At 42.3% G+C, this 144,179-nt stretch overlaps 2 protein-coding genes across 2 annotated transcripts; both read left to right on the forward strand.

The window, feature by feature from the left end:
• Positions 1-1,410: 1,410 nt before the first annotated feature.
• On the forward strand, positions 1,411-52,199 carry ZCCHC4 (zinc finger CCHC-type containing 4). Its single transcript, XM_047092007.1, has 13 exons — positions 1,411-1,537; positions 2,537-2,655; positions 3,355-3,437; positions 16,381-16,656; positions 17,510-17,590; positions 29,402-29,474; positions 33,201-33,351; positions 34,864-34,964; positions 43,642-43,763; positions 44,005-44,080; positions 45,789-45,840; positions 46,612-46,756; positions 51,620-52,199. Exons 1-13 carry the CDS (start codon positions 1,411-1,413, stop codon positions 51,753-51,755), a joined length of 1,542 nt encoding a protein of 513 aa, XP_046947963.1. The 3' UTR covers positions 51,756-52,199.
• Positions 52,200-60,265: 8,066 nt separating this feature from the next.
• Positions 60,266-93,496, forward strand: ANAPC4 (anaphase promoting complex subunit 4). The gene is made up of 28 exons (XM_047091593.1): positions 60,266-60,510; positions 63,475-63,580; positions 65,317-65,449; positions 67,210-67,284; positions 67,407-67,433; positions 67,526-67,570; positions 68,196-68,280; positions 68,954-69,058; positions 70,574-70,657; positions 71,748-71,834; positions 72,243-72,307; positions 73,038-73,080; positions 73,190-73,266; positions 74,731-74,831; positions 74,913-74,964; positions 77,966-78,021; positions 80,554-80,600; positions 81,793-81,849; positions 82,401-82,457; positions 84,551-84,644; positions 88,110-88,207; positions 89,079-89,140; positions 89,219-89,257; positions 89,355-89,456; positions 90,666-90,740; positions 91,655-91,828; positions 92,521-92,644; positions 93,141-93,496. Exons 1-28 carry the CDS (start codon positions 60,382-60,384, stop codon positions 93,363-93,365), a joined length of 2,424 nt encoding a protein of 807 aa, XP_046947549.1. The 5' UTR covers positions 60,266-60,381; the 3' UTR covers positions 93,366-93,496.
• The last annotated feature ends 50,683 nt before the right edge of the window (positions 93,497-144,179 follow it).

Here is a 144,179-nt window from a genome sequence, read left to right on the forward strand (position 1 = left end):
GAGCCACAGACACCCCTGGGTCTAGAATTTTCTATCCAAATGACATATAAGTGCAGATAACGTGCACTGGCAACCAGTGCTGGACAGCTTGAACAGGGACATCGTTATGTCAAAGTCCAGATGCTGAAGGTGCAGGTGAGAGAATCGAGTGAAACCACTGTATGAAATGTGCATGAAAAAGAGCAATATATCTAAATTAATATGCCGTAGGACTAAATGTGTGATGTTAGATATGTGTGTGTAAATCAGTTCTTTAGAACTATAAGGAGAATTTTACTTTTCCACCCATAACCGCGCGTATGTGCGTGTGTATGCTATAATGTCTTGAAATTGGATAGACTGATTCTTCCTTCTTTATTATTTTTCAAAGTTCCTTTGGCTACTTTAGTTCCCTTGCTTTTCCTATAAACTTCAGAATAATGTCTTTACCTGCAAAAGTCTGGCTGGGATTTTGATAGAAATGGTGTTAAACGTGTACATGCACTAAACCTGGGGAGAACTGACATCCCTGCTATGTCGACTCTTAACCTAGTGACACAGTGTCTACATTTATTTAGACCTTTGATTTTGTCATTAGCATTTTGTAGTGTTCCACATACAAGTTCTGGACATGTTTGTTGGATTTACACCTAAGTATTTCATTTATCTCAGCGGTTGTAAGTGGTATTTCATTTCTAATTTGGGCGTTCACGTGATCATTCCTAGAATATGGAAGTAGGATGGGTTTTGTATGTTTCCTAATCTCATATCTTGCAACCTTGCTGACCTCAATTTCAGCTGGAATTATTTTTGCAGATTCCTTGGCATTTTCTATGTAGACAATCATGTCGTATGCAAAGAGGGACAGGTTTATTTCTCTCTCTCTGATGTATAGATGTCGATGCATATGCAACGATAACGTTCAACTGTTAACAGTTGCCCAAGAGGTAGAAGATGACAGTGTGACTCTCACTTTGGGGAAGAAAGAAGAGGATGTCTCCCTCAAACGCGGTTGCTGCAGCTATTTCTATTGTCAGCTACTGGTGGTGGTGATGCTGCCTTTTGGTCTTAAAACCCCACCAAACCTGCTCCAAAGAGTCCTCTCATCTTTTGGCTGTATTCTTACGAGAGGATGGTGCTTGGGGTACTAAGGGTAGAGCAGATAATAGGTGAGCTTATTGCACAGGTCCAATAAATTGCGTGCAAATATCCCCCCCATTTCCCCAAACCCTTACCCTGGTCTGCCCGCCAGGGACCCCTTTGGGGGCAGCCAGGGGCAGAAGAGACTGCCTTTCGGGGCGTAGCCTCAGCCCCGGCGGTCTCAGCTCCTCCTAGACGCGCGGGGGCGCTGTGAGTTCCCCGTGCCGCGTGGCGGCACTCTTTCTCAGACGCCTTTGTTTGCACGGAGGCTTTCGGGACGGTGGCGGGAAGATGGCGGCCCCCAGGGACTGGCTGGGAGCGGTGGAGGAAGAGGGGAACTCGGGTCTTCAGGGGAGCTCGGGAGTGGAGGTGGTTTTTCCTTCTGATCCCGCCACGCCTGCCCCGCTGTGCCCTCACGGTGGGTGCGCGTTTGGGCTCTGCCGAGGTTTCGGGCGCAAGGGGCGGGGGTTAGCCTGAAGATGCCATGGGCTTCTTACGGCTCCCAGATTTTTATGCTCTCTACCACCATGTGTGATCCCTAGAAAACGCCCTTTCTTCGGGATGTAGTGTTTTCAGCTTATTTAAGACACTGTCATAGGAAGTCCTCACTGTTGCGGTTTTGGCTCCGTGGCTGTTACGTTCCCCTCCCCCCCTCCCCGCCAAGGGAAGAGACAGTCTAAGCAAAGGGGATGCATGTTATTGAGTAAATCCGTTGCCAAGTACTTGTGGATTTCATTGGTTGTTTTGATATCTTTATTTTAAAAAGTTAGGGAGAAAGAGGGGCGTAGCTAGTCGACTGAGCCACAGACTCTTGATTTCCGCTCAGGTCTCGATTCCAGCGTGGTGGGATCGAGCCTCCCCGCCCCTCCCTCCGTGCGCTGAGCATGGAACCTGTTGAGGAGTGTCTGTGTCTGTCTCTCTCTCCCTCCATCCTTTTCCCCCGCTCGCGCGCTCTCCCTCTCTAAAATAAAAGATAAAAATTTAAAAAGAAAGGGAGAAGAATAGCGTGAATTATTGCTTAGAAACCAGACCTAGTTTTTCTCTAACTTATGGAGAGAGGATGTGCCCAACTCCAAAAGCCCAAATTTTCACTGAAAGGATAACTGGGTGGAGGTGGCAAAATGCTCAGTTCTCTGGACCCTGGCCATGTTTTAGTCTCAGGAGCCAGGTCATTCATCATGTAGACAGCAACTGACTACGGCATTTTCTTTCTGGAGAGACTAGTTTGTAAAAGCCATTTCTTCAGTCATCAGTGTCTAAACATTGTGACGGAAAAAAAAAGTAATTAAACAGAGTGTAGGTTGAATTATGACAAATTGTGCGTAAAACCAAATCAAGCTTTATTTAAGGGCAGTGAAAACTAAGAACTTGATGTAGATGACGATTGTTGATATGTTTTGTCCCTTTCTGGAACTAGGACCCACTCTTCTGTTTGTAAAGGTGAACCAAGGGAAAGAAGAATCACGGAGGTTTTATGCCTGCTCAGCCTGTAGAGATAGAAAAGACTGTAATTTTTTTCAATGGGAAGATGAAAAGGTATATCAACTTTGTGGACATATATGTTTTTATTTTTGATGTATGTGACAATTTGTTTGAGAATGTGTGAACCAATAAAAACGCAGTTTGAGCATTAAATGAGATAAATCTCTTTGGATAGATGAAGACATGGTTTTTGGGTCAAGGGACTGGAGTTTAGACCTACTCTCAACTTAACTCTGATTACTGATATTGTAAATAACTGTCTCAAAGACAGTTCCCTTTAAGATTCAGAGGTGTTAGTATAGATTTCTCCCTAACGAGTCTAGGTTGTGATCATGTCAGGCAGTGTTTTAGAAAAACTTTTTTTTTTTTTTTTTAACATTTGAGTGAGCATGTAGTTATCAGCTTGGTATCTTCTTGGACTCAGCTCCAGTTGAAGTTTCTGAAAATTTTGTCTAGAAAAATCCCAGCTTTGTTGGGTTTATTGGAATACAGTCTTGTATACGACTCTCCTGCACGTCTGTTAAAATCACTGTGAGATAATCCTGCAGGGCTTTAATATGTTTGGTATTGCTTCGTACTACTCTAGAACTTTACCAGTTTAATGTGTTTTGTTTTGTTTTCCCCTGAAACAGATGCTTGTTTACAACATTGAGCTGCTCTAATTGGCCTCTTAATGTCAGAATGTGATACCGGGTTTTCTAGGATGATAGCAAGTTTGGTAGTTTATTAAATGTTTTTTTTATTCTTTTCCAGTTGTCAGAAGCTAGACTTGCTGCCCGAGAAGCTCATAACCGAAGATGTCAGCCTCCTCTATCCCGAACGCAGTGTGCAGAAAGGTGCTGATGTGGTGTCATTTTTATTTATTATTTTTGTTTTGTTTTTTTCCTGGGTCCTTAAATTTACTTTCATTTTTTAAAAAGTTTTTATTATGGTAAAATATATATAACATAACATTTGCCATTTTAATAATTTTAAATGTACAGTTCAGTGGCATTAATTGTAGTCACAGTTATGCGATTGTCACCGTTATATATTTCCAAAACCTTTTCATCACCCCAAACAGAAACTCTCTTATCATCAAGCAGTAACTTCCCATTCCAGTTCTTCCCAAACCCTGGTAAGCTCTCATACAATTTATGTCTCTATGAATTTGACTGTTCTAGTTACCCCATGTAAGTGGAATTATGTATTTCTGATTTGGCTTTTTTTGTGCCTGGTTAATTTCACTTAGCATGTTTTCAGGGTTCGTTCATGTTGTGGCTTGTGTCAGAACCTCATCCTTTTTATGTCTGAGTAATACTGCATCACACACACACACGCCACATTTTGTTGATCTATTCATTCATCAGTGAACACCATTTCCACCTTTTGGCTGTTGTGACTAATGCTACAGAGAACATTGGCATACGAATGTCTGCTTGAGTCTCTGTTTTCAAGTCTTCTCTATATATACCTAGGAGTGGGATTATTGGATCATACGATATTTCTGTGTTTAGTGTTTTGCTGAACCACCAAACTCTTACCCACAATGGCTGCACCATTTTACATCCCTACCAGCAACGTACAAGGATTCCAGTTTCTCCACATCCTTGTCGATACTTACTATTGTGTGTGTGTGTGTGTGTGTGTGTTAATTATCTTAGTACTTGTGAGGTGATGTGTCATTGTGGTGTTGAATTTTAGGTCCCTAATGAGTAATGATGTTGATTATCTTTTCATGTGCTTGTTGGCCATTTGTATATCTTCTTTGGAGAAATGTCTATTCAGGTCCCTTGTTCATCTTTAATAGGGTTGTAATTCTTGTTGTCGAATTGCAGGAATTCTTTATATGTTGAGGGACATCAGACCCTTATCAGATATAGGATTTTTACACACTTTTTCCTATTCTGTAAATGGCCTTTTCACTTTCTTGATGATGTTCTTTGATGCACAAGAGTTTTTAAATTTGATCAAGTCCAATTTATCAAATTTTTGCTTTTGTTTTCTTTGCTTTTTGATGATAAAGCTAGGAATCCATGACCCTATCCACTGTTATGAAGATTTACCATAATGTTTCTATTTTGCAGCACTAAAAGAAACAAAACACTTTTCGAAAACTGTGGACATTTATTTTTAAAAATCTACATTGTTGAAATATTTTATTGAGTGACTGGAAGTTGACTCCTGGATTTAATTCTTTGGAGATCTGTGAAAGGCCACTTCCTTCTGTGTCACAGGCCTTGTTCCTGTGTGCTGGGAGAAGCTCCTTGCGAAGCCCCTGGTCTGGGCTGCTGGTGACAAATAGGTTTTTACTCTCACAGCAAGTGCGCCGGCTCCCTGGGCTGCTGTGTTCAGAAGGATTCTGAGGTCTTATCTAGGCTAAGTGGAAAGGAGAAGTAGGCTCTATTAAAAACATCTTTCTTGAGCTTCTTGGATTTTGAAGTCCTCTGATGGAGGAGGCTTTTCACAGGATAACTTGATCACCCCTAACCAAAGTACTTAATCAGTGATGACCATTTACTATATGGGAATTCAGTCAACAGTACAAAATATTTAAAAGGAAATTAATGTAAATTGAGCACTACTGTGAGCGGACTAGTGGGCTAAGTGTTTCACATGAGCATTATTTAATCTTGCTGAGGCAGTTTATTTACTTAGATGAGAAAATTGAGGCCTGGCGCAGATGAGGAACCTCATTAAAGCCATTACTACTGGAATGGCTTAGCGGTGACGCAGACTTACGCCCCTGATTCTAAAACATTTTTAAACATGAAAGCAGACGCAAATTAACATATGGTATGTGCTGATTTGATTTAAGGAGATCTAAGTGGATAAAACATGAGTTCTATAGAGATCTATCGTAATGACAAAGAATACCAAAGACGCAGAAAGTACAAAGTAGAAAAATATCACCTGTGATCTCTCCCCTTGAGCCCCTCATTTTGTTCATTTTGTAGTATTTTCTCTCAGCCTTTTTGACCTGTGCTAAAGTTTGTTTTACAAGGTTGTCATCATAATGTATACATAGTCTCTTATACTTCGCCATTTCAATTCTACCTGATAAGCATCTTTTTTATATTATTACATAAGGATATTGGTGATTCACTTAAACTATAAGAACATCTTGGTGATCTTGTTTCCGTATATAAGAACATTTCAGTCAGGAGCTAAACCACTGTTCTTTGTGCTGCCAGAATATGGCTTTTTGATAATCATTTTTGAAATTCCTATTTCATGTTAATTGGAATATCAAAGCATTGGCTAAAATATGAAGAATTAAAGAATTTTCAAAAGGTTATTTCTCAGAGGTCGTACTGTCATTTGTAATCTAGTGCTGATTCTTTAGAACATGTCTTTTTAAATTTTATTATTTTTGTTAATGTTTATTTATTTTTGAGAGAGAGACAGAGCCCGAGTAGGGGCGGAGCAGAGAGAGAGGAGACACAGAATCCAAAGCAGGCTCCAGGCTCCAAGCTGTCAGCAGAGAGCCTGACACAGGGCTTAAACCCATGAACCATGAGATCGTGACCTGAGCCGAAGTCAGATGCTTAACTGACAGAGCAACCCAGGCGCCCTGAGAACATGTCTTAATAAAATAATTTTCAACATCTGAGATCATCTGTAACCCATAACCTTGGATTTTGTTGCCCAAGCTTGCTTGCTTGTTTGCTGCTTCTTTCCTTCCTCTTCCTTCCTCTTCTTTCCTTCCTTCTTCCTTCCATCCATCCATGCATCCATATATTCATTCTTTGTTGAGAATGCAGATGAACTTAAAATGCAAGTAATGGAGTTGAGATACACAAAGATAACATTGTGCTAAGAAGAATGTGTTAAATGTAGACAGTATTTATAGAAAAAAAAGCTGGGTGTTCTGGGAGGTCAGCAGTGATACAGCTACTTTGTGCCTTAGCTGATCAGTACCGGTTAAGGACATGGGACTGGAACAGGTTTTGGAGGATGGGTAGAAGTTGAAGCTTTTTGAAATGCACTGGCATTGATTTCACTGTCTTGCTCTGTGATTGATGCTGCATGCTGTCTTATATGCTTTCTGTGGAGTAAAACATTTGAAATCAGTCATTCCTCTAAACACGTAAAATTTTGGCTTTTTAAAATCAAGGGCTTACTAAGTTAATTATTCTATGTTATTAAGTACCTGTTCTCTGAGTGTGTCTTCAGCTAGAAACTCGCAGTTTGTTCCTGTGTGTAAATGACCCAAAGGATGATGTACTGTTACTTGACATTGTAATTGTTTTCTAAGTGAACTTTCTACAACTCATTTACAAATGGTCTTAGGAAATAACTACACCATTTGAAAGTATTAAAATGCATTTAAATGTGATTCCTATTCTATAAAGCAAACTTTTATCTGTTACTGTGGAGTAACAATAGCTTTGCATTGGTAATTTCTTTTCCAAATTGCTAGAAAAGAAATATGTAGCTAGCCATATAAATTGGCTTGTTATACTTGATTTTTATTACGGAACTGGCTGTCCTGCACAGATGGCTAGGTGCTACAGAGAGGATTGGATATTTGTTTTTTTAACCTCACTCTTTGAGCCATGCTTTTGATTTCATGTGTTCAGTTGACAGATTTACATTTTGTGTCTGAGATTTGACTTTCCTTATAGTTTCTAGCTGCCTGTCATGCCCTGAGATGTTATTCTATTATGTAGTGTGCTGGCACCTTTATTGTGACCTATGAAGTCTTAGAGAAGATATATTTTAATGCTAAAATAAGCAATAATTTATGTGCATCCATATGGTTTTGTTTAGTTGATAACTTCATTTGGTTACGTTTTTTTCAGAGCTCAATTTAAACTCAGATTTTCAAGGTCTGCTATTAGGGAAATGCCATAAACGTAATTCGTCTACTCCAGGAAAGGCAAATGGAACATCAAATGGAGATCAATAAAAATGACATTTCAAAATGCTAGCCTGCAATTTGTGAATCATGCTGAGCCATGCAGCAGAATGAATTTCCTCTGCCCCCCCCCACCCCCAGTATGTGTAGAAAGTACCAATAAGGAGGGAGAGCTGAGTAATCTTCCGTTTTCATGTTCTCATGTTCTTCCTACCAAACCTCTAAAAAGCCTTGTGTCTGAATATTAAATTTAAAGCAGTACACTTGAGTGATTATGATGTGATTTTGAATGGAAAGATAAACGCACAAGATCTCAGTTTATCTTTTGTCAAGGAAAGGTTAACAAACCAGCAGTAAAACTTTCCGAAGAGCAATTTTGACAGGGCACAAAGATCTCGAGGTGCAGGTTCACTTAACAGTATTCTTCTTTTCCTTTGTTTACAAGTAATTAAACTCAGTGTCCTCAGTGCCTTCAGAGAGTCCTGTGTCATGAGCAAATTGTACACCGGTCATTCATGGTGTTTTTAAACTTTCGTCTCTTCCTGGTGAATTTGCGTCTTCCTCCTTCAGTGGGCATCGCTTGTTGAGTGATAGGTGGTCCTTTGGACTGGGTTTAAGTAACAGACCCTGACACAGCTCTAGCTGTGGGGATCTTCCTTCTCGTTGTTCCCATAAAGCCCTCGATTGTAGTCGTCATTCTTTCAAGGATGGGTATTTACTTCCCTAATATCCAACGTATGCCCTGTTGTTCCGTTTTAGTTCCTGACTGCACGTGTCATACCCTTGCGTTTGGGGACCGAATCGTAGATGACGGCAGTGACACGTGTAGTTCCAGCAGTGCATTGGGCCGATTTGGAGAGATGGTACCATGAAGGGCTGGGACAGTTTTGCACGTGGAGGGGGTGGGGAGGGACCATCCCAACCACATCATGCCCTCCGTCTGGCTGATGGCGTTAAAAATCCTGTCTCTGTCATAGTGAAAAATACGCATCTTAGAAGTGATAAAATGGGGATGGCTGGATTTTGCTTTGTGATCCTGTCTGACTGGCTTTCGTTTAGTGGCTAGATTTATCTCATTTTCATAGCGGGTATAATAGATAACACTTGGTCTTGGTTTTGCTGTATTGATGCTTCCTGGTTTTCTTCTCTTTGTTCTCTTTTACTATGTGGCGTATGTTGGCTTTGCTTTGTTTCATTTAATGTGTGCTGCTTCTGTTTTTTTGTTCTTACGGTTGCTTTTCTAGCTTTTTATATCCTATTTAATCCTTTCTTTAGATGGTCTTCATCCATCTAAAAGTGAGAGATAATGAACTATCCCATTTTGGTTGATTATTTCTTTTTAGGAATACCCTTTATGCCCTTGACTATTGCTTATTGCTCTGTCCCTCGATTTTTCGCTTTGAAATGATATCTTTTGGTCTCTGCCTCTAACACACGAGAGCACCAGTGTCCTTACACTGTCTCCCACCTTCTCTGGGACTTCTCCGACCTCTTGTGTTGGGATTTATGTTATTTACATTTTATACTGTAACCGTAATGCCCATATGATTCCGTTGTTATTCTGTGGTTAAATGGATTCGGTGCTTCCTGGAAGCCCCTTTGCTGTACTTGCTTTATTTATCTCCCCTATGGCTAACATTCATATTCTCGTGATTTTTACTTTTTAAATAAAAGTCTCACATTCATCGGAAATTTTCAATAAAAATTCCTATGTGGCTGTTGTATGATTCTGTTGATATGAAATACCCCAAACAGGCAAATCTGTTGAGACAGAAAGTAGAGGCATGGTTGCCAGGGGCTGGGGGTTGGGGAACGAGGAATGACTGTGGACAGGTTCAAGGTTTCTTTTTGAGGTGATGACGATGGTCTGGAATTAGATTGTGGTGATAGTCGCCCAACTTCATGAACACTCTAAAAACTGCTGACTTGTACGCTTTAGAAGAGTGGTTGTACGGTATGAGTTAAATTTCAGTCAAACCAAAATCTTTACGTGGCAATGGAATCAAACAGTTCTGTGAGGTTTCACAGAGAACAACGCTCCTGTTTCCACCCTTACGTTTCTCCTCCCCAGCAGCAACTACAGTCAGCCGTTCTGGCTAATTATTTTAGAATTTGCCTTCCTGTCTGTGAAATACAAAACATGCTTGCATTGCCACTTCCTGATTTATCAGGTTTTGGAATTATCTATTTCCTGTGGAAGAGGAGGGTTTACCTTTCTTCCTCTCCTCTCCTGCCCTCTCCCCTTCACCTCTACCGCCCCCCACCTCAGAATCTGTACCTTTTCACTACCCCATTTGTATATGGTTACATCATAATTTTGGGGTTAGATTCATATTTTAGCATTTGCATTATTATAACTGTGTAAATGCTGCTCATAGCTGAACGACCTAAGAAATCATAGTAAGTTCTTTCCTACACAGCTTTTTGTTTTCTTTGGAGTTAAGAATAGTCTTGGATTTTTTTACTGTTGTAGCTGCTATTTGCTTATTTATGTGCTGATCACTGCTCCAACCGCAAACTCTCTGCCAGTTGTCTGAATCCTTTCAGAACATTCAGATGTAGCACAGTCTTTTAGATCTTAGAGAAATCTGTCCTAGGGCTTTCAGAAATGCTCCAGTCTGGAATGGTTTTCCTTTCTACCTGGCACCTAGCAGTCCTGCAGTTTCTTCAGCAAGGACTTAGATTGTATGACTACATAACCTGAGTTCTACGAAGTCCTTTATTCTTTTTTTTTTTTTTAAGATAGTTTTCCTCGGGTACTTTTTTATGTTTGTTTCTTTTTCTTTTTTTTAATGTTTATTTATTTTTGAGAGAGAGAGAGAGAGAGAGAGAACGTGCGCAGGAGAGGGGCAGAGAGAGAGGGAGACACAGAATCTGAAGGAGGCTCCAGGCTCTGAGCTGTCAGCACAGAGCCTGACGCAGGGCTTGAACCCATGAACTGTTGAGATCGTGACCTGAGCCGAAGATGGACACTTAACCGACTGAGCCACCCAGGTGCCCACCTGCTTTATTCTTGAGTGGCACCCAACTATAAAATTATTCAGATTACATGTTTTCCTTGGAACAATTGCAGGATTGCATCATGTCCTTCAGAGCAGGACTTCTTAAATGATCTGTGTTAAAGGATCGGTCTTTTGTCTGTTGGCTTTTTTATGCTCTTGTTTTTATTTCCTACCCATTGGGGTCAGATACTTTTGTAAACCTGGTAAAGATAAATTAAAGTAAAATGAAAGTCAAATGAAGAAGAGAGAAGACATACAAAATACAAGCCCACATTTTTTATTGTTAATTTGAACAGACATAAAAGTGCTCTAACTGGTATAAAAATTCTAAATACATACTCTTGATGTCTGTCTTTGTGTCATCAGGAACTGGTAACAGTTGACTGCCAGCACCAGTTCGTGGCCACTTGTGAGGAACACTGATCTAGAGTTAAATGTGGTGCTGTAGAAATCTGAGGCCAACCTGATTTTTACTATCCAACAATTTTGAAATCTTGTGTTTCTGGAAATACCTTTATCTGTGCCGATACTTGATTGATACCTTTGCAGATGATGGAATTCTACGTTGGAAATATTTTTCCCTCAGATTTTGGAAGGCAATGTTCCATTGTCTTCATTTTAGCTGCTGAGAAGTTCAAGTTCAAGAAGTTCATTCCTGATCTCATAAATGATCAGTGACTGTTTGATCCCTCTGTCATTTTTTCTTTTTTTTTTGAATCTTTTTATTCCTAGGGGTATGACATTTCATGACTATCTATCTTGATGTGAGTCTGTTACATTTTATTTTGCTGGGTATTAGGTAAATCCTTTCAAACTGGAAACTCCTGTTCTTCAGTTCTGAGAAATTTCCCAGCATATATTCCCATTGTCAACGAATGAAAAACCAAATCTCACATGATGTAGGGCTGATTACAATCCATTTCTGGTTTAGTATTTTTTGGAGTCATCTTTGTTTTCTTTGAGTTTAATTCTTGCCTTTTCTTTAAAGCACTTTTTTTTTTTTTTTTAATTTTTTTTTCCAAGGTTTTTTATTTATTTTTGGGACAGAGAGAGACAGAGCATGAACGGGGGAGGGGCAGAGAGAGAGGGAGACACAGAACCGGAAACAGGCTCCAGGCTCTGAGCCATCAGCCCAGAGCCTGACGCGGGGCTCGAACTCCCGGACCGCGAGATCGTGACCTGGCTGAAGTCGGACGCTTAACCGACTGCGCCACCCAGGCGCCCCTATAATTGATTCTTCAAACAGGATCCAAACAGGGTTTATGCACTGTAGTTGGTGGATATCTTTAATCACTTGTTTGTTGAAAAAAACAGAGTAATTTGTCCCATAGAATTCCTCACATTCTGGATTTGGTTGCTTGCATCCTGTAATGTTGTTTAACATTTATTCTATCCCTGTATTTCTTGTAGAGGTATCATCAGACTCAAGTTCAGTTTCAGGGGACAAAACTCTTTTGTAAGTAGTGGGGCATATTCCCTTTTGAATTACATCAAAAGATAGATAATACCTGGTTATTCACTTGGTGTGACTTTAAGATTGATCATATGCAAAGTAACCAGTCTGTAAACAGTACAATTGATTTTGTGTGTTAATCTTTTATCGTGTAATCTTGATGAGCTTACTAGGTTTAGCAACTTTTAAAAATATTTCCTCAGAGCTTTCTACATATACAATCATGTTGTCTGTGAAAAAAATTTTTATGTTTCCTTTCCGATCTGTGCCTTTTATTTCTTTTTCTTGTCTTATCAAAGTGGCTAGAATCCCTAGTGAGTGTTGACTAGAAATGGTAAGCGTAGACATCTTTGCTTGTGTCCCAATCTTGGGAGGAATGTATTCAGTCTTTTACCAGTATGGTGTTAGCAATAGGTTTTTCTCAGATGCCCCTTAGCAGGCTGTGGAAGTTTCCTTCTGTTCCTAGTTTTCTGTGAATCTTTCTCATGAATGAGTGTTTGATTTTGTCAAGTGCTTTTTTCCTGCATTTAATGAGATGATCATTTTGTAAAAGATTGTTAATTTGGTGAGTTGCACTGATTGCAACATTAAACATTAAAGCAGCCTTGCATTCCTGGGCTAACCTACACTTGGTCATGATCTATTACCTTGTTTATATACTGTGGTTTTGATTTGCTAAAATTCGTTAATAACTTTTGAGTTTGCGTTTATGAGGTTTATTGGTCTTTAGTTTTCTTATGATTATTTTTTTCTGGTTTGGTGTTGGGGTCATCCTGGCCTAATGAATGAAGTGGGAACTGTACCTTCCTCTTCAGGGTACTGGAAGAATTTATGTAGAATTGGTATTGCTCTACTGTCTTCTTTCTTACATTGTTCCCAGTGAGAAATCTGATATCATTCTTAATCTTTGTTCCTCTGTACAGTGTCTTTTTTTCTTCTGGTTTTAAGATGTTCTCTTTTTCACTGATTTTGAGTAATTTTACTATGTATGATGCACCTTGTAGTTTTCTTCGTGTTTCTTGTGCTTGAGGTTCTCTGAGCTTCTTGAGTCTTTTGATGTAATTTTTGGAAAATTGCAGCCATAATTTTTTCAAAAATGTTTCCATCTCCCCAACCCCACTTGGGGGCCCATTTTCATGTATTTTTGTCCCTTGGGGTTTCATTTTGGGTAAATTCTAAGACTGTGGCTTCATGTATATGGATCTTTCCTCTGTCACGTCTAAATTTCTGTTACTCCCATCTAGGCTATTTTTCCACTCAGACAATTAAAAAAAAAAAAACTTTTAAGGTTCAATTTGGGTCTTTTTAATATTTTCTATGTTTTTACCTAACAAGCTCATTCTTTTTTTTTTTTTTAAACCACTTGAACATATGGTATATAGTTACAGTAAATGGCTTTAATTTCTCTCTGATCATCTGTGTCATTTCTGAGTCAGTTTGATTTGATTGTTGTTGCTCTTGTTGTTTTTCCCCCTCGTCATGGGTCATGTTTTCCTGTTTCTTTACATATCTGTTGGTATTTGATTCAGTGCTGGAAGTATCAATTTTACCTTGTATACTGGATATTTCTTATTCCTTTACATATTTTTGAGCTTTGTTCTGGAACACAGTTGTTACTTGGCTATAGTTTGGTACTCTCCAGCAGGATTTGGCATACCCCAGCGTGCAGACCACCTCTAGTCATGCCTGTTCATTTACACATTGGGTTTGTAGTTCTTTTTGTGCTACAATCACAGCATAGATGTGACAGAGAAACCAGATGGCCTGCCAAGCTCAATATTTATTACCTGATCCTGTACAGAAAAGGTTTGTCGTTCCTTGCTTTCGAAGGTTTATCTTCAAGCTTTTGGGCAGGACTAGAGCATCTGTGGGGTAGGGCTGATTTCTCCCCGCTCCTGAAGCAGTACCCTTCTCAGGACCGCACCTGATGCTTGGGTTTTAGGAGGTTTCTCCCTCGGGCTGCTTGGTAGACACCGACCCCGTGTCCTGTTGCGTATCTGGCGATTATTCCACCTGTTCCTTTCCAGTGGTTCTCTCCCGTGCTCTGGATGCTTCCTTCGCCTGCGTGTGCCGATCAGTACTCAGCTACGGACTCGAGGGGAGTCGTAGCAAACCGTGGAGCTCCCTCTCTCTCCGCGTCCTGCTTTCTGGCTGGGATGCTCCACATGTGCATTCACTAGTGCTCTGCCCTGTGAATTCTAGCCGCCCTGGCCTCCACGAGTTCCCAGCTCTGCTCATCCATTCCCTGAGCTCTGTTTGGGCTTTCTGTCCTCTGTTGCCAGCTCTGTGCAGGCGGCAAACTGGCAGCTGTCCTCCCCCTCAACCCTTCCCTTCTCTCACCATTCCCCATTTCGGCTGCCAGTTGTCCATTATGTTAAAGCTGCGGTTTCATGTTATTTTGTCTGTTTAAAAGATTTTTTTTAATTTTTTTTTTTTTTTACTGTTTTTATTTATTTTTGAGACAGAGACAGACAGAGCATGAACAGGGGAGGGTCAGAGAGAGGGAGACACAGAATCTGAAACAGGCTCCAGGCTCTGAGCTGTCAGCACAGAGCCCGACGCAGGGCTCGAACTCACGGACCACAAGATCATGACCTGAGCCGAAGTCGGACGCTCAACCGACTGAGCCCCCCAGGCGCCCCTGTTTAAAAGATTTTTTGAGGGCCAAGGTGGTCAGTCTGGTTTCCGTTACTCTATCATGGCTGCACGCGAAAGTCTTCAACACTCCGCATTTAGCAATGAAAGGAAATAGTAGTGAATTCAGCGTTGCTCTTGCTGGAGAATGTACTGATTCTTTCTACGGCATTTCATGTCCCTTTCCTCTACCGACAGTCTTACTTTGAATTACTATAAAAGTTTCCTCTAATATCGCTTTCCCTTTTCTTTCCAGTCATAGATAAAGCTGTCAAAAGCACAGTTATCATGGAAATAGAAACATTTAAATTACTGGCACGATAAGCCTATTTCTTGCTGTAGCCATTCAGAGCATCGATTTGTCACTGCCGTGGGTGCTTTGAAGTGAAACTGTGCTTAGATATAAAAAGTTTTAAAACCCACTTTGATTCTGTGTGAAGTTCACAGTTTTTCCAGTGCAGTCCCGGAGTTCAGTTCAGTTGAAACCGTATGGCTCCGCTCCAACGATAAGAACCCTTTAGTGGACTATGCGACATGCTTAGATTCAGACATTTCTGACCCGCCATAGGCCTCAATAGCGTTATTTGGTTTTCTTTTGTGTCCCTACTCTGATTTCATAGCTGCTAGTGGCTATCCAACAGCAGTGTTTAAAACATACGGTGATTGTTTTCTCTCTTTAATTATCTCTAATAAAATGAAAGAAAAAAATCAAAGCAGTAACTTTGAAATCAGATAGGAGGATGATTTGAAGGAGACCAAATGGGCTATTGGTACAGTTTTTTAAGGCTCTGGGTATTGTCTTGCTATTTTGGGGATGAGCTTTTGCAGAGCTGCTTCCATCAGTACTGCTAAGAATAGAGGAACTTTGTGGGAACATTTTTTTCTTTTAGGAGGTAATTTTTCCCGCTAACTATGCCATAAAAAATTGAAGAACGATCTTAATTTCTCATTTTAAAATGACTGTCATACCGAGCCAGACTACTTAACACTTCAGCGTTGGAACACATGGATTTGTCAATAAATTTAAGCGTAATAGTAGTCTCCATTACTACTACGTTGTTTGAGTAATATATTATATTCACATTTTAAGTGGATATTGATCTTCATTCAGTGACTGAATTGGAGCATCTCAATTCTTACAAAACTGCTGATTCTTTTCTACTTTGTGGGTATGCAGCCAGACATAAATTCTAGGGGCGCCTGGGTGGCGCAGTCGGTTAAGCGTCCGACTTCAGCCAGGTCACGATCTCGCGGTCCGTGAGTTCGAGCCCCGCGTCGGGCTCTGGGCTGATGGCTCGGAGCCTGGAGCCTGTTTCCGATTCTGTGTCTCCCTCTCTCTCTGCCCCTCCCCCGTTCATGCTTTGTCTCTCTGTGTCCCAAAAATAAATAAAAATGTAAAAAAAAAAAAAAAAAAAAAAAAAAAGAAATTCTAGCCAGCATTCCACAGATTTTTCTTTCCTTTGCCTCTTTACACAGTACTCTTCAGGAAGTAATAATACTTTTTGCGGGGGCCCTGGGTGGCTCAGATGGTTGAGCGTCTGACTTTGGCTCAGGTCATGATCTCACGGTTTGTGAGTTCGAGCCCCACGTCAGGCTTTGTGCTGACAGTGCAGAGCCTGCTTGGGATTCTCTCTCTCTCTCTCTCTCCCTGCCTTCCCCTGCTCTCTCTCTCTCTCTCTCTCTCTCTCCCTGCCCTTCCCCTGCTCTCTCTCTCTCTCTCAGAAATAAATACACATTTAAAAAATTTAAAAAAAAATAATACTTTTTGCATACTAAAAATAGCAAAGAGAAACTGTATTTAAAACAGCAGACTTCCAATGTATCACTTTGTGTTTTGTTATGTCCTGAAGGTACTTGAAGTTTATTGAGTTGCCCTTGGCTGAGAGGAGGTTTTGTCAAAGATGCCAGCAGTTGCTGTTGCCGGACGACTGGGAGAAGCACCGAGAGCACTGGGTGGTGGGCAACATCTCTGCCAGCCAGCTCGGCAGGCCCAGCCAGCTTCTCCGTCCACTGGAGAACAAGAAGACAAACGCCCAGTATTTGTTTGCCGAGCGTACCTGCCACTTCCTGGTAGACCTGCTTCCTGCCCTTGGGCTCACGAGAGTACTGTGCATTGGCACACCAAGGTGGGTCATGCGATATTATTTACTTATGTTTTGATTTACATCCAAGTTAGCTAGCATCTAGCGCAACAGTGATTTCAGGAGTAGATTCCTTAATGCCCCTGACCCATGTAGCCCCTCCCCCCTCCCAATGATTTTTTTTTTTTTTTAAACTTCTATCCCCACTATTGAAACTGTGAGACGGAATTATCAAGCAGCTGTGTACTATGTTCCGAGACATCGCACGCAGCTTTAAATATACAAAGGAAGTAGAAAGCATGGTCCTTCTCCTAAGGAGTTTGTATAGGTCATTTGAGAGAAATCTTTTTTTTTTTTTATGTTTGTTTATTTTTGAGAGAAAGAGAGAGAGGGAGGGAGAGAGAAAGAGTATGAGCAGAGGAGGGGCAGAGAGAGGGAGACGCAGAATCCGAAACAAGCTCCAGGCTCTGAGCTGTCAGCCCAGAGCCTGACGCAGGGCTTGAACCCATGAACTGTTGAGATCGTGACCTGAGCCGAAGTCGGACGCTTAACCGACTGAGCCACCCAGGTGCTCCTCGAGAGAAACCTTTATAGAATTCTGTTATATGATGGAAGGTTCCTTCTGATTTGATTCTTGACTTGTTTACAATTTTAGACTTCTCTTTTTCAAATACGTTCTACCTTTTAAAAAATACTTGAAAACTGAAACAGTTGTATTTGCCAAATTCACTTCAGTTGTTTCATTGAAATATTAGAAATACCAGGAGAACATTGGTGGGTTTTTGTTTGTTTTGTGTTGTTTTTTTGTTTTTGTTTTTTGGGTTTTTTTTGGTTTATTTGCTTATTATCTATGGCATTTGTAATTCCTTATTAAATTTGCTTTCATTAATTGTTTTAGGTTGCATGAGCTGATCAGGTTGAAAGCATCAGGTGACGAGAAGTCTAACATTAAAAGCCTTTTATTGGATATTGATTTTCGGTAGGTTTACAAAGTATGGTATTTATTCTCGTTCATTGTCGCCTTTCTTTTTTTCTTTCTTCCTTCCTTCCTTCCTTCCTTCCTTCCTTCCTTCCTTCCTTCCTTCCTTCCTTCCTTCTTTAATGTTTATTTATTTTTGAGAGAGAGAGAGCCCGAGTAGGGGAGGGGCAGAGAGCGAGGGAGACACAGAATCTGAAGCAGGCTCCAGGCTCTGAGCTGTCAGCACAGAGCTCGACCCCGGGCTTGAACTCACTAACCGCGAGATCATGACCTGAAAATCAGACGCTTAACTGCCTGGGCCACCCGGGCACCCAGTTGTCTCCTATTCCTTGTTAATGTTTTCCTCTTATTGTTTGTTACTGGTTGCATTCCTTTAACATTCAGAAGTAGTAATTGGTTAGAAGCCGCCTTTTTAGTCATATAAACTCCACTTGTAATCTTCCGTATTTCAAACACGAAGGCAGTGGATTCCTTCTTGCTGATGTGCTTCCTAAATTCTTTCAACGAATGTGTCTCATTGTCTTGGGCTTATAATTTAGAGATAAATTCTTACTGAGTGAAATTTCTTCTCATACACTTATTTTTCAAAGATAATTGTGAACTTCCTTCAGGATTTTGTTTCATCATGTTGGAAATGTGATAAGATACTTATTTTAAAAGATCTTCCCAGATGATGTGCCTGTTGTCTTTCACTGGAAATAGCCTGAAGTCAAGGGAGAGCTAGGGAAGAGACAGGTGTTAAAGCAGAGGATTAACAGACAAAGTCTGTGGGAGAAGGCCAGAATTAAATGGCATCTGATGTGTTGGGACAAGCGGAGATGAGACTGACAGAGGACCACGGGTCGTACCTCCCCTCAGGTGGTGATTTAGAAGCACATGTGTCCATCCACAGTCTCTGTGATTCTGTAAACTTGGACTGCCCTTCCTTACTTGCTGTAATTACTTGGATTCCCCAAGATCAGGGTGATGCTATAAAACACTGTGTTCTTAGTATCTTTTACTTGTTCTTGAATATGTCAAAGGGAGCAGGCACTGTGTTTCTTTTTATTTAATCTGATAGAGTCTGTTTGGCTAATATTCCAGTATTTGTCAGAGAGAATCTGTGAAATTTCATGTGCTTTCTCTCGCTAAAAACAAGGCCAACAGATTTTTAAAGTGAAAAAGTTACAATAAGAAGTACAGCTTTTATCATTTATTATTACTATTTTTAAGATTTCCAGGTCAACTTTAGGTGGTCTAATAGAGGCAGCTACATTTCTCAGAAATAAGCCACAGTTTCTGTAACCTCTCATTCCGTATTAACAGGACTAGCACAGTTGGCGATTTCTGCTTAACATGAGCGTGGCTTGGCAAGCTGTAATTCCATAGGTGATAATACAGACTTTTAAAAGAGAAATTCAATTTCTTTTTCTTAAATTGAGATATAATTCACTTAAAACTCACCAAGTTAAGGTGTATATGCCTGTGGTTTGGGGTGTATTCATTATGTTTTGCAGTAATCACCACTGTCTAATTCCAGAACATTTCTGTCACGCTGAAAAGAAACCGACTCACTTCCCCTGGCGGTCAGCGATCTGCTTTCTGTCTCCGTGGATTTGTCTCTTCTGTATGTTTTCCATAAATGGAATCATACAATGTGTGGCCTGAGTATGTGGCTTCTTTCACTTGGTGTAATGTTGTCAAGGCTTATCCAGGTCATGGCACCTCACGGTACTTTGTTCCTTGTAAGGCTCTGTTAACATTCCATTGTATCGATAGAGCAGATTCTCTTTTAAAACACCACATTCCTTTTCTAAGGAATGATTGTTAAGTTATTGTAAACATGTTATTTTGAAGGTAGAAGTGTAACTTTGGGTTCTTTCGATAACAGTATTCACAATAACTGGTGCTTGCGTTGAGTGCCTGTCCTGTGTCAAACCCTGCTCTAACTCATTCCGTCTTCACATTCACCTCCCCGGTGAGGTCGGTGCTGTCCTCATCCTCATTTGCCAGGTGAGAAAGCTGAGGCACAAAGAGGTGAACAGGCTTGACCTTGTGGTTGTAAGTGGCCAAGTCAGGACTCAAACCCAGTTAGTCTGGCTCCAAAAGTTAAGTTACCCTCTGAAAATAACTTTGCTTTTGAACTTGTACATGAGCCTTTGTTCTGTAGCCCGTTTCTCTCTTGTCATCCTTCCATCTCCCTTTCTCCATCTGTCCCCGTGCCTGGTCCACGAAGGTTCGTCGTAGCGGGTTTGCAGGCCCCTCACGTGTTTACAAGAAGGCACTCGTTAGTCGGGCACCTTATATTGGAGCCCTGGAAGTCTCTTTTATGTCAAAGAGAACGTGTTGGCTCATGTTACCGGAGCCTGTGATACAGCAGGCCTCAGTCCACGCGAGGTCCTGGGCGCTGCCCTGTGTCGTTTGGGCTCCGTCTTTCTCTCTGTACCTCTCATTCTGTCTTTCTCCGGATTGGCTTTATTCTCCAGACAGTATACATCACACACTTTGACAGCAGCAGCTTTGAGCCCCTGTAGTCTTAGCTTCACTGTCCAGTGGCCAGAGGCACTCTTTCCTGAGAGCCCCAATGGGGGAAGGGCTGGCTGGGCTGGGGCCATCTGCCTGTTCCAGAACCATCTCTGTGGCCTGCCAGGTAGGGTGGCCCGGCAACCCTGACCAACCACATGGAGTGGGTTCACCAAAGGAAACCCTCTCTTACCATAGGTACGTGAGAGATGACAAAAATCACATGTCCACAGCTGAATTATCTAACATCATGTATATCAGTAGGCAGTAGTGCTCATGTCCCTGCCTTTGGGACTTTTACCTCCATGAAAATGGTACAGTGTTGTCTTTCTTTGGTACAGTCATGGTTCTTTGTGTTCTGATTCATTCAAGTCAAGCTTTTTCCAAGCCAGTTGTGGTGGACTGTCTTGTGCACAAACTAGAAAAAAATCAGTGATTCATTGTGATTTGCTCAAATTCCAAGAATCTCTGGTTTACTTTTAACAAATCTTTCTATTTTTATTTTTTTGACAATGTGTGTGTGAGCAGGGGAAGAGGAGAGGGAGAGAGAGAGAATCTTAAGCAGGTTCCACTCCCGGCCAGGAGCTCAACACAGGGCTCCATCTCATGACTGAGATCGTGAGCTGAGCCGAAATCAAGAGTCAGACCTTAACCAACTGAGCCATCCAGGCTCTCCTATTTTAGCTCTTTAAAGAGACAAGATCTTTAATTCCATCACCCAAAACATTCTGGATTTTGGCTTTTTAGGTCTTTTTTATGCATATAAACATTTTGAAAAGAGAGAATCATAATCTTTTTTCCCCACTATATATCAGTCATGTTTTCTTTTTTTAAACTGAGGCATATTTCATGTAGGAAAAGCAGGGTTTTAGTATTATTCACAAGGTTGTGCAACTGTCACCACCACCTAATTCCAAAACACTTCCATCACCTTTTTTTTTGTTGTCGTTTGTTTAAAATGGAAATTTTTTTGTGTGTGTGCTCAGTACACCAGATAGCATGCAAGCACTGTCATGACGAAACACAGAAATATGCAGATCAACATGAAACAGTAATTTAGTTTCCATGAAGTGCTTTGGCAACATAGTCCTACGAATCTTTCCTTCAGCTAATTTGACTATACATTTCAGTAAGATAGAGGTAATGGATTAAGTGGAAGTTAGCTTGTGAAGTTTTCTTAGAAATAAAACTCCAACTTTATCCATCCATGCCAGTTAAACACTGTAGCTAAAACTTCCAAATAAGTGCGAAAGGAGATGAAGGAGTTAGTTACCTTTTTTTTGCTTAAACAGTCCAGAGGAAAATGGTGACTACAAATACAGCAGGCAAACTGTTAAGACTGACTGATCTAGGATACAGTGTTGCACTAAACTTCAGCCTCAAATTGTGCTAAATGCTCATCGTTAATAACATTTCCATCACTTTTTTTTTAAGTTTATTTGTTTATTTTGGGAGAGAGCACGCACATGTGAGGAGGGGAGGGGTAGAGAGAGAGGGAGAGAGGGAATCAGGCTCCACTCTGTCAGCATGGAGCCCGATGTGGGGCTCGAACCCACAAACCTGAGCCAAATCAAGAGTTGGACGCCCAACTGACTGAGCTACCCAGGTGCCCCATTTCCATCACTTCTGATGGAGCTGTCTCTCCATTATCGTGGTCCCAATAAGTGATCTCTTTTCTCTCCTTCCCTCAGCCCTTGGCCACCACTAATCTGTTTTCTGTCTCTGAAGATTTGCCTGTTCTGGATATTTCATAAAAATGGGATCTTACGACATATGGTCCTTAGTATCTAGCGTCTTTCATTTAGCTTAGTATTTTCAAGGCTCCTCCCTGTTACAGCATGTATCAGGATACCAAATTTTGATCCAGTCATCAGTTGATGGACGCGTGCTACTTCCATTCTTTGGCTATTTGGAATATTGCAGCTGTGAACATTTGTGTACAGTTTTTGTGTGAACATAGGTTTTATTGTCTCTTTGGTATTGTGTTAATTTGCTAGGGCTGCAATACCAGAGTAACCATAGATTGGATGGCTTAAACAATAGTAATTTATTGTCTCAGTTCCGGAGGCTAGAAGTTCAAGATCAAGGTGTCAGTAGATTTGGTTTCTTCTTTTTTGTTTTTATTTTTATTTTATTTTATTTTATTTTATTTTATTTTATTTTATTTTATTTTATTTTATTTTATTATTTTTTTTAATTTACATCCAAGTTATTTAGCATGTAGTGCAACAGTGATTTCAGGAGTGGATTCCTTAATGCCCCTCACCCATTTAGCCCATCCCCCCTTCCATAACCCATCCAGTAACCTCAGTTTGTTCTCTATATTTAAGAGTCTCTTATGTCTTGTCCCTATCTCTGTTTTTATATTATTTTTGCTTCCCTTCCCTTGTGTTCATCTGTTCTGTGTCTTAAAGTACTCATATGAGTGAAGTCATATGATATTTGTCTTTCTCTGACTGACTAATTTCGCTTAGCATAATACCCTCCAGTTCCATCCACGTAGTTGCAAATGGCAAGATTTCATTCTTTTTGATTGCTGAGTAAAACTCCATTGAATATATATACACCACATCTTTTTTATCCATTCATCCATCAATGGACATTTGGGCTCTTTTCCATATTTTGGCTATTGTTGATAGTGCTGCTATAAATATTGGGATGCATGTACCCCTTTGAAACAGCACACCTGTATCCCTTGCATAAATACCTAGTAGTGCAATTACTGGGTCATAGGGTAGTTCTATTTTGAATTTTTTGAGGAACCTCCATACTGTTTTCCAGCGTGGCTGCACCAGCTTACATTCCCACAGCAGTGCAAAAGAGATCCTCTTTCTCCGCATCCTCGCCAGCATCTGTTGTCGCCTGAGTTGTTAATAGCCATTCTGACAGGTGTGAGGTGGTATCTCATTGTGGTTTTGATTTACATTTCCCTGTTGATGAGTGATGTTGAGCATTTTTTCATGTGTCGGTTGGCCACCTAGATGTCTTCTTTGGAGAAGTGTCTATTCATGTCTTTTGCCCATTTCTTCACTGGATTATTTGTTTTTTGGGTGTTGAGTTTGAGAAGTTCTTTCTAGATTTTGGATACTAACCCTTTTTCTGATATGTCATTTGCAAATATCCTCTCCCATTCTGTAGGTTGCCTTTTAGTTTTGCTGATTGTTTCCTTTGCTGTGCAGAAGCTTTTTATTTTGATGAGGTCCCAATAGTTCATTTTTGCTTTTGTTTCCCTTGCCTCCGGAGATGTGTTGAGTAAGTTGCTGCAACCAAGATCAAAGAGGTTTTTGCTTGCTTTCTCCTCAAAGATTTTGATGGCTTTCTGTCTTACATTGAGGTCTTTCATCCATTTTGAGTTTATTTTGTGTATGGTGTAAGAAAGTGGTCCAGGTTCATTCTTTTGCATGTTGCTGTCCAGTTTTCCCAGCACCACTTGCTGAAGAGACTGTCTTTATTAGATTTGGTTTCTTCTGAGGCCTCTCTCCTTTGGTTGTAGTCGGCCATCTTCTCACGGTGTTCTCACGTAGTCTTTCCTTTGTGTGTGTACGGCCCTAGTGTCTCTCTCTCTCTCTCTCTCTTTTTTTCAAATTTTCATATAAATTCTAGTAAGTTAACATGTAGTATGATATTGGCTTCAGGAATAACATTTAGTGATTCATTACTTACATACAATACTCAGTGCTCATCACAAGTGCTCTCCTCAATGCCCATCACCCATTTAACCACCCCCCCTACCTCCTCTCTAGCAACCCTCAGTTTGTTCTAATCTTTAGTTAAAAGTCTCTTATGGTTTGCTTCCCTCTCTCTCCTTTTTTTGTCCTTCTCATATGTTCATCTAGTTTGTTTTGTAAATTCCACATATGAATGAAATCATATAGTATTTGTCTTTCTCTGACTGACTTATATTTCACTTAGCATAGCCCCAGTTTCTCTTTGTATGTCCACATTCCTCTTTTATAAGGACACCAGTCATCTTGCATCATGGACTGCCTTAATGATCTCATTTTAGCGTAATCACCTTTTTATTTTTTTAATTTTTTTAATTTATTTTTTTTAATATATGAAATTTATTGTCAAATTGGTTTCCATACAACACCCAGTGCTCATCCAAGATGCCCTCTTCAATACCCATCACCCACCCTCCCCTCCCTCCCACCCCCCATCAACCCTCAGTTTGTTCTCAGTTTTTAACAGTCTCTTATGCTTTGGCTCTCTCCCACTCTAACCTCTTTTTTTTTTTTTTTTCCTTCCCCTCCCCCATGGGTTTCTGTTAAGTTTCTCAGGAGCCACATAAGAGTGAAAACATACAGTATCTGTCTTTCTCTGTATGGCTTATTTCACTTAGCATCACACTCTCCAGTTCCATCCACGTTGCTACAAAGGGCCATATTTCATTCTTTCTCATTGCCACATAGTACTCCATTGTGTATAGAAACCACAACTTCTTTATCCATTCATCAGTTGATGGACATTTAGGCTCTTTCCATAATTTGGCTATTGTTGAGAGTGCTGCTATAAACATTGGGGTACAAGTGCCCCCATACATCAGTATTCCTGTATCTCTTGGGTAGATTCCTAGCAGCTTAATCACCTTTTTAAAAGTTCTGTCTCCAGATACAGTCACATTCCAAGGTGCTGAGGGTGAGGGGTTCAACAGATGAATTTTGAGGGGTTACAGTTCAGCCCATAACAGGCATTTATCTTAGGAGTGGAATTGCTGGGTCATGTGGAGACCCTGCATTTAACTTCTTAAGGAAGTGCTAAGCTGTTTTCCAAGGTGACTACCATTTTACATTCCCAGCAGCCGTGTGTGAGTGTTCCAGTTTCTCCATGTTCTTGTCAACTCTTGTTATTGTCTGTCTTTCTAATGTGGTATCTCACTGTGGCTTTGTTTTGTATTTTATTGATGGCTGATGATTTTGAGCATCTTTTCATGTGCTTACAGCCTTTTTGTTTATCTTTTTGGAGAAATATCTATTCAATCCTTTACCCATTTTTAATTGGCTGTCTTTTTATTGTTGAATTGAAAGAGTAATTAATATATTCTGGATACTAGACCCTCATCAGATATATGATTTGTAAGTATTTTTTCCCTTTCTGTGGGCTGTCTTTTTATTAGTGATTATGTGCAATTTTTCTCCTTTGGTTGCTTGTGTTTTAGGTGTCATATCTAAGAAGCGATTGCCTAATTCAAGGTCACGATCTTTACACAATGTTTTCTTCTAAGAGTTTTATGATTTTAACTCTTACATTTAGGTCTTTGATCTATTTTGAGTTTTTTGTAATGTATGGTGTGAGGTAGGAGTCCAACTTTCTTCTTTTGCATGTGAATATTCAGTTGCCTCAGCAACATTTATGAAATGATTATTCTTTTTCATTGAATTATCTTGGTACCTTATTGAAAACCAGAGGACCATAAATGTATGCATTTATTTTTGGGCTCTCAACTCTGTTTATTTGATCTATGTTTATGCTACTTTCACACTGCCTTGATTACAGTTGCTTTGTAGTAAATTGTGATAATGGAAAGTGGGAGTTTTCCAACTGTATTCTTTCTCAAGATTGTTTTGGCTGGTATGGGTTCTATCTTAATATGAAGTCTTCCAGTCCATGAACATAGAGTTCTTTCCATTTATTTAGGTTGTTTTTAATTTCTTTAAATATTTTGTAGTTTTTCACTGTATAAGTCTTGCATGTTTTTTGTTAAATTTATTTAAAATATTTTATTCTTTTTGTTGCTATTGTAAATTAAATCATTTTTTAAATTTCATTTTGTATTATTCATTGCTAGTGCCCTAATTTACTTTTTGGTTTTTTAGATTTTATTTATTTATTTATTTATTTATTTATTTATTTATTTATAAGCAATCTCTACCCCCAATGTGGGGCTTGAACTCTCAACCCCAAGATCAGGAGTCTCATGTTCCATGGACTGAGCCAGCCAGGTACCCTGATGTAGTTTTAAAACAAAAACAAAAAAAACCCAAAAACAACAAAACTGTGCTAAAATGCACATAGGTTAAAATTTACCAAGTTACTTATTTAAGTGTACAGTTCAGTGGTATTAAGTTAAATACCTTCACATTGTTGTACAACAGTTCACTAGAACTCTTCTCACCTTGGCTGAATGGCTTTTAATTTGAAAGATTTACATGGACTCTTAACTCTTCATTTAAGCTGTGTCTTACAGTTTTACCTCCCTCGAGCCTGTATGAAATCTCCTGGATGGAGTAGGTGATGTGGATAGTTATTTGGTAACTTATCAAATGTATTGATTTTTTTTCTTTTCGTATCTATACATTTCTGGGTGTGTGTGATGGAAACAAAAGTTGAAAGTGCTGTATTACTTAGCTTAGCTTCTTTGATGCTGAGTCAGTCCTGTAAAAGGTTGACATTGGGCATTGAGGGAGAACTCTTTTACTGAAACACATTAGTGGCCAGAATGAATCTGTTGCCTGTACTTCCGGTATTATGGGATGTGGAGTCTGTTTGGATTTCTCACAGGGACCACAATTAAAGCAGGAACAGAATCCCGTGTGATACAGAGTGGCGGTGAATCATTACTTTTGGCCCTTTGACTTTGGTTCCTTGCAGCCCTACAAAAGGTCTGTCTAAGGCTTCAGAGAACTGCCTCAACCCCAGTGTTATATATGCTATAAATATTCTCTTCAGGAGGTCTAAGATATGAAGTTAACATTTGCTAAGATGGATTTTTACATGCTCCAATTTTAGCATGAAAGATGTGAAACTCTATTTGGCAAACTATCATCCAAATAAAGTTATATAAAAAAAAATGAATTTCTTAGGTTCATTTCATGGACTAATTTTATTCAGCTCTTGATTACATTTCCTGTGTATAGAGCATGTTTTACACTTGGTAACTGACTCTCATTTAAAGAGAATGAATGGCCAAATTAAATGAATGTCCTTCTGCAGTTTTCAAGTGCATGCATTTCTGATTGGTTTTGTTTGCCTTATTCAATAGAGAGAATAATTCTTTGAGGCCAATTTCATTTTAAGAGGGTAAGTTCAGTGATTTTTCATAATTTAGAATATGAAAAATTATGCTCCCTTGTTTGTATCTGATGGAAACTCAGAGCTGAAATTTTGGCTTTTTTCTGTCTCTGACTCTGCCCACTGCTTCCCAGAATGTTTTGGACAAGTGTGCTGTGCTGAATTTTATGTAAATAAAATTTTCTTTTTTAATTTTTTAAAAATGGCTGTTGTGTCTTTTTGAAGCAATAAAAAAAAGGTGGAGGGGGGTAGAAATATATTTTAAAAGGGGTTGTATTTTCCTTTGCTCACCCTTAACAAGCTATACAAGAGAGAAGAAAGTCCGCAAACTATAGTTGATCTGCAGTTGTACTAGTATGGAGATATACCTGTATATAAAATAACTGATACCTATATTACCGGTTATTTGGAATTTACTTAAATAGGGAGACATTTGTTTATTAACGGTAACTGACATTGTCCCACAGTTTTTGGAACGTTCATCAGGTTACAGTGTATAGCTTAAATACTTTTCAGTTATTCAGACCTTTTATTTCTTCAGTGCAAATTTATGTTTTATGAAATCAGCAGATGCACTAACAGTATCTCAAATGATATTAAGGGACATTGTACTCAAAGTGAACAGCTGTTCTCTCTCCAGAGAACAAGAAGAAGTGGGTTTCAATTATAGGAGGAGAAATTTTGGTTGGACATAAATGTAACTCCCTAATATTAGGGGAATTAAGATATAAATCTTTATAGCAGATATTTATTAAAACAGCATTGCCTTACATTTCATTATGTGCTATGTAGATGCATTGGATTAAGCACTTTACGTGCATTGTTTATACTTACCAAGTCCTATGAAGCAAACACTGTTATTTCTTCCGTTTTGTAGATGAGGAAACTGAGGCTCGGATAGGTTAAATAACTTACTAAGGTTACACAGGTAGTAAGTGAGAGACCCAGAGTTCGAAACCAGACCATCTGACTCTAGAGCCTGTACTTTTAACCACGTGTAATAGAGAGGATAGAGCAAGGCTGTCCGTTGGGTTGAGCACTCGCCATGGGTGGTGAATCAGTTACGGACAGTAATGGAGAACCAGAAGTAGAAGTAGAAGCAAAGTGGAGTGCCTGGGTGGCTCAGTTGGTTAAGCGTCTGACTTCAGCTCAGGTCATGATCTCGCAGTCCGTGAGTTTGAGCCCTACATCCGGCTCTCTGCTGTCTGCGCAGAGCCCATTTCAGATCCTCTGTCACCCTCTCTCTTTGCCCCTTCCCCCACCCCCTCTGTCTGTCTCAAAAATAAACAAACATTAAAAAAAAAAAAAAATAGAAGCAAAGTGCCACTATCACGATTTGGTCAAAAGTTGACCATGTGTCAACTTGAAAGAAGTGAGCATGTGTCCCTGATTTTTTTTCACTAGGTCATGAATCCTGTAGAAAAACAATGTGGTTCATATGTGAATTGCTTATGGCAAAATTTTGGAAGTTCAGAATCCTATTGCGATAACAAAGAAGTTTCTATATTATACAAAAAACTCCAAATTCAGCAAGAACTAACAAGACCTGGGGAAGATGCAGAGACAGACAGTACAAATACAATTAAGGAATAAAGAAAACTCAGTCTTGTAAGAAATCAAATCAATGCAAATTTAACCATCCTATGCTATGAATTTTTAGTAAATTAGCAAAAATTTATAAAATGTTAATACCCAAAGCTGGTACTCTCATTCATTACTGATTGCATTTTAAAGTAGTATGTTAGCAGAATAAAATGGTTCAATCAGTAAATAAATATCTCTCTTTCCTGGCACTAATTCAGTAAATATGAAATGCACATACTTATTTTTCTTATATATCGAGAAGTATATTTTATTGAGCTAATCCGCAATGCACAAGAAATGCTTTGTATTAGATATTTTCCTTGTTAACCACAGAAAAAAATAATTAACAGCTGCCGAGCAGAAATGCTTATTCAGTGTTTTTCTTCAAATTATTAACTATGAGAGATGTATCTTAATTGCCAACCCATCTCAAGCTCAAATTGCATAATAATTGGTCAGTAATCTCATTGTTTCTGTATAATTCTGTGGTCTGAAGGAACATGCGAATCTTATATGTGAGTATTCTTAAATTTGATATTTATTCCTTGCTATGGACTCCCTGAGACTTTGGGAAAGCACTCTTTACTTCGAAAAGTAAGGAATGATGGAATTGCTTTTATTAAAGGTGTGCTTTGATAGTTTTAAAATTTAGTTTGTATGTATTTACTGTATACATAACTGGACAGATAACTACAGTAATAAATCATTTTACAGGTATTCACAGTTTTATATGGAAGATAGCTTTTGCCGTTATAACATGTTCAACCATCACTTCTTTGATGGAAAGGTAAGAATTATTACCGTCATCCTTCTTACTGTGGAAGAACAAATTCGAGAGCACCTCCTTTCTTATTTTCTTTGAGTTCCTCAAGATCAGACTGTGGCTGTCCCACCATTTATTGGTGTTTAGTTTTCTTCATCCACCGAGTGTGTGTTGAGCCCCTAGAAGCGATTGTACTCTTGTTCTTTTGTGACTTTTTTCTGCTTTTCAGATAAAGACCCACTTTCTTACCAAGGCCCACGTGGCTCAGCCTGAGCTGACCCCTGCCACCCTCCAGTGGCTCTCTTTGTTCCCTGCTCTGCTGTGTGTGTTCGCGTTCAGGACGTCTGACTTTCATCTGGGAGCGGCTTCTCTGCCCCGGGGGCTTTTGCCCACGGTGTTTCCTCTGCCTTCTGGGCTCATTTTGCCTTGTTAAGTTCACCTTATCTTTCAGAGCTCTTTTCCAAGCCACTTTCTCTAGCCTCCCCTGGCCCCCAGACAAGGTCAAGTTCTCCTTTGTACTTTGATACTATAATTAAATAATCCTGTGGGTGGTTGTTTGATGTCTGCCTCCCTGATAAATATTAAGGGGGTTTATGGTTTTATTAAACTAATTCTTAAAAATTAGACTGTGTCAGGAGTGAACCCTAATCTACGAACGGTGTGTCAGTGTGGGTTCATTAGTTGTGCAAATGTACCGCTCTGGTGGGGGATGGTGGTAGTGGGGGAGGCTGTCCATGTGTAGCAGGGGATGGCATCTGTCAGTACTATGATGTTAGTAATGTCACTATGAATAAACAACATAGCAGAGCTGATACTTGCACTCCTAGTTTGAGCTCTTTGTTAGTCTTATTACAATATAAAAACTATACCCAACCAAGTAATGACACCTGACAGGAAGTTGGCCACACTGTTTGAAATTATCAAGACTACTTGAAGCACATATCCATATATGTATGTATATCAATTTTCCAGAAATTCTGAACCATGTATACGTATATATTATGTTTTTAGATATTAACTGATGATAGAACAAAAACCAAGCAAAACTAGAACACTAAGCATCCAGGAAATGAAAGCAAATTCTAAATTGTTGTTTGGGATTGAAAAATGAGTCTCCTGATTCAGTCTAGCCAGTGATGCACTCCTTCCACGAGACTCAGTCAGCATTGGGTTCTATATTTTTTAGCTATGATAGCCATAAAAACCAAGTATTGAAATAAATAGCAGTTAGAAGTAGACATATTGCAGAGTTTCCCAAAGCAGTTATGTGGTCGATCATCTCCAGGATTTGAGAACTGATTAGATGAGTGTGAAGGAGAGAGAGGTATTGAAAACTTACTTGACAGTGGACGATGATGGGCTTCTCAACTAGGACAGTGGCAGTGGGAAAAAGAGAGAGGTGGATTCCGTGGGCTTCCACAGATGGAAACCAGAAGACTTGGTGGTAAGTATACTGGGGGAGAAGTCCAAGAGGATATGGTGGTCCAGCCTGGATTTGTATTTCATTCTTCAAAACAGAGGGTAGGGAAGTTTGGAAGGGAGATTTGGAAATGTCAAGTTTCTGGAGCTGGTGAAATGTTGATTTAGGGGTATTGAGTATGGCTTCTTGAAACTGGGGGGCCTCAAGCTCAGGAGTGTTGTCAGGGCTGGGTTCAGAGTTGGCGAAGTAATAACTGAGTCGGTGTTACTGCTTGATACCGCAGTAGTGGGTCGGGTTTGTTCATTTGCTTATTTGTTTTTAATACTATACCATGATTTGCATTCTATTTTGAACAATAATGGTAAGATAAGAGTGAAGTTACATTGAAATCGCTAACCGTTGGCTAACAGTATCTTATATGTAAAGAAAGTAGCATGTGATTCACCTTTCTGTAGGAAATTCTTTTGAACTTTTATTGAAAGCTTATGGAAATACCTTAAAAGTTTCTAGAATAATGGTTGGAATAAGCTGCCAAGACCGAGCTCCACTTTATCTTTCCCAGAAGAAAACAATCGTCTAGCTCAGGCTTTCCTCTCTCTATATTTTAGGAGCAGCCTCTAAATAGCACTGCAACTGTAGAGATTGATCTACAGAAAACTATTGTCTTGATGATTTTACCGTCTGCCCTTTTTCTGCCTGCTTCCTGAGTCAAAGGTTTTCAGTAGAGATTTACCATCTACTAATCCATCACTGAGTATTTAAGCATCTACCAGGCGCCTGTAAAGGTGTGCAGGGAGCTTTCGGGGATAGAGGTCTCTGTCTCTGCAGGTAAGAACTTCACAGTCCACAGGATTAAAAAGCAGGTGTTCCTTGTTTCCCAGAGAAAATCATATAGTCTTTCAGGTAATGGGAAGTGTCATATGCTTCAGTGGTCAAGGAAGTTGAAGCATGTCTAGAGGGAAGTTATTTAAAGTACCAGGCACTTTTTTTAGTGATGATTAAGGTGTAGGGAAGAGTTAAGTTGTGTCAGCGTTGGTGGTGTCAAGCATGCGTTTCCCATAGGTCAACAGCAGGACCCTCAGCAAGTCACGATGGGATGTCCCACCATTGGAAACAAACATACTCGACTGGTTTGGGCCATCCTGCCATTGGAGACAAATGCACTCTTTACTGGTTTTTTAATTTGGTTAAGAGCTTAGATTTCACTTACTTGTTCCTTTTCCTTTCCTACGTTTAAGCCTAAGGAATTTGAAGGTTTTTCAATAACATCATCTGTACTTGAAGTCCTTGTTCACGTAGGCAGGTTAAGGAAGTGCCAGGCACTACTTGAAAAATGATTAACCTTCCTGACATACCATCCATCGCCGTAGGACTTCGAGTAGGAAGTTAATAAAGACTCTCCTAGGGAAAGGGGATTAGGATGTTGTGGTTTTTCCTCTCATCAATTGGGTCTTCTAAATTGATTTAGTAGTAGAACAATATATATTTTATTATAAAGTACATATGGGCTGATTAAAGTTTAAAACGCCATTAAACTTTAAAGTCTTAGGCCATTTTTATAGTGTGTTGATTTGCTTTTATAGATGAGTACTTGAAAACTACTACAAAGTCAGTAGACTGGAGTTAGTATCATAGGTATATTTCTTACTAACTTCTCTCAAAGCAAAAAATAATAAATATCCTAGACAGTGGTTAATGTTAACTTTACAATGACTGAAAACAATTAGTCTGTTGGGAAAATGCGTTAATAGCACGGTTTCACAGCCTTGATAAGCTTTGTTATTTGTCGTCTTTCATTTATTTACGTACTGTGCATGTCCGAATACATCTGTCATATACCCGGTGCTCAAGAACACGTGCATGGAAACTGGTGACGTGTAGCTCCCATTAAACTGAACTCATGGTGGTGGACAAACCAGATAGGAAAAGAGTCCGTCTTATTCGTCTTTGTGTCTCCAGTGTTTAGCTCAGTCCCTGCTTCTGTTTGTGGAATTGAATTTAGCGTTTTAGATAGTCTTCATGGGTAATGAGTTTTTCTCTTTTAGGTTACTAAATTTAGTTTTTTAATTTAACCATTTGAAATGTGTAGTCCTCTGATAGTGATGGTGTTTGAATTTGCAATTTAAAAAACCCGCTTATCAAGGAGCCCAAAGATAAAATCTTCTGGGGGCTGAATGAGAGAGGCTTCTGGATGTCACCGAGGGACTCTGAGGTGGCAGGATGGGTGAAGTTTCAGTACAAACAGGAGGACCGAGCCTAATACATCCTCCAGATAGGATGAAGTGCCTCCCTCTCGTCCTCATTTAGAAATGAATTTTTATTTGTTCCAGGCTGCCCTTGAAGTATGCAGAACATTTTTACAGGAAGATAAAGGTGAGGGAGTCATTATGGTGACAGATCCTCCTTTTGGTGGCTTGGTTGAACCTCTGGCTGTTACATTCAAGAAGTTAATTGCTATGTGGAAAGAAGGTCAAAGCCAAGGTGTGTAATTTATTACTTACTGCAAAACAAACATGTATCTGTGTATCTACTTCCTGTCAAATATTAGCAGAGCTCAGTGAATCAGAGCTCTGATAAAATATACATGTCTTGGGTTCTTGTGTTTTTCTAAAACGGGCTCATTTGAGAATGTGGCACACTTCATTATCATGATACACTTTGTATTTTCCTAATCATGTGTTCTCAAAATGACTTGCAGGTGAGCATAAGGGGACATTATGAAGAATCGCAGTAAACCGTTGGCATTTATTTAATAGATATTTACTGAGTACTGGGTACTGTTTGGGTGCTGGGGAATAGAGTACCATGCGAGATGGGCACATTTCCCTGTCCTCGTGGATCTTACATTCCATGTTCCTAAAGTCCTGCCCAAAGCTCCTGGAGGTCACCCAGCCTGTGGCCCAGAGCTCTAAACTGTGCCAAGATTGGGGTAGAAAGATCAGACGTGCGCTAGCCTTACAGTGGTTATCAGCGATAGATACCCACGTAGATAGAGGTGCGTTAATGGCGGGGGGTTATTATTCATTTTAAAGTGGCTTAGGCCTTTGAAGGATTTTATGTAATTATCTAATTAGTTGGTACAATCATTTTTTAGCTTCCAGCTTGCAAGTTGATAAACTGTAAGAGCGCCAGGCTTCTTCGTTAATTGTGCTTGTGCTTTGGAGAGAGAATGCAAACGAAATCTAAAACATGACTTACAGTATTAAGTATTCCACTTATTTTCAGATCTTAAGTCCACTTATCAGAATAGATAAAGTCAGGGTTATTGGGGAAGCAATAAAGAGCTCAGTGGTCTTGAGTTTCAGTTCTGCCATTTATTGGCCGCATGAACTTGAACAAAATACCTAAATCTTACGGCTTCAGTTGCCCTGGCTATAAATGGGGTTGTTAACATCTAACTCTAAGGGTTATTGTAAGGAGATAATGTATAGAAAGTACCTAGTATTGTGCTCAGCCTCTACTGGGTGCTCTGCAATTAACAGCCATATCCCCAGTCTGTCATCAAAGTTAGTGTGGATAAAATTGTTTTTAAGAATCTTCCATGATTTGGGAAAGATTGATTCACCCCGGAAAAGCACATAACGAGTTGTGGCAGAGCTGTGTTCTGCCTTCCGGCCTCTGCCTTCTGGCCCGTCCTTCCTGCCCCACACACAGCACAGCCACCTTGCTCCTCACGTGATGCTCCCTTTCATCTCCCACTTTACTGGTGATATCTTTGCCTTTACTGGAATAGAGTGATATGTGTGTAAGGATTCCTTTTACATTTCCTTTATAGCTGTGTTTAGATCTGAAAGAACATTTCCACTGGCTCTTGGAAAAGATCAGGTTGTAAATGGCAGTCTGGTGAACATTCTCTTCTTTTGTATGATTTAAATGCATTGAATGCTTGCAATTTCTCCCAGTATCAGAAGTTTTTCAATTATAGCTGTTTTATTTTTTTTAATTTAAACTTCTTATTTTCTTTTCCTTTTTTTTTTTTTTTTGATCCATTAGATAGCAGTCACAAAGAACTACCTGTATTCTGGATTTTCCCCTATTTTTTTGAATCCCGAATTCGTCAGTTTTTTCCAAGCTTCTGCATGCTGGATTACCAGGTATAGTAAATATTCTGTTTTCGGGCATGACCGAGGAATGCTTAAGTAAATATTCTGATCAGACTATCCATCAGGTTTAGCATATGAAAATATTATAAGCTGTATTAAACACTAAAGTTGTACCATACGTAGCTTAGTCCAGAGGTTCCTAATTGTAATTTTAGAGCGCTGATTAAAAATATAGATTCTTAGGTACCAAAATAAACCAACTAAATCAAAATTAGAGAGTAAAGCCCGAAGAAACCATATTTTCCCAGGCTTTCCGGGTGATTCTGCAGTGTAACTAGGTTTTAGACCAACTGACCTAACCTTTATCATCACCAGAAGATGCCACAGAACCTCAGGGTCATTGTTAGGAACGGGGATTTTTGTCTGTTCAGAGGTTGTAGAGAAGTAAGTCGCTTTTCTGGTTGGTGGCATGTCACGTACACTTTACAGTGTCACTCAGAGGATGCCAGGAGCTCTGAAGGGAGGCGTGTCCCAGGTAGCAGCATGTCAGAGAGGCAGAGATGCTGAGGTCTGTGTGTGGGGGTGAGTGTGCTGATTTCAGGGTGGAATTGACCAGCCCGCCCTCCCATCTCTGCCCTCAACTCCTTCTGCTTTAATGTCCACTTTCCTGTATTCATTCCCTTGGGTTCTGAAGTTAACCCGATTGTCACCATCACCATGTGTGGTCACCAAGTGGCCACTGCTTCCTCTTTTGTAGTGATATTTTTCTATTTGAGCTGCTGAGCAATGGACTACCTTTATGAAGGCTTTTCAGCCATAGAACTGAAAATGTCTTCCCTACTTGTTACAAGCTAGTGCTTGGATCTGAGCTTTCTAATCTTGAAGACATTTATCATGAGAATGATGAAAATTACCATATGAAAAAAGTTATGTTTCTTTCAGAAACAGTGTTACCAAAAATGAGAGGATAGACCCTACCTGTGATTCTATCCCAAATAGCAAATATCATAATTTTCCGTGTTTGTCATCATAGCAGACAAATCTGAATTCTGTTTTCCCCCCTGTGTCTTATGTACGTGCACATTTGTAAATGTAGCGCCATAGTTTTTATGCTTTTAATCATTTTAAATGATCTCATTAGCAAGTTATGTTATCAATTGTTATCATTCTTTTTTTTTTTTTTTTGGACTCAGATTGCTTCCACCTTTAAGGCACTATAAATACCACTGCCATAAACACCTTTTATTCAAATTTTTCCATATTTTACATAACGTCCTTAAAATAAATTTCCAAAACCGAAATAGAATTCCAAACATTATGTTATCGAATTTAATGGACATTTCTATGGCTTCTGAACCATATTACCAGGTTCCTTTCCAAAAGCGTCTCTAGCACAAACCATTTTAACCTTGAATTCTCAAGCTCTGCTTCAGGCAAAGTCCATGTCATAATTCTTCCCGATTCCGGTTTACTTTCCTTTTTAGGACACACAGTTTTCTGTTTCTTGTCTGAGAGGTGCCTCTAGTGTGGACATTTGCAGAGCAGAGATAGCGGCCATATCCTAAAGATGTTAACCAAGGAAATTTCTCAGTTGGCAGGAGCGCCTGCTGCCTTTGACAGTGAAGAATCATGTGGCACGATGTTTGGCACAATAGTAGGTGCCTTATACACGTTGAATAAATAACTGTCTGAAAACCAGTGTGAACTCCAGAGTTGAAAAGGAACTGGGTTTTAATCCTGGTTCTGCCCCTTACTAGCTAGGCCTATACATTTTATCTAACTCTCTGCAGCCCATGTGACCTGTTAAATGAGCAGAGTAATAATCTATCTGCCTCAATAAGGTTTTGAGAATTATATAACACACAAAAAGGCTTAGCCTCGTCCCTGACGCACAGCAAATGTAGATTAAAGGCTATTGGTCTCAGCATTGTTGTGACCATCACTTTATTGTCACCATTCAGACAGTCCCAAGGTGGGGGTAAAACTCTTCTTTCGGGCGTTTTTTTTTTGTTTTTTGTACAGTATCTGAAACATTAAATTTGCAAAACGTAAGGTCCCTCAGAAAACTGGTCCATTCATATTTATTTATTTTTTAATGTTTGTTTATTTTTGAGAGAGGGCGTGAGCAGGGGAGGGACACAGAGAGGAAGAAACAGAGGATCTGAAGCGCCTTGATTCAGCACTTGAACCCACGAACCACGAGATCATGACCTGAGCCGAAGTCGGACGCCTAACCAACTGAGCCACCCAGGCGCCCTTCCATACACTTTTAGAGATGAGTTTTCACTAAGGGCAAGAGTTTGAAATGGCAAGGAACCCAAAGAAGGCAGATCAAGAGTAGAGTGGATGAGAGAGGTTACTGTGGAGAAACCAGTCATTGTTTGACAGCCTGTGTTACTAGGAAGGAACCTGTGGGAATACTGGAGTCTCGCTGTTGAGAAATCGTTCCAAGGTCCAAGCTTATAAAAAATAATTATCCAGGGGAGCCCGGGTGGCTCAGTTGGTTAAACGTCTGACTCTTGATTTCGGCTCAGGTCATGATCTCACATCTCATGACATCGAGCCCTGCGTCTGGCTCTGCACTGACAGTGAGGAGCCTGCTTGGGATTCGCCATCTCTCTACGCCTCCCCTGCACACGTGCGCTCTCTCTCTCAAAAATAAATGAACATTAAAAAAATGATAATTACACAATTCATTGTATTGGTGAAAAAAGTTTTTAATTAGGCCATATGTATCAGGGTAAAAAGTAGTCTTTTTGGTAAAGAGAAAGCCAAACTTTGAAAAGGAAAATTAGAATACAATCTGTGAAACAAAGAAAAATCTTTGTTTTTCCTGACTTCTACTAAAGATCAGAACACTACTGCCCTTTATATGCTCAGATGGAGAAATTGATTTTCACCGTATCTCCCATTGTGTTTATAAACCTTATTTGTTGTATCTTACCTTGATGGCCTTTCTTCCTTCCTTCCTTCCTTCCTTCCTTCCTTCCTTCCTTCCTTCCTTCCTTCCTTTCTTTCTTTTGATTTTTTTTCTGGATTTTCCATTAGTATCCTTTCTGACACTTTTATTTTCTTTCTTTTCTTTCTCTTGTTATTTTAACCTTACTTTGTGGTAGTTTATTTTCTTGTATATTAGCTGCCTGCATCAAATGAAATTTTGAAAGTCTCTTGTCCTCCTTCACAGGTCTTTTGCCATAGACCTTGATTAGACCTTCTTTCTCACATTGCCCAAGATGATTATAAGCTCCCAAACCATAATACAGTAAAAAAAAAAAAAAAAAAAAAATCACTAAATCTCTTTTTTTGAAATACTTTTCGGGTAAGAAGAATGCAGAAATGCTGCAAATCTTCATAAAATATAAGTCAGACTCTTCAATGATAAAGCACTTGATGACTACAGAATAAAATAATCATCAAAGACTTAGAAAACTAAAAGTTCTATTAAGGGCAGATTAGAAAGGAAGGATGTGATAATGAAAAGAAATTTTGATTCACAGTCAGAAGTGTGAGTCCTAGCATACTGCCTTTTAGAGGCTCTTTAATCTTGGAAGAAGTCAGTTTATCTTTCCTGGTCTCTGTTTCCTTACCTATAAAATAAAATGATTGAATCAGAAAAGAGAGGGCAGATAAGTTTCACTTTTAGTGCTTTAGTGGTAAGCCTGATAAATTGGTAGTGACTTTCTGGAGAATTTGTTGAGAATACCATGCCTAGTGGCAGCGAGTAGTGTGTGATTGATTAGTGATGTCTGCCACAGGGACAGGGTCAGGGAGTAGTGGCATTCGGGTCCTGTATTTACCGTATCTGAACTAGATCACCTCACTTCCCTTCCACTGCGAACATGCAATGATCTCTTGTTTCTACTTCATCTGGGACATTTGTTTGGATTGTTATAAGTACAAACTTCGCGCTTTTTTTTTAAGCTATCTTTAAAAAAATCATCCTGTGTTAAACTGTTTTTTGAAATTTTTATTTTCATGTTCAGAAATGAAGATATTTTGACAGGAATTTCTGGCAAATGACTGCAAATTTTACAGGATGGCAACTGAAATTCTTAAAACTTGATATGTAATAAACAAACATGTAAAGGGTTTGGAGTGACAAGGGGGATAATATGTATATATGTCATATATTATAATATATATTGTATGTATGTAATGTTTTATTAAAACTATTTTTTATGTTTTTTTTTTTTTGAGAGAGAGAGAGGAGAGAGAGAGAGACAGAGACAGAGACAGAGTGAGTGGGGGAGGGGCAGAGAGAGAGGGAGACACAGAATCCAAAGCAGTCTCCAGGCTCTGAGCTGTCAGCACAGAGCCCATGCAGGACTCGAACTCATGAACCGTGAGATCGTGACCTGAGCCCAAGTAGGATGCTTAACTGAGTGAGCCACCCAGGCACCCCTATAATTTTATTTTATTTTATTTTATTTTTTTTAATGTTTATTTTTGAGACAGAGAGAGACAGAGCATGAATGGGGGAAGGTCAGAGAGAGAGGGAGACACAGAATCGAAGCAGGCTCCAGGCTCTGAGTTGTCAGCACAGAGCCTGACGCGGGGCTCGAACCCACAGACTGCGAGATCATGACCTGAGCTGAAGTCAGACGCTTAACCGACTGAGCCACCCAGGCGCCCCGGCACCCCTATAATTTTAAATAAGAGGTACATGGGATATGGGGAATATGACTAAAAGACCTTATTGCTCTGGTGGAAATTGGTTGATGGAGCTGAAGAGTTCACTTCAGACCTTTTGATACACTGAAATTAAATAAATAGATTATAGTCCTTAGGGAATGGGAAAATAAATACAAGTACTGTGTCTTTTTAATCTTTGTTTCCCCGAGGGATGCCTAAGACATAGTAGGTGCAAAATAAATGTCTGTTGACTTGAACGTCTTGGTGTCTGTATAACCAGTTCCAGTCTCATGTTACAGAAGAAATTTGCGTATAGATAAAATTAAAAGTTAAGAACTGCAGAGATTTTGTGCTTTCCCTCATTTCTATACAGTACTTCATCACATTAATCAGTTCCATGGGAGAAATTTTCTATTTGAAAATGCCTCTCATCATCATTGTGAGTGAAATGTCAGAGATAATGATGGGAAAATGGTGTATCAGCTCTACCACTAGTGATATGCAATTTGCAAAATTGTGTTTGCTTTACAGCGCTTCCTTCCATAGGACGTTTATTTGTGTGGATGAAGCTATGAAATATGGATGTATGTTAGAGGTACATTAATTTACCCTAGCAGCATGCATTTTACATACCATATGTTTATAGTTAATTAGCACAACAAACCCGCATTTAAAAATAATAATAATCTCAATTAGGTTATGCAAAATCAAGCAATCAACCACCTTCCTGACACATACATTCTCCAACTCCTGGGGTAGCCATAAAGAGATTGTTCTTTTTTTTTTTCCCTCTCTTCTATCTGCCATCCGTTGTATTGCATGGAATATTCCATTTCTTAGAAATTTTTCTAAGGTCCTCTTTTCCAACATTTGAAGATCTTCCTGAGGTTCTCTTGGGAAGGTTTTTTCTTTCTTATGATACTCATAAATGTTCAAAATATCTTTGTTGAATTTAATAAGGTATCATGTTTTTACTGAGTACATAGAGGAGTGTATTAGGGAGAAATTATGAATTTAAATAGGTTTAAAAGAAAACTACTACAGTAATATTTTAAGGTAATTTTGAAGTAAAACCTACTTTTGTATCTTAGCCTCTAATAGGTGACATATATTCATAGAATTTTAAAGTTGGAAAGAAACATGAGGGGTGTAACGTAGGCTAACTTTTCACCATAATAATCGTCTCTACTAAGTGAGTCACCGGCCTCACTTGAATGCTTTCAGTGAGCAAAGTCCTGCAGCCTTACAAGGCAACTCAATTTATTTAATAGCTCTAATCGTTAGAAAATTTTCTCATATTGAGATAAAATATGCTCCCTATTAACTTCTAACCATTGGTCCTACTTCTATTCTCCAAAGCAATAAAGGCTAAGTCTAATTTCGATTCCACTGACACCCCTTCAGTTATAAAACAGCTATCAGAACTTCCCAGTGTTCGCTTTTCTGAATAAACACCACCCCCAGTTCGTTAAACTACAAATCCTATTCATTCCCATTACTTTTGGTAGAAATGAACTTGTTTTATCAGCGTCTCTCTTCATATGCAGTGACTGAATGCAGGGCTTCAAATGTAATCTAACTTCATCCTTTCCTTGTTATGATATTACACTTCTGCATAGGGCAGCTGTGAGTCCGTGTCAGCTCTCACACCGTCACGCTAGACCGTGGACTTACCATGCTGACAGTTAACCAGAGCCCCCAGGGTTTGTCCCCGCCCCCTCCCCAACTGTCCCTTGTTTAGCTGGGTCTCCTCATGTGCCACTTATTTTCCCCCCACTGCTGAAGCTTATTGATGAGTCTTCCTGAACTTGTTCATCTGTTAGTCTGATAGCCAGCCACAGCAGGGCAATACAGAGAGCTCAGGAATTTCTCATTAAAGGCCCTCTCTTTCCATTGTCATTAAGTCCTTATATTTTTGTGATTTGTTTATTAAATAGCTAGCTTGCAAGCCAGTTCTTCTATGAAATTCTTAAGTGTATTCTTGTTTAGAATCCAAACAATTCAGTCTAACTTATTTGAAAGTTGGGCTCTGCCTGTATTGACTTTATAAAAATCTCATGGTATTCTTGTGGATAATCTAGAACAACGGTTCTCAAATTTTAGTGTGCCAGGAAGGCTTGTTAAGAATACAGATTGTCGGGGCACCTGGGTGGCGCAGTCGGTTAAGCGTCCGACTTCAGCCAGGTCACGATCTCGCGGTCCGTGAGTTCGAGCCCCGCGTCAGGCTCTGGGCTGATGGCTCAGAGCCTGGAGCCTGTTTCCGATTCTGTGTCTCCCTCTCTCTCTGCCCCTCCCCTGTTCATGCTCTGTCTCTCTCTGTCCCAAAAATAAATAAACGTTGAAAAAAATTTAAAAAAAAAGAATACAGATTGTGATGGGGGCGCCTGGGTGGCGCAGTCGGTTAAGCGTCCGACTTCAGCCAGGTCACGATCTCGCGGTCCGTGAGTTCGAGCCCCGCGTCAGGCTCTGGGCTGATGGCTCAGAGCCTGGAGCCTGTTTCCGATTCTGTGTCTCCCTCTCTCTCTGCCCCTCCCCCGCTCATGCTCTGTCTCTCTCTGTCCCAAAAATAAATAAACGTTGAAAAAAAAAATTTAAGAATACAGATTGTGGAGCAGGGGGTGGGGGTGCCTGGGTGGCTCCATCGGTTAAGCTCAGGTCATTATCTCGTAGTTCGTGAGTTCGAGCCCCACATCGGGCTCTCTGCTACCAGCATGGAGCCTGCTTGGGATGATCTGTCCTCCTCTCTCTCTCTCTCTCTCTGCCCTTTCCTTGCGCATGTGCATGCTGTCTCTGTCTCTCAAAAATACATACATACATACATAAATAGTTCCTGCTAAAAAAAAAAAAAAAAGAATGCAGATTGCGGGCCCTGACCCCCAGAACTTCTGTTTTCTTAGGTCTTAGGCTGGGGAGAATGTGCTTTTCTACCAAGATCTCAGGGGCAGTGCTGGTGTTGCCAATCCAGGCATCGCACCTGGAGAATTACTGATCTAGAGAAAGATGGCCTTAGTGACTGGGTGCATTCAGAGCAGGTTTAAAGCCAAAGAGAGAATGCGTATGGATAACAGAGAGGTTGGAGAAGGAGGCGGGAGCAAGAAGCCTATAGAAGCCGTGCCTGTTGGCTTCAGCTTACTTTCAGGATGAGCTGCCAAGGCTGAAAGCCGAGTTAGGGTGTTGAGGAGACGTAAATGTTTGAAATAGTCACAATTATAGTTGTGACTCTCTCTTCATCTCCATCTTTCTATGTCTCCACCACATGCCAGGCTTTGAACTCCGTATTTTACACACATTATCTCGTGAAACCTTCACAGCACCCCTGGGGCAGAAATCAGTAACCTCCTTTTCCAGGTGAGGATTATGTGAAGGTGCCTCTGGTCACAACAAGTGAGTGGCAGAGCCACTGTCTGGTCCCTGAACCTGTGCTCTACCAGGATGTGAGAGGTCACATAGTGAATGGTGGAGGGCCAAAGTAAGGCTGGATTGAGACTTGCTGACCTGACACCTGACAGGCACGCGTCTTCAGGGGTGGAATTTTTTTAGTGCCAAAAGCCAAATTCTTAATTACATAGTAGTGCTTCTTGTGAAGTCTGTTGTGTTGGGTGAAAGATTACAGTTGTTCTCTCAATACTGGGCAATATGAACTTAGCATAACAAAGTTTGCCTTTTCTGTAATGAAATTTCACTGCCACAGAGGCCTCTCTGAGCCTGTTGATTAATAAGCAAACTTTTGCTTTTAAGAATTTTTTCGTAAGAGCCCCCTGGGTGGCTTAGGCGGTTAAGCATCCAACTTTGGCTCAGGTCATGATCTCACCGGTTCTTGAGTTCGAGCCCCGCGTTGGGCTCTGTGCTGCCAGCTCAGAGCCTGGAGTCTGCTTCAGATTCTGTGTCTCCCTTGCTCTCTGCCCTTCCCCCACTCATTTTGTCTCTCTCAAAAGTAAACAAACGTTAAAAACAATTAAAAAGAATAGTTTCTTGTTAAATACTTTGGTTTAACTCCTATCTTGGCATCAGTTGTTCTTTTTTGGTAAAGAATCTTCATAGATGTTCACTCATTTGAGTAAATGTTCTTTTTCAATTTTTTTTTTTAACTTTCTAGGTAGATTATGATAATCACGCACTTTATAAACATGGAAAGACAGGTCGAAAACAATCTCCTGTGCGTATTTTCACCAATATCCCACCCAGCAAAATAATCCTTCCTAGTGAAGAAGGGTACAGGTAAGATCATAGTGGGGCCTTGAAATACATGAGTCACTGAAAATAAAGTTCCATATATCTAACATTAAAATGATCCTCGTATTGACTCATATAGTTCTTCTGTTACTTTTAAATTTGGTCTGTATTTTATATTGAATTGCATTTGGATTACACCCAACTTCTGTAACAAGTGCCATTTATCTGCTCTGTGAATCTTCATGAGAATATGCAGCTGAGTTAAGTCTGTTTCTTTCCTCCTTAGATTTTGCCCTTTGTGTCAACGATACGTTTCCCTAGAGAATCAACACTGTGAGCACTGTAATTCTTGCACATCCAAGGTATAGGTTCCTATAGAATGCATTTTTATTTAAATATATTAGTTTTATTTTAGCTTACTAGCCATTACATTTGCTTAAGGTTATTTTGATAATATTATAATTTGTATTACCATAGTATCATTTGCTAAATGTACATTAATAGAGTATTTTATGTCTAATTATAAAGCACAACAGCCTTTGCATTCATCATCGTTAATGGTTATTTGAATTCACTTTGCTATGGGACTGTATGACTGCTAAAATTAGGAGTATTTTAAATAAGGCATGAGATGAGTGCTGAATTGTGTTGGGGATAAATTTAAAGTGTTTTAGGTAAAGTACTGAACTATTAGATGCCATCAGTATTTTAATGAAGTATTAGTAACATACTGTGCACTTTTTATGTGCCAGGCCCTTTCCTAAGGGCTGTGCATGGATGAATTCGTTTTTTTCTTTAATTAAAAAAAAATTTCTTTTTTTAATGTTTATTTACTTTGAGGGAGAGAGAGACAGAGTGTGAGCAGGGAAGGGTCAGAGAGAGAGGGAGACACACAGAATCCATAGAAGGCTCGAGGCTCTGAGCTGTTAGCATGGAGCCTGATGCAGGGCTCGAACTCGTGAACCATGAGATCGTGACCTGAGCCAAAGTCAAACGCTCAACCGACTGAGCCACCCAGGCGCCCCAGGTACTCTGCCAGTTTTTGGGAAGGACTGTAGGGACGCACCTCCTGTTTATTGTTTTAAAGAGGTGGGATGACACTTAAGTTGGCTTATTTGTTTTAGCTAAATCCAGTCAGAAAAAACATAGGAAGTTCAGTTTGGGTAATATACGCAAATCATTCTCCAAAGGAAAGGCTATATTTTTGTAACTATTATAAAGTACAGTTTTCAAAACTCTATAATTTTATGACGGGTTATACTTGTTTTTAACTGTGGCAGCACACCTGATTACATGTATTTTCAATCAGTTTAGAAATTCTCTGTGTTCTTTATTTAAAAGAAAAAAATTACACCCAGATCATATAAAGCTCAAAATGAGTAAGACCAAACTTTATCATTTAGAGAGGCACACATAAGTCGTAAAAAATAAACAAAAGCAAGGAAATGACCATCCCAGGAACTGGAGTAGGTGTTACTCAATGGGGAGGGAGGGGTTGCTCGATTAGAAAGGGGGGGTGTCCCCAGGCTGACAGGATTCCATTTCTCAGCCTGTTGGGATTCATCAGTCTGTTCTTTATAATTCTCATTAAATGGGACATGTGCCTTATACACGAAAGTGTCTTATACATTTTTCTAGGTAGTTCTATTTCCCGGATTTAACATTACCCAGACAGTACCCTGTAATCTCTATCTTTCTAAATTATCTAAAATTCTTAAATGCGAATTTTATTAAGGATTACACCACATAGACATGTCAAAGTTATGAATCATTAATTCTCTTGAAATTTTCATTGAGTCCTTCTTTGTGCAGTATGGATTGCTTGAACTCAAGATCATGTAGATAAATCCCCTAGTTTTCCAGTTAAGGAAATTGGGGCCCATCAAGGCGGCCTTTGAGTTGAGTGGAGAAATGCATAAATTAAAATCAGAGTATTTAATTGTGAAGCCCAGGAAAGTGAGAAATAAGGAGTGAATAATTTACACAGGTTTTAATAAGACATTTTAATTTTTAATTGTGGAACTTGATTTTTATGATACATTAAACATAATTTAAAAATTATTTTTGTAGGATGGCAGGAAGTGGAACCATTGCTTTCTCTGCAAAAAGTGTGTAAAACCTTGTAAGTATTTAGACTTAGAGTTTGACATCCTATGAAACATTTCAGCGGTTTTCTTCACCCAGATAGGGTTTTTATTTAATTGTATCTATAAGAGAAAAAAACTTAATATAGACACCTGCATTGATTTTACCTGCTTTGTAGTTTTTGCAGTTACCAAAATGCACACACTCTCCTTTATAGGGAGATATGACTGTAACGTATTTCAGTGTGGCATTTGGTTTGGCTTATTTTATTTTATTAATTTAATTTATTTTATTTTTTTAACATTTTTATTTACTTTGAGAGGGATGGGGGTGGTGGTGGTGGTGCAGTGGGGAAGCGGCAGAGAGAGAGGGAGAGAGAGAGAATCCCAAGTAGGCTCCATACTGGCAGCGTAGAGCCTGATGTGGGGCTCAAACCCATGAACCATGAGATCAGGACCTGAGCTGAAGTCAAGAGTCACATGCTTAACCGCCTGAGCCACCCAGGTGGCCTGGTTTGGCTTATTTTAATAGGGCTCTGTGTCCCTCAGCCAACCCCCATGGTGTCAGTGGCTCCCGCTCATGACTCCTTGAAGGGCTGCATTTGTTGCCATGTATCAGAAAGAAGTTAGCTGGTTTATGTGGGATTCCGACTCTTTACCTTGGCCTCTTTAGCCAAAGTATAAACAACTATGCAAACCAGTCACGGTAATTTGAAGTAAACATTGTTCATCCTCTCTATCATAAAGGTTGGTCAAATGAAAAATTATATTAAATGAACTTCTTCCAAAACTCAATTTTTATTTTATAGCCTGGATCCACTGTAGCCTTTGCGGTCACTGTGCTCTTCCAGATCATTCCTGCGGGGCCCCTAAAGATGGCTGCTTTATTTGTGGTGAATTAGATCATAAACGTAGTACCTGTCCTCAGATCACTGCATCTAAGAAAGTGATCAAGTAAGTTGAATTCTTTTATTGACTAGAAAAAGCTTTTCCTTGTGTGATCCGTATAAAGCAGTCCACAAAGGTGAGCACTGGAGGATTCAGAAGTGCGAAATCGTTGGCTATTTTTACTGTTATGTACCTTTGTGTAGACAGTGGTGTGAGGACCTGAAGATGAGTGAAAAAGCCTAACATTTAAGACATGAAAATAACCCAAATACAAGGTAGAAACTGATTAACTTTGTATCTTTTGTGGTTCATGTGAAATTATAATTTGTGGGGAGAGATTTCAAGCTTTGTTTTTTATATATATTTTTTTAATGTTTATTTTTGAGAGAGATTGGGAAGAGAGAGAGGTAGAGAGAGAGAGAGAAAGAGAGTGCGCTCATGCACGCACAGGCTAGGAGCAGAGAGAGGGAGACACAGAATCTGAATCAGGCAACAGGCTCTGAGCTGTCAGCACAGAGCCTGACGTGGGCTCGAACTCACAAACTGCAAGATTATGACCTGAGCTGAAGTCAGATGCTTAACCGACTGAGCCACCCAGGCACCCCTGAGAGTTCAGGCTTTATTGACCGACATGATATTTAAGTCAGGGCAGCTGGGATGCAGACACGTGATAGGCGAGGCTGGAGAAGGCATTTCAGATGGAATGTGATTTGTAATCCCACAGTGAACACCTTGGAAAATGGAAGCTATCTCTTTAAATTCTGCAGACTTGGAAAAAAAATTCAGACGTATTAATATTTAAATATGTAAAATTTTAATTTTTACCATTTGTTTTCTATGATTATTTTCACTTCCACCAATATTTGGTGTTGGTTATAACTCAGAACAAAGTTATCCCAGTGACCACAGTGTATTTAGAAAAACCACTGCTGTTTCAACTGGGCTGATTTGAATGATAATACTTAAAAAAAACCAAAAAAACTAAAAGGAATGATAGTTATTGAGTCTTCTTCTTTTATTGTTATGAAAACCAGATAGCCAAATTTAACATTACGTGAGAATTGGGATCAGCATAAAATTTTTGAGCTATCTTATGACTTGTGATAAAAAAAATATTTCTTAGTATTAGAAATATCTGATGCTATTGTAACTGTTTATAATTGTATTAGAATTCTTGTCCATTTGTTTATTTTTTTGGACAGTGACAATTATTTTTTTCCACTGAGGTCCAGCTATTTGAATTCTGCCTACTGTTTTACTTTTCCATTACTTTTTATCAAATTTAATTGAGCAATTATTTCCATTAAGTAATCCAGGGTAGAAATGGAAGTTGCTAAATTAAGAAATGTATTGAAGAATCTTATAAAAGAGTTTTTCTTAGAAACCTTTGAGAATTAAAGTACAACTCGGGGTGCCTGGGTGGCTCAGTCAGTTAAGTGTCCGACTCTTGATTTTGGCTCAGGCCAGGATCTCATGGTTGGTGAGCCCCATTTTGGGCTCTGTGCTGACAGCACAGAGCCTGCTTGGGATTCTCTTTCTCCCTCTCTCTTTGTCTCTCCCCGCTTGCACACACACATGCACACACACGCACGCACACTCTTTCTCAAATAAATAAACTTTAAAAAGAATAAAGTACAACATAATAAACTATTGGTCTGGGATTGTTGCACCATTTACTGGGTAATTCTGGTTGCAAACGGAGTTAGTAACATGCTCAGACTTTGATCTGTATGATACATGGAAACTGAATTTGCATTTTAGTTATATATTGTAGGCTCTTTGTTGGCTCTTCAACAGCCCTGGCTAGTCTGCTTGGTAGTATTATATTGTTTTCGTTGAGGGAAACCATTTAGTATTTTTTAGTACTAGGTTTTATCAAGTTTAATTCAAGGAGCAAATCCATTAGGATGTGGTATACCTGATAAGTCTTTCTTTTAAATATATTTTTTAATGTTTATTTATATTTGAGAGAGAGAGAGAGAGAGAGAGAGAGAGAGAGAGAGAGAGAGATGGTTTGTGAGCAGGGGAGAGGCAGAGAGAGATGGAGGCAGAATCTGAAGTAGGCTCCAGGCTCTGAGCTGTCAGCACAGAGCCTGAGCAGGTCTTGAACTCATGAGCCATGAGATCACGAGCTGAAGTCGGACGCTTAACCAATTAAGCCACCCAGGTGCCCCAAGTCTTTTTTTTTTTTTAATGTTTATTTTGTGAGAGAAAGAGGCAGGGAGGGGCAGAGAGAGAGGGAGAGAGAAACCCCAAGCAGGCTCTAAGTGGTCAGTGCAGAGCCCCATTTGGGGCTCGAACTCACGAACCGTGAGATCATGACCTGAGCCTAAACCAAGAGTCAGACACTTAACCAACTGAGCCACCCAGGCACCCCTACCTGATAAGTCTTAAATAGTATTACTTTTTTCTCAGAATAGACTCCTGAACTGTTGACAGTTATCTTCAGGTATTTCTCTCAAAAATTTTTCATAATGAAATTGACAAGGTAAAATTTTTTCTTTACAATTGTAAAAAATAATTTTAATAGAGGCACTGGGTGACTCAGTCGGTTAAGTGTCAAACTTCGGCTCAGGTCACGATCTCGTGGTTCGTGTGTTGGAGCTCCGTGTTGGGCTCTGTGCTGACAGCTCGGAGCCTAGAGCCTGCTTCACATTCTGTGTGTCGTGTCCTCTCTACCCTTTCCCTGCTCGTGCTCTCTCTCTCAAAAATAAATAAACATTAAAAAAAATAGATATTTTATATTTTAGCATGTATGGCATAAAAGATATTTCATAGCTGTCTTATATTAATTTGTTTTTTTCTGAGTTTGATTTGCCTTTGCTCCTGAACTGGAATGATGCAAGCTCCCTCTTGTGGTTAATCGTTTTTATCATTACATAAATACCTATAATTTAGAGAACAGCTACTAGGTCAATTGAATTTTAAGGCAAAACAAAACAATTGATTTATACTCAATCAGTTCAGCTTATACTCATGTGAAAAATTTATCTCCGGAAAGTTTTGTTTATTCATATTAACAAGTGAACATATTCTTCTGCTTTTGTTTACTATGTATTCTAGTGAGGTCCGGTTCGTGTTTAGTTCTTTTCGTAAGTGGATAAGCCAAAGAAAATTTGTTCAAATTCTGTATACAGGCACAAACAGCTTCACTGACTTTGCCATCCAGACATTAGACTTCATTAAGTTTGCTAAATCATCCCTTGTCAGAACATTAGCCTACTTCAAATAATGACTGGAGGGAAAGGAGGTTTATATAACATGCACAAAACAGTGTATGACTGTAGCATTTGTTTTATTTCTGAACGGGTAGGCTATCCGAATCCATAATGCAAAATCTAAATATGGAAAAAGGGAAAGTTGTCAAGCAAAAGTCTGAATAATAGTCATGCGGCACTACTAATAACAGCTCATATTTGTTTCGTGCTTACTGTATGCGTAGCATTTTACATATCTGAATAATTTATAGCAGAGTACATAGTATCAAGGTAATTAAGAACACAGGTTCTAGGATCAGGCTGGCCTGCCACTTCTTCATTGGACGATTTCATAGCCTCGGTTTCTTCCCCTAAAAAAAAGCTGGGGGAAGGAAAAGGAAAGGTGACCTCAGCCTTGTCTCAGTCTCCCAGATCCTTGGAGTCAAAGATTATGCCCACTCATTTCCATCACTTAATAGAGATGTTGTGTGGACAGAAAGCGAGGCTTGAGTTTCCTCCACTGAGGGATTATATATTGTTTATGGAGCTTCTTTCCTAGGTTTTGGTCCTGGGCAGATCAGAAGGAAGGTTTTCCCTCGGACTTGTGGTTTAGGAGAAGTGCATCTCGTGACCGATACTGCTGGGTAGCCTTGGGGATTTTCCAGGTTAGCTGGTGCTGGCAGCCCCAGCATTTTCCTTGGTTGGTAATGTGATAAATGGCATGATTCTGTAAGTTTGGAGAGAGAGAATGAACGGACAAGTAATCTTTCTTAGCTATAGATTGTCCGTAACTTAGTTCAGAGAGTACCAGAAGCTAAGGATCTGTTTTGTTCTGGTGTGCTTTAGTGTTTTTAGGGGGTGAGTTCCATCTCGTTTGTTTTGAAGCTAGTCTTTCGAGAAGACAGGGACCACAAAATATGGACATCCTGTGTGGCACTTGTCCAGACTTTTACACTCACTGAGGAAGAGAAAATTAGCCGTAGGGCTTATAAGATGGGCCTCTGTTAAGTGTTGTCAGTTTTTCCATCGTGCGATTTCATTTCTCCACCTCTGCTAACTGTCGAATGTATCGGTCCTTTTCCTGAAAAATGTAATGCAAGGATTTGGAGATTGAAGTGCTGAGTTGAGCAGTACAGACATACCAAAACCAAAACAACAGCAAAAACAAACAAACAGACAAAAAAAAACAAAAAAACAAACCAACCAAACAAAAAAACCCTCCTAACTCATTGGCTTTACTGTTTTTACAATTTAAAGGATCTATATCCCAAGTATTATTTCAATACATAATCAATGTAAACATTGACAAAATATTTTGCATTCTTTCTTCAGCATCCCGTGTGCACTTGACATAGGGAGCACATTGAACTCGCCCTCACCACATTCCAAGTGCTTGGATGCCACATGCTGGCTAGAGGCCACCGGATGGTTCAGCACAGCAGCGGTTTTTCCTGGCTTGACTATTTACCTCTGTGGTGTGTTTGTCTCGAATAGATCGTTCTGAATCTGTAGTAACCGTCTGTCAAGGAAATTTCTTTACTCCAGCATATTGCTTAGTGAGGCCTCAGACTATGTCCTTGTTATTATGATTAGGGTTCTGAGGATTTATGCTTAGGATACAGTAAATTCTTTTCCTCCTGTTTTCTTATTTGGTCAGCTGGTTAATTAAATCCCAGCATAATTACATACATCATGCTTATTCTACAAAATAATTCAGCACCTTCTTTTTCAGAGCTGTCAGAAAGCAGAAGCAAAGAAAAAGTAAGAAGACGAAAATGGAGACCGTTAAAGAGCAATCCATGAATCACACATCTGTTACAAGGAAGAAGAAAAGGAGAGAAAGAGCCCATCAATATCTTTGCTCTTAAATGTCCAGTGACTTGAGAATAAGAAAGATTTATAGTCCAACCTTTGATGCCATTTTCTGAAAGTGCCACACTGGACTTAAATTCTGTCGCTTTCAAAGGTATGTGCCTTTTGAAGCCAGAAAATAGGCAGGTGGCATTTGTTGCTGTCTGGGCCCCTCAGCAGCCTCTCTGGAGACCTGGGGAGTTGTCCCATCCTTAGCTGGTTTTCCAGACCTCTCCGTGTGCCTTCTTTCACTCTCCAAATCTGTCCCAGTCGTATCATTTTGACCTCTTTTGAACAATGGGCATATAGCATTCTTTTGCAGAAAGTGTCAGAAGAGGAATGAAAGGGGAGACTTGAGGTCTTGTTCATATTGAACACGAGTGTGTTAAATTAGACACAGGAATGTTGTAAGTCAAACATCAAAATACTGTATGATGGATTAAACCCCACTTGCAAAGAAAGGCACAATGAGCAATTATTTGGGGACAAAAACTGAAGATGATGGGAAGAATTTTGACGAAGATAGTCTAAAGATATCAAGACTATCATCATGGCTTTATGATTAAATATGGGTTTTTCAAGTACTTTTTGCAGTGTCCTTTGATGGTATAGAACCACTTAACTGTTGTGGAATGAATGAGACATTTAGAACTATAACTTGCTCTGTCATCTCAGTATCTTTTAAACCAGGCAGTAATTTTATTTCTTAAAAAAAATTTTTTTTTAATGTTTATTCATTTTTGAGAGACACAGAGAGAGCATGAGTGGGGGAGGGACAGAGAGAGAGGGACACACAGACTCTAAAGCAGGCTCCAGGATTGGAGGTGTCAGCGCAGAGCCCGATGTGGGGCTTGAACTCACGAATCGTGAGATCATGACCTGAGCTGAAGTCGGATGCTTAACTGACTGAGCCACCCAGGTGCCCCAGTAACTTTATTTCTTTGTAAAAGTAGTAGCAGAAGGCAGCATAGTTTGGGGATTAAAACCTCTCATTCTTGTTCTGATGAACACTTCCTGACTATATGTCCTTGGCCAGGTCATTCACTCGTAGCCCGATTCGTCATTATTATTATCATATAATTACTGTATTATGTAATAATAGTTATACCACAGGCTGTTTTCTGTGATTATGTTAAATGAGGCACATGTGTCTGGCTCTTGTTCAGTTGGTGAGAAATGTTAAGTGCAGATGGGTGGGGTTGCAGCCCTAATGGTAATCATCTGGTGGTCCAGTATCAGCAGTGAAGGGACTGGGTTTGAATTCTGAGAACAAACAGTTCCTCTCCCTATTTCTCTCTAGGTATCTGACATCATCTCCTTAAGATCCCATAGTTTTGAATGGCTTGCATTTGCATAATGACTTTTCTCCTATTCCCAAATAGTTGCTTTAGAGCAGGTTTGGAGGCATGCTTGCTTGGGCTTAGCTAGAGCCCTGTGAGTAAAGGTACAAGAGCTGCACCCCATCTGGCATGGAAATTCCTTCTGGTCTTTAAGTTAGGGCTGTTGGATGCGTGATGTGGAAGGCACAGCGTGGGCCCTGATCAGCTGATGGGGGTGTATATCCGGCCACATCAAAAGATGAGCTAAGCCCCTGGACTTAACATGCATCAGAAAACTCTTCCCTTGTCCCCTTTTTCCACGGAGGTTGCTATGGTGGTCAGAGGGGTGGATTTAGAGGTGACGGGGTGAGATGTGAACCTTTTGCCGAATCATTAGGAGTGTTCCTTTCTCTGATTCAGCCATGGGCGTGAACATTGCCTGACTTTCACGGTGGCCCCTGATACCATGCTAAAATCTCTGGAAATCTCCTTGGAAACGCAGACACCTGAGGGACCATGATTCCTCAAGAATCAGGTCCTGCTGGCCAGGGGTTATTATCATCACCCCATTTCCTTAGTTTTAAGGTACCATCAATTGTAAAATGCACTATTGATGGGATTGTAACTTTTCAGGGGGAGAAACCCCATAGCTTATTAATTGTGCATGTTAAATTTTAGGTATATCCTGTTTCAGAAATATTGAAATGTGAAAAAAAGCACATCTTAGAATTGAGGAAATCGGGTATTACTTACAATCAGGAATTATGTACTTTAAAACTTGAACTTCTTAGGAAGTTAAAAATAAGAAATCCGGTGATTCTGTTCTTCTGTTCAATTAATACTAATTTTAAGGACTAACCGCTTCTTTCTTTTCTCAGGGAATAAACTAATAGGATATAAAAATGTCTCTGGGAGGTAAAGTGTGATGGGAGATGAGGTCATTTGTTCTAATTAGAAATCTGCATATCTGAACATTAAGATACCTACCCAAATCACCAATAGAGGAAAATCCCTAAATCTGACACAGAGCTTTTTAAAAGGATGTTTTTCTTAAGTTATTACAGCTAAATTTAATTCCACTTCTTGCTTCTATTACAAAATTTAATGACAGCCAGAGTCACTTTGTAGGCCTTGAATGATCAGATTTCAGGTTTTTTTCTTACATTTAGTTTGATATTTAGACTCATTTATTTCTCCAATCTGCCCCACTGTTTTCATCTCATTCCCTTTGCTCTGTTGGGACTATATCTCTCCATATGGCCCAGTCCCACTGTCTCCAGGGAAGTGTTCTAGGAGTCCCCCTACCAACCGCTGCCTTCCTCTCTGAACACTTGGGAGTTCTGCAGCCACACCTGAGGCACTTTTCATGTATTGTTCTGCCATTATATGTACAGATTCTATTTCCCCAAAAGATTGCGGTTTCTTCATGTCACTACCCATTTTATACCATCTTCTGTAGGTGCTCAAAAAATTTGATGAAGGCATGGAATTTTCTAGAAGTTTTCAGATGGTGGGTGTGTTACTTTGCTAAGGCTGCTATAACAAAATATCACAGACTGGGCGGCTTAAATGACAATAATTTATTTTCTCACAGTTCTGGAGGCTGGAGGTCCAAGGTCCAGGTGTTGGCAAGTTTGGATTTCTGATGCCTCTCTCCTGAACTTATCTTTTTGCCGTGTCCTCTCACAGCCTTTCTTCTAGGCTTGTGAGTCCCTGGTATCTCTTTGTGTCCAAATTTCCTCTTCTTCTAAGGATATGAGTAAGGTTGGATTCGGGCCCACACTAATGGCCTCTCCTTCTTAAGGGCCCGATCTCCAAATATAATGCCATTCTGAAGTACTGGGGGCTAGGGCTTCAACATACGGATTTAGAAGGTATGATTCAGTCCCTAACGGTGGGCCTGCCTAAGATCTGGAGAGGGCTTGGTCTTCTGTCCTATAAGGACTCAAACAAGGAAAACACACCTAAACAATATTGGGAAGTATTTAGAGTCAGTGCGAAGACTGTCCTGACACTGAGGGTTTAGATGTATGTTTCGGGTTGGGATGTGCTCTGTGAGCAAGATTGGCAGCCTTATCTAGACGGCTTTACACGTAGAATAATTCAGCTTTCAAAAAAATAAGAAAAAAAAAAAAGACAGAAGAAGAAGAATTCAGCTTTGAAGGTGATTTTAAGGAAAACACTTAAGTTGACGTCTGGCTCCTTCAAAGTGATCTATAAAATAGTAGGCATCTACGGGAAGTTTGACTAATTTTTAAATATCAAATCATAGCCCACAAAAGATCCTGGTCTGGTGCTACCTCCTTTTCACAACGTCCTTGCTGGTGTTTCCAGTGGAATAGTATATTTCTTGCCAGTGAAATAAAAATGCGCATGTGTGTGTCTTTTCATTTCTCCTTCTTTTAAGGTACTTAAATTATGCCCTGCATTAGATCAGTGTTTTTGGACTTAACTTCCTCTGTTCAGATTAGAAGCTTTGTTGGTAGCAATGGCCTGTGGACACCGTGGTGTGTGTTCACTGGCTCCTTTCTGGAGCTGTGCCTTGCACCCAGTGATGTCAGAGACAGCCAACTGCTGCACATGTGACTTCACGAACCCTCCCTACAACCCCGGGAGGCGGGTGGCCGGGCTACACGTTTCCTCACCCACCAAGCGGTAGCTGCTCATAAATGCGGATTGAGTGAATGGAAGTGCCATGTAATATACTTACTCCTTGGTGCCTCAGAACCCTAACTGAGCTACACGAGTCAGAAGCTAATACGCTTAGAGCTGCCTAGGTAAGGAAAGCTTGAACAAAATGCAAAGAAAATCCAATTTCACCTATTTGATGCAATTTTAATTGAACATTAGGACATGGGTTAAATTACTTGAGGGTCAGCTAAGAAGGTCATTGCAATACACTGAAGATAAGATCTCTACAATTTGATTTCAGGCGATTCAGTATAAGTGTTAACTCAGCAAGACTGAGGGGAAAAAGCACCCAAAGTGAGCAAGCAGATCTTGGAGCTCTGAGAGAGGAGTTTTATCCCATTAGCCAGACAGTCACGAGATTCTCACACTGTGGAGTTGCTTCGTACCACGGCAGACTAGAAGCGTCACATCTGGTGGGCTCCAAGAAAACTGAGCCTCAGTAGACGGGCCCAGTTTCTTCACCTGTGAATGCAGGGGTGAGGAGTAGGAGAAACCAGGGAAATCAGACTGAACATTTTATATGCTTCATGAGGACAAAAAGAGACAAAGGGCTTGCCTGTTAGCTTTGCAATTAATTAATTAACTAATACACAAGCCAGGTAAATCAAAGAAATTGAAAAGAAATGTCTCCACTCCTACCTCTCAGAGATAACCACCATTCCAAAGATAGGTTTTTGTATAAATAGCTACACAGACAGAAACACTCTAAAGTTTCCCCCATGAAAATGGGAGTTGGGAATACATACTATTTTGTAATCCTCTTTTTTATCAACATCTGGACATTGGTTTATACTTACAACAATAGTCTTATTCTTCAGTATGGATATAGTGTATTTTTTAAAATCAATCTCTCATGGTTGGACATCTAAGTTGTTTATATGTTTTCACTCTTGTAAATAACCCTATGATAAACATACTTAATGGCCAAATCTATTGTCTTAGGATAAATTCCTATGCATACCTATATATACTTTTTTCTACAGATGGGAATCACGGGTTGGTCTCCGAATTTCTTCCGTAGAGACAAATAAAACACCACGAATAATTGGTACAGTGTAGACTCACTCTGCCAGGATGGACCATCTCCCAAATGCCTTTCATACTTAGAACTACCCTTTGCATATTTGTGATTGGTTGTCATATTGAGGAGTGTTGATTGATGGCTTTGGCGGCGTCTTTTCCGCGCTCCCTGTTGTGTGCCTGCCGTGGGGTTTGGAAGAGAGATGACTGACATCCTCTCCAGCTCTTGGGGAAGACTTTTTACTGGGCATATTCTGTACCCGTCACCTGTGACTGGTGTCAGACATGCTTGTGATAGGGGTTGGTCTAATCACAGCGCAGCTCGGGACTTCAGTCTTGAAAAGAGCCCTTTGTTTTCTCTCTGAAGGCAGAAGCATGTAGATCCGGTTGCTGTGGGTGGCTTTCCAGTGACCACAGGGGGAGCCAGCCTTATGATGAGGTACACCCTGAGCTTGGTCCCTGGGGACACCAAGTGGCTGGATCTAGCCTGCCTTGAAGTTGGCCCTATTTCTGGACTTGTCATTTACAGGAGGCACTACTTTCTAGTTATTACTTGTGCCACTTTGAGTCAGTGTTTTTTGTAGCCTAACAAATGCAGCCATGGAGGACAGAGTCTAACACCTATCTTCCACATTTATCTTTCCAGCAAATTCGGTCAATTTCTTATTTTATATGTTTCACCTATTTTATGACTTCAAAATAGATCTCTCAAAATAACAGTCACTCAGATGGCCTAGTTTAGTCACATTCCACATGGTTCCGTCTTCCGTTCCTGTATCCAGTGACTCCCACATATCTGCTCAGGCCCTGACTTCCCCCCCCTCAAACCTGCAGTTCCAGCTTCCTGTCGGCTACCACAGATTTTCACACCGGACCAACACCCGAGCACAGTCCTCACTCACTCAATCCTTTGCCCTGGTCTGCTTGTCCCGGCTTCCCCTTCATACTTCTCTCATTACCTCCTCCCTAATCCGGCAATGACCATTTCTCCATCCCTGAGTCTGCATGCCTCAACATCCCAACCTTAGTCTTGACTAATCCCTCACTTTCATTCCCTCAGTCCAATCACTAATCAGTTCTTATTATCCTACTTCAGAAACGTCTCTGGAATTGTGCCTCCCCCAACCCCTACCTAGTCTTCCTGCCGTCTTTACCTTCTAACTCATCATCACCCCTGGCACAAGAATTAAGGTCTTGAGTAACCAATGAACCGGTGTGATGCTGTTAACAATATGCCCCCCTCCCGATCCGTTGACAGCTGTCTGGCCCTTCAAAATTCAACCCTGTACCATTACAACACGTGCAAAGATGTCCAGCATGAGCTAGCCCAAGGGGTTGCAGTGGTCAAACAGACTAGCTACCAAAATGTTCATTCAAAAACACCTAGTTCTTGCATTGTTTTTCCCCCTCGAGCACTAGGAAGAGGATGTACAGAGCATGGAAATTCTTCTTAGACTATTTTCTCTTCCGTTTTCTTCACACACACACACTCCCCCCCACCCCACCCCATGCATTTCTATCTCCTTAAAAAGCACCTGGGCATTCTTCCCTTTTCCTGTTGATGCTGTGCCACAGAAGCACAAGTAAACCAATTTGCCAAAGCAGTGTTTCCCTTAGAGAACGGGGAAGTCAAAGAAAAGGAGCGGGTGAGACCCAAATCTCCTTTATGGGACAGTGAGCAAAAGGCTGGAAACACTGTTAGTGGCGACTTTGATTTCCAGCGCCCCCCACTCCCACCAGGACACGCGACGTGCTATGGCCACATAACATCGTTTGCTGTTTCCTGACCACATCTGGAACCCCACACCTACACCGTTTCCTGTGCTGTAACACCTTCTGGGAAATTCTCTGGGAATGCTTCTACTCTCCTCTGTCTGCTAGCACCAGGTGACTCCTCCACTGACAGTCCTTTTCATGTGCTGTAGGAGGGTTCAGAATCAGGATAACTTCAATTTTAAGAAAATGGGCATTCAATTTTAAGAATGTTAAGTGGATAGATACTGCCCCCCCCCGCCCCCAGTATCCAGATTATCCCTGCTACCCCAGAACGTTAACACTTGAAAACGCACTTCATGGATACCAAAGGTAAGTCCATTCTCACCTTAAAAATGTTGCCTCCAGGGGCGCCTGGGTGGCGCAGTCGGTTAAGCGTCCGACTTCAGCCAGGTCACGATCTCGCGGTCCGGGAGTTCGAGCCCCGCGTCAGGCTCTGGGCTGATGGCTCAGAGCCTGGAGCCTGTTTCCGATTCTGTGTCTCCCTCTCTCTCTGCTCCTCCCCCGTTCGTGCTCTGTCTCTCTCTGTCCCAAAAATAAATAAACTAAAAAAAAAAAAAAAAAAAAAAAAAATGTTGCCTCCAGAAGAATTTGGGGGTCATGCTAAACTGCAGCAAAGGTAAGGGAAAAAGCCTGCCTCTGAGAGGGGGCAGGGTAAGCATCAGATAGGAGTCAAGAACAGTGCCACAAAACAAGTGCTTCAAATCTTTGTTGCTGAAGCAATTAGTCTACCTCTGGTACTTCCCAGGGGATATCCAGAGAGAGGGCAAGAAGATAGGGCTTGTTAAAGTTGGAAGGTTCTATCGCTTCTCTCTCCTTCCAGCAAGGGAAAGAAGTGAAAGGTAGATGGGTTTTCTACCAGAGATTTTTAAGTTCCAGAATCACAGGACGATCCGGCCCCATTCTCTTAACCAGAGTCCTAACTTCTGTGAACTTTTTGAACATGCTGACCTTTAAATTTGTCCTGCACAAAGAGACATCTTACAAGTTGGCCAAGCTGACCGGTAAGCCTTTTAGGGCAGAGCCCATGCCCTGTGCGTTTGTGGATCCCGGATACTTCGTCCTAGTAGATCCTCGGGTAGCTCCGAGGCCACAGCCCCCATTTTTTACGGTGGGGCTACTCCCACCAATAAACTGTTGACGCTTACTGGGATAATCGGGATATATGCCTACTCACAGGTTTTGGAGCAGGGCCCTCCCACCTTGGCTGCAAACTGGGATCACCTAGAATTTTAATATATATTGGGTCGCATTCCGTATCAATTCTCTTTTAATTGGTCTGGGGTGCTACCGGGGCGGGGTTAAAAAAAAAATCTCTCCAGGTGATTCTAACCGGGACTGAAAACAACCCGTTTACAGGCTGTCAATGCAGGCACCGGCCGATGAGGACCAAAAGTTTGCGCTCCTTTTCCTACCCCCGCAGCCCCTGAGGCCTCACTCCCAAACCTACGCCTGCGCATCGACGCCCAGGGGCGAATTTCGGGGAAACGGGCCCGGGCCGGCAGGCGCGCGCACACGCTTGTGACCACGCCTCACCTACGAGCAGGCGTGCGGCCTCGGGGGCGCGCCCGCGCGCCCTCCGCCAGCGCCGCCTGGTCCTCTCGCGAGGAAGTCCGGGCGCCGGAAGTTCCCGGAGCGCGCGGCGGCGGCGGCGCGGTGCGCAGGTTCGGGCGCGCGGTGGGTGGAGGGAGGGAGAGGCTCCCGGGCCGCGTGGGCCGCTGAGGGGGCGGGTCTCGCAGGTACCGCCGGGGTCGGAGCTCTCCGGCGAGGCCCGAGGGCGGGGCGGCTGCGGGAGGCCCCTGCCGGCCTCCGACTGGGGTGTCCTTGCGGGGCCGCCCCCATGTTGCGTTTTCCGACCTGTTTCCCATCCTTCCGGGTGGTGGGAGAGAAGCAGCTGCCGCAGGAGATCATTTTCCTGGTCTGGTCACCCAAGCGGGATCTCATCGCTTTGGCCAACACGGCGGGCGAGGTGAGTGAGCCCGACCTGACAGCGAGCGCGTTGCAGACTGCCCCAGCCTCAGTTTCCCGTTCTGTGGACTTGCCGGGCCGCCTGTGTACCACGCCCTTTCCAAGCAGCTGTGAACCTTAAGTGAAAGTGTAAGGGCCCCTATAAAGGAAGGATCATCGATGGGCCCATTTTCCGTATTCCATGGCAAAACCAACAGTTTTCGCACAGTGCTGCATTCCCAAGTGTCCTTGAGTCATTTATTTGTTAAATGGGCTTTTTAAAAGCCCATAATGCATCACTCATGAACCAGACATAGTAGTAAAGCCACAGACCTTACCCTAAATTTGCTTAGGGTTTAGTAACAGAAGAAAGAAGAGTTACTGTCATCCTGTAGCTGCAAATGTGCGTGCATGTAGCCGCCACAGAGGACGTGTTTCAAAATCTAGAATCTGTTGTCCAAGCTCTATACTGTGGGTCGGATAGCTACCTCCTGGTAAAAATACCTTTAAATTTAGCAAGAGAGTGAAAGGTCCCTGAGTGTCCTCAGTGGGCATTTCTTGTTTGTAGCTTCATCAAGTCTAAATCCGCTGTGTCTGCCTTTCTTCCGAGAGTTTTTAATTACCTGGCAGCCATTGTGTAAGGAAACCTTCAGCTGTGCATCTTTCCTCCTTTGGCCTTTTGGCACGTTTCCTGACAGTTGCCTGGCCAGGTGGGAGTTGTGTTGTGTGCAGACAAGCTTGGAAACTAGGTGGTAAGGAACACTTAGCAGCCTGCAAAGCTGCACCACTATAATGACTCCTAATGACTTCTCACCGGGTACGCATGTCTCCTCTCTCAAGTCCCTCCATGAAATCTGGTCTCTCTCCTTTGCCACTGTCCCTCAGAAATCCTCATGGTCTAGAGAGGATTGCAGACAGTACAGCCACACAGCTCCTAGTGTAGGAGGGACGGGCGAGAATGGGGCCTGAGTGCGACTAGGTGTGTGGGTGTAATAGTGGGCACTTGTTTCCATGTTCTCAGTGAAGAAGAAAGAGCGCTGTGTAGGATGGAGAAGAAAATATTGGACGTTTGGGGAGAAAGGGGTATGAAAGGCTGACAAGGCAAGTGGACTAGGGAAGTGTAGTAAGATTGCTGGTCAGTATTAAGAGCCACGGGGGGTTGGTGGTCTTGTAGTTTGAGAGGGAACCTAGTGAGCATAGTTGTGTCTCTGCTGTTCTGTTGGACTGTGTGGGCGCAGGCATGGTTGGGTTTAACCAGGGTTGTTTTGCAAGTGTGACCTAGCAAGAGAGATGCAAGAGAGTTAAAGTTACACGGGAGAGGAGCGATTGTAATGATGAACCTTGGATTCTAACATGATTAAGTATGGAAGTAGCATGTGTGAGTGAGCGACAGTAAGTGGAATCAGTGGGTTGTATGACATGGTTCCTACCCTGTGGAAGAATTGCAGTTGGTTATTAGTAGGGATGAGCTGGAAGGATAGAGGCACGATGTAAAGTGGGAGGTTTGGAACATTATGGCGGCACTTGTAGCTGAAATGATGACAAGGTTAAGGGCATGACCCTGGGAGTGACCGAGGTGAGTTGAAGACGCCATCATTAGAAGAAAGGCAGTTGAGAACGGAAAAGCCAGGACACCGTAGCTCTTGAAATCTCCAGGAAAGATGATGAATAGCGTTGGGGAGCATGAATGAGGCAGGGAGGAGTCCAGATCTTCCAGGAATGAGGAGAATGGCCTCGGGGTCTATAGATGACTGTAGTTAAGAGGGATAGTAGGTAGCATGATGTGACTGGGTCTGATTCACAGAGGATTTTAGAGAAGAAAAGTCATCCAGAAATGGCATCGGGCATCAAGGAGGAAACCTACTTCATCTCCTGGCCGGGTAGTATGGGGAACATGGGGTACAAAATGGCTGTCATCTGAGAATCCTGAGAATCCTGTCCTTGGGTGAGGAGCATGTTTCAGAGAAGAGAATGAAGATGACACCTTAAGGGTACCTGACCGTGAATTCCAGAGGGCACAGAGGAAGCGTTTCAGAAGTGGGGAATGGCAGAGATGGGCTCCAAAAAGCACTGAGCTTAGTGGATGAAGGATTCCTTGGGAGGCTTGGCTTCCCCGTGGGGGCCCCTGTACTGAAGAGTGAAGGGCGTATGAGACAGGGCAGGGAGAGGGGAAGCTGTGGTGTGGGGAACTGAGACGGTGTGGAAGGGTCTTCGGGAGCATGTGCAGTTTTGAGGCCTTTTCTTCCTTCTTTTCAATGGTTGGATAGAGGATAGAGCAGGGGCAGCCTTAGTTTTGACTCAGTAGGCACCATCTTGACCCTCCATGGTGGGAATTTACCCAAGTGGAAGTGGAAATTTAGAATAAGTGACCTGTCCAAGCTCTATGACCATTAAGTGACACAGCTGAAGTTCAATACTGAGGTGTCTGATTCCAAGTTTAGTGTCATTTGACCATATTACAGCTACCTTTCTAGTGCTGTTTATGTTATTTTTTTGTCATCATCTTCTTGGACAACCTCATTCCTTACTAAAAGATAAGTCTCCTGTTGACCTAGAAGATAGGAAAATGTGTAGAGTACAGGATCAAATTAGATCTTGTTTCACCCATCTTTTTGAGTATACCTTAAGTTCATTTAGACCTTTCTAAATTCTAATTTCTTCTGATAGTAAATATTATGCTTGAGATTGTTTTTTTAAGTTGTTTATTTTTGAGAGAGAGAGTGTGTGTTTGTGCATGCACATGTTAGTGGGGGAGAGGCAGAGAGAGGGGGAGACAGAGGATCCAAAGTGGGATCTGCGCTGATGGCAGAAAGCTCCAGGAACCACGAGATCATGACCTGAGCCGAAGTCGGATGCTTAACCGACTGAGCCACCCAGGCACCCCTACTTGAGATTATTTTTAAAGATGTTATAGCAGGGATCTAGGTTTATTTCATCTTTGGAAATGGAGTTTTTATTTTTTGCCATTGTATCTGCTTTGTCTTAGGTATTACTTCATCGACTTGCAAGTTTTCATCGAGTTTGGAGTTTTCCACCAAATGAAAATACAGGAAAGGAAGTGACCTGCCTGGCTTGGAGACCAGATGGCAAACGTAATAACTGGATTATTTAAAAATACATTACTATTCACAAGAAGAATTTTGTAAAGGAATCTTATTTCCAGAAAGAATTTATTGTGCTTATTATGTTTTTATTGTATACTTAATATCAGTTTGGAAACTTTGTTTTTTGGAATGCTTTAAAGTGTTTTCATAGAACTGAGATTAATTTTACTATGTTGTTTCTTGGCAGAGATCTCTCTAAAGAGAAATCTGACTTCTTGGCAAAGATAACTCCTAAAGTGAAATCTTTATTTCACTGGAATATGCAAAATACTTAAGTTTTATTCTTTATGCTGTTTTGTCCTGCACTGATGGCCCAAGCTCATCTTCCATTCACTAGTCCATTCAGTGCCACTGTGGCCTTTTCTCCCAAAATTGTATGTTAACATTAAATGTGTGGCTCATAAATATTCTGTCTTCACGAATGCTTGCCTCACCCGAAGGACTCTCAGCTCTGACCCCATTCCTTCCATTTCTGTATGACCTTTCTCCTGGTGCCCTTTATTTTGTAGCTTGTTATGGCTTTGACAAGTAAACTCTCTCCTTCCCTGTTGTTTTACAATGACAGTAGTTATTTGAGCTGTTGTGCACATACAGTCCATACAGTGAGATGCTGTAAATTGTACAGCTTAAAGTTCATCTGTTACCATTGGTGCTTTAAGAAGAAAAGCTGAATTGTTTTTGTAAAATGATATGTATTCCACATCGCTCATTTTTTTTTCTTGTAAATATAAATGAGTATGCAAAAACACCCTGAAAGCCTCAGCTGTTTCTGGCTGTACTCCATTTATTCAGCTCTTGTTTTATCTTTTATTTAAAAAAAAAAAAAGTATGTGTAGAATTAGAGGGTTTTTATAAATAACATCATGAGATCTTGTACTATTCATCCAAAAACACCAGAGTCTCAAATATAAATCATGAAAGTCAGTGTATGTTGATTACACTGTGTATGTATACACACACACACACACACACACACACACACACACACATATAGATAGATGATTTCTTAATCATTAAAAAATATGCTTTGTGTTTTTGGACAGTGAAATAAAGTTTTGTTAGGTAGTGATTATTTCAAGATTGCTTTAATTTGTTTTCAAGAGGAGACCTGGATTGCCTCACATCCAGCAAAATTGCATGTGTTGTTATACAATGAAACTCAAAGCCGTCTACTTAGAAATTCCTAAATTTGGTTTGTTATGAAGATATCAATGACTTATGTGGAGAAACTGTACGATATAATTCAGCCACAGTGAAAGGAAGAACTCACCTCAGTATTTGATGGCCTTGTTTCTCATTAAGGGTTAGAAACAAAAGAAATAGAAAACCTTCTAAGAACCAAGCAGATGGAATTACTTCCAAGACAAGCAAATCTTGGTGATATGCTGTTGTTTATCTGTTGAGACCTGTTCTGTATCTTCCGCTTGGTAACAGGGTTCCGGTCCAGAGGCTTTGAGGTGTAAGATGTTAAGTGCAGCACACGAGAAAGTAGTAAGTCGCTCATGAACGTTTGAGCATTTGCAAATAAGCTTAGATAACAGCAAAACTATGTGCAAAGATATCTTTCAGTTTTTAAAATATTATTTAGAGGAAGGATTTTTAGGTTAAATAATTTCTATGATTATGATGCATTTGAAATAGTAAAACCGGACAAGAAGTGAAATAGCCCTTTAGTTTTCTGGAACGTTGCTATAATTTATCCTGATTGTTTCTTCTTGTTTCAGTTTTGGCCTTTGCTCTTGCTGACACCAAGAAAATTGTTCTGTGTGATGTAGAAAAACCTGAAAGCTTGCACTCTTTTTCCGTGGAGGCTCCAGTTTCTTGTATGCATTGGATGGAAGTGACTGCAGAAAGCAGGTGGAGTCCTAAACAGAGAACCCCGATAGTTACAGCAGGGCAGTCGTGCAGCTTCCGTTTTTTAACATGGAGACTTAAGACTCTCTGAGTGTTGACCCTGGACACGTTGCATTTAACTTTGGGTTTTAAGTTTATCAAGATGACATTTTTTTAATGCTTTGTTAGATTTTTTTTCTTCTAAAAATGTGTGTTTTCTTTACTGGACCAATAGTGCCTGAATGGCTAAGGTTTTTCTTTGCTTTTTTATTTTTAGGAGTTTATATCAGTGATTTATACTTTCAAGTAATAGATGTTAAAATTACTAATTAGCAAATTGAGGTTCTGTTTTTCTTTTCACCATCTATTTTTGGCAGAGCTTTGTTTTTTTGCATCTTAGTAGATATCCTGAGTACAAAAAGTGCTAAATTGAGCACTCTGTTCTGATGCTAAATGAGTTCTCTCTGTATCCATGGTCCTTATAGTTTCCTTGCTTCATGAAAATAACTTTTTGCCTTAGTCTGCAATCAAATAATACACCAGGCTTGCAGTAAAGATGGTGTAAAGGATAGGTGGGTTTAGCTAATACTGAAAATAAAGGTTTTTTCTTTTTTTAGGAAATATGGTAATTTTGTTTTCAGTAGCTTTTCCTTTCTAATTAAGTTTTAAGTTAATATCAGATTAACTAAGGGCGGGTCTGTGAAGAATTGGATAACAAGGATGTAACGTGGTGTTTGAAATTCACTATAGATAAAACAGTGAATATAGCAAATTTAGATATGTGCTACCCATCATCATCAGGGTAGGCAAATGGTCACATGAATATATAGATGCTTAGAGGAGCAGAGTATGCCGTGTCATTTCTGTGACATTCCAGGTACCTGCAAAGTGTATCCCTAACATACTTTCTACTAATAATTTAGAAATATAATATGGAGATTCCAGGGTCTCAAAGGGCACCTAGTTTGTATGAAAGTGGAAAAAAGGTTTGCCAAGTCACCACTTTTTCACCTTTTCACTCATTTATTACTAACCTGAATATGGAGGTAGAATTCAGAAGAGGGGATAAATAAGACTTACACTAAACCCTTGGTTTGCAAGGTCCAGAAACGTGCTTGTAATCCAAAGCACTCGTATATCAAAGCACATTTCAAGAACCATTGGCTCAGTTATGATCATGTGACATTTGGTGTCAGGTGCAGCTCGTATTGCAAGACTTCTCTTGTTTATCAAGTTAAAACTTATTAGAACTATTTGCTCCTCTTGCTGAACACTTGCAGAACAAGTTACCCTCAATCCAAGGTTGTACTGTATTTCAGAATACGTAGTATTATCTCATATACCTGCCAGGTTGTCAGTTCCCCAAATGTATATAAGCTGTTGAACCCACAGTTAAATGATACAGTAACTGTGGTGTTCTCTAAAATTATTCTTGGTACTCATATGTTCATAAATATCATAAATTCTTAGTATCTAAAACTGAATACCTAGAGAAAATTGTTGATTAATGTTTGTTCCTCTAAGTATAAAGTGGCTGGGTTTTTTTGTTTTTTGTTTTTTTTGGCAGAAATAAAGCCCCTTGTAAGTGAGGAATTTCCTATTTTTCTGTTTCCTGTTTGCGATTGCCATAATGACTGTTTTACAATACTAAAATATGTGTGCATCTGTTTACTTCATAACGTATGATATATAAAACTGAGTATTTCTTTTAAAAATACTATTTTTTAATGGAAAGACAGGTAAAATCTTTGGTATTTTTGTAATGCCTCTGCTTTTCTTTTCAGTGTTCTGACATCCTTTTATAATGCTGAAGATGAATCAAATCTTCTCTTACCTAAATTACCTACACTGCCAAAAAAGTAAGTATCAGAGTTTAATTTCATCGCAGATTTCTCTTTACTTTTAATACTGTGATACTTTTCTCGTGTGTTTTAAAAAATACATTTCTGTTGTTTTTACACCAGTCTCTGTTTTTCTCTAGTTATAGCAACACCTCAAAAATATTTAGGTAAGCTCTGCCTTTTTGTTTTCAATTAAGATAATCTTTTATTAGTTGAAAGATGTAGTTGAAAGGTAACCTAATTTATTTTTATATTTTAGTGAAGAAAATTCTGATGAAATTATTAAGCTTTTGGGAGACGTCAGGTAAATCTTGCAAAGATCTTAACAAGTCTCATGTCTTTAAGTTGCTACTTGAGGCAGAATTTAGGGTTTCAAGGGCAGTTCCTTTACTTGTCATGGTATTTCATTGCTGTCTCAGAACAGTATACAGGCATTAGTATCATTTACTTGTTTTTGTGTGGTCTTGGATTGTGTCAAGTTTAATAATGCTATACTGTACCTTGATTTGTTTTAATAAGTAAAGGAGGTAGAAGTTACTGGAGTTTCTAAAATTTAAGTTTAAATATTCCAAATTTTTAAAGCCCCTTTAATATACATGTAGCATCAGAGCCATGATAAAGCCGATGGCACTTTGTGTTAGAAAGGATTGTGTTGTGATTGAGAGTATATAATGCAGTGGTTGTGAAAATACTGTATCCTTATTTTACTGTAAACTGATGCTTTTTAGGCTAGAGCAAATTTATCTTCCTTTGAAAAAAGGAGTATGCCTACTATGATTGAATATGAACTATTGGAGAATTTGGTGTTTCAGCTTTCCTGTAGGGGAGCCTCAGCTTGCAGATTATTTGAGAGCAAGGACAATTTCTGTCTCAGTTTAAGAACTTGATCTTCTCTGTTGTCCTCAGCTTGTTGCATTACTTTTAATTAGGCTGAATATTCTTGTCCTGGGAGGAAGCTCTGGATTTATTGAGCTTTATGCGTACGGAATGTTCAAAATTGCTCGAGTCACGGGGGTAAGTTTTCCTTTAAAATTTTCGATACCATTTCTCAGAATATACCACCCAGAATACACCAGCCAACTGATTTATGGGAAAAGAATGAGACACTAGCCTTTTTTTTTCTCCGTTTCAGTTATTGGAATTTTTCATTGTTAAATGTTAGGAGAATAATTTTCTTACTAAGATAAAATAGTAGTCCTATGGTATCGATGAAGAACAGGGACTGTTAGTGGAATTAGTCAAATTTTTGATAATGAAAAGATGTGTGGGACACACTTGATGATGATTGAATGTTTTTGTAGCCTGTAGTCCGGGTGGGAGCTACAGTTTGTGATCGTGTGAGGAACATCACAGAAGCCATCTTCCCTTCGTACCGGGTCTGCCGTGGTTAAGTCTCGGTCTTCTCTGTTAGCTTTTCTGTCCTCTTCTTGCCATTCCTGAGAGGGATAGGAAATATCGTTGGCTCTCCAACACTTGATTTGGGACCTTGATGGAGGGCTGTGTGTGTGTGTGTGTGTGTCTCCTTGTGGACGAGGCAGACACATACCTTCGTGTCCCACATGCGTGGGAGGAGCCAGGCATGTGTGTTTCTGCTTTCAGGGCTCTGTGAATTTTTGTTTCCTGTATTGTAAGCAGATGCAGCCTAGCAATAATACTAAACAGAGCAGGGTATTTGACTGTTTTACAGATCGTCGGTACTTGTCTTGCATTATGTTTATCTAGTGATTTGAAATCGTTATCCGTGGTCACAGAGGTTTCTGCAGGTGGTGCTTCAGAGGTTTCATACTTCCAGGTGAGTATTGAAACTTGGTCACAGCAGAGAGTAAATACAGATTTGTAAGGTTTTGATAGGTTTTTATTATCCTCGTCTTTGGATTCTAATGGTTATTAAAACAAAGCAAAAAAATGACAACAGCTTGGAGCTTCTAAATCTCATATTTAGAATCTTATTCTAGTGAACAGTTATTACCATGGCCCAGTATGGTTTTCATGGAAACAGTGTTTTGATGGTTTATTAATGACCATGTTAATTGGCTGCTAAACCAGTTTATCTATGTACCAAGTGTGTTCTTAGGACTCGGGTCCTAATAATAATAATAGCTAATATTTATTAAGTGTTTAATATGTGCCAAGTACTGAGTGATTCATTGTAGTCCTTTTGAATCCTCACAGCCACTTAATAGGTAGGTTCTGTTATTATCCCCACTTTATGGATAAGTAAACGGGCACGCAGAGAAACTGCAGCACTTGCTCGGTGTTGTCCTACATTTAGGAAGTGACCCTGGGCAGTCTGGCTCCAGAGTTGGTGCTCTTAACCGACACATTTCCTCTTGTGGACGATGATCATTTAACGCTGGCGAAAACTTTCTGTGCTGTATGCTATTTGTATTGTAGATTGTGGAAACTGTGTCGACTTCTATGGAGTATTTAGACTGTGCCCTTGCCTTTAAGAAAATCTTCCCTAGATTTTCTTTTTCTTTTTCTTTTTCTTTTTTTTAAAGGTTTTATTTTTAAGTAATCTCTACACCCAGCGTGAGCCTCGAGCTCACAATCCCAAGATCAAGAGTCGCACGTTCCACCAACTCAGCCAGCCAGATGTCCCTTCCCTAGATTTTTATACCAGATAACCCAGCCGCTTAGCCTCAGGATGCATGACTTCCCAAACAAAAGTAGAACAAAATGATGCAGAATGCGCTGTGTAGGAGGCTTTCTGGTATTCATCGTTCTGTCAGAGCTTGGGGGGACCCTGGACTTCCTGATTCCCTGGAATAGTTGTTCACATTTGCTCTTCCTCTTAAAGTTCTGTGGAAATAGGACTTCTAGGATTGCATTTGGTGCTATACTAAAATGATTCATTATTTCTTTGAAGTTTGTAATGGATATTCTTTTAAACAACAGCTTTATTGATCGATAATTCTTGTACCATTGCAATAGATATTTAATACGTGTTTATCAGGAACATACAGTTTTTAAAAAACTTTTTATATGTATTTGTAATCATTTTTTAAATCCTCATAATAGTGTTAGGAAATAGTGTGTAATCTTTATTTAGCTATGGAGAGGGGATTGCTAACCTCGAGAGGGTGAGCTGTGCCTGGCTAAACATAGCCGATTAGAAAATCCTAAGGTTCTGTTCTGTTAGGCTCCAATGGAGCAGAATTCGGTCATCATCTTTCTGATAATTTAGACCTCGACTCCTCTTCTAAACTGGAGGATTTTTTTTTTTTTTTTGAGCTGGGAGGGACTTTTTTTTTTTAATCTTTAAAAGAAGTGTGTAATTATAACTCACTTTATTTTGATTTTACAGCTTGAAACCAATCTATTGTACTCTTTCTTACCTGAAGTAACGCGGATGGCTAGAAAGTTTACTCATATTTCAGCTCTTTTACAGGTATTTATTTGTCTCGTTTTATGTGAATATTTACTCTAAGTTTTTAACAGTCTATAAATAAAACACAGATTTTATTCTGTAAAGCTAACTATCTGTGGTGTAAACATGTCTATTTGATAATCTAATAATAAATATCCCTTAAAGCAAGAAAAAGGGATTTAATTGAAAATCTATTCCCACCCATCTCTTTTTCTCCAGAAGGAAAGAAAAAATTAGTTTAAATCTTTTGAAAATATTCCTGTGAGTGAAATAACATTTTTGAATTTTAATTTTTATTGCAAATAAAGCATTATGGAAAACAGCTCTCATACCAGTTTGCTTTTTATGCATAATAAACCCACCCCATATTAGCTTGTGGTACTGTAGGTCAGTGTAGCCCAGCAATTTGGGCTGGGCTCAGCAAAAGGTTCTGTTGTTCTGGGCCAGGTATAGCTCATCTCAGCAGGGCCTGGTCATGTGTCAGTGGTCAGCTGGCTGGTCTCAGTGTCCCTTACTCATGATGGCTCCACATTTGTCATCTCCAGACGGCTCGCCCAGGCTTGTTTGTGACATGGTGGCCTCAGCAGGGATGTCGAGGGCAAGTGGACATGTGTGAAACCATTTGAGGCCTTGGACTCAGTGTCAGTTCTGTTTGTTGGTCATAGCAAGACACGAGGCCAGCCCGGATGTCTAGAAATGGACCCTCTATAGAGGAGCTACAAACAGTTGGGTCCTTCCTTTTTCAGTCTGACGCAGTCACTGACTTACTTGATGTGAAAGATTTCTGGAGATCAGTGTCTTTTTAAGGATTCTGTTTGAAAATTGAATAGCTGACTAAACCAGCATTTTGACGGTTAGTGTACATGAAACATACATAAAAAGCTGGAGGATGTCTGTTTTACCAGATAAAAATTTAATTTCAGAATGTTTGATGGTTAAGTGATTATCAAGCATTAGCTGTGGTCTTCTCTTTCTCAGGCTGAGTTAAAAATGATTGAAAGTAAATTCTGGATTTCTTTAAGATAGTTGAGAATAAAAAGCATATATTAGCACGTTGATTTACGTACATATTTTTTTTACTGTTTTATTATTTTTTTCTTCTTGATAACAGTATATAAATTTGTCACTAACATGTATGTGTGAAGCGTGGGAAGAAATACTGATGCAGATGGATTCTCGTCTCACCAAGTTCGTTCAGGTACTGTTGGTGACGTTTTCCCTGGAAGGAGTAAAAGAGTGCATGATGTCCTCCTTTGCTTTATGAGATGCCAGGGGAGAACTGGTCCGATTTGGAAAAGGCTAAGGTCAGGATTTCTCGCAGATGGCTCGGTCTGACCTCACGCTATTTCCCGAGAGGACAGGCTTTCCTCCCACTGGTACAGTGTAGGTGGGGACAGGTTGTGGAGTGGAGAGTGGGGCCAGGGGTGTTGGAAGAGCTGACCGGCCATTTTCCGTTAACTGATAATTCACGTAATCAGTTTAAATATGGATTTGAAGGAAGGTTAAGGAAAAGGAAGGGAGTCCTGCTCCTGTAATTTTAATTTTGAATCACACATATGCTTATCATTTTCAAAATACGCGTCATTATTTTATCCGTTTTGTCTAGGAGAAGAGCACAACCACTTCAGTGCAAGATGAATTCATGCACTTGCTGTTGTGGGGGAAAGCAAGGTAGTAAACTCACACTAGTTGCCCTTGCTTTTTCTTCTTTTTTTACAGTAGTTTTTTATTTCAAAAGTAATTCATATTCATTGTAAAAAAAAAAAAGTAGAAAATTCTGGTGCGCGAGAGTAAAAAATAGTATATATCTTTCTAGACTTTTGTATGTATTTTTTTATGTAAATGTAATCATTTTCTGTGTCTGCAATATATATATTTCTAAATGTATAAAAACATTGAATTTTATATGGTCAGATCAGTCTTTTCCTTTGCAGTATCTGCCTTCATGTTATTCTTAAAAAGGCCTTTTCCATCTTAAGAATATTCAAAGATTGATCTGTATTTTCTTCTAGAGTGTTTTTATGGTTTATGTTATATTCTATTCTCATGTTTCAGATGTGATTTATTTGGTTATATGCTGTGGAAGACTGACTTCTTTTTCTCTTAAGGTTTAGATAATTGCCCAGCGTAATTTATTGAGTATCACACTTTGTCCTTAGGGGTTTGTTGAAATGCTGTTTTAGCATTCAGTACCTGTTAAATGTAGTTCAGTCTGTTTCTGGACTTTATTGTTTCATGTTTTCTGTCCTTTTGTGAGTATAACAAAGTCTTAATTTTTGTTGGACTATTTCTTTTTGTTTATTTTGTTTAAAAATGTTTTTGCTTTGAAATTTAAAAGTTTTAAGTGATGCATTCACATTTTGAATGGAGAAGACTAAAAATACTTTTCTTTTCATTGTAGTGCTGAACTTCAGACCCTCTTAATGAACCAGTTAACAGTAAAGGTGCAGATGAAGTATCTTTTTATGTAAATGGCTATCTTCACGTGCTTAATATTTTTTAGAGCACCATGCAATATCTTACATGCTAAATATATTTTTTTCTTTTAATTAGGGCTTAAAAAAGCTTGGCCAGTCTATAGAGTCATCATATTCCAGTATACAAAAATTGGTTATAAGTCACTTACAGAGGTATGAAGGTGGTGTTGAATTTTTGGTGTTGCATCTATATGTACGTGGTGTCGGTGTTCCTTCATCATCTGGCATTCTCATTTTGAGCCTTTTCTAGCTAAAATTGTTGCATTGGCACTTGAGGGGAATCTCGGAGTGCCCAAGATTTTTAAAGAATCAGTAATGGTAATGCTGCAAATCATTTTCAGACATCTTTTTACCAGTCTAGGTTCTCTGTCTGGGCTTTTCTCAGCCAGACAACCAGGAGGTATATTTTGAAAAAGGGATGTACCCTTTTTTGAGCAGTGAAGTTAAATATGTTTATCATTTTAGAGTTTACGAAGCATACTGTTTGTTTTGTACATTTAACACCCTGACAAGGTATTGATAATTATTGTCCTCCTTTTTACACAAAAAGAAACTGAAATCCAGAATGGTTGTATGGCTGGCCTGAAGTTACTAAGTGTCACAATTAGACTGTGTCTCTGACCTTTAAGTCTTGTTCTGTTTCTATCCCCAGCTCCCTTGGTGAAGCAGTTTGCATATGAATGTTCAGTGTTTCACTTAAATTTTGATAAATTCCTTTATGCTGAGTGCTTAGCCCTTTCTACGTCGCCTGTCCCTTGGATCACTGCAGTGCCCTCTGGCCTGGTTTCCGGTCCACAAGGACATTCGTGCCCCTCAAATCTATTCCCCACAGCAGTTCTGATCATGTCACTCTTACTTAAAAACCTCCAGTGCTTTCTTGTGGCTCTTAGGACCTAAACCTTTGCGTGGCCTTTAACACGCCTGCCTCTCTGCTTCATGCACACTGGTGACCTTCTCAGACTTGACATTTTTTCTTCCTACCCAGGGCTTCTCTGCATCTGTCTTGCCTTCTGGGACGCTCCCACCCAGTTCTCACTCAGACTCTTTAGGTCTCAGCTCAAATACCACTTTTTCCGAGAAGTCTTTCCCAATTCCCCAAATTAGGTTATTTCATTACACCTGCATCGTATGCATTTCCTCCAAGGCATTTATGGTAGTTGGAATGATACCCTGCCTGACTGTGTGGCCGTGACTGTCCTCCCCCTTAGACTGTCAGTGCCATGAGGTTTTGTTCACTATTATGTCCCTAGCACATAGCACAGTGCCTGATCTGAAGTCGGAGCTTAAACAATATTTGTTGAATGTTACACTGATGGCTTTTGGGTGAATAAGATGGCCACACGACTGTCTTAAAAGCGCCAGGGCTGACTGTGGAACATAATTTGATCTTACAGAATTTAACCTTATGTTCATATATTCATCTCAGTCACGATGACCAAATGATTCTGCTACTGTCTTAGAGAAAATTTTGAGAAATAATTACTTCTCATAGAAAGAAAATTAAGGTTGCTTTCAGTTTTTATTTCTGGAAGTTTAGAAATGTTTAGGCAAGGTAGCCGGTGTCTGCCACTTTGATGATGGTAGTGACAGTAATTTATTTCTGCTCCATTTTGATAGTGGCTCCGAGTCTTTATTGTACCATTTGAGTGAACTGAAAGGAATGGCTTCATGGAAGCAAAAATACGAACCTCTTGGACTGGATGCTGCAGGAATCGAAGGTAACTTAATTGTTCCATAGAATACATTAAACACGCTTTCCTCATTTGACAAATGACATGTAATTATTTATTTCTTTTTAGATGCTATTACTGCGGTGGGTTCTTTCATACTAAAGGCAAATGAACTTCTTCAGTAAGTATGAGGGGTTACCTGGCGTCATTGACCTGAGAACACTTTACTCTTTGTTTTAGAAGTAAGAACCCAGCAAATTTTCATGATTTTCTTAAAGTGAGTTTTTAAGTTTTTATCAAAACTGTATCTTTACAGTTTAAAGATAATTAAACAAGCTAATAACAAGAGTTTCACCAATTAGAGTGGCATTTTACTCTCCCATCAGCCTCCCTCTGAGCCCCTCTGCAGATGCAGAACGAGAGCAGATGCAAAGAAAACAGCAAATGTCCCTTGAGGGGTTTGGCTGTAAAGGAATGGTCAGTAGTTGGGAGCCGCTGTCGGGTCTGTCTTCTTACGATGGGATAAGTTAGAGCGTATTTATGCATGATGCCATGTTCTCCTCAAAGGGGAACAAGTGATGCTGGCAGATTGAGGAGAGGATCGCTGGGGCAGGAGTGTGGGAGGGGATGGCCATGTGGTGCATGGGGGAGTGGGCCGGAACAAGAGCTTATCCACAATTACAGGAGAGAAGGCTGTGGGAAGGGACCCAGATGCTAGTACATGAGCACGTGGGGCTTGGGGACATTCGTTTCCCGTTGTCCTGATTGTCTTAATGAAATAGGAATGTTCTGTCGGCAGCTGAAGGTAAGGGTGGGGAAGTGGTTTAGGAATAAAGGAAAAGCTGTGACCCGGTTGTCTAGCGGGAGGGTGAACAGGCGGCTAAACAGGCGGCTGCTGGTGGTGCCGAGGGCCCTTGGTTAGTGCTTATGAATGAGTGTGGAAGTGAGAGCCGTCCCTACGGCTGCAGGGTTTCTCTGGCTGGGGTCAGCTGACAGTGCTGGGGCACGGAGCAGGTGAGCGGTCAGATTTGGTAGGCCTGGTGACTGAGGGGAAGCGACGGGAGAGAGGGAATTAAAACCAGAGCATGATTAAAATGAACCTTGAATATAAGCTGGTTTAGGAGGAAGCGGGGAGCTGGTGTGGGTGGGAGGCAGGATGAGAGGTGGTGGAACCAGTAGGCAGTGGTCTTGTGAGACGGAGGTTGGGGTCCTGGAGAGAGGTCACTGGGAAGATAGGTGGCTGTTGGTGAGTGGCATGCTTCACATTGAGATTTAGAGGGTTCCAGTTGCCGGTGACAGTGTAGGCTGTGAACTGTGGAATAGTCGAGGTGTGGTGGAGGACGTGACTGTTAACCTGAACCATTGCATTGAATGCTTCATCGTGGCAGTCCTAGTTTTTCCATCCAAAAGTGTTTTCTTAGTTCTTTAATCATTTTCAAAGCCGTGCTCTTGTTTTGTAGATGACATCTTTTCACATCCCTGTGGACCTTAATTAGATATTTTTAGAAGTGTGCTGTTCCCCTGAAGGATTTCCACTTCCTGGGTTTGTCTTGGTCTCTGGTTGCGAGCTTTCTTCAAATACCTGATGCTCAATTTCCTCCTCTTGATTCATGAGGCAGTTTAAAGCGCGTGGAAGGTCTGTATGCAGGGGCAACAGAAAGCCGGCCTGAGTGCGGAGCGCGAAGCTGGCTGTGGCCGCCAGCGCTCGCACAGAGCCACCTCCACTCTTCCGGCTTATTCGGGTTCTTGGAAGAACCCCATTCGTTTGTTGTGGACCTGACATGTCCAGGGTCTGAGAGTCCCTGGGACTCTGCAGGGTGGATTGCTCCTCTCCGGGGTCCTCTCCATGGATTCTCTAAAATGCAGCCGCCTCTGCTGAGCCTCATCAGTCATGTGCCCTTTCTGACACTTCTGAAATTGATTTCTTTTCTGCCGTCCTCTTTGTTTTCGTGAGTTTATAACGCACGCCTCCCCACCGATCCATTACCATGTTAACGGGGTTTTAGAAGGTAGAGGTTGTAGACACTTGTGCTAAGAATACAAAACGAGAGGAGAAATGACTTTGCTTTTCCTGTGTGTTGATTATTTTTTGGCTAACCATATTTACGGAGAGTAAATATGAAATCTCAAGCTTTCTGTGATCACTTTTCAATATGAACGAAAGGTAGTTCATTTTGCTTCTTGATCCCTTGGATGAAGTAGCATTATTATTTTAGGTGATAGGTGGGGAAATTGAGGCAGTGAGAACTTTGATGTTACCCTGTAACAGCAGGGATTGCCCGCAATAGGGGTCAGAGTATTGATTGGGAAAGGCAGAAAGGAACTTTTCTTTCTTTTTTCATTTTTGCCACAGGAGCGTTTTGATTACATTGCTTGGTCCCATAAACGTGGCAGTCTGTTTTACTGTATAGAGATAGGTTAATGATGCTGATCCACGTCTCAGTAGTATTATGGAACTTCTGGCTTGGAAGGGACTTTGAGACTTGGGAGTGAATAATGCATATTACTTAGAGTAGTTATCTTGTAGATGTGAACTTACAGAGATTTTTTAGAAGTGATACCCATGTCCTTATTTAGAAGCCTTTTGATCAAGACAAAGATGGCTTCCACCTATAACATTGGAATTTGAGGGGTGCATTTGTGTAAAGCTCAAGGAAATTCAGTTTTTGGAGATCAGTTACTGTAAGCATCAAAAATGCTTCCAACTTCCAGAAATAATGTCCACTGATACCAGAGGTAGTGACATAGTACAAATAGGTAATAATGTTTTTTTCTGTTGGCGTTGATGTTTTTTCTTCATACTGACCAGTGAGTATTTTTTTTAACTGAGAATAATGCTGAAAGTGGTTTTTTCTGACTTCTTTTATTTGCAAAGTTGGAAAAGGATTTCATACTTGACTGAATGCTGGGAAAGACTATTACACAGTTTGTGGCAAGGCTGTAATAACCAGTCAGAATCTGAGCTATTTGCCTTATTTTTGAAAAGAACCAGGATTTGCTCTCCTGAAGCTTTATTTTTAGGTATGTGCTTGATTTATAATATCTTTTCTAAAGGTTTGGATGTCCTCCAGATAGGATAAAATAGAAAGGTAAGGGTTATTGTATCCCACAACAATTGAACAGTGGTACATGAACCCTGTATAATAATTTTATTTCTGATTTCTTTTATTTTTTCTTTTCAGAGTTATAGATAGTAGTATGAAAAACTTCAAAGCTTTTTTCCGCTGGCTTTATGTGGGTAAGTTAATTGAATGAAACATTACTTTAATGCTTCTTTAAAAATTGTGGGAGTATCAATTTAGAATATTTAAGTTACTCTAGTAAAATTTCCAGTAACTGTAAGAGAGAATGGTATAAATGAACCGTCTTCTACCCTTCACTGGTTCACCAGCTTTCAGCACATGGCCAGTCTTATTTCCTCTGCACACCCACCCGGCCCCAGCTCCCCGCAGATGTAACTTATAGCTTTGATGGTTTCTCACTCACTGATGATTAACCTTTTTTTTTTTTTTTTTCTAATCTTGTAATGTCTGCTTAGGTTAAAATAACATATGTGGATCTCTACTATGTACTAGGCACTGTTTGGAGTTAGATTTTTTTTTAAAGAAATGGGGGAAAAAAACAAAGACTAGCCTCTGTCCTTGAGTAGCTTGTTTCCTGTTTTATTCCTGATCTTGTTTCTAGATCTGTGCTGTCCATTATCATAGCCAGTAGCCCCCTGTGGCTCTTTAAATTACTTGGAATTATATAAATTATATGTTCAAGTTCTGTAGTCATGCTATCCACATTTGAAGTACTCAGTAGTCATACGTTGTTAGTGCTTATCATGTTGAACAGCACCGAACTAGAAAATTTCCACTATCCTTCCTATCGGATGCTAATACCCTAGCTAAATAGAATGCAGACCATTGGTAGCTTTCTTTGTATCACCACAGTATCTCTTTTCATTTGCAGGTAGTTAACCGGTATTTATTGACTTGACATTAAGTGTTTTAATGCTTACTCTACAGTGTATTTTATGTAGGTCCATTTGTACTATTTTTGTGACCCCTCTTAATATCTTTGAAATAATCCAGCATACATTCCCTTCCAACATAGGCAAAATTTAGTTATAAATGGGATTTATCTGAGTTTGTTAAAACTCTAAAGGGTAAATAAAATAGAAAGTAAATTATCTGTAATGTGCTCACATCTTTTAAACAAATGCCTGACTCTTCAATTCAGATATCTTATAAACAGACTTGTATTTGTTGGCCTAATATAATTGTATTTATGAAAAAAAGAATGTGATCTACAGATGTTGGCCTGTAAAATTCTTTATTTTTTTCCTCAAAGCTGTACCAACGCTAGCCAGAATGGGGAGCCAGAGTGTTTATCAGGCCAGCCTGTTTAATATCAGAGATGTTAATTAGAATGAGTTACAATGTTAAAACTGAATGGGATCTTAGAAATGACTTTCTTTTACAGATGAGGTTGGGTTTTACTCATAATTGTTGGGGTACTTTAGGCAGTTTATGTTCCTACTGCATGTCCTAATTCTCATAAGAAGCCTGATTAGAGGAGAAATGAATTACTGCTTAGTCCTTCCCATTGTAGAAGGGCATTGTAGGGCATTGTAGAAGGCACACTGGACTGGAGAACTGGAGACCTGATTTTTTTTTTTAAATTTTTTAATTTTTTTAATGTTTCTTTTTTGAGAGAGAGACAGCACAAGTGGGGTAGGGGCAGAGAGAGAGGGAGACACAGAATCTGAAGCAGGTTCTGGGCTCTGAGCTGTCAGCACAGAGTCTGATGTGGGTCTCAAACTCACAAACCGTGAGATTGTGACCTAAGCCAAAGTCGGATGCCCAACCGACTGAGCCACCCAGGAGCCCCAGAGACCTGCTTATATTATAATCTCGGCTCTGCCACTGGTTAGGATACTGTGCATCCTTGGTTTGCTCTTTTGTAAAATGTAACCTCCATGAAGGCAGGAACCTCTTTTATACTGATATCTTCCTAGCACCCATAGTAATTTTTGGGTGAGTAAATGAATGAGTGAATGGAACTAGATTATGTCTTGTTTTTTAGATATTTAGAAGTTTGAAGTAATTAAGAACAGTTTCTAAAATAATATGTATTTGCAGAATCACATCCAGCATGCTTATTCCTGACCAAAAGCAATTAAGAGGGATATTCAAACACTCTGTAAAAGCACATGCGGCATACTCCTTGACTTAGGTGGACAAAATAAAAAAACACAGCCCTCTGAAAGGACAATATGAATCAACCACAGATTAATTAAAGAAAGTATATAAATATACGTAAATGTACGTATATGCATGTAAATCTTAGTGCAAATGTTTTTGTGTAACAGAAAACCCAAGGGAAAGAAACATGTTTGTTGGGTATTCTAAGGCTTTTGGAGGCAAGAAGTGCTTGCAGATTTTATGAGAAGAAATATCATATGTTAGAAGAGGATTCCCTGCACAGTCTTCACACAAGGCAGCAGTCAGATTGGCCTGTCTGGAGTGGCAATGGGTTGAGTTGAAGGAGAAAATAAAAAATAGTAGTTCAGGATCATGAGACCAGCCATTTTGAACCTGAAAATACAAATCAAGTTTAAATTCTTCACGCATTAGTTTTTAGAAGAAAAGTAAGTTTTCCTTGGTGATTTTCCTTGTTGAATATTGAGGATTTAGTCCAGTGAAACACATTTTGTCTTTGAAATGTATCTATAGTTATGTCTGTAGTTTTCCTTTAAAGACAGTTTTTTAACTTCTGTTTTCAGCGATGTTGAGAATGACAGAAGACCACGTGCTTCCGGAGCTGAATAAGGTAGTTCGTGGTAGTACGTTTTCCAGTGTGTTAATGTGGCTCTGGTTGAGCTCAGCTTTGCTGGTCACCTTGGTATTCTTACACGGTTACTAGTTTACAAGATGTGAGGCTATAGATGCTAAATATATCTTAGTAAGCCTTTTTTTTTTTTTAAGAAATTTGTTTTTTCATCTCTCAAAATGCCTTTAACTGGCTAATTTTATAGTTCTCATATTTATATAAAATTTTATAATTTGTATTATGTAGGGTGCTTGTATTCTTTCACTTCCTTAGGTCTTGAATGCCTTTTTATTTTCCTGGGAAATCTAGTACTTTAGATATTACTACCTATGTTGATGTCTGGTAAACAGTAGTTTCTCTTTATAAGGATTGAGACAGGTGGCAATGGAATTTAAGTAAAATCTTTCAGACCAGGGCCAAATTCCCACCTGATTTCTGCAGTTCACTCATTCTCACCTCTGTCCAAGCTCTCATGCAGGTAGATTTAGGTCATTTGGGGCCTGAAAAAATGGAGAATGTTATAATGAGCCTCAGTGGACTGGATGAATGCAGGATCGCCATTCTTAGACGCTGACAAGAAGTAGATCTTTTACGCTGTGGGTGACTGGCCTTGCAAACCAGGGAGGTCCACGTTAGCTGTTTCTCTGATATTACTCTTACCTTTATTTGAGGAGATAAAGTGTGTTGACTGTTGGGGGGACCTCAGCGTGTTAATTTTTGAGGGCTGAAATGGAGGCAGGGTCACTGTAAGAAGTAGAGGCCGACCCCGAGGCATCAGCTCTTAGCTCAGGTTGAGGTTGCTTATCTGGGTCACAGTCTCCTCTCCCAAAGCAGGCACCCCGCACACCAGTCTTAGCACAATAATAAATCACTAAACAGTAAATACTAAGTAAATTACTAAATAAATTAGTATTTTATTTCTAAAATAATAAAGAACTTTAGGCCGTAAGAATTCTGTAGCTGTTGGGTTAGCTGATTGGAAAATGGATTTAAATGTTTAATGACTTGTCAGAGCTTCAAGATTTCATATTCTCACAGTTGCATAATCTTTTGGATTTATATTGATATTTCTGTGAAGGAACTTTGCCTCTTCATACCATAGCTTTTAGTAGATATTACATTACATGATACAAGATATTGGGAAGCTTTATCTTAATTTGTTTTTCTTTTTGTTCCTTTTTGGTTTTGATAGATGACTCAAAAAGATATTACATTTGTTGCTGAATTTCTTACTGAACATTTCAATGAGGTAGGAAATTGGTATTTGTATAATTTTTTTTTAAATAATTGCAATAAACCTGGGTGATAGAAGTAATTAACATTTAATCCAATTTAATTGACATTCTTAGCAGTTGTGCTGTTTATAAACTATTGCACTAATTAATGGCAGTATTCATCTTAGAGCCTATAAATTCAACTTTTGTTTGTGTGTTGTACAATCCGTAAAAGAAAAGAATAGCTGCCTCTAATAGCTCTCTTAAAAAATAAGGGTTTTGGGTAAGTTTAAGAATATTTTTGGGGTGCTTGAGTGGCTCAGTTGGTTAAGTGTCCAACTTTGGCTCAGGTCATGGTCTTGTAGTTCATGATTTTGAGCCCCATATCGGGCTCTGTGCTGACAGCTCAGAGCCCGGAGCCTGCTTCGGATTCTGTGTCTCCCTCTCTCTCTCTGCCCCTTCCTTGTTTGCGCTCTGTCTCTATTTGTTTAAAAATAAACAAACATTAATAATTTTTTTTAAAAAGAATTTTTTCTTTTTCTTTTGTGAGTTGATGTAAGAGTTAAGTTATGCTTATTCTTTCTAGGCTCCAGACCTTTATAATCGAAAAGGAAAATACTTTAACGTTGAAAAAGTTGGTCAGGTACGGGCTTTTGATTGAACTTAGTTATTACTTTTTAAAAAAATTATTAAAAACTAATGTTAAAACTTTAGCAGTGTTAGTCTTTGTTATCCAGAGTTTCTAGAAAATAATACAATGCCAACTTGGATAGCAGCCCTGTTCTGATGGTAAAGTAACCGAAGAGTAGCAGTTTTTATAAACTTTTTGATCTTATAACTCTTTTACATTCTTAATAGAAGACCCCAAAGAGATTTTGCTAATATGGGTTATGTTTATCAATGGTAGATATTATTAGGTATTAGGAATTAAACAGAATACAAAATTACTTAAAAGTAACAGTAATTCCACTTACCATTATGTATTAATATAAATACTTTTAATGAAAAATATATTTTACAAAACAGTTTAGTGAAGAGTGGCATTGTTTTGTAGATTTGCAAGTCTCTTTGGTGTCTGGTGTAATAGAAGGCAGGTTCTCATAGCTGTTTCTTTAGTGTGTTGTGATGAGTTTTTTTGGTTAATGTACATAAAGAAAATCTGGCCTCACATAGGTGTTAGAAAGGGAGGAGTATTGTAATAGCTTTTCTAGATAATTATGGATGTTTTTTGATACTCAACCAAGTCTTGCTAAGAGATAGTGTCTTAAAGGTTAGCTTTAATGTGGAATCTAAAATTGCATCAGTGAACTTTTCCTACTCTGATACATTAAAATCCATTCATCTGTCTTGTGCTTTGAGTGGATCGTTCACTAGTGCATGATTTTATAATATCATGTGTTGGTCATTTGGAAAACACTGGTTCGCTGAGTTGTTCAGATCCTCCAAATGCTGACGCCTTTCTCCACGCAGTATCTAAAAGTCAGGTTTTATGAATATCAGCACCAGTTTCATCAGATGATCTTCAAGTGCTACGGCTGTCAAGCACACGGTGGCAGATACAGATTTTCCAAAATTCTAATTTTTGCATGAATATTTAAATGTTATCATTGGCAATAAATACTGCCAGTTATTCTGCTTACAGTGACAGGCTTACTTTATTTTCAAGAAAGTATCCACCAAATACCCATGTATGAATCATCATAGCCTATCTGCCAGTCATTCTTTCAAGGAAGAAAGGAATCCCATTAACAGCAACAAAGTGCCTGGCTTCACTCACAGCCAAGACAATTTCTTAAATGCTTTCCCTTGTGGTAACCATTGTACTTTGGTATCAGTGAAAGTGCTTTATGTATACTTCCCAATTCTGTAACACAGAATATTAAAAAGATCTGTACTCAAGGGTTGAGATCTAACTAAATCAATAATTTTAATAGCTTCATTAAACACTAATGGGAACCGTCAGTATGTGGCAAAAAGGAATACAGTGACCACTCGTGTGGTTCAAGACCACCACCATGACTCCTGGCAACAGCAGTTTTCCCCACCTGTGCTTTTGATCATCCGTGCAATGTCAACACAGTTGAAAGGGCAAATAACATTTTGCTACTATAAAAATAGTATCAGCCTCACTGACCCTTAAGGCATCTTTGGGACTTCCAGGGGTCTCTCCACCATCCTTCCCTGTGAAGTACTGCCCTAGAGTAGATTGACAGGTGATACTTCTAAAATTAATTTGTAATGTACACGTGCACACACACGTATAGATGATTTAAATGTACTTCATGAAAATGGAACACAAAATTTAAATTCAGTTTATGGTCCCTGAATCTATAGTGTTCTAATCTTTCAGTAGTTTGTAGTTTGTTTAGCGTCTTGGCATTTAGCAGATTTTGGTCACTTCACTTGGAATAATACCAATGTGATGGAACCACTTACTAAATAGAATGATGTTAAGGCGTGCCTGGGTGGCTCAGTCTGTTAAGCATCTGACTTCTGCTCAGGTCATGATCTCACAGCTCATGGGTTTGAGCCCCGTCGGGCTCTGTGCTGACAGCTCGGAGCCTGGAGCCTCCTTCAGATTCTGTGTCTCCCTCTCTCTCTGCCCCTCCCCAGCTCACACTCTGTCTCTCTTTCAAAAATAAACAAACATTAAAAAAAATAATGTTAACTGTATAAAGTTTTTGAAGCCTGCTTCTTTGGTTTACGACATTTAAAATTTTAATTCTGTGTTTCTAGTACTTGAAAGATGAAGATGATGATCTTGTGTCACCTCCTAACACAGAAGGAAACCAGTGGTATGATTTTCTTCAAAATAGCAACCATCTTAAAGGTATTTAGTGAACCTAGTAGAATTTGGCCATGTTTATACTTAATTTGAGACCAGTGTATTAGCTATGAGTGTTGCTGAACAGTTGTTGAATATGTATCTCAGTTCTTTAGATCTTTAGTGTCTATTGTAGTTGATTAGAGAAACAGCAGAATAGCAAACCGTATGACGTTCCCATGATAGAAAACACCCTGATATTAACTGTGATGTAGTAAGATTATTTATTCTCAGGTATTCTTTATATTATCTGTTTTGTACCATATAGAAACTAGGATATTGGGAAGAAAATTATAGAGCCTGCTAGTGAGAGCAGTCTTTTTCTGATTCCAATTTGTTAATTTCTGAAAGCATAATGATTCTTAACTGTTCTTCTGAGGTTGTAGGTTCTTAGTGTACGTGTGCCTTTCATTCTCTAGGATCTTAAGATGTTGATATAGTAAAACTATCCAGCATTATTAGGGATGAAAACAAAATAGCAACCATTAAATGTCAGAACTTCACTATTTTACATGACAGTATTTGAAGCAGTATTTTTTTTGCTTTCTCTAAGAGTAATCTGATCGCAGTCTATCAGTTTCTTAGATCTCTAGGCTGATAGCCACATATGTGTATTTCCTCCTTTAATCCTCACAGAACCTAGGGGGTAGGTACCTGTTATCCCCATTTACTGTCGAGGAGACTGAAGGTCAGAGAAGGCCCAAGATCACACAAGCTACCGTGCAGTGAAGCCAGGGTTCTGCTGACTTCAAAACCTAAGTTTTTAACTCGACTCAGGAGTAATCTCTGCCACTTGTGTCTGGTTGCTGTTTATCTGAATCAATGAATGAATGAATGAGGATGGATGGGGGAAGGAGAGAATTCTTTGAGGCCCAGAACTCTGCTTATTGCTCTTTTGTTTTAACTCTAGAAGCCCAGATTCTTTTTCAGAGCAGGACATATTTTGTATTGCTTGAGATACATTGATGTCAGTTAGTTATCGAATGGAGGGAGAATAAAGGTACGGCCAACTCATCTCTTTGCTGTGTTTAATCAGGTGGCCCCCCCAGCCTGAGGAGCGCTGATGGCAATGTGCCGGCCGGGGTGGCATCTGGGCCCTGTCACTAGAGTGGGCTAATGCTGGTTCTGGGAACTCTGATGGGCTAAAAATGGGCCCTACCCTTTTTGTCTTGACATCTGTGACTGAACAGGAAGGCCTAATCTTAGCTACAGGCCTCATGTTTAACCAAGATGCACTTCAGTATTACTGACTCCATCTCCTAAATGCTCGAGGTTTTGCTGGTATGTGATTTGGGACAAGCTCGTTAATTCTCCAGTTTCTTAGTCTAGTGTGAAGAAATACCCGCTATTATTATGGAACTATTAAAACTTTAATGAAACTTCTTTCTAGCACTTTGCAAAAGTCATGTGCTAAGTACTCGATACAGGTGCTTTCTCAGGGTCCATGAGAGTCAGTGTTGTGTTGGAATCTGCTCTACGACTTCTTAGGAATGTGGCTGAGGGCCAATTGTCCAACCTCTTTGTACCCCAGTTTTCCCATCAGTAAAATGAGGATGATAGTAGTGCCTCCCTCAAAATCTGTCGTGAAGATTAACTAAATGTAGATAAAGCAGTTTGTGCCGGCACATGGCTCATAAGCGGCCAGTGTGCTCGCATCTGAGCTGTTTTTACTCAAAACACTTCTGACACTGGGGCGCCTGGATGGCTCAGTCGGTTAAGCATCTGGTTCTTGATTTTGGCTCAGGGCCTGATCTCACCTGTTTGTGGGATCGAGCCCCGTGTCGGGCTCTGCGCTGACAGTGGGGAACCTGCTTGGGATTCTCTATCTCCCTCTCTCTCTGCCCTTCCCTGTCTCTCTTGCTGTCTCTCACAAAAATAAATAAACTTAAAAAAAAAAAACAAAAAAAAAAAACCTGACAAAATGGGAGCTTTTTCTCTCCTGAGACCAGTTCTCAGGTCAACTGGGTGCCTGATGTCATCAGTTCCCCAGGTTGCCCACATTTCTGTTGCTCCCCCTCTACCACCACCTTCAGGTTGATAATTTGCTAAAATGGCTCATGAAACTCAAGCACTTTACTTAGATTTACTGGTTTACTGTAAAGATACAACTCGGAACAGCCAAGTGGAAGAGATGCGTAGGGCAGGGTATGGGGGAGGGGCTCGGAACTTCCCTGCCTGCTCTGGGCATGCCACCCTCCCAACACCGGGAAGCCCTCTGAAGCCCACTGGTTGGGTTTTGTATGGGGATTTCATTACGCAGGCATGCTTGATTAAATCATTGGTTGTTGGTGATTGAATTCCACTCCAGCTTCTCTCCCTGCCCTGGAAGTTGGGGGATGGAGCTGAAAAGTCCAGACTTCTCATCAGAGCTTGGTCTTTCTGCAGCTTGTCTCCCCGCCCTGGAATTTGGGGTATGGAGCTGAAAAGTCCAGACTTCTCATCAGAGCTTGGTCTTTCTGGTGACCAGTCCTCATCCTGAAGCTATCCTAGGGATTTACCCACAGTCGTCTCATTACAACAAAAGATGTTCCTATCACCCTTATCACTCAGGAAATTCTGAGGGTTTTAGAGCTCTGTGCCAGGAACCAGGGGCAAAGACCAAATGTCTTTCTCTGCTCCCACAGCATCTGTTACCTGTGGGGAGCTTATAATGTTGACCTGATTAAAGCTCACTTTGTCCAGCATAGCTGGGACAGGAGATGCTGCAGGTGAGGGAGAAGCCTGCAGAACTCAGTAGAAGAGTGCAGGCTTGGGAGGCAGAGGGTTTGATTTACAGGTCTAGATTGTTAGTCATTTCCACACTGGGCAATTGCCCAGATCTTCTGTGCCTCATTTTTTAGTCTGTAAGTTGGAGAGTGAGATGCTTACTTTGCACAGCTGCTGTGAGCAGTAGGAAGAACAGATACAAAGGACTGGAGCGTAGTTGGTATCCATAAACGCTGAATCATACAGGACTGTCTCCTGGTAAAGTGGCCTTTTGAAAAGTAAAGAGCTTATTTACACAGCACTAGTTTCTCGTCTCCTGTTTCTGTTTTTAAGTATTATAGTCTTCCGGAACCGTGCTGGACTGTTGTCACCCCATTGTGGCAAAGAGTAGAGAAGAACAAACTTTATTATATGTCTTTTGGTTCCCAAATGATCCCCTCCTTATACCCAGTGGAAGCATACTATTTGATTTTGGTAGGGAAAACAGAATAAAGAGTACCAAGCTGCTAGGACTCGGATTGTAGTTAAGTGCGGTGGTTTTTAGGGGGGTACTTAGGGGTGGCAGCAGGCGATGATGAAAGGCAGAAGGCCATACTCGTTTCCAGTGAGGTGGGTGTGAAGGATAATGAAAGGGCCAGGGAGATTTCCACTGCCCCATAAGCTGCGCGGGCTGGCTCTGACGAGATTATTTTCTCCTAATCATTTGGTTTGCTATAGCTTTGTGTTTTTGTTTTTGTTTTTCTTTCTCTTTTTGTTTGAAACCAGAAAGTCCTTTGCTGTTTCCATATTATCCTCGAAAATCATTGCATTTTGTGAAAAGGCGGATGGAGAACATTATTGACCTATGCTTGCAAAAACCAGCCGTAAGTTTGAAAGAAATGCATGTCTTTGAGTAGGAGTGAGAATATCTACAATATGTGGCTCACTTATGCAAACGATCATGGTTATTAAGGTGAGCCACATGAAAATGCTGATAGTCAACTTCTGGCTAACAAAAATGGCAGTTTCATATGGTTTACCCTAACGTTTCCTTTTATTGTTAGTTCCTTACATAAATTAAAAGTAACAAATACAGGGTTACTGAAAGGGTTGGCATCATTATTATTTGTTCCCAGAACAGACTTCCTTCCTTCCTTCCTTCCTTCCTTCCTTCCTTCCTTCCTTCCTTCCTTTCTTTTTCTTTTTTAACGTTTATTTATTTTTTGAGAGACAGAGAGAGACAGAGCATGAGCAGGGGAGGGGCAGAGAGAGAGAGAGAGGGAGTCACAGAATCCGAAGCAGGCTGCAGGCTCCAAGCTGTCAGCACAGAGCCCGACGCGGGGCTTGAACTCACGAGCACTGAGATCATGACCTAAGAGGAAGTTGGAGCTTAACCGACCGAGCCGCCCAGGCGCCCCCAGACCAAACTTCTTATAAACAGTCTTAGTTATGGGGCTTTTGTGTCTCCAGCTGACTCCTGCAGGAGGGAGGATGGGTGTTCTGAGACGCTGGGCTGGGGTGGGGGTTCTTAGCCTGCCGTGCACTTCTCTCCAACATCCTTTTCAGCTCAGAATTTCATCTCTCTCTTTTCCTTACTGTTAACGACTGTCATTGAAGTTTCCTGTGAGAAAGCTTCGTGATCTAGATGGTTTTTTACTAGATTTGAACAGCGATGGTCAGGTACTTTGTGTAGAGTATCTGTGTGTGTGTGTATGTACATGCTTTAATTGTGTTTTTAAATCTGTTTTTATTTAGGATGTAATTGGAAAATCGATGAATCAAGCAATCTGTATTCCATTATATAGGGATGCTAGAAGGTAATTCTGTTTCCTTTTTGGATGGTAAAATTCAGCGGCCAATTTAATTTTTTCTTACCTTTTCTTCTTTTGTTTTAGTGAGGACTGTACACGCAGATTGTTCAAATTTCCTTTTCTGTAAGTGTGTTTTTCCCCATCTCATGTGAACAATGCAGTTTTGTTCTCTGCAATGATAGCTAAATATCATGTTTTGATATTAATTTTTTTTCCTTAGGTGGAATAATAAAACCTCAAATCTACATTATCTTCTTTTTACAATTTTAGAAGATTCACTTTATAAAATGTGCATCTTAAGGAGACATACTGATATTTCCCAGTAAGTATTAATCTAAAGTTTGAATTAGATAAGATTGTATTTTTTAAAAAATTTTTTAATGTTTATTCATTTTTGAGAGAGAGAAACTGAGTGGGGGAGGGGCAGAGAGAGAGTGAGATACAGAATCTGAAGCAGGCTCCAGTCTCTGAGCTGTCAGCACAGAGTCCAATGTGGGACTCGAACTCACGGACTGCGAGATGATGACCTGAGCCGAGGTCGAACGCTTAACTGAGCCACCCAGGTGCCCCTATTATTTTTAATAGTAAAATGTACAGCATCCCTTCCCTACATTTTGGGGTTTAGTTAAGCCACCTTCTGACTTTAGGCTTGTCACCGAACTGTCCTTAGTCTTAGTTTTCACATCATTAAGATGATAATGCCAAATCAGGAAGCTATGTGAACCCTTCTGATTCTGGGTTATTAATTTTATACAGGTATAGCTATGACATGTAGGATTTCTTTAGAGTTAAGAAAAATACAACAGCAGAGCACTCAGGATTGTATCTCATGAATGTGTAGCAGTTCAAAACTGTGTTTTTGGTTCCTTATTGAAAGGATTTTTACCTCAGGCTAAGTTTGCTTTTCATTAAACAAGAGGCCTTGCCTGTAGAGACTTCTCTTGAGAATCTGAAATGAAAATTCTAAAAAAAATAAATCATATACAGAATACCATTAGTATCTCAAATAGCTTTTTTTAAAATTTGTTTTGAGAGAGATAGAGACAGCACGAGTCGGGGAGGGGCAAAGAGTGGGAGACAGACTCCCAAGCAGGCTCCATACTATGAGCACAGAGCCCTCGAACTCACAAAACCATGAGATCATGACCTGAGCCGAAACCAAGAGTCGGACACTTAATCATTTGAGCCACCCATGCGCCCCTCAAATGGTTTTTAATCTGAATTTGAAGGAAGTTTTTTGAGGCCAAGATGAGGCCAAAGAGAAATAATTTGGTTGTTCGAAGTGCCCTTAATTTTTTAAGGTATCTAGCTACTTTAGTGACTAAGATTTTAAACCAAGTTGTCGTTTTGACGTAGGTTTGTCTATTTAGGCGTTTAAATTAGTGTTGAAGAGTGAACATAATGGTATTTTGGTCTGGGGCTTGCTGTTCAGGTAAATATACTAACGCTGACAATCCTGTTCTTTCAAGCATTTAGATTATTGGCTATCCGGGTTTTTCCATAGTCTTTTTTTTTTCCCTCCTTCTTCAAGATCTGTAACTAATGGACTGATTGCTGTTAAATTTGGGAGCTTCACCTACGCCACAACTGAAAAAGTGAGAAGAAGGTAAATCTTGAATCTTGTTTGGATGAGATTGTATGTATATATGTACGATATGTGTGTGTGCTTAATAAATGCAATTTTAGAAATATGGTTAGACTCAGTTACAGTGTTGATACCGTCCTTAGGAGGCCTTTGTAACTTGCAGCGTAGGGGACAGGATTGCTTATGTGTGTTATGCTTTGATTTGACTTAACAATTGAATGGAACCTTCCTGCCCTACAGGAATTTATACAGCTGTGGTTTCCTGTAATTAATACTTCTGTGCTCCCCTGGCTGTTAAGAAAGGGTGGTCGTTCCAAGGGGTATATGGCTGGAGTTATTGTTACAACCAACAGTAATGTGAGGTGGTGTCGTTCTCACTATTCTGGGAGGTCCTTAGGATATAAAAGGGTAACGTTACCAAAATCACCCCTGAGTGTGTGGAATGAACACTAATCATAGGCCAGTCTTTTTCTCATTCTCTTTTCCTTACATAAAAGGAGTTTTTAATGATGACGTCTTTGAAGTTGTTGTGACTTTTCCTGTGTGAGTCTTATTTTTACTTTTCAGTCTAGTTAGCCCAGTTTCTTTACTCAGTATACCAGCGAGGTGCCATTCATGGAGTTTCCACAGGCTTAAGGCCTAACTCTTGATATCAAAAGAGTTTTTTGGAACTGTGAACCGACCTCACCCTCACAGACTTTCCTTTTTTCATGATGACCTGTTTTTAGGGCCTAGTTGTATTTGTGAATACTCGGTACAATAGATAACTGACTTTAGTGCAAACTAATGATATATTTTAAATGTAATTAAATAGAATGTCACTTGGTTTTTGTTTCATTAATGTTTTTGTGTTGTACCAGTAGCATGTTATGTATACAGTATTTTCTCAGTAGTCCGGATCATCTCTGACATAAAAGAATGTACTTTACTTGTAGCACCTACAGTTGTTTAGATGCACAGTTTTATGATGACGAAACCGTAACGGTAGTTCTTAAAGACACAGTGGGGCGCGAAGGAAGAGACAGACTCTTGGTCCAGTTGCCATTGTCTTCAGTGTATAACAGTGAGGATTCTGCAGAATATCAGTTCACTGGGGATTACTCGACAAGGTAACCACCTCCTTAGTAAGAGTATCTCTCTGTCATGACAGTTAAATGTTTTTTAATGTGTATCGCACATTTTAGTACCTTAGGTATGGTAGACAGTGGTTACTAGGAACAGTGGTAAAGTCAGCTGAGCAGAAGTACTATATTTTATTTAAGAAAACATGGACTTCGGCAGCTCTTCTACCCTTTTGCTTTACTAATAAATCAAGAAGCATTTGCTAACATAAGGTGGGGAATTACCTGGAGTGGAGAATAGGATTTCTGTTAGTTCTGTTTTCAAGCATAGCATTAATCTCAGGTGATAGTAGAATTAATTATTTTAGATTTGCTCTTAGTGCTTTCCTACCAGAATTAGGACCTCGGTAGCCACATGGAGGGTACACAACCAATTCCAGAGATGGTTTTAGTTTTCTTAGATTTAAGTGAGTAGATCCCTCCTCTAATTTAAAAATGTGTCCATTTGCTTTCATTGAAAAGGGATCAAAAACCGTAGTAAGATGACATTCTGGCTACTTGGAATGGCAGAATTTTCCTAGAAGATAATATCATAGCTTTTTAGATAGTGGCTGATAGAATTCTATTGGAAATGGGAGTATTGGTAGAAATGAAACCCATGGTGGATCCTGTTACTACCCCTTGTAACCAGGGAGAAGATCCCCTTTTCATTCCTGGGTTGGTTTCTTTCCCCTTCCCAGGCTAGATGAACAGCGTAGTGCTATTCCCACACGTACCATGCATTTTGAGAAGCATTGGAGATTACTGGAAAGTATGAAAGCACAGTACGTTGCTGGGAATGGTTTTCGCAAAGTATCCTGTGTGGTAAGTATTTACAGATTGTTTATGGACTCAGTAACAGGAAGAAGTGACTTTGGATCTGTGAGGTCCTTTCAGAAAGTGTAAACATTTTGTGATGTATTGCTTTTATTGATTATGAGCATGTTGTGGTCTTAGCTGTGTACCTTTCTTGTTCTGAGAAGTCTTACTGAGTAATAACAATTGTAGATGTTATTTATTTATTTATTTTTTAAGTAATCGCTACACCCAAAGGGGGGCTTACACTTATGTCCCCGAGACCAAGAATCGCATGCTCTTCTACCCAAGCTAGCCAGGAACCCCTGGCTTTTAATTATCATGACATTGTCACTGTTATAGGTGGAGATCCTTTTGCAGCAAATGAGGCTGAGTTTAGTGATTTTGTTGTAAATCAATGAAAAATAACTTTCGTATAAGACCATTCTTCAGATTTCTGATTTCTTATATATCACGTATTAGTTAAGCCATTAATTTAAAAACTCTTGAACCTTTTCTTCTCCAGTTGAGCTCAAATCTCCGTCATGTAAGAGTATTTGAAATGGACATAGATGATGAATGGGAGCTTGATGAGTCTTCAGATGAAGAGGAGGAGGCCAGTAATAAGCCTGTGAAGATAAAGGAGGAAGTGCTTTCAGAGTCGGAAGCAGAGAACCAGCCAGCCAGTGCTGCTTTAGCTCCAGAGATCGTCATCAAGGTGGAAAAACTTGACCCTGAGCTGGACCCCTAATCTAGCTTGCCATTATTTTGTATGTTCTCATTATGTCAGGAAGGATATGGGAGATGGACTAAGATGTTTTGGACCACTCTTAATTTTCTTTGTGTAACAAAGAAATAAACCATAGATTATATTTTTCCTTATTCTGCTTCATCTTCTCTTAGTGGTGTAGTCACTATGATAGACTTTCTTCTTGCTGAGATTTCTTTTTAATACTGTGTGCAGAATTCATGTTTAAAGTAAAGATAAATTGAATGGGAAGAGAATTTCAGTCTTTTCTGTTAAAAGATAGGTACTAGAAATCATTCCTATATCAAGAAGAAATTAAATTTAGTCAAAATGTAGATTACATTTATTCCTGTTTTTTCCATCTTCTTCTTTCTAGTTTATTCCAGGTCTCCAGAATACTTTCAAAATTATGTTTTCAAAGTAAATTACACTGCTTTATTGTAATGCTAAACAAGCCAAAAGATGGATACTCCCTTTACGATCTAAATAGCAAAAACACTGTTTGGCACCGACATGATTATCTTCTCGTTTTGTTGCCATATTTAAGCTCTGAATTCTTTGAATTGGCAGCATTTAGATGTGTCTTTCTCCTCTGTTTAGAATTGGTCAAGGACACACAGTGGCTTTCTGTGTAACGCCTTGGGAATGCTAGAAATGTGGATCAGCTAAACCTAACTTCACGTTGGTGCAGATGAACTGTTAATTTCCTGATGCTCATTCCTAAAGTTGAGTGGTATTGTCATGTGGCTTTCAAAGAATTTCTAGTTTATATATGAATTGTAGTATCAGTTCACCAATAAATGAAAAGAATCACTTTTTAAAGCTTTAAATATCTTTGGGTAGGAAAATATACTATAATCAGAGGAGTGGGTAACTGCAGGATTTTGTGTCATTTGTCTGTTTCTTTAAATAGTACCTGTTACACTTGGATTGTAGGTACATCATGCTTTAGATACTCCAGGTACCTCAGTTGGTCTGGTCTGTGTTGGTTTAAAGGGAAAACTGAAGAGAAGCCACTATTGTGTGCGTGAGCTTGGAATTCAGAGCTGTGATCTTCAGGAGACCGACTGTTAGCATGCAGCCTTGCACGTAGCAGGCCTTGAACATGATTAATATATAATTTACGTAAATGCTGATTGGTGGTTGGTCAGTTTCATGGCGTAATGTAGAGTGTCTTGAATTAACTTTTGTAAGCAAGAAAGGTAATCTGTCAGATGACATTACAGCTTGTTAGAATGAGTTACAGTTTCACAATGAGCAACCAGTTCTTTATTAGACAGTTATCTGCCCCCGTGTGACTTCAGTGTGAAATTTATAAAGATTTTTGGATATGTGCACATTTGCTTCCTGCAGTTCCAGCCTAGGGATAAATCGAAACCAAGACTCCCAGACTCTGCCTTCATCCTGAACCAAGAATCAGTACTGTTGATGTATAAGCTATCCCATAACGTCAAGTTAAATTGATGTGAATCATCCTTAATCTTCGGAGAATTGTTTTTTCATTAATTCTTTCATTAATTCATTAATTCTTTTAACGTATATGATAAATATTTAGGAACTGGATTTGTGTGATATCAAAGTGTAGAAAGTTTTGAACTGATACCTGAATTCCTTTTTAAGTTTTAATAAGTAGAATGCAGATAACCTGTTTAATTTAGATATAAGCTATGATTTCCACACCATTGGACACTTTGCTTTTAATGTTTAGGAAGAATTTGACTATTGTAGACTATCATTTTATTTCCAGTTTATTTAACAGCAGATGCTAAATTTGAGTTTTGAATTTAGTGAGTAACCAGCAAAGTGGGCTGTGGAGGACCTTGGGCAGTGGACTTTTCCAGATGCAGGCTGTGTGTGGAGCTCTGGGCCCTGACCTTCATACAGTGGGCATAAGCGAGTGCCTGTCTAAAGGTTTGAAGGTTAAATGGGTGTTTGTAGAGCGTTGTGGTTGGTACATGAAACACCTGATGAAGATTAGCACTTACTGTAATTCCCGCTTCTCTTTTCCAGGATAAAATGTGTTGATTTTTTAGAAATTTAAATAGCCTTTGTTTTTTCTTTTTCTTGTTTTTCTTCTTCTTCTTCTTCTTCTTCTTCTTCTTTTTTCTTGGTGCCTGACTTAATGGGACTGTGACAATAGTTTTCCTCTAATTCTCTGGCTTTGTAGTGTGTGTGTTTTTTTTTTTTCTAATTCTCTGGCTTTGTAGTTTTTTTTTTTTCATTCTTGATTTTTTTTTCCAAAACAAAAATTTTACACTTATCAAAATGCTAAAATATTTTATCTTTATTCAAAGCATTTGAATTTAAATGTGAAGAAAACTCTTATGTTCTAGTATAACCTTGGGTTATATGACACGATAAACCTTGGGTTTATGACACCATAAACTAGGGAATCTCTCTTAGATACAGATACCTGAGTTAATCTAAATACTTCCCATTCTTATGGAAATTCAGCAAGCAAACATGTGCTAAATACTCTGGAGAATGCTGTTATTGAAATCATGGGTTGCATGAATTCTCTGGACAGATCAGTTTCTTTGGCACCTGTTGAAGTTGTGGCAATTATTATAGACTGATTGCACTTATTAGAATATACATTTGTCCAACATACCATTTTTAGTTCTCACTGAGCAGAGAGATGGTACTTAGAATTATACTAAGTCAAGATCACAAAAACCTTACAGCATGAGAGTAAGGATTATGTTAAAGCAGGAAATAGTGTTTGAACTCTTAGGAATTGTCAGTTCAGAAATTCTCAATTGTTCAAGGGTTAGTTCTATGAAAATGAATTGTTAATATGTGGGTAATCAATGTTTTTCACTTTCTGAGCTCACTAGAACAGGATTTTCCATGAAGCAGATATCACCACATCAAAATTGCCTGGGCCGTTGATTAAATATGCAAATTTATGCCACCTAATTTTATGCCCACTAAAGCTGAGAACCTTTATATTGTGTGGAGGCTATTTTTTAGTGATCAATGCTTATCATTTTTCAATTAAAAGCTGTTCCCTGGGGTGCCTGGGTGGCTCAGTCCGTAAAGCGTCCCACTTCCGCTCAGGTCACGATCTCACGGTTTGTGAGTTCGAGCCCTGTGTCGAGCTCTGTGCTGACAGCTCAGAGCCTAGAGCCTGCTTCAGATTCTGTGTCTCCCCTCTCTCTGCCCCTCCCATGCTCACACTCTGTCTCTGTCTCTCAATAAAAAATAAACATTAAAAAAAAAAACAAACTCCATTAGGTGCATTGAAAACTGTATTTTTTCCCTTACAAATGACCCTGATGCGAATTTTACATGCAACATGTGCCCAGTTACGTAGGTGTGTTTAAATGATGGTGGGCCTAATTGTACCCTGAGTCTGTGCACTGGAGCATGTAGAACTGGATCCTGTAAGGCCACATTTTAACCTTAAGCTCATGGTCAGCTGAGTGGCAGACGCTGAGGTGGGTCTGTATGGGCCAGCCAGGTTGGTTAACAGGCCATTAGGACTCATGAATGTCACCTTTGCTCTGGTGTGTGCAGTCCGACTGAGCACACAGCACCCTGAGACACTGGGTGTAGTGATGATAAATGCATCCTGCATCATAACTAAATGATACGGTGTTTATTGACTTGGTGGATGTTTTAAGTGTGAAAGCAAGGGACAGGTTTGTAATTCACGCATCCTGCCCTTCCAACTTCCAGTGTTGTCGTATCCTCCCAACCAGATTGGAGACTTAGGAAGTCTTTGTGTTTTTTTGTTTTAATTTATTTTGAGAGAGAGAGAGAGAGAGAGAGCATCTCAAGCAGGCTCCGCACTGTCAGCACGGAGCCTGACGTGGGGCTCGAACCCACGAATTGTGAGCTCATGACCTGAGAGGAAATCAGGGGTCGGACACTTAACCGACTGAGCCACCCAGACGCCCCAGGAAGTGTTTTGATTCACTCCTGTATTCCTCATTCCTGTTGCACAGTGACCATTATTGTTTTAATTTGTATGTTTTCCACTTTCAGGTATTAGAGCTGGGTCTTTAGGAGCCCAGCTATGTACTATAAATTGGTATCCGCGACTGTAAATGTGTTAAATGATGCTGCAAAATCTATTAACGTTGATAATGTGTTCCTTACGTTTTTCCCTTCCACCACTTAGTTCACACCACTATGTCCTGCCCACTGCTGCGGGAAGAGGTGTGAAGGATAAGTGTATATAAATACGATGTGGTTTGTTCTCTTAGGCTGTAACACCAAGATCTCCGAGTAGCAGAGTGGACATGGAAGGGGCGAAGACCATTGTCGTGGGGTCGTACGGGGTATAGAGCCCATTTCCCCCCTGCTGCAGGAGGAGCCGTCAGAGGAGACTTGGAAAGAGTAGCCCCGGAGGCAGGAGGAGACCCAGGTGACAGGCTTAATGGAAACCCAGTCAGGGGAGCCGTCAGTCACGTCAAATGCTGCCAAGAAGTGGAGGAAGTGAGTTATGAGGATTAGCTCTTATGTCTGAAAAATTGAGTCAGTGGTGTTTGCCGTTGGGACAACTTTCAGCCTTGTTAGCATGTTCTCCAAGACTCTGCCCCTGCAGTTTTCACCAGCAGTCCTCTCAAGGCTTCCCCCTGGCAGACTGGCTTTCTTTCCTTTTCTTGGAAGAACCGAATTCTTTCTACCCCAGGGCTTTGGGATGCGCTGTTTGCCAGGAATGCCTTTCCCTGACGTTTCACAGGCTTAATTCTCTTTCTCACTTCCTAAAGCCCACTGTTATTTTAGGAGTCTCTACCCCTCCCCCTCATGCCACTTGCCACAGTTAGCACTTATGTCCTAATTTGGTGCTTGTTTTATTGCCTAAATTAGATTACAAACCCTGTAACAGAGACCGTGCCCATTTTGTTTACCTCCCTACACCCAGTGCCTGCTGTAGTGCCTAGCATGCAGTAGGTGCTCCAGAAATACTTGATTGGATTACCGAACATGCTAACATACAGCAGAGTAGACACTGGTTTGAGGGTATGAAAGAGAAATTATCCTGAAGTTTTAACAGTGCGTTGAATTCGTTCACAAATTTGTTGTGCCCCCACATTTGCAAACTGACCGACAGATTACATTCCTCACGATAGAAACTTATCATTGTTGGTCCAGCCCGTGCCTGCTGAAAGTGACAATGAGCAGTCTTCCTCGAGCCACCCCCTCTATCCAGAGACTGGTGACCTTACACCTAGATTTCCCAGTCGGGATTCTGAGTTTTCAGCCTCCATATCATTTTAAGGCCTTTGTTTTTGTGACTTTCAGAAATGATGGGTTTAAAAGATGACTTGTAGTTAAAAAAAGACTTCAGTCGTGATGCCAACAGAAATGGGTTCCAAGGGTGGAGGGTGGTGGCGGGAGCCCGGTGGGAGTGGGTGTGTGGAGCGGGTGTGAGTTGAGGAAGTGGGGGGCCGCCGATGGGGGCAACGTGTGAAGAATTTCGCTGCAAGAGTAGGAGGGGGCATGGATGGCATCAGGAGCTTTTTAAAAAAAGATGATGATAGGAAGGCATATTTATACATCCACAGCAGTGATGCACGGAACGGGGAGAAACTGACCATTTCTCGAGAAAAGAGAAGCGTGAATGCAAGTGAAATCCTTGAGAAGGCAAAAAGAGTGTGAGACCCAGTGACCGAAGGAAGGCCCAGCGTTGGGCTGGAGCACAGTGTCCCTTGCATCCTAACAGGTGCCTGTGGGGACACGGGCGGCTGGTGCAGTTTCCCCTGTGAACTAGGTGTCACGGTCTCTGGAGAGTGACAAGCAGTGACTTCCCCCCACTCGCTGGGAAAGCGGGGGTGTCGAGGGTGCCCTGGAGACATGTGGTGTCACTTTAAAGTGAGTCCACTTACTGGGATCATTTTCTCTCGCTGGAGCATTGGTTTTTGGGGGGTTTTGCCAACCCATTACAAGCAGGCAGGGAAGGGGAGGGGGTGGGGAAGTAGTAACACAGTGACGGTCAGCGGATTGGAAGGTGGAGGATTGTGGGATTTTGGAACCAGAAGACAGGCAATGGCTGGCGAGGGCTGTTTGCAGTCACTATGCCAGAGGTGGCGAAGCTGACACCTGTCCTGTATGCCTGCCTGTGGTGCTGGTGGCCGCTACTGGGAAAGGAGGGAACCCCTGGAGCTAGGGGGTCAAGAATGGAGTGTCCAACCAGGGTTCTGGATGGCTCGCGCGCATGTCTGTTAAAGTCACCAAACGATGGCAGCAGTGATAGTGGAGAAGGTGAGAGGGCGTGGGCGCTGAGGTCACCCATGAATGAGGACACGTGGCCAAGCAACGGATGATAGTAGCAAGGGCAACCGAGGAGAACAGGAAGCTGTGTGTATGTGCTTTGAAAGGAAAGGGTGCCTTGGGTGGCTCATTTGGTTGAGCGTCCAACTTGATTTTGGCTCAGGTCACGTTCTCACAGTTCGTGAGATTGAGCCCTACGTTGGGCTCCGTGCTGACAGCACTGAGCCTGCCTGGGATTCTCACTCTCTCCCTTTCTGTGTGTTCCTTCCTCCACTCATGTGCATTCTCTCTCTCTCTCTTTCTCTCAAAAATAAATAAGTAAAAACATTAAAAAAAAAAAAAAAAAAGCCTGGAGGGAGTCAGCGACTGACTCACCGTCACCTGGTAGGTAGTGAGGCCGAGGTTCAAACCTGGGCAGGCTGAGGCCACGCCATGCTCCTAAAGCCCCGGGCAACTGCGAGGAGCTTGAAACAGATACCCATGCTTCTAGGGATATGGGGCAGAATAAAATACTAAACCAGCACGGAGGCATGGATCGTGTTTGTAATTCCTGTATCAGCCGTAAGTTAGTACTTCTCTCATCTGGGCCACCCAGTAAAGGCTGTAATGAATAGGGGGGTCTGCTTTGATTTGGTTTTGAAGCTGGACGCAGCAGCCCTCCCTGTTGGCTTTGGGAGGCGGTGTCTAGGGCTGCTGTCTGGCCTAATCATGCCTTTTTTTTTTTTTTTTTTAATCCAAGTTAGTTAATGTATAGTGTAATAATGATTTCAGGAATAGAATTTAGTGATTCATCACTTACGTATACCACCCAGTGCTCATCCCTACAAGTGCCCTCCTTAATGCCAGTCACACATTTAGCCTGTCCTCCACCCACCTCCCCTCCAGCAACCCTCAGTTTGTTCTCTGTGTTCAAGAGTCTCTTATGGTTTGCCTCCCTCAGTTTTTATCTTATTTTTCTTTCCCTTCCCCTGTGTTCATCTGTTTTGTTTCTTAAATTCCACATGTGAGTGAAATCATATGATATTTGTCTTTTTCTGACTTATTTCACTTAGCATAATACACTCTGGTTCCATCCATGTTGTTGCAAATGGCAAGATTTCATTCTTTTTGATCACCGGGTAATATTCCACCATGTGCATTTTGTGTGTGTGTGTGTGTGTGTGTGTGTGTGTACACACCACGTCTTTATCCATTCATCACTTGATGGACATTTGGGCTCTTTCCATACTTACTTTGGCTATTGTTGATAGTGCTGCTGTAAACATTGGGGTGCATGTGCTCTTTTGGATCAGCGTTTTTATATCCTTTGGATAAATACCTAGGAGTGCAGTTGCTGAGTCATAGGGTAGTTCAGTTTTTTTTTAATGTTTATTTTTGAGAGAGAGACAAAGCACAAGCAGGGGAGGGGCAGAGAGAGAGGGAGACAAAATCTGAAGCAGGCTCCAGGCTCCAAGCTATCACCACAGAGCCTGACACAGGGCTCAAACCCATGAACCATGAGATCATGACCTGAGCTAAAGTGGGATGCTTAACCTACAGCCATCCAGGTGCCCCTATTTTTAATTTTTTGAGAAACCTCATACTGTTTTCCAGAGTGCCTGCACCAGTTTGCATTCCCACCAGCAACGCAAAGGGGTTCCCTTTCTCTGCCTCCTCGCCAACCTCTGTTAAAATGAACAACTCTGGCCTAATCCTGTCTTTAGTGCACTGCTGCTCAAGGAAACGACTGGGAGAGCAGAGAGGCGGCCCGAGGTGACTGCTTAGGATAGTGGGCTTTAGTGAGCCCTTGCTCAAGGGCCGGACAGGACCCTGGAGGAGCTCAGACTGAGCCATCCGCCTTTCCCGCTGTGTGAAGGGACACTTCAGGGCCTGGGAACCTCTAGATCTGCTAAGTTGTGCATGAAAATCCTGAGGGCTTGGGGCTGCAGATGTTCTAGGGCCAGATCTGACGCTGGTGGTGATCAAAGGATCTCTTCGTGCACCTGCTGCTGCCCATCTCCCTTCTTGTCCACGTTTGGCTTGTCAAGCTTCTCCTAGGCAGCAGTCTGTCGTAGAGGAGGAATAGCATGGGAGAGACCACGAGGTCTCATACAATTCTCGGAATAGTTCTGCGACCAGGGAATTGCTACCCTTGTCTTACAGAAAAGAAGTTCAGAGAGTTTCGCTGTCTGTCAGTCACACTCGTAGGTGGTAGAACCAGGATGCAGAACAGATGATCTGACCCCAGATAATAATAATTGCTAACAGTGCCTGAGTGCTTACTGGGAGCCGGACACCATTCCGAGCACATCTCATGAATAACTCCTTGCCTCACCACAGTCCTACAAGGCAAGTGCTATTATTGGCATCCTCCCTATTTCACAGATGAAGAAACTGAGGCATCGGGAAGCTTTCTAGCTTGTCCATGGTAATTACATGAGCAGCAGGGTGGGATATGCATGTGAGGCCAGGCAGTATGGTGCAGGACCCTTGGGTTTAACCACTCTACGTGCTGCCCTTCTGGGGTCCGTGTTGTTCCATGACACTGCCCTGCGCCCCCTTGCCAGCTGCCTTGCCCACGGCCGTCTCCTGAGCACCGTCTTCTGCAGTGGCATGGCCACCATAATGTCTGTGTGGCATGGATCACAAGGTTTCAGTCTTCAGATGCTCCTTCATCTGTGATTACTGTCAGCTCTGTGAGGAAACAGGCCGTGAGGGGGAGTGATGCTTTCCCCTGCAGACGTGGGGGTGGCAGGCCGTAGAGCTGGGACAAGAACCCCAAATCCTGACCCCTACGATGAGTGTGGTTTCCTCCCAGACAGTACTGCCCACCAGCCAGTCGCACATGTCCTCTTCCTGTGCCTCCTGAGGAGGTGTGTGTGTGTGTGCACAAGCACATGTGTGCACGTGTGTGTTCAGGTGTCATAGAGCCGTGGTGTGTGTGTGTGTGTGTGTTCGGGGTTCATAGAGCTCTGCTCTGTGTGTGTGTGTGTGTGTGTGTGTGTTCGGGGTTCATAGAGCTCTGCTCTGTGTGTGTGTGTGCAGGGTTCATAGAGCTCTGCTCTGTGTGTGTGTGTGTGTGTGTGTGTGTGTGTGTGTGTGTGTGTGTTCGGGGTTCATAGAGCTCTGCTCTGTGTGTGTGTGTGTGTGTGTGTGTGTGTGTGTGTTCGGGGTTCATAGAGCTCTGCTCTGTGTGTGTGTGTGCAGGGTTCATAGAGCTCTGCTCTGTGTGTGTGTGTGTGTGTGTGTGTTCGGGGTTCATAGAGCTCTGCTGTGTGTGTGTGTGTGTGTGCGCGTGCAGGGTTCATAGAGCTCTGCTCTGTGTGTGTGTGTGTGTGTGTGTGTGTGTGTGTGTGTGTGTGTTCAGGTGTCATAGAGCTGTGCTTTCTTCCCCAGAAGGGTTACAGAGGGGCAGCCGCCCGCCTGTATTGTGCTGTGAGTGTTCTCTGCCCCATTTTCCAATCCATCAAGATTGTTTCGCATTTTGTTGGTCTACAGGCTTGCAGCGGGTAAAGGCGCCCGCAGAGAGAGGAAAGCAGGTGGGCTTGGGGAGAGGCAGAGAACTCATCTTCAGAATGAAGCCTCGGGCCAGACGGGGCAGATGTGCGGTTTGCAGCGGGAAGGCCATTCAGAACAGAACGGTCAGTGGTGGACACCGAGGAGGACCGTGAGACTCAGTGACACACAAACCAGAAAAACACACTTGGACCACGAATCGTAGGCTAGAAACCATGATAATGCAGCGCTGAGGAAACAACAGTTATGTCTTGTGTTTTTTACACAAAGTGGCTCAGAACATCACACGTCAGGGCACCTGGGTGGCTCAGCCGGTTAAGGGTCTGACTCGATTTCGGTTCAGGTCATGATCTCACAGATCGAGCCCCGCATCAGGCTCCCGGCTGTCAGTGCCGAACATGCTTGGGATTCTCTCACCCTCTCTCTCTCTGCCCCTCCCCCTCTCATTCTCTCTCTGTCTCTGTCTCTCTCTCTCTCTCTCTCTCTCAAATAAATAAACATTAAAATACAAAAGAACATCACATGCCAATTATCCCATTTACTCACTCGACATGTAAGGGGGGCTTGATGGGGTGAGGCAGTCTGGGTGGGGAGTGGGGGAGCAGAACGTGAGCTAATGTAGCTTCCATTTGAGAAGTGGGAGTTGAAGGAACAGATTTGCAGATTGGCTCAGCCATGCCACTCACTGAAGAGCTGTGCCCTGTGGGAAGCCCAGTCCCTGAAATTCATGGTGTCTGGGCACCGAGTCCTATTTGGGAAGCCACAGCGCCCCCTGGTGCCTGAGAAGTCTAACTCTAGCCCCAAGCAGGCCAGCACCCAAGGCTCCCAGCCCACAGGGCCAGGTCTGCAGAGCTGAGCCGTCTAAGGTAGGAGGGAGCTGCTCCCTATGGCCACGGCCACGGCCACAGCCATGTGGGTTTCTGAGGGGGCTCTGTGGGAATGCCTCCACCCAGGAAACCCCACCACAGCATAGGCTTTCTGGCTAATGCAGGGTCACCAGACTAGGCCCAGCAGCCCGGGAGGGACACCCCAGAGAGAGTGACTGTGTGGGAGGGTCCCCATCAGGAGAGGGGGTTCCTGAGGTCTTCTGGGCTCGCCAGGTGGAGGATGGTTGGAAATCCCTGCAGAGGGCAGCAGTTCACTTGTTTGTGCAGTTCATGTGTAAATCGCCTCCAAGACGTGAGTGTGAAACTGGGCCTCATGCTCTGAAGAGCCAGGCTTAGTTCAAGGCTTTCTGGGGATAAATGGAGACCCACCAAATGAGCATAAGCAAAGGTGGTTTATTCTGAGTTTGCAGGGGTGTCAGCCGCCGGCAATTGTGGGTCGGCAGAGACTCAAAGCAGGCGGAGGAGTGGGAAAGCTTTATAGGGGAGAAGAGGGTAGCCCCAGGTTTGCCCCGGTTGGAGGCTGCTGGCCCCGGGGAAGCTGGAGGCGGGTTAACTAGAAACTGGGGTGCAGGGTGGGCTTCCTCTGGGTAGTCCTAAGTTGGAAACCGGAACAAAAATTAGGGAAGCTGTCAGTTATTGATCAAGTCCTGGCCACTTGGGGCTAGTTGTTACCAGCTTCCTGGATGGTTACTAGAAATAGCAATGTGACTTCGTGCAAGAATGACCTCTAGCAGGCTGGCTTCTTAGGCTGGGCATGGTAGATAAGGGGTTGGTTTCCTGGGCAGGCCGCCACGGCCTGTGGGGCAGACTCCTATTTTTGTATGCGGTCTGGCCATTGACCATCTGTATGTTTCGTCTCTCACTCTGCTGTTGCTACCTTGAATTCTGGACAGGGGTTTCCATATTTTCATTTCACACTGGGCCCCTCAAAAGATGTAGCCATTTCTGTGTTCATCTTTGGACTCATGACCAAGCCAGCTTTTGTGTGGTTTTGAGTGGAGGCTGATTCAGCTGCAGTTTTCAGCTTTTACTCAGAATGGGAGACGGTAATGTCACCAGGTACCTGGTGGGGCCCAGGCCCAGGCACCCAGGAGGAGGCCCTCAGGGCCTGGCCAGTGTGCCGTTTCCTTTTCCAGCTGGAAGCTTCTCTGGTGTGTGTCTTGCATCTTGGCATGGCCAGGGTCTTCTGGGCAGCGAGAGTCATGAGTGCGGGCCGAAACGACCCGTCTACCTTGGGTCAAATCTCACTAATTCAGACCCTGTTGGTTTTAAGCAGACAGGTTTTGGTCTCTTTTTGGAAAAAAAGAAAAAAAAAAAAAAGATTTGCTAAGCAAACGCACTGTACAAAAATTTGCAGGGAGAAGGGCAATATTAACGTGCTGAGAGCAAAATTTTCAAGGACCTCATAAGCACTGTGTTTTACAAAACCAGTGAATTACCTTATGAGTGTAAAATGTAATTTCAGTGCATTCGTTGCTATTCCTGTGTTGGAAGAGGTCATTAAGAGGATGTGATCGCTGGTTGACCCATGAGCTGGACTTCGGGAGATCTGAGGCTCCCCTGTTCTTGAAATGTATATTCTGCCCACAGTTTTCACAGTGGGAGCTGTTGAAAGGATGTAGCCTTGAGAGAGTAACGTGGCGTTGAGACTGTCTGGATGGTATGTGTAACTAAGCCACATTAAGGCCTCCACATGAAGTTTTAAGTTCTGGTCGCTGCAGGTGGTGGGGGCAGAGCTACTGGTCTCGCAGCCCCCAAGACAAGCCCCTTGTTTTATGACACCCGCCACTTACAAGTCTGGAGTGACTTGCCTCTTTCTTCCAGAGCCAGCTCCCAGGCCACACTCTGTCCCTTCGTGGCCACAAGGCCTTACCCAGTCGACTTTACCTCTGTGGGCCTCTTCTTCCTCATCTGTGAAATGGGACAGTGATCCTGCACTGTGGGGGCCCAGTGAGGCTAAAGGAGATCATGTTCACATAGAGGGGTTAGTGTGGGCTGGCCCAGATCCACACTCAATACACCCAGCCATCGCTGCCTGGCTCGCTTGTGGGGCTAGCCCTAAGATCATCACCATCACCTTGCTGCTTTGGTTAAGGTTTTCTTTCTGGTCAAAGAAAATGTTCCCATTGAATGTCCCCTCAGACATCAGCTCTGGCTTGGAATGCCCTCCAAACTCTCAAAATATGACAGTCTTTCTCCACTGAAGGTATTTGAGAGAATACACCGCAGGGGCTCTGGGCAGCCGACAAAGAGGTCCTCCCTAAACTTTTGGAAAACCAGTGGTATGGGCTGGAATAGAAGTATGGCCTCCAGCGTGGCCATGTTCATGAAGGAAGAGCTCGTTTGCATGCAAAGGTCTGAGGGTCGTTTTGGAAGAAGCCCCCTGCTCTGTAGTTACACCTCTGAAGCAGAGCATTGGGGATGGGCTGGGGACACAGTAAATGGTGCGGATGAGTAACCAGCAACCATGGCAGTGCTGCCTTCCTCCACACCCGGGTGTCCTCCCTGCTCCCCTGTGACACTATCAGCTTCAAGACTGTAGCATCTGACTGGTCCTGGTGCGGGCGACTCCTGGGACAAGGCGGCCATGATACTTTGCAAACACCTGGTGCTTACCTTGGTTCTGAGTGGCCAGAGGAACACAGTCAGTACTCCCTAGATCTGGCCATCTGCCCACTGCCCCAGTTTCTTGGTGACCTTGATCCCACCTGCCCTGCCTCAGAACTTTGTAGTCTTCACAATGTCTCCAGGAGGCCTAGGGAACACCCGAGTTACAGAAAACAAGATTCAGATTCACTTCTTTTGATTGAACCAAATCCAAGGGTTTTTGACACAAGGGTTTTTCAAAAACAAGTACCAGGCTTCTTCTAATTGACTGTCAAAAAATGTATTACACAAAACAAGACGAGCCTTGTATCTTGCTCAGGTTCTCCCAGAGGTGTCACAGGCAGAGTCCACACCAACTCCATCATCACCCCTGCTTCCTGGATCTCTTACCTCCCTAAGTCAGCGCCCTGTTTGCGGGGAGCACATTTTCCAGAAGCGTCCTAAGAAAGGGCACATGGGAGTAGACTTTCTGAGGTATCTTACCTCTGAAAATGTCTCCCACATCTATGGACACCTTGGCTGGGTGCACGTTTCCAGGTTCCATTTCCCCTCGGGGTTTGGAAGGCACTTCCCCTTACCCTGCAGCTCTCTGTGGTGCCAGTGACCTGTCCTTCATACGAGATGACCTGGTTTTCGGTTTTGTGTCTGTTTTCTCCTCTGGATATGTTTGGGTCATCCCTTCCCCCCCAGTATCCTGAGATTTCACAGTGATGTGTCCCTATGTGGGATTCTTTCCATTCATTCACTGGGATCTTCAGGGGCTTTCATCTAGAAAGCCAGGCCCACAATTTACAAAGAATAATAAATCATGCAGTAGCCTTTGCTGTAGATTCTCAGAGAGTACTTTCCTTGTTGTGGCTGAATTCTTAAACTGTAACTGACTGTTCGCTGCAAATCAGATGTGATTTGACAAAATCAGACTACCAGTCAATACCCGTTTCCTATCCGGTTCTGCAAAGAGGGTGTTTGTGTCATTGATGAACATGTGTACCTTCGATATGATTGTTGGTTGATGTTTCCATTTATGTTAAGGAGTAAGACAGACAACAAAGATGTTGTACCTTGAGACGCAATAGGCATAAATAACCTCAAAAGCACGGATAACAATAGTATGTCATAAAATGGTGCGTAGTTATGAGAAGTAAGGAATTTTGAGTGTTCATTGCGTTTGTTTTTAATACAATTTATTTAATTGTAAATCTATAGAATGTAAGTTATAGAATCCGCTTTTTAAATTCTCAGGAACTTTTCAAACTGGTTGCCTCCGAACCAGAACAAGACAGCTCCAGATCAGCTCTGGAATCCGTGTCCTTCAGCTCTGGGGCTTTTTAAAAGAGATTATTATTATCTTGATTTTTTTTTCTTCACTTTATTTTTCTCTGTTCTGTTTGTCTGGAATTCATGTGAACTCATTCTCTTACTTTTACAATCTTTTTTCTCTTTCTTTTTAAAAGGTCTCATTGCTTGTTTGCTTTATTTTCTGAAAGGTATCCTCAACTTTGGCTTCCAATCTTTTAATTAATTTTAATTTTTTTCTGGCATATTTTAATTTCCAAGAGTCCTTTCTTATTCCTTGATTATTATTATTTCCCTCTTCCATCTCCTCCTCCTTCTTAGAGATCCTGTTCTTGTCTCATGGGTATCTCTATGTATGATGTCCCTGAAAATGCATATGATTTCTGTGTATGTATTTAGTTTTTATTTCCAAGCATTATCTGTAGCTTGACTTTGGGCACATGGACTTAGAGGTGCCTTTGACGTATCCAGGTGTGATTGTTGGCTACCTGGTGTGTTCAGAAGAGTGTTTTAAAATTGCAGTATAGAGGGGTGCCTGAGTGGCTCAGTTGGTTGAGTGTCTGACTTCAGGTCATGATATCGCAGTTTGTGAGTTTGAGCCCCGCATCAGGCTCTATGTTGACAGCTCAGAGCCTGGAGCGTGCTTTGGATTCTATGTCTCCCTCTCTGCCCTTCCCCCACTCGCGCTCTGTCTGTCTCTCTCTCTCTCTCAATAAACATTAAAAAACATTAAAGAATAAAATTGCAATATAGGGACACCTGGGTGGTTCAGTCAGTTAAGCATCCAACTCTTGGTTTCCACTCAGGTTATTGATCTTACAGTTCATGGGTCCGAGCCCCACATCACATCAGGCTCCATGCTGACAGTGTGGAGCCTTCTTGGGGATTCTCTCTCTCTCTCTCTCTCTCTCTCTCTCTTTCCCCATCTCTGCCCCTCCCCCACTCATGCTGTCTCTGTCTCTCTCAAAATAAATAAATTAAAAAAAAAAAACACAACAACTTTAAAATCGCAATGTAGGGGCACCTGGCTGGGTTGGTAGGGCATGTGACTCTTGATCTTGGGGTCATGAATTTCAAGCCCCATGTTGGGCCTAGCTTACTTAAAACACACACACACACACACACACACACACAACAACAACAACAACAAATTAAAACTGAATAGTCAAAAATAAAATTGGAATATAACTTCAGAAATTGGCCTGGGTGTGATGAGGTCATCTAAGGAGGGAACAGAGAGTAAGACAAGTACAGGGTCTTGGTAGAACCTGGCCGTGGGCCTCCCAGATGTGAGGACCCTGCAAAAGGGACCGACTGGCAAAGGAAACCGAGAAGGAGCAGCTGGGGAGGCAGGAGGGAGCCCAGGTGTCAGAGAAGCCAAGCTTTCAAGAAGGAGGGGTGGTCAAGCGTGGAAGATCCTGAGAGGCCCATAAGTTGGGAGTGAACGCTCTTCAGGTGAGAAAGCCCATGGAGTGGTCTGTGGCTCATCCTTTAGACCCAAGTGTCCGCCTCTAGTCTTCATTTCCATTTTATTCCGTGACTTTCGAGCTCATACTCCCGAGATGCAGTGTTTCCACATCAACACGTGCTTTCGTTTCTTGCACCTCCTACTCTTCCTCTTCACGCTCATTTAATTAGCACCTACTGCGTGCGGCACTGTGACCTGCATTATTTCATCACTGTGTTGCCCTTGATAACGTGTGCGAACAGCCTCCTGGGTGACAGACGTGGTGCTTCACAGACACCGTCGTTACGCCTGGCAACAGCGCTGTGGTCATTTCACAGCGGAGTCACAGGCTCAGAGTGGTGAACGGACTTGCCCAGAGTCATACCCTGGGGAGGAGCCCGCAGGACCCCCAGCCTCATCTGAACAACTTCGAAGTGTTCACAGCTCTTTCCTTTTATCTGCACGTTGTCATTAACGGTGAAAACAGAGGTCCAGTACATCTGTGTCGAAACACCACGCTTAGGATCTTCTGCCCTGCTTTGCGAGGAAATGTCAAACACGTGGCAAGACCCACTTTAACTCCCCTGGGGGTCTATAACAGGGGTAAGAAGCCACAGGTCTTTAGTCTTGAGGTAATTCAGATTGAAATAGAGACCTCAGACCCTTCTTTCCCTTCGATTCCTTTCCCCAACTACAGACACAAGAGTCTCATTGACCCTCCTCCCATAAAAAGTTGGGTAAACACATTGAGCCCCAGGCTTGCTTTTGATATCCCACCACCTGGACAAGTGTTACCCAAAAGCCTGCAGACATTGGGTGGGCCTGTGGTGTGAGGGCGGGCTGGCTGGCTGTGAGTCCTGGGAGATGAACCCTCCTGGGAGGCCTTGGCTAACTCAGGAAACCTCTGCCCCTTCCACTGGATTTGGGGACAGATGGGACCACAGAGGGTGTCGGAGAAGTGGGGGGAGCCAATGGATGGAAGCATGAAGCTCCCCATGCTCTTGGAGAAAACACTCAGAAATGTGAGTGGCTTCCGCTCCTACCTGTGGGCAAGAGAAAGGGTGAGAATTCCAGTCTGGACCCTTGGGTTCTACCCTCCTCTCCCACGCGATGTCTGGTGACCTTGAGCAAGTCACTGAATGTCTCTGTGCCTCAGTTTCCTCATCTGTAGGTTGAGAATTACATGCTACCCGCTGCGGAAAGCTGTTGTCAATACAAAATGAGTTAAAACACGCAAAGTGCTTGTAACAGTGCTGGCCTTGGCCGGATACCCCATGTCGGCTGTTGGTTCTGTAACAGTGATGCTGATTATTTTGTAGACAGGTGTCTTCTGCAGGTGGCCCTCCGCTGGGCGTTCTTTGGAATCCGTAGCCCTCACATTCCCTCTCCCAGAAACCGAGGAACTACTGTAAGATAGAGGCTAAGCTATGATAGGGATTAAATAAATAACACATGCTTAAGTCTTTTTATCATTTATGTGAGAGCCTAAGTACCTTTAGCTAGGAACTGTATGTTTTTTGTTTTGTTTTGTTTGTTTTAGAGAGAGAGAGTGCAAGGGAGAGGGGCAGAGGGAGAGAGAGAGAATCTTAAGCAGGCTGCGTGCCCAGCATAGAGCCCAATATGGGGCTTGATCCCACAAACTGTGAGATCATGACCTGAGTCAAAATCAAGAGCCAGATGTTTAACTGACTGAGCCACCCAGGCACCCCTGTATGATTTTTATATGCCTTCTGGCCAGGAAGGGATCTCTCTCTCTCTTTTTTTTTTTTTTTTTAATATTTTTTGTTTTGAAAGAGACACAGAGAGCACATGTACTCGTGCATGAGTTGGGAGAGAGGCAGAGAGAGGATCCCAAGCATGGTCTGTGCTGTCAGTACAGAGCCCGACACGGGTCTTGATCCCGTGAACTGTGAGCTGAAACCAAGAGTCAGATGCTTAACTGACAGCCACACAGGTACCCCGATCTTTTTAAACATAATTTACATATTTTTGCCTAAATTTCCAAAGTAATATGTATATTTGTGATAGAAAATGTGGAAAATACAGAAAAGCTCAGAAAAGCAAATAATAAAATCGCCCACAACCCTATCATCCAGAAAGAACACACCTGAGGACATATCCATCCAGGTTTTTCATGCACATACACTTATTTTAGCAAGACTGAGATTATCCAATAATCTTGCATATAATTTTGCAACTTGTTCTTTTATTCAACATTATATTGTGACATAATTTTCAAGGGACTCTGTCTTACATACCTTTGTGTCTCTCTCTCTTTTTTTTTTTTTAATTTTTTTTAACGTTTATTTATTTTTGAGACAGAGAGAGACAGAGCATGAACAGGGGAGGGTCAGAGCGAGAGGGAGACACAGAATCTGAAGCAGGCTCCAGGCTCTGAGCCATCAGCACAGAGCCTGACACGGGGCTTGAACTCACGGACCGCGAGATCATGACCTGAGCCGAAGTCGGACGCTTAACCGACTGAGCCACCCAGGCGCCCCATACCTTTGTGTCTCTTGTTGATTTTTTAGGACAAGGTTTTGACCCTCTTGCTCAGGATTTCCAAAACGGAAGTTATTTATGGTCTCCTTTATAGGAAAAATTTCATGGGCACCCCCAAGAATCATCCATCAGTGAACCTTTGAGGTATCCTTGGGACCCAGTCTGAGAACCAGTACATGAGATGGATTGATAAATGAATAGAAGATGAATTAATGGATGGATGTGGCCAACAACACCTGCCGTGGCCGATACCTAACAGGGTTTATTGAAAAGGCTTCCTTTATGTGGGGTGAGGGTGCTTGTGGAAGTGATCTGTTTAAGTGCAGGTCTGGTCTAGACCAACAGCCGGCCACACTCGCCGTCCCTGCTACTTGCCATCCATTCTATCTTTTGAGTCTTGTTCAGACTCCTATTTTCATATTTGCAGCACACAGCTACTCCATCTGTAGCTGTTTCCAACTATCTATGACTCTAATTATCAACCTGCTCGGCCAGCTTGAAAATATGTGAGATTGTCTCCACAATTCTAACCCACAACCATTTAAACATATATGTGTCCTGTATTCCCATTAAATTAATAGAGTCTTAAAGTCATGTATTGAAGTATTACACACATTAAGGACAGTAAGCAAATTATCACTGTATAGTTTGATGAATTATCATGAAGTGAAAACTTCCAGGTAACCCGTCCTCAGATTAAGAAACCGGATATTGGGGCGCCTGGGTGGCGCAGTCGGTTAAGCGTCCGACTTCAGCCAGGTCACGATCTCGCGGTCCGTGAGTTCGAGCCCCGCGTCAGGCTCTGGGCAAATGGCTCGGAGCCTGGAGCCTGTTTCCGATTCTGTGTCTCCCTCTCTCTCTGCCCCTCCCCCGTTCATGCTCTGTCTCTCTCTGTCCCCAAAATAAATAAAAAACGTTGAAAAAAAAATTAAAAAAAAAATTAAAAAAAAAAAAAAAAGAAACCGGATATTGTCAGAGTCCCAGAAACCTACTTTATGCCGCCTCCTGTCCTTACCATCCATTACTTTTGCCTGCCTTTGAACTTCATAGAAGTACACCTGTATGCACTACACATGTATTTTTTGTGATGTGTTTAATTTCTTTCTCTCACCATTATCTTTGTGAGATTCACTTGTGTTATGTGTAGGGACAATCAAATATCTTCATTGCCTTATCATATTCCATTGTCTGCATATACCACAATTTATTTATGTAGTCTATTGTTGATATACATTGAGTTGTTTTCAATATATGGCTATTAGGAATGAAGCTTCTATGACCTTCTTGTACATATATTTCGTTAATATATGTAAACATTTCTTTTTTTTTTTTTTTACATTTATTTATTTTTGAGAGACAGAGAGAGACAGAGCGTGACCAGGGGAGGGGCAGAGACAGAGGGAGACACGGAATCTGAAGCAGGCTCCAGGCTCTGAGCTGTCAGCACAGAGCCCGACGCGGGGCTCGAACCCACAAATCGTGAGATCATGACCTGAGCCGAAGTTGGATGCTTAACCGACTGAGCCACGCAGGCACCCCTCCCCCCTTTTTTTTAAACAGAGAGGAAGATGAACCATAAGAAACTCTTAATGTTTACTTATTTTTCAGAGAGAGAGCGAGAGTGACCATGAGAGGATGAGGTGCAGGGAGAGAGGGAGACACAGAATCAAAGCAGGCTCTAGGCTCTGAGCTGTCAGCACAGAACCTGACGTGGGGCTCAAACCCACGAACCACCAGATCATGACCTGAGCTGAAGTTGGACACTTACCAGCTGAGCCACCCGGGCGCCCCCATATGTAAGCATTTCTGTTGGGATATACCTAGGAGTGAGTCATGAGGTGTATGCCAACAGTTTTTCAAAGTAGTTGTACCAAGTTACCCCCCCCCCCGACTCGCAGTGTAGGGACATTCCAGTTGTATCATCTCTTTGCCAAGACTTGGAATTTCCTGTCTCTTTCACCATAGCCATGCTGTTGGATGTGTAGTAGTATAACATTGTGGTTTCACTTGTATTTCCATAAGGACTTGTGAAATTGAACATCTTTTCGTATGTTTATTGGCCATTTATAAACCATCTTTTATGGAGAGCCTGTTCAAAGATCTTGCCTGGGGAAGGCGGAAGGGATTGAATCCAGAAATGGACTAGGGTCAGGCACTGAGAGCTCTGGGCCACCGTTTTATTGAAACTTTTGGTATCTGTAAGGACTCACTCCAGGGTCACTGGGAAACAGTACCTCGTTATTCTGAGATGTCCGCAGCAGCAAAATGATGAGATGTCCATCATGTGACATGATGCCTGCCAGGAGACTCTGTGTCTCACATGAGCTGGAATACGTCAGGCAGGTGATAGCTCATGAGGAGTGTGTCTTCACCTGACTCATGAAACAGCTGTTGTTTGCCTGGGCCTTTGGAATGTCAGGCTCCCGCCACCAGTTGGAGCAGAGCTTGACCCTACCTTCAGCCGTAGACTGCTGCGCTACTGAATCTAAATGAATCAGCCCCACAGGGCCCAAGTCCTATATGGCAAACCCTTGGATTGCGAGTAACTTGTTCTGTGAGTGTTCTGCAAGACGAGCAGGCATTTCGAATAAGTTTTAACTTGATAAATGAGCGATGTCTTATAATACAAGTAGTACATGTACAAGTAGTACAATGTCACAAGATCACAACTGAGCCAATGGTTCTCTCTTTCTCTCTTGCTGGGGGATTGTACGTGATTGTCTCCCATGCTCAGATGCTAGGTATCAGGCTGCGGTGTTTGGCAGAAATCAGTGATTTTTCATAACGTTGGAAGATGCCCGCAATAGGCACTAGTGTATTTTTGGTCACTTCAAAGCACCTATGGACAGTCCTTTGCTTTTCCATACGAGAGTAAGCATAGGAATGCTTTGTTTCATTCTAGGTCAGGCAGCCTGCAGATATAGACCCTTTCCTCTGCTGCCTTTTTGCAAGTTACATTAAATACTGTATATGATGAGAGTTTATTAATACTATACTGTAGTCAACATCTGTGCAAGCGTGTACAATGGTCCCCACGCAGAAAAAACTTTCATGGAGCCGGTAGACAGCAGTGATTGTGTCAGTGATAGTGAAAGTCGTCCTACACAGTAACCCTCTTCTCTTTTGTCTCCGTCACACCAGCCATGAAGGTTTTCAAAGGTAAGTGCAGGTTAATTTGTTTATTTCTCTTTATATTTTGTATTTTATTTATTATTTTGTATTATACTACAGTATTGTAATCATTTTTATATGAATATTTTTGGGTTGTGGGACAAGTCATCTGAGTTTCCATTATTTCTAATGGGGAAGTTCGCTTTGATATACAAGTGCTTTGGATTACAAGCGTATTTTTGGAGGAAATTATGCTGGCAACCCAAGGTTTTACTGTATCTGCTTAGATGTAACATGATCCTTTCTGCCGTGTCGAGTTTCACTTTAGTACCTTTCCCACCCTGTGATCCTTGTTAAAATGAGGAAATTCCACACCTCTCTTATTCTTCATTTCTTTTTTTTTTTTTTAATTTTGTTACATAAGTTAACCCATTTATTATAGGCTAGCAACGTTTCAAATGGTGGAGGGTCTACTGGTCTTTCAAGTCCTTCAGTCTGATGGCTGACTTTACGGTAACGGAACACGCAGTGTTGTAGGGCCAGGAGCCACGGGCCGCCGTTCTCATGCAGGAACCACAGCCACATCCCCACAGCTCGTCTTCCATCTTGGTGGTGCCACAGAAGGACCAAGTGTACTCAGTGTGCTGGCTTATTTCAACCTCTCTCGCCATTTTCCTGTGGGAGGCACCATGACGGGTCCCTATTTACCGAGGCTTCCGACCTTCTAGGTGCGTTTAGCCACGTCTCCGCAAACTAGGTCCGAGCCCAGAGAGCTTCTTCTCTGTATTTCACATTAGCCAGAAAATTTCCCCCTTTTGAGGTCTGTTGTAGCGTAGCTGGAGAAGCTCACGCTTCGGGTTCAGACTGGACGAGGGCTTGTCTCAGCGTGCTAACTAGCTGTGTGATTTTGAGTGAGTCACTTCTTTGTACTGCTCAGTCTGCTCACCTATAAAATGGGTCTCTTGGGGCACCTGGGTGGCTCAGTCGGTGAAATGTCCGCCTCTTGATGACTCGGGTCATGAGCTTGAGGTTTGTGAGATCAAGCCCTGCATCAGGCTCTGTGCCGACAGCGTGGAACCTGCTTGGTATTCTGTGTCTCCCTCTCTCTCTGCCCCTCCCCCCCCCTTCGGTCTCTCTCTCTCTCAAAATAAATAAATAAACATTAAAAAAAGGGGTCTATGCATGTCACAGGGATAGGGTTCAATCAGATAATTGATGCAAAAGCAAACCCTGAACCTTAGGTCACTGGGCAAACGTCATTTATTATTTACATTGGAGTGTGGACTTCATACATTTGGTCAGGCAAACCGATGAGAGGGGAAGGACCTTGGCCAAGCATCGGCCTTGGGGGCCAGAGGCAGGGACAATGGAGAAGGCAGGAAGAGTGACATGAAGTAGACTCTGGCAAGCCAGTACCCAGATTTCCATTGCTGGCTGGCTGGCAGGAAGCACAGGAGCCTGAGTGTCTGAGTCGGCAAAGCAGCCAGCGTAGAATGTCATCTGACCTCTAGAGGGAGGAGATGTATTGTTGGGTACTGGATGGTCTCGGTGGTTTTAGGTGAGCCCCTCGTGGCGCTTGCTGCTTAAATTGCACACTTGTCGGTCGGAAAGAAGCACCAGGATTGATATGACTTCTCCTGCTTTTTAATTTTATTTTTTTATTTCTTAAAATTTACATCCAAATTAGTTAGCATATAGTGCAACAATGATTTCAGCAGATTCCTTAGTGCCCCTTACCCATTTAGCCATCCCCCCTCCCACAACCCCTCCAGTAACCCTCAGTTCTCTATATTTATGAGTCTCTTCTGTTTTGTCCCCCTCCCTGTTTTTATATTATTTTTGTTTTCCTTCCCTTACATTCATCTGTTTTGTCTCTTAAAGCCATCGTATGAGTGAAGTCACATGATGTTTGCCTTTCTGTGACTAATTTCACTTAGCATAATACCCTCCAGTTCCATCCATGTAGTTGTGAATAGCAAGATTTCACTCTTTTTGATTGCCGAGTAATACTCCATTGAATATATATACCAAATCTTCTTTATCCATCCATCCATCGATGGACATTTGGGCTCTTCCCATACTTTGGCTATTATTGATAGTCCTGCTATAAACATGGGGGTGCATGGGTCCTTTTGAAACAGCACACCTGTATCCCGTGGATAAATGCCTAGTAGTGCAATTGCTGGGTCATAGGGTAGTTCTATTTTTAATTTTTTGAGGAACCTCCATACTGTTTTCCAGAGTGGCTGCACCAGCTTGCATTCCCACCAGCAGTGCAAAAGAGATCCTCTTTCTCCGCATCCTCGCCAACATCTGTTATTGCCTGAGTTGTTAATAGCCATTCTGACACGTGTGAGGTGGTATCTCATTGTGGTTTTGATTTGTATTTCCCTGATGATGGGTGATGTGGAACATTTTTTCATGTGTCGGTTGGCCATCTGGATGTCTTCTTTAGAGAATTGTCTATTCATGTCTTTTGCCCATTTCTTCACTGGATTATTTGTTTTTTGGGTGTTGAGTTTGAGAAGTTTTTTATAGATTGTGGATACTAACCCTTTATCTGATATGTCATTTGCAAATATCTTCTCCCATTCTGTCGGTTGCCTTTTAGTTTTGCTGATTGTTTCCTTTGCTGTGCAGAAGCTTTTTATTTTGATGAGGTCCCAGTAGTTCATTTTTGCTTTTGTTTCCCTTGCCCCCGGAGACGTGTTGAGTAAGAAGTTGCTGTGGCCAAGATCTAAGAGGTTTTTGCCTGCTTTCTCCTCGAGGATTTTGATGGCTTCCTGTCTTACATTTAGGTCTTTCATCCATTTTGAGTTTATTTTTGTGTCTGGTGTAAGAAAGTGGTCCAAATTCATTCTTCTGCATGTCACTGTCCAGTTTTCCCAGCACCACTTGCTGAAGAGACTCTCTTTATTCCATTGGATATTCTTTCCTGCTTTGTCAAAGATTAGTTGGCCGTACGTTTGTGGGTCTGTTTCTGGGTTCTCTATTCTGTTCCATTGATCTGAGTGTCTATTCTTGTGCAAGTACCATACTATCTTGATGGTTACAGCCTTGTAGTATAGCTTGAAGTCTGGGATTGTGATGCCTCCTGCTTTGGTTTTCTTTTTCAAGATTGCTTTGGCTGTTTGGGGGTCTTTTCTGGTTCCACACAAATTTTAGGATTATTTGTTCTAGCTCTGTGAAGAATGCTGGTGTTATTTTGATAGGGATTGCTTTGAATATGTAGATTGCTTTGGGCAGTATCGACATTTTAACAATATTTGTTCTTCCTGTCCAGGAGCATGGAATCTTTTTCCATTTTTTTGTGTCTTCTTCAATTTCTTTCATAAGCTTTCTATAGTTTTCAGCATGTAGATTTTTGACCTCTTTGGTTAGATTTATTCCTAGTTATTTTATGTGTTTTTTTGTGGAACTATAAATGGGATCAGTTCCTTGATTTCTCTTTCTGTTGCTTCATTGTTGGTGTATAGGAATGCAACCGATTTCTGTGCATTGATTTTATATCCTGAAACTTTGCTGAATTCATGAATCAATTCTAGCAGGTTTTTGGTGGAATCTTTTGGGTTTTCTATATAGAGTATCATGTCATCTGCGAAGAGTGAAAGTTTGACCTCCTCCTGGCTGATTTGGATGCCTTTTATTTCTTTGTGTTGTCTAATTGCAGAGGCTAAGACTTCCAATACTATGTTGAATAACAGTGATGAGAGTGGACATCCCTGTCTTGCTCCTGACCTTAGGGGGAAAGCTCTCAGTTTTTTCCCATTAAGGATGATATTAGTGCTGGATCGTTCATATATGGCTTTTATGATCTGAGGTATGCTCCTTCTATCCCTACTTTCTTGAGGGTTTTTATCAAGAAAGGATGCTGTATTTTGTCAAATGCTTCCTCTGCATCTGTTGAGAGGATCATCTGGTTCTTGTCTTTTCTTTTATTGATGTGATTAATCACGTTAATTGTTTTGTGGATATTGAACCAACCCTGCATCCCAGGTATAAATCCCACTTGGTCGTGGTAAGTAATTTTTTTGATGTATTATTGGATCTGGTTGGCTAATATCTTGTTGAGTATTTTTGCATCCATGTTCATCAGGGAAATTGGTCTATAGTTCTCCTTTTTAGTGGGGTCTCTGTCTGGTTTTGGAATCAAGGTAATGCTGGCTTTATAGAAAGTTTGGAAGTTTTCCTTCCATTTCTATTTTTTAGAATAGCTTCAAGAGAATAGGTATTAACTCTTCCTTAAATGTTTGGTAGAATGCCCCTGGAAAGCCATCTGGCCCTGGACTCTTGTTTTTTGGCAGATTTTTGATTACTAATTCAATTTCCTTACTGGTTATGGGTCTGCTCAAATTTTCTTTTTCTTCTTGTTTCAGTTTTGGTAGTGTATATGTTTCTAGGAATTTGTCCATTTCTTCCAGATTGCCCATTTTAATGGCATATAATTGCTCATAATATTCTCTTATTATTGTTTTTATTTCTGCTGTGTTGGTTGTGATCTCTCCTCTTTCATTCTTGATTTTATTTATTTGGGTCCTTTCCTTTTTCTTTTTGATCAAACTGGCTAGTGGTTTATCAATTTTGTTAATTCTTTCAAAGAAACAGCTTCTGGTTTCATTGATGTGTTCTACTGTTTTTTGGTTTTGATAGCATTAATTTCTGCTCTAATCTTTATTATTTCCTGTCTTCTGCTGGTTTTGGGTTTTATTTGCTGTTCTTTTTCCAGCTCCTTAAGGTGTAAGTTTAGGTTGTGTATCTGAGACCTTTCTTCCTTCTTTAGGAAGGCCTGGATTGCTATATACTTTCCTCTTATGACCGTCTTTGCTGCATCCCAGAGGTTTTGGGTTGTGGTGTTATCATTTTCATTGACTTCCATATACTTTTTAATTTCCTCTTTAACTGCTTGGTTAACCCATTCATTCTTTAGTAGGATGTTCTTCAGTCTTCAAGTATTTGTTAACTTTCCAATTTTTTTTTGTGGTTGATTTCATTTCATAGTGTTGTGGTCTGAAAATATGCATGGTATGAATTCGATCTTTTTGTACTTACTTAGGGCTGATTTGTGTCCCAGTATATGGTCTGTTCTGGAGAATGTTCGATGTGCGCTGGAGAAGAATGTATATTCTGCTGCTTTAGGATGATATGTTCTGAATATATTTATTAAATCCCTCTGGTCCAGTGTGTCATTCAAATCCATTGTTTCCTGGTTGACTTTTTGATTTGATGATCTGTCCATTGCTGTGAGTGGGGTGTTGAAGTCTCCTATTATTATGGTATTACTACCGATGACTTTCTTTATGTTTGTGATTACTTGATTTATATATTTGGGTGCTTTCGCATTTGGTGCATAAATGTTTACAATTGTTAGTTCTTCTTGGTGGATAGACCTCTTGATTATGATATAATGCCCTTCTGCATCTCTTGATACAGTCTTTATTTTAAAGTCTAGATTGTCTGATATAAGTATAGCTACTCTGGCTTTCTTTTGTTGACCATTAGCATGATAGATGGTTCTCCATCCCCTTATTTTCAATCTGAAGGTGTCTTTAGGTCTAAAGTGGGTCTCTTGTAAACAGCATATAGATGGGTCTTGTTTTCTTATCCATTCTGTTACCCTGTGTCTTTTGATTGGAGCATTGAGTCCATTCACGTTTAGAGTGAGTACTGAAAGATATGAATTTATTGCCATTATGTTGCTTGTAGAGTTGGAGTTTCTGGTGGTGGTCTCTGGTCCCTTCTAATCTTTGTTGCCATATATATATATATATATATATATATATATATATATATATATATATAAAATTTTCCATCTTTTCTACCCTCAGAGAGTCCCCCTTAAGATTTCTTGCAGGGCTGGTTTAGTGGTCACAAACTCCTTTAATTTTTGTTTGTCTGGGAAACTTTTTATCTCTCCTTCTATCTTGAATGACAGCCTTGCTGGATAAAGAATTCTTGGCTGCATATTTTTCTGATTCACCACACTGAATATATCCTGCCACTCCTTTCTGGCCTGCCAAGTTTCTGTGGATAGGTCTGCTGCAAACCTGATCTGTCTTCCCTTGTAGGTTGGGGACTTTTTTCCCTTACTGCTTTCATGATTCTCTCCTTGCCTGAGTATTTTGTGAATTTGACTATGATATGCCTTGTTGATGGTCGGTTTTTGTTGAATCTAGTGGGGGTCCTCTGTGCTTCCTGGATTTTAATGTCTGTGTCTTTCCCCAGGTTAGGAAAGTTTTCCGCTATGATTTGCTCACATAATGCTTCTACCCCTATTTCTCTCTCTTCCTCTTCTGGGACCCCTATGATTCTGATGTTGTTCCTTTTTAATGGGTCACTGATTTCTCTAATTCTTAAATCGTGCTTTTTTGCCTTAATCTCCCTCTTTTTTTTCTGCTTCGTTGTTCTCTATTAAGTTTGTCCTCTATATCGCTGATTCTCTGTTCTGCCTCATCCATCCTTGCCGCCACTGCATCCACCCGTGATTGCCGCTCAGTTATAGCATTTTTAATTTCATTCTATTTTTTACTTCTTTTATCTCTGCAGAAAGGGATTCTAATCTATTTTCGACTCCAGCTAGTATTCTTATTATTGTGATTCTAAATTCTGGTTCAGACATCTTGCTTATATCTGTGTTGGTTAAATCCCTGGCTGTCGTTTCTTCGTGCTCTTTCTTTTGGGGTGAATTCCTTCGTTTTTTCATTTTGAAGGGAGAAAAGGAATTAATGATGTAGAAAAATTAAAATAAAAAAATTAATATTAAAAAAATATTAAAATTAAAAAATTACACACACACACACAAATCTAATAAGTGATGCTAGATCCTAGGTGTGTTTTTGTCTGGGTGTTGAAAGTGGTTTGACAGATTAGAGAAAAAAAGCGGGGGGAGGAAGAGAAGAAAATCGTTTGAGAATTTGAAAAAATGAATACACTGATGTAGACTAAACTGAGATGATGGGAATAAAATAGAATTTGAAAAAATATACACAAGGGGCGCCTGGGTGGCTCAGTCGGTTAAGCGGCCGACTTCGGCCCAGGTCATGATCTCGCGGTCCGTGAGTTCGAGCCCCACATAGGGCTCTGGGCTGACAGCTCGGAGCCTGGAGCCTGTTTCAGATTCTGTGTCTCCCTCTCTCTGACCCTCCCCCGTTCATGCTTTGTCTCTCTCTGTCTCAAAAATAAATAAAACGTTAAAAAATTAAAAAAAAAAGAAAAAATATACACAAAAGTAAAAAATATAGTAGAAAACAATTAAAGAAAAATATTTTTAATAAATTAAAAATAAAAATGAATTTTTCTTTTTCTGCATTCAAGAAAAAGAAAAGAAATGAAAAAGAGAAAAAGATAAAAAAAAAGGAAATCATTTCAAAAATGAAAAAGTGGATACACTGTAGTAGACTAAAATAAAATGATGGAAGTAAAATAGAATTTGAAAAAAATTACATAAAAGCAAAAATATAGTAAAAAATTAAAGAAAAATATTAAAAAAATTTTTTTTTCAACGTTTATTTATTTTTGGGACAGAGAGAGACAGAGCATGAACGGGGGAGGGGCAGAGAGAGAGGGAGACACAGAATCGGAAACAGGCTCCAGGCTCTGAGCCATCAGCCCAGAGCCTGATGCGGGGCTCGAACTCACGGACCACGAGATCGTGACCTGGCTGAAGTCGGACGCTTAACCGACTGCGCCACCCAGGCGCCCCTAAGAAAAATATTTTTAATATAAATTGAAAGTAAAAATGAAGTTTTTCTCTTTCTGCATTCAAGAAGAAGAAAAGAAACAAAAAAGAGAAAAAAGAAAAAGAAGAAAAAAAGAAAAAAAGGAAATCGTTTGGAAATTTGAAAAGGTGAATACACTGAAGTAGACTAAAATACAATGGTGGAAGTAAAATAGAATTTGAAAAAAATTACATAAAAGTAAAAAATATAGTAATAAAAATTAAAATATTTTATTTTTTATTTTATTTATTTTTTTAAACATTTATTTATTTTTGAGACAGAGAGAGACAGAGCATGAACGGGGGAGGGTCAGAGAGAGAGGGAGACACAGAATCTGAAACAGGCTCCAGGCTCTGAGCTGTCAGCACAGAGCCCAACGCGGGGCTCGAACTCACGGACCGTGAGATCACAACCTGAGCTGAAGTCAGCCGCCTACCCGACTGAGCCACCCAGGCGCCCCAAAATTAAAATATTTTAAATAAAAATTGAAAATAAAAATGAATTTTTTCTCTTCCTGTATTCAAGAAAAAGAAAAGAAGTGTAAAAGAGAAGAAAAAAGAAAGAAAATTGAATAAATGGACCTGCTAACAGATTGAAGTAGGACTGAAATTGCTTCGTTTTCCCCTAGAAGTCAGACTATGTAGCTCTTTATAGTCCATAAACTAAGCCGGCGGCGGTGAGACTTGTGTTCTTGAAGAGCAAGGTTGGCCCAGTTGGGCGGGGCTCAGTGTAACAGCTCCGCTCTCCACTAGATGGCGCTGCTAGCCTACTGGGGTGGATTGTTGCGGTGCTTGTAGGTGCGTATGCGCATGCGCGGGAGCGGTGAAACTGCAGCACCCAGCTACCCAGCCTGTTCTCCTCTATCAGCAATCGCGCACCCGTACTCCGTCTTCAGCTCTTGTCCTCTCCCCACTTCTTCACTCTCCGTGACCAGGCCCCAGGCGGCACCTCTCTCCTGAGTTTTGTCAGATGCGGCCGTTTTCCCCAGTCCCTTACTTCCGAAGGACTGCGGCTTTGACCCGTTCCGTCCCTCTGCGGGAGGGTCTCACCGAGCAATGGCCGAATGAGCAATGGCCGAATGTCGGCTGCACCCAGGAACGCCTCGCTGGACCCTGCTGCTGCCGGTGCCCCGAGACTGTGGCCAGGTGCCAGCCCGACCCAGAAAAAGTTCGCGAGATAGTGTAGCAGCAGCATTTCAGGGATTGTGGAAAATCACAACACACATCTGGCACCAGGCTTCACCCTTAACGACCTTGTTCCAGCACCAGCGAATATGGTTGTTTTTTGGGGTTTGCTGGGACCAGGTGGCTTCAACAGTCTCCACCAAATGTCCTTCCAGCAGTGGAACCGCTTTTCCCCGTGTGACCCGAGATCCTCCCGGACCCCACTCTGTTCCTGGGGATTCGCCCTTCCCACCAGAGCACCGCCAGGTATCGAGCTGCGGAGTTGCAGCCTTTGCGCTCCCCTTGTTACAGTCTTAATGGAATTTAAACCCTCTCCTTTCTCCTTTCTCCTTTCTCCCTTTTTAGTGTAGCCCTTGCGGCTGTTTCCAACTTTCCACCTTCTTTCCAGCTGCTTTTGGGGAGGGGTGCTTTTCCCGTATTCTCGGCCCCGCCGCCCAGTCTCCATCCTCTCTCTGCTCGCAAAACCACCTCCCTTCCTGCTCCTTCTCACTCCCCAAGTTCACTTCTCTGCGCCGCGTACCTGCTGAATTCTGTGCTTCAGGTTGTGCAGATTGTTGTGTGAATCCTCCAATCAGTTTTCTAGGTGTGTAGGATGGTTTAGTGTTGGTCTGGCTGTATTTCGTGGACGCGAGACGCACAAAAAACTTCCATGCTCTTCCGCCATCTTGGCTCCTCCTCTTCTCCTGGTTTTTAATTTTAATTAAGAAAAAAATTTTTTTAACGTTTATTTATTTTTGAGACAGAGAGAGAGCATGAACGGGGGAGGGTCAGAGAGAGAGGGAGACACAGAATCCAAAGCAGGCTCCAGGCTCTGAGCTGTCAGCACAAAGTCCGACACGGGGCTCAAACTCATGGACCTCGAAACCATGACCTGAGCCCAAGTCGGACGCTTAACTGACTGAGCCACCCAGGTGCCCCTGATTTTAATTTTAATTTTTTAATGTTTATTTGTTTTTGAGAGAGAGAGAGAGACGGGAAGAAGGGGCAGAGAAAGAGGGGGACAGAAGATCTGAAGCAGGGCTCTGTGCTGACAGCAGAGAGCCTGACGCGAGGCTTGAACTCACAAACTGTGAGATCATGACCTGGGCCAAAGCTGGACGCTTAGCCGACCGAGCCACCCAGGTGCCCCTCTCCAGCTGTTTTTAAAGAGCATCTTCTAGGGGTGCCTGGCTGGCTCAGAATCTTGCTTTGGATTCTCTCTGCCCCTCCCCCACTCATGCTCTGTCTCAAAAAATAAATATTAAATTTTTTTTTTTTAATTAAAGGGCACCTTCTTCAACATCACCACCACATCATGGGCATCACCATCCTGCTCATTGCCCACCAGTCCATCAATCTTGCTATGCCTTTGCTCTCTTAGGAGTGAAAAAACCGTCTCTCAAAATCACAACTTACAGCAAAAAATGCCATTTTTGAGCAGTCCGGAGACTTATGTCTGCCAACCAGGGCATCGTTTCTCTGAAGTAGAATCACGTGGGATGTCAGGTCTTGAGCCGTGAGTCGGCTGGCTCGCCAGCGTCCGCCAGAAGGACAGGCTGGCTTGGAACGGCTGTGTGGGCCTGGGTGCAAAGGGGCTTCCATGGCTGCGTTTGATTTCTGCAGAAGGGGAGCTCCCAGGCCGTGGGGAGGGTCCAGGTGGAGAAGGGATCTGTTTGTTTCCAAAAGGAGGAAAAGAAAAAGGAGTAGAAAGGCTGAACATTCAACAAATCCATTTTATTGATACCAGTGTTACCAGTTTCTCTGGGAAGTTCTAATGTAGGCAACCCCAAAGTGATAAGAAAGCATAATCTGCACATTTGGTGGTTTTTTGTTTTGTTTTGTTTTGTTTTGTTTTTTGGACTGGGGGAAGGCAGAGGGCATCACAACTTTCTTGTAGAGGAAGGGGTCGACCCTGGAGTCAGCAGGCTCAGCCTCAACCTCCTCACCGGGGGGCTTCACTCCCACTTCTGCTTCGCAGATGCACAGGGAACCCAGCTAGGCCGCAGCCAGGGGGTCTGGGTGCAGGCTTCTTTCCCTGAACGTCTGGCCATCTGCCTGGGCTCCCCCAAGCTGGAGAGGAAGAGCCGGGGGAGTCAGAAGCAGCTCGAGAGAGAGTCCTGAAAAATTAGGAATTTTACTTTTCCCTGTATATGCATATTTGGGCATTTGCACAAAAATAATTAGCATGTATTACCTTTGTAACTTTAAGAGTAATATTAAGAAGAATAAAAACCCAGGAGATTTGGCTGATTCTCTTACCGAACCAACATTCCCTGGGCACACGCTATATACCAGGCTCTGTGCTGGCTCCCGCCGCTGCAACACGGAGACCCTGGCCTTGCCCTTGAGTGGCTGGAGGAGGACACAGACGGACAAGTACCTAAGTGAGTTAAGAGGTGCAGAGGCTGGGGTACGGGAGGAAGCAGACGAAGGAGCGTGAGGGTAGCTTGGTGTGTGGGAGCCTGGGAAGGCTTCATCAGGATGTAGTGCTCGAGCTGAATCTAGAAATAAGAAGTTGTCCCCAGACAGACAAGGTAGGGAAGGGCATTCCAGACAAATAGCACAGCCTGTGCAGAGGCTCGGAGGTGTCGACGACGGGGTCACCTCCCTAGCCCTTAAGTTTTCAGTGTGGTTAGAGTATTCTTGGAGAGAGGGACGGGACAGCTGGCTGTAGAAGTGGGTGGAGGTCAGATCGTGGAGAGACTATGTGTCATACTAGGAAGTTAGGACATCATTTATTTATTCAACAAACAGTGATTGAGCACTTCCTACGTGCTCTCACCGCTGTGGGCATTGATGATACATATCCATTGACACTCCATTGTTGCCCTTACGGTCTTACATTCTAATGGTGGGAGGGAGAGACAATGAGGGAAACAAATAAATGAGCAAGATAATGACACTACTTATAAAAAAAATGTGAAGTAGGTTAAGGAGCTAGAGAGGAAGGAAGGAACAGGGAAGAAGTGGCTATTTTAGGTTAGGCAGGGCCTTCCAGAAGAGATCTGAATGAGGTGAGAGGGGAGGCCAGGTGAATATCTGGGATAGATTCACTCCTGATGGAGGAAGCAGCATCTGCAAAGGTCCTGTGGTGTATGCAGGGGAGCAGGCAGGGGACAGGCAGAGGTGGTTGAGGGCCAGATCACAGGGTCTCGGGGGATATGGCAAGGCCTATGGGATTTATCCTGAGATGGGACACCACTAGAGGACGTTAAGCAGAGGAAGAACATGATCTGATTTCTGTTATAGAAGAATCACGCTTGCTGCTGTGTTAGGAACAAAGTGTAGGGGAGAAAGAAAGGGCAGAGTGAGGCAGACCCCTGAGGAGACCCTTGCAACAGTCCAGCGCGAGGTGACTCCGGATGGGGCAGGGGTGGCTGCCGTGGAGGGGCGAGAGGTGGTCAGGTTCCACATGCCACACCCCCCAGGCCAGTGGTTCTCAAAGTGGGGTCGCTGGGACATCACCTGGGAACTTGTTAGCAACAGTCTCAGGCTCACCCCAGACCTGCTGAGTCACAGATTCAAGGGGTGGACCCAGCAATCCGTGGTGTGTATACCCTTCAGGTGACTCTGGGGCAAGCAGAAGGTCACTGCCCACGCACGATGAGAGGGGTCCTGAGGAGTCTGGGGCCAGAACCTAGACTGGGTGATTTATCTGCTGACAAAGTGGGTCTGGGGGCACCGGGGAGGAGGAGCGGGGTGACAAGGATGCCATGAGGGCCAGGGAGACTGGGTTGGACACAGGAGGAGAAAAGCAATAAAGTATAAAGCAGCTAATACTTGCTGGGTGTCACTTACGTGCTGGGCCCTGTGCTGTTTCAGGTGGCTTGTCCTGTTTAACCTTGCGGTGACCCTCAAGGCTGCGCCTTCTTATTATCCCCAGTGAGGGGTGAGGGGACGGAGGTTTACTGAAGTTAAAACAGAAGCACGGGGGCGCCTGGGTGGCGCAGTCGGTTAAGCGTCCGACTTCAGCCAGGTCACGATCTCGCGGTCCGTGAGTTCGAGCCCCGCGTCGGGCTCTGGGCTGATGGCTCAGAGCCTGGAGCCTGTTTCCGATTCTGTGTCTCCCTCTCTCTCTGCCCCTCCCCCGTTCATGCTCTGTCTCTCGCTGTCCCAAAAATAAATAAACGTTGAAGAAAAAAAAAATTAAAAAAAAAAAATTAAAAAAAAAACAAAAACAGAAGCACGACAGGCACACATTGTGAATATGATTAACGCCATGGAATTGCATGCTTGAAAGTGGCCAAAAAAGGCAAATTTTATGTCCTATAGGTTATCGCAATTTAAAATCTTTCTTTGTTTAAAAATGTTTTTTTAATTTTTTTCAAGGTTTATTTATTTATTTTGAGAGAGAGAGAGAGAGACATAGTGCAAGAGGGGGAGGGGCAGAGAGAGAGGGAGACACAGAATCCGAAGCAGGCTCCAGGCTCTGAGCTGTCAGCACAGAGCCCGACGCGGGGCTCGAACTCACAGACCACGAGATCATGGCTTGAGCCGAAGTCAGATGCTTATCTGACTGAGCCACCCAGGCACCCCTAAAATATTTCTTAAAAGAAAAAACCAGCACCACAAACCCAAAGCACAGTTTCACCTGTGAGATTGCCAGAGTTCGAAGGCAAGGGGAGCGAGAGCCCAGGCCTGAGTGCTCCAGCACGTGTGTGTGTGTGTGTGTGTGTGTGTGTGTGTGTGTGTGGCAGGGGGTAGGGGTGGGTAGACAGCTGGCGGGAGGTCACAGGGCAGGTCATCCAAAGGGTGTTCATGTCAATGTATTAATTTTTGTCATTTTATGAATATGCACCACAGTCTGCGTTCCCAGATCAGAAACTTTTGCCTTGTCTTTCTTGCTTTCCTTTCATTGATCCGCTGTACTTAGTCTGGATTATACTTTTGAAATATTTCCTGGGTTTCATGCCCCACTCCTCATCTACAGTGCCACCATGTGGCTGCTGTAGACCAGAACTGTCAGCAGTCTCTGCACCGGTCTCCCAGGCTCCCTCCCAGCTCTTCTCCAGACCATTTTTATTGTCTTAAAATCCTGCGGTCATAGTGGACCTCTTTTTCTCAGAGGCTTAGAGCTCAACTTAGTTCCCCAAGCCTAATAATTCTCACATTCTAGAGATGTCAGAGTAACTCTTCTAACCAACAGGTTCGTCCTGCTTTTCTGGTCCTGCTTTTCTCTCTCTCTCTCTTTTTAATGTTTATTTATTTTGGGGAGAGAGGGAGAGAGAGCACATGCGTGCACGCATGAGTCGGGGAGGGGCAGAGAGAGAGGGAGACACAGAATCCGAAGCAGGCTCCAGGCCCCAAGCTGTCAGCACAGAGCCTGACGTGGGGCTCAAATTCACCGACTGTGAGATCATGACCTGAGCCGAAGTCGGATGATGAACTGACTGAGCCACCCAGGCATCCCATGCTGTCTCTTTTTTTTTAATGTTTATTTAATTTTGAGAAAAAGAGCGCCAGCAGGGGAGGGGCAGAGGGAGAGGGAGACAGAGGATATGAAGCAAGCTCTGTGCTGACAGCAGCGAGCCCGAAGTGGGGCTTGAACTCACGAACCGTGAGATCATGATCCAAGTTGAAGTTGGACTCTCAACTGACTGAGCCACCCAGGAGCCCCTGGTCCCACTCTTCTCAAACCCTCAGACGTCTCCTCTTCTCAGAGGAAAACACAAAGCAGTAAGTGACCAGCCCCTGAGTGATTCTGCACCCCACCCCGCCCTATGCCAACCACTTTTGCACACATTTACCTGCTCTTCTATCACTATATTCATTCTGCTCCAGCCTCACCAGCCTCTGTGTGGCGCTTGGAACTTGCCAGGAACATTCTCCCTCCAGGCCTCTGTCCTGGCTGTGCCCTCTGCCTGAAAAATTCTCGCTCAGGTTATCAGATGGCTCCCTCCGTCTCCTTAGGCTGTTGGCTCAATTTGCTGCCCCCTTCAAACTGCAGCTCCTTCCCCAGGCACCTGGGCTCCCTTACTTTGTCTCCGCAAGGCACCCATCGCCTTTGCACATGCTATTTTGAGTCCAAGCGTGACTCCCGTCTCCAGTGACGACAAGGACTTCTGATGTTTTGTTCACAGGTGTATCCTAAACTGATGGGACATAGTAGGAGCTTGAGAAACTTCTGAAGAATGAATGAGTGAATGGATGAATGAATGAATGAATGAATGAATGGCTATTTTCCCAATCTCCCAAGGAAAACCTAGGGTTCATCATTTCCTTCCTCCTTCTGTGGTCATTTGATTCTCGGGGAATATTAAAGCAGGCTCAAGTGGAGGGATGCCTGGGTGGCTCAGTTGGTTAAGCATCCAACTCTTGATATCAGCTCAGGTCATGACCTCACAATTTGTGAGACTGAGCCCCGTGTTAGGCTCTGTGCTAACAGTGTGGAGCCTGCTTGAGATTCTCTCTCTCTCTCTCTCTCTCTCTCTCTCTCTCTGACCCTCCCCTGCTCTGTTTCTCTCTTTCTCTCTCTCTTTCTCAAAATAAATAAATAAACATAAATAAAAAAGGCAGTCTCAAGTGGAGACCACAGACTGACCTTCCACCTGACCTTGGATGGGGACAATGGCCAATGCCTCTTCTCCAATCCTGGCTCTTCGGCCCAGGGCCCTCAGCCTCACTCTGTTTCTGGCCCTTCGAAGGGGCTGAGCAGAGGAGAAAGGGGGCTACGGCAGAGTGGGGAGGGAGTGCCCAGGCAGGGGTTCGGAATTGGTTTGTGTTTCTTGGTAGGGATAAGGCAAAAAGACCAAGGCTGCTTCACTAGGGTGATTTTTAATTGAAAGAAGGATGCTTTGTGGGGCATGTGGGTGTCTCAGTTGGTTGAGCTTCTTACTCTTGGTTTCGACTCAGGTCATGATCTCATGGTTGTGGGATCGAGCCCCACGTTGGGCTCTGTGCTGACAGTGCGGAGCCTGCTTGGGATTCTCTCTCTCTCTCTCTCTCTCTCTCCCTCCCTTGCTTGGACATGCACACTCTCTCTCTCTCAAAATAAATGAATAAACCTAAAAAAAGGAAAGAAAGAAAGATGCTTTTTAATCTCTCCCAACTCAGCCTAGCAAGGACACAACAAGAAGAGTAGAAACGAAACTTCTCATTTTGGTGGCCTATTTTGTACAGCACGGCTTTCCCGTCGCCTTCTCTACCCGGGGATTTGAACCCCCACGTCACTGTTCACCTGCGTATTGCCAGCAGCTGTTTGGCTCCTTTCCTGGGGAGGAAGTTGGCACCCCGAGCGCTGGGCTGCCCTGGCCGCTCTTCTCATGGTCTGGGCCGCGCCACCGTGCAAATGTGGGTGACCTCGTTTCCAGCTGGCTTCTCTACCCCTGTCTTCACAGAGTGTCATTTCAGAGGTTATAACACTGTGCCCCCGATGCTTTGAGTGGAAATCCTAAGGGCTCTGAAAACCGAAAGTTGTTGATTGATTTGGGTCACTAATTTGGCACCAAATGTGGCCTGAATTTGATGTCAAAACCTCGCCTGAACAGAGGCTCTTCATAATTCTTACTTAGCCCACTGACCGTGAAGATTAGTATGTTTGACTGTCGACATACTAATGTGTTTAAGTGTGGTGAGCAGTGTTCAAATGTTTAATTGCTGTGTGCTATCCGAGATCCCCTGGGGCTGTCACAGACCAGGCCGTACCTGCATGGCATGAACTTTCTAAAATCCGTGCCTTCTGGATTTTCACCCACAGCTGGCCACACAGATGTAGGTCTGTGTGTCCTATGGAGGGGAGGCAAGAATGACGCCTCTCGAAGTCAGGCACCTGGCTTCAGCTGGCACATACTGGCTGAGTGGTCTTGGCAAACCCTGTGAGCTCCTGGACCCTCTGTTTCTTCTGTCAAACGGCAGCCATGACATTGAACTGGGACAAGGGCTGCCCCTGGCTATCTCGCTACCTGCATTTCTTATCGCCCCCTCACAGGCCCCTTTTCTTGGACTGCTTCTCCCCCAGATGTCTCCATGCCTGGCTCCTACCCCGTATGCAGAGGTCAAGTCACCTCCCTGATCCTGTGGGTGAGCAGCAGTCTCCCTCCCACTCCTCCTGCCTCAGTCCCCGCTGCTCCCCCGCTCCCACTTGCTTTTCTACCTGCAATGATGTTGTGTGATTGTTTCCTTGTAAATCGCCGGTCTCCCCCACGAGAAGGTGAGTTCCCAGGAGGCAGGGCGTCACTGCCGGGTTCCCTGCTGCCTGGCCAGCATGTGCTCGGTGTGGGAGCCCGGTGGGGGGTGCAGCACCTTCCCAAAGGCCAGATGGATAGACTCAATCCCCTTCCAGAGCTCCCAGAGTTCTGCTTGTCTTCCCGGAATGCCACCTGGAGTGAGTGAGTTCTCATTCTACCTTTAGAAGGGGTTGGGGGGCCAGAGACCTATATGTGTGGCAGTGGGGGGTTCCGATGTAGGAAACAAAGGACCAGTTTGGTTTTCTAGCCAGGACCCGAGGCCAGGCTGATTACATATTTCCTTCAATGCCTGTTTAATGTGGATTTGGGGAAATAACTTGGAGGGTCATTGCTTTCTGCTCCAAAGTGAAATTCTCGAGACCCTGGGGGTTTGGTCTTTGCTTTTGGCAAAGGCAGGCGACAACCTCCCCAAACCTCCTGCGGGTGTAGATCCACTGAGGGCTCAGAGGGGAGCCAGGCCTTCTGGGTGTGACAATTACTGGAAAAGCCTTGCTTCTGCACGGGTGTCCTCAGGCTTCCTGGAACCGGGCACTTCCAGAGTTCCCCGGTGAGGAAGATGATGTTTTCCTTACTCCTTTTGTAGTGCTTGAAGCCTCTCCAGTGATTACACAGAAATAAGTCAAGTGTTCTTGGAGGCAGACTGCGTACCAAATGATGCTTAAAACAAATCGAAGGGAACACTGGATTTAACAAGGGTGCGTTCTCCAGGAGTCCAGGACGGGCTGGGGAGGGTCGGGAGTGCAGGGGTTAGAGTAGATTGGAAGTGTTTAGGGACAAGTGAGGCAAGTTAGTTAATTAAAGGGTGATGTAAAATATTCAGCCCAAGGGCCCCAGAATGAGATTCATGAAATATTAGAGACCTTGAAAAGGTATGCTAGAGTCCAGCGAGTAGAATAGCAAGTAATATAATGAGCACCCATGTACCTGCTACCCAGGTTTATAAAGTTTTAACATTTGCCTGCTTTTCTTCAGATTGTTAAAAAAGAAAGTGATACAGACACAATTGGAGTCCCCTATGTACTCTTCCCTGATTTTTTTTCCTATCCCCTCCCTCTGAGTTTAGTTATTATTCCCAGGCATGTTTTTATATTATCAATATAAAAAATTATCTCCATAAGTAATTATACTATTGTATATGTTGTTCAAGTTTACGTATCATAAAGTTCTTATTCTATAATAATCTATAATATGTATATGTATGTGTACATATATATAGATAGATAGATAGATAGATATAGATATACCTTGTGAACCGTTACACCAGCACATACAGCCTAGAGCAACTCACCATTTTTTGTTGTTCAATACCATGCTTCGGAGATTTGCCCAGTGTCGATATGCAGGGCGGTAGTTTGGTCACGTCGGGTGCGTAGAACATTCCGTCGTGTGGTACAGGGCAAGTTATTTATGCCTTCTTCTGTCGATGGGCTTTTAGTCTGTTTGCAAGTCTCTGCTGTTACAAACAATGTTTTAATTAACATTTTTATACAGCGTCCTCGTGTTCTTGCTAGAGTGCCTCTAGAGTATATATCTCGGAGTGGAATTCTAGTCCAAGCGCTCTGCAAACATCCAGCCTTATTTAGTATTGCCGGATTGGTCTCCAGGTGGAAAATACCATCTTAACCTCTCAGCAGAGTGTAAGAGTTCCTGTGTTCTGCATCCACACTGCCTCCTTAGTGCTGACAAAATATTTCATCCCCATGAGGCGAGGGTTCCAGGCCTGGGTACCGCTGACAGGGGCTGACAGCTGAGGACAGGCTGCTGGCAATGCTCCCAGAAGCTGAAGAGGTTCCTTCGGTTCTCAAGGGGAAGCAGAGGCACAGGATTCCCTCCCCACTCTCCCCTCCCCCCGCCCCACCTTCTTCACTGAACCTGTGCCAGGCAGGCTGGTGTCTATGGATTGCATCACCTGGGCTCCTTTGTCATTTGCCTGCCTGTTGGCTTTGACCTGAGACAGGCACAGACAGGAGGCAAGTGGATGAAAGGAGAAAGAGGTGGGGTGTTTATTCCTAGCCACACCCCTCCTGGCAGAGGAGGGGTCCTCTCTGACCTGAGTTCCTACTGGGCCAGCTGCAGCAGCCCAGGGTTCCAGGGACACCATTGTCTCCTCTCGCCCCTCCAGGCCTGGGCTGGCGGGGGTGAGGGGGGGGTGGGGGGGTGGGGGATGGCTCCTCTCTGGGGCTTCACCAGCCTCCTCTGCTCCCTGAACTCACCCACTTGTTGTAGATACTAGCTACAGTCCCTTTAGTAAACTAAACACTTGGGGCACGCCCTGTCTCTCCTTCCCTGAGTGATACGCTTCTTGAGGTTTTAAAAAGAATTCTAGTGTTTACGAATAATGCTGTCCTCCATCGGGCTTTCCCCACAAAAGGGGAGCAGTGGGGCACAACAAAGTGACACTGAGATCTGGACGAGGCCTGCGAGCTGCTGGGTTCTCTCGCCAGCGCAGAGAGCAGCCCACAAGGATGCGAATGCCGGCCCCGGCCAAACGCCCAGCCTCCATACCACAGACCTGCTTCGGGGTCCCTGCAGATGACCCCAAATGTGGATTCCTGCAGGTGACCCAGATTTGTGGATTCCAAGGGGATACTGTACCCCCTGAAGGGGATCTGGGATAGTTTCGGTCAGTGGCAGAGGCCAGCGGCCCATCCAGCTCCTCCGTCTGGGGGCTCCTGGCCTACAGCGGGGGCCAGGCAGGCAGGGCCTTTCCCGGCGGGGGTGCCCGTCCACTAGCCCGTCTAGTGTTTGCCGGGTGTCCTGGGTATCCTGACGCAACAGTGGTGACGATCCAGGGGACCCTGGATTTGGGAGATCTCAGCTCAAGCTCTGTCTCTCCTAGGTCTACCCCAGAAGGTTCTGTGGCCCAGACTCTTCATGTGTTCACCGAGGGTAGAAGCCTTGGCTCCATCACTCTTGCTTCCAAATGTCTAGCTCCTTCCTTGAAATTGCTCATCATCCCTCTTCCCTCCCACCCTCCCTCCCTCCCTCCCTCTCCCCTTCCTCTCCCCTCCTCTCCCCCCTGCTCTCCTTCCCCTCCATTCTTCCACCTCTTCTAAACCACCACAGAGCTGCACAGGCCCAGAGTGTGGGTGCCAGATGACCAGCGCTGCCCCGGGGCCCAGGGCACTTGGGAACCTCAGTCCCATAGAACTCAGACAGAGGGGCCACTCCCGGGGAGGTCTCTATCTAAGGGAAGGGAGAGCTTCTCTGGATTACAGCCTCACTTTGGGGGGTTACGGCAGGAGGCTTTCAGAGGGAGAGATTCATCTCAAACAGCAAGCCAAGGTCCTCCAGCTGTAGAGTCTGGCTCCTGACCGAATGCCGGCTGGTCTCTTGGCTCTCCTGGAAGGAAATAACCACTGGGCCCTTTAATGGAGGCTGTGGCCTCCCCAGCCCCTGTCCAGCCTCTGCCCCGGAGGGAGAGAGTTTAGGGGAGGCGGAAGAGATGGTGAGGAGGTCAGGAGAATGTCCCCCACTTCCTCAAACCCAGAATCAATCTTCTGCCGCCACGGTGGGGGTTAGGTCAAGGTCCCCAGAAGGGGCAGTGGAGAGAAAGGCCAGGACTCTGGGAGGACATGAGGGCCTATTGGGCCCAACTGGTGAGCACCCTCTCAGTTAGGTAGCTGGCTTGGCTCAGCGTGGCATCTGTGCACAGCAAGTCCCCAGACTTGGTAAACTTTGGTTTTTGAACTTGTGTGCTCATACAGATGTGTTGGTTTCCCGGTGAGCACTGTTTTAGAAAGATCGAAGCCATGCGGGTTTGCTAAGAAGAAAGATGAGTATGTTCCAAAGCAGGCTTGTCAGAGAGAGAAAGACAGAGACAGAGAAGCAGAGACACAGAAAAAGAGACACAGAGACAGAGAGAGAGAGAGAGAGAGAGAGAAAGAGGCAGAGAGAGGGAGACAAAGAGATAGACACACAGAGAGACAGAGACAGAGAGATAGACTGAGACAGAGACATCGAGACACAGAGACAGAGAGGAAGATAGAGACAGAGAGAGAGGGAGGCAGAGAGACATAGAAAGGCACACAGAGCACGAGAGAGAGGAGACACAGAGACACATGGAGAGACGGAGAGGAGAGAGGAAGAGGAGGAGGGAGGAAGTGGCTCCTTCCAGGGGACAACAGTGGTGAGAGCATCACACTGGAACAGGTACTGACGAGGGAATTAAGAGGTGGAGAGATGGCCCTGAAGAGCCACAGCCTTGGCTTATTTCCACCCCTGGGAGCCCCTCTGCACGCCCGCCCCGGCTCCTGTGACAGTTGAGCACCTGTGCCCCACGGTACATTTGAACAAACACTCCTGTGTATCAGACCCTGAGTACTTTCTCAGCAGAAATCCGTTTAATTTCATAACAACCCTGTAAAGTAGGAAGTATTGGCCATGTTTTACAGAAGAAACAAAGGCACAGAGAGGTTAAGTAACTTCCCCGGGAACACACAGCCAGGAAGGAGAGAAGCTGTGATACAGGCCAAGCTCCATGGGCTGTAGAGTCTGGGCCCCAACCATACGCTGGTGGCCTCCGGGCCTCAGGCTTCTCCAGGCCTCTTGTGTTTGGGCCCTGATGGGAACACCTCCACCGTCTCCCTTATCATCCATGGAGCTGTGGTTGCCCAAGGCCTCTATTATCCCATATCCTTCGTCTCACCAGCTGCTCTGCAGAGTCAGGCACAGGCACTGCCACCATCTCCTTTGTGCAGGTGGGGACACGCAGGCTCAGAGGGGGACAGACTGGGACCAGTGCCGCACAGCTGCTAAGGTCCTCTTGCTCCTTCCGCCACCGCCTCCCCCCACCCCCCACCCCCGCTGGCCTCCCCTGGGGTCACCCTCAGTGGCCCTTCTTGCCTGGGAGGCCCTCCGGGCGTCCTCTCTCTGAACCAGTTATCTCGCCCCCTCCCCCACCCCAGCATCCTCACTTTGCTCTCGCCCCGAGGCCCCTGTCCACCCTCTGAAGTCACTTCCACCGCACCATGGCCCTGGTCCCCAAATGTCTGTTCCTGACGGGCTTTCTCCTTTACCAGGTTCTCCATGAACTGTGTTGACCCGGCCTTCTCCCTGTCCGTCTGGCCTCGGTGTTCTCAAGGCCGCAGAACGTTTGGTGGGGGAGATGGGCAATGAAGAAAATATGTATGAGCTCATTTTTTTTTTTTAATGTTTCTTTATTTTTGAGAGAGAGAGAGAGAGTGCAAGCAGGGGAAGGGCAGAGAGAGGGACAGAAGATCTAAAGCAGGTTCTGTGCTGACAGCAGAGAGCCTGATGCGGGGCTTGAACTCATGAACCACGAAATCATGCCTTGAGCTGAAGTCAGACGCTTAACCGACCGAGCCACCCAGGCACCTTGTATCTGAACTCATTCTTTCTCAAACTTTTCTGCACTAAGAGGCCCACATAGTGCCAGTTAAAAATTCAGATTCCTGGGTCCCAGATATTGAGTCAGGAGGGCCGGGGCGTTTCACACAATTGTCTGAAGGGCTTCTGATCCAGGGGGCACCACAGTCGGAGAAACAGTGCTCCCAACTGTGTGATTCTGGTGGGGATTTGGGTGCATGCTGGGCCTCTGGGGGATTATTCCGGGGTAGCCTTCGAGTCAGAGCTCTGACAGTTTCTGCAGAACTCAGAGCTGTGGTAGGAGACAGGTGGGTGGCCAGAGGCGGGGCTGGGAACTTCCAGACGTACGGTGGCCGGTGGCCGTGGCCTACCTGGCTGTGTGGGCAGGCTACAGACGGTGTATTAGTTTCCTAGGGAGGCTGCAACAAGTCCCACAGATGGGGTGGCTTGACACAACAGAAGTGTATTCTGTCTCACAGTTCTGGAGGCTACAAGTCCAAAATCAAGGTGTCAGCAGGGCCGTGCCCCTTCCCAAGGTTCTAGGGAAGCATCTTTTCTTGCTTCTTCCAGTTTCCGGGGTTTGCTGGCCAGCCTTGGCCATCTTCTGTGTATTGATGCATCGCTCCAGTCTCTGTCTCTGTCACCACATGGCTGCTGTCTCCCTGTGTCTCACTCTGCTTGTAAAGACACCGTCATGCTGGATTTAACGCCCGCCCTACTCTAGTATCACCTTATCTTAACTTTCAACCAAGTACATCAACAACGACCCTATTTCCAAATAAGGTCACATTTCTCGGGTATTGACTAGAGGTAGGTCTTCAACAAATCTTTTTTGAGGAGAGTTAGGAGGACACAGTTCAACTCTTAGCAGAGGGGGTCATTTTGATGCTTTTACTCCAGATGTGTGCATGTATACAAATTTTCTCTCTGCTCACCAATGGGGAGCAGATCGCATTCAACAGCATAAAGTATCACTTTATGTACATAGCTACAAGACCTGGCTTTTGTAAAAAGGCCAGAGTAACTATTCCAGATATAAATTGCTTTCCTGCTGACAAAGAACTTCCCCATGACAGCTAGATAAAAGCAGGAGCTGGGGTGGAAGGTGTCAGTTCTGCGGAGGCCGGGGCACCCGTAGGGTGAAGGGGGAAGAAGACGATTTAAAAAGGTCCCAGAGGGTGATTTCAACCCCCGCATTTATTCTCACTGACCCCCAAGGTGCTGGAGGTTCAGATCACACAAACTCTGTGACCTTGGACAGGTTACGTGAACTTCCTGCTCTTCAGGTTTGCTTGGGTTTTTCATCGTAAAGGGGGAAAAAATGACACATGAAATGTGCTCTGCAGGGTTGCCGAGGGGAGTGAAAGAAACGAAGTGGAGAAGGAGGAGGCTACTAAGTAGGCGTCTAGAAATTCCTTTCCCTTCTCCCTCTCCCCTTCTGTCTTTCTGTCCTTCTTTGCCTTCCCAGAGGAAATGTGAGACGTGGGGATATGATCTCCAGGCACTGTCCTGAGAGGAGGGGCATTTTCCCTCTGGGACAGCTTGCCATGCTAGTGTAGAGGGAGCGGGCAGAATGTGTAATAACAGACTCATGGTGGCAGCTAACTCCTGTGCCATGCTCAGCTCTGACAACTGGACACGTAACGACTCCTGTTACACTCCAAACACTCTACAAGCTCATGGTATTAGCTTTCTTTTACAGATGAGGAAACAGAAGCACACTTTTCTCATCCGGGTCTTCGTCCAGTTCAACCTGCTATGTGCTGGCTGTTAGTAGTTGAAGGAGGACAGTGGGAGAATGTGCCCTGAGAGCATGGTGACCGGGTAAAGTTCTACCCAGTGGCTAGCCCTGGTCCAAGCTCTCTGTACTTACACAAAGGGCTTGCAGCTCAAGAGTGAGTGGTTCCGGGGCACCCGGGTGGCTCAGTCAGTTAAACGTCCGACTCTTGATTTAGGCTCAGGTCATAATCTCATGGTGAGATTGAGCCCTGCATTGGGTTCTGCACTGACAGCATGGAGTCTACTTGGGATTCTCTCTCTCCCTCCCTCTCTGCCCCTTCTCTGCTCATGCACACACACACTCTCTCTCTCAAAATAAATAAATAAACTTAAAAGAAAAAAAAAGAGTGAATGGTTCCAACATCTGCAGGTCAGAGGCAGGAGTTAATGAATTCCTGCTCATAACTGTTGAGAAATATTAGTAAGTATATCAATAAAAGGTGATCTAACATAAAACTTGATTTATAAATGAAATCAGAAGGACAGGAATATATTCACATCTCCTTCCATCTCTTTGTTCTTTGCTAAGTTTCCTCAGGGTCCTTGATAGAGAATGAACAGATCCTTATCTCAGTGGATTACTCTAGAATACTATTGCTCTTTCTGGAACAGTATGGATGTAAAATTAACTCCATTAATATAAACATTTAGGTGCTTTGGGATCTTACAAATACAGTGCAGAATAATTGATGGTGTCAATGGACAAGGCCCCTGGACGATACAGAATGGTCCCCTTCCTCTCCCTTTTGTTACAAGATTTTGTTGCCATGGTGATGGGAGATTGGGGAGGAGATTGAGAAAACACTGTAATACAGGAACTTTAAAATCCTGGGGCACCTGGGTAGCTCAGTCGGTTAAACATCTCACTCTTGATTTTGGCTCAAGTCATGATCTCGCAGTTCATGGGTTCCAGCCCCATGTTGAGCTCTGTGCTGACAGCTTAGAGCCTGAAGCCTGCTTCAGATTCTGTGTCTCCCTCTCTCTGACCCTCCCCTGCCTGTGCTCTGTCTCTCTCTCTCAAAAATGAATAAACGTTAAAAAATTTTTAAAAAAAGGTAACTTCCCATCAGAAATTTGAAGGTTTCTGGCCTATTATCTTCTGGCTTCCAGTGTGATGTCCTGTGAACTTCTGATTCCCAATTGGGATGATTTTAGGGTTTGTTTTTTTTTTTAACTCTTTTGTTCTGAAATTTCACAATGATGCATCTTTATGTGACACTTTTTTATTATTTATTTTTTTAACTATATATAATTGACATATTACATTGTGTAACTTTAAGGTGTACATTCTGTTGACTTGATGCATTTATATATTGCAATATAATTGCCACCATAGCACTAGCTAACCCCTCTGTCACTTTTTTATGTGACACTTTTTAAATTCACTGTGTTAGGTACTTGATAAGCCCTTTTAAATCTGGAAAATGTTGTTCTTCCATTTGGGGAGCATGTTCTTATTTCTTTGATAATTTTCTTTTCTCTATTTTCTCTCTATTCTCTTCTTCTACTGGAAAAAAATGTAGCTTCAGTTACTATAACTTTCTTTATAAAAAATTATATTTATAAATATTTATATTTAAATTTTATATATTTAAAAATAAATACATATTTATTTGTACATGAAATAAATATAAATATATATATTTATAAATTTATATTTAAAAGCACAGGTGGGGGAGGAACACAGAAAGAGCAAAAGAGAGAGAATCCCAGGCAAGACCTGCACTGTCAGTGCAGAGCCCGATGTGGGGCTCAAAATCACAGACTGCGAGTTCATGACCTGAGCCAAGACCAAGAGTCAGATGCTTAACTGACTGAGCCACCCAGGCACCCCCAGGTTACTATAACTTTTATTTCCAAATTCCTTTTCTGTTTTTTGAATATCTTTTTCTTTTCTTTTCTTTTCTTTTCTTTCTTTCTTTCTTTCTTTCTTTCTTTCTTTCTTTCTTTTTTTAATATCTCTTTTTCAAGCATCCTGTTCTTGTTCCATGGGTTCAATCTCTTCTCTTTTCCCTTTGAAGTTTTGCTTGTGGGCTTTCCAAAGTTTTCTTCTGTTCCCTGAGTTGCCTCTACTCCAGTGAGTTTCTTCTTAATGTTGGTTTTGTCTCTGTCTTTTTTGGGGGAGGCCTTCCTTGGGTAACTGGTGCACCTTGATGGCCTGTTCACCAAGGCACTAACAAGGGGAAGGGAGGACCTGGTTGACCAGTGGGAATTACTGCAGGACAGCTGGGCAGTGGCCAGGGTGATTCCTTGTAAAACCTCCAAATGCAGCATCTGTGGGTCTTTCCTCCTAGGTTGGTTTCTTAGCTTCATCTCTCCAGTAGAATCTGTCCCCAGACTTTAGCGGGCAGCATGCAAGCCTGGCTGTCATTGTTCTGGAAGCAGAGGGCACGTGGAAACACGGAAGCATAAAAGGGGATGGTTTTACCTTTCAATCAGTAGATTTGCGCTTACCACTTCTGTTTTCACTTGTGCATGGCTTTTCAAGTCTGCTGACTGTGCCTTAGGCTGTTTCTCTGGCTTGACTCTGTTTCTTAATCTCTGTATCTTTTTTTAAAAAATGTTTATTTATTTTTGAGAGGAAGAGTGACATCAGGTAGGGAAGTGCAGAGGGGGTGGGGGAAGAGGATCCGAAGCGGGCTCAGCACTGACAGCAGAGACAGATGTGGAGCTCAAACTCACTAAGAGTTTGAGACAGCATGAACTGAACTGACGTCGGATGCTCAACAGACTGAGCCACCCAGACTCCCCTTCATCTCTCTATCTTTATGTATGATACATGATTAAAACAGAATTCTTACCCCCCAGACCTAACAGACTATTGTGCAAGATGGGCATGCAAACAGGCAACTAGGATTCTGTGACATGAGTGCAGTGATAAGCAGAAGTGGTTTGGGGAGCTCCAAGGGTGGGTGCCCAAACTGGCCAGGCTTATACAACCAGGTCAGGGAGGGCTTCCTGGAAGAGGTGACATTATGGTTCCACAGGAAGGTCTGTGGAGAGGTAATTTACGTTTTCTAGAGAAGTTTAGCTCCAAAGTCAGAGGGAGAGGGGAAGTGAGCTTAGCCTCTAGGTTTACTGTGGGGACTCTGAGCCTTCAAAAGTCTCCTGTTTCTTCTCCATTTTCCCTCCTTCTTCTGGCATAGCTTTAGAGCTCTTCTGAGGAGCTGAGGACTTGGTCGGGGGCATCTAGAGGGCAATATGGATCAATGGATTCTCCCAGTAGAACCACGGTGCCTCTACTGGTATCCACCAAAACCTCCCAAATATTCCCAAATGTCTCAGACCCTTCATCCATGCCCCAAGTTTCGGGTTGGAAGGGTTGGGCACAGTGGGATAAAACCAGGCCATAGGAGCATTGTTCTGAATGCCCCAGAAAATTTGAGTTGCAGAATGATGGGGGTCATTATCACTATTTCCCATAGAGTTCGCACGGCATCCCCAAGGACTGTGGTCATTGCTTTTCAGCACATAACAGCCTTTATTATGATGCATGCATCATGCTGACTGGTGGGTCACTCACGTAGCTGTTCATTATGACCCAGTTGGGGCTCTTCAAAGGGCATCCAACGACTATTCAAGCAACAATTGTGGCAGTGACTTTTTCTGGTTTGCTTTCAAGTGGGATCATCCTTAGCCATGAGCCTTGGAAAATGCATGGTAGGAAAGCAAGTGTCTGGACAACATACACTAGAAAAGGAACAGGATGTCATCACGGATGGCTTTGCAGAGCCTGAGATTTGGGGCCTGCTATTGATCTGGCTCAAAACTGGGTTAAATTGGTGCTTGTGCCCGGAAGGGAGGTACCAGGTTTAGATTGTGTCACCTGGCACAAACTCAGAGGGACTTGGGAAGGGCTTCTACTCCCAATTTACAGGTGATGATATTGCTGGAATCAGCAGGATTTTCCAAGACTGCAGCACAAGTTTGAAAGTCATGGTTGAAAGTCATGGTCTTTTGACCTCCAGTCCTTTCCTCCAGCCAAATTTAAGTATCTCCTCTCAGAATCATCATTAACATCACCAAGAGACAACAGCAATGATACAATAAAAGGAACTGTTTACTTAGTTCCTGCTTAACACTGTGGGGTATTTTATACACACGATCTTTTCTTTCCTTTTTTTTTTTTTGTTTTTACAAAATTTAAAAAAATTGTGAGAGAGGGAGAGAGAGAGAGAGAGAGAGAGAGAGAGAGAGAGAGCATGAGTGAGGAGGGGGCAGTGGAAGAGAGAGAATTTCAAGCATGCCCAGCATGGAGCCCATACTGGGGCTCGATCCCAAGACCCTGGGATCATGACCTGAGCCGAAATCAAGAGTCAGATCCTTGGTTGACTGAGCCACCCAGATGCCCCTATACATATGGTCTTTATAAAGATTTTGGCTGAATATATTCAGGACAGATAGCAGGGGCTCTTGTCTATATATTAGGGGCCAACTTTTTGGACATAGCACTTTTTGGAATCTGTAATCAAGAAACTGGGTCGAAAATACCCATTCCATGCATATTTATCAGGTTTCCACTACATTTCAAGGCACTGGGTTGGCACTGCCCTCAAGAAGGTCACTGTCTAGTAAGAATGAAAAGCCAGCAGGCAGGTGGTTACCACACAGCAAGCCAAGCACATGACAGAGCTAAGCACAGGGTGGGGTCATGTGGGACATAGAAAAGCAGCATCTAGCCTGGGAGAGGTGACCAAGAGATGTTTCTGAGCTTAGCCTTGAGGGATGAAATTCACCAGACGAAGGGAGAGAGGCAGATGGGAAAGTGGTGTTGGTGGGGGATCCTGAGGACATTGTAGGAAAAGGAACTAGCGTGTGCAAAAACATGGTGACCTGTGTCATTTCTGTACCCCAGTCCAAAAACACCGGCCACATCAGGTTTTGGATATATATTTGTTGGATGAATGAAGGATCAAAGACACATTTGATTTGATTTGATTTGAAGACTGAAGCCTCAGGCAAGGTCTTCTCTACTTCTTGAGTTGTTCTGCATTTAATATGGTTGGAATGGGCTGTGTGTGTACTTGGCTGAGGCAGGGAGACCCTGGGTTGCTTGATCCCAGTTGGATCTGGGACAGG

Source organism: Lynx rufus, unplaced genomic scaffold (assembly GCF_022079265.1).
Source record: "Lynx rufus isolate CCGP_SWC_20201006 ecotype Redwood Valley unplaced genomic scaffold, mLynRuf1.p SCAF_3, whole genome shotgun sequence".
NCBI lineage: Eukaryota > Metazoa > Chordata > Mammalia > Carnivora > Felidae > Lynx > Lynx rufus.

Excerpts from the sequence above, each read along its gene's own strand:
- ANAPC4 (XM_047091593.1), top strand. The coding sequence starts at position 60,382 with ATGTTGCGTTTTCCGACCTGTTTCCCATCCTTCCGGGTGGTGGGAGAG. Across the intron at positions 65,450-67,209 it reads GAAGTGACTGCAGAAAGCAG|TGTTCTGACATCCTTTTATA; the intron begins GTGGAGTCCTAA and ends TTTTCTTTTCAG. Across the intron at positions 70,658-71,747 it reads ATATTTCAGCTCTTTTACAG|TATATAAATTTGTCACTAAC; the intron begins GTATTTATTTGT and ends TCTTGATAACAG.
- ZCCHC4 (XM_047092007.1), top strand. The coding sequence starts at position 1,411 with ATGGCGGCCCCCAGGGACTGGCTGGGAGCGGTGGAGGAAGAGGGGAAC. Across the intron at positions 2,656-3,354 it reads TTCAATGGGAAGATGAAAAG|TTGTCAGAAGCTAGACTTGC; the intron begins GTATATCAACTT and ends ATTCTTTTCCAG. Across the intron at positions 29,475-33,200 it reads ATCACTTCTTTGATGGAAAG|GCTGCCCTTGAAGTATGCAG; the intron begins GTAAGAATTATT and ends TATTTGTTCCAG.